General features: G+C 38.4%; 4 protein-coding genes across 12 annotated transcripts in view; 2 read left to right on the top strand and 2 right to left on the bottom strand.

Moving 5' to 3' along the window:
* The window catches only part of Gramd1c (GRAM domain containing 1C), a 62,878-nt gene extending 13,402 nt beyond the window's left edge, over positions 1 to 49,476 (bottom strand). Inside the window, exons 1-10 of one of the 4 annotated variants that reach the window (XM_042676989.1) lie at positions 49,425 to 49,476; positions 44,769 to 44,918; positions 36,342 to 36,426; positions 29,183 to 29,286; positions 28,514 to 28,609; positions 25,610 to 25,690; positions 13,729 to 13,847; positions 10,463 to 10,595; positions 7,023 to 7,185; positions 1,416 to 1,553 (exon numbers count right to left, since the gene is read on the bottom strand). In XM_042676989.1, coding sequence (XP_042532923.1) covers positions 1,416 to 1,553; positions 7,023 to 7,185; positions 10,463 to 10,595; positions 13,729 to 13,847; positions 25,610 to 25,690; positions 28,514 to 28,609; positions 29,183 to 29,286; positions 36,342 to 36,426; positions 44,769 to 44,918; positions 49,425 to 49,451 — 1,096 coding nt within the window. In that variant the 5' untranslated portion in view covers positions 49,452 to 49,476. Of the gene's footprint in view, positions 1 to 1,415; positions 1,554 to 7,022; positions 7,186 to 10,462; positions 10,596 to 13,728; positions 13,848 to 17,141; positions 17,486 to 25,609; positions 25,691 to 28,513; positions 28,610 to 29,182; positions 29,287 to 36,341; positions 36,427 to 44,768; positions 44,919 to 49,424 lie in introns of those variants that run through there. The other 3 variants (XM_042676990.1, XM_042676992.1, XM_042676991.1) reach the window with 3 other exon arrangements.
* Positions 49,477 to 57,875: 8,399 nt separating this feature from the next.
* On the bottom strand, positions 57,876 to 110,698 carry Atp6v1a (ATPase H+ transporting V1 subunit A). Of its 2 annotated transcripts, none has more exons than XM_042676993.1 (15): positions 110,611 to 110,698; positions 89,252 to 89,348; positions 87,177 to 87,305; positions 83,607 to 83,821; positions 83,228 to 83,365; positions 82,437 to 82,588; positions 79,095 to 79,257; positions 78,183 to 78,291; positions 70,444 to 70,566; positions 70,238 to 70,352; positions 69,490 to 69,553; positions 66,922 to 67,125; positions 64,598 to 64,692; positions 62,775 to 62,946; positions 57,876 to 59,519 (listed from the first exon to the last, which is right to left on the bottom strand). In XM_042676993.1, the coding sequence occupies exons 2-15, from the start codon at positions 89,334 to 89,336 to the stop codon at positions 59,427 to 59,429; spliced, it is 1,857 nt and encodes a 618-aa protein (XP_042532927.1). In that variant the 5' UTR covers positions 89,337 to 89,348; positions 110,611 to 110,698; the 3' UTR covers positions 57,876 to 59,426. The 2 variants fall into 2 exon arrangements, with proteins under 2 accessions (XP_042532927.1, XP_042532929.1); XM_042676995.1 differs by having other exon boundaries at positions 110,614 to 110,698.
* A 529-nt stretch (positions 110,699 to 111,227) lies between these two features.
* On the top strand, positions 111,228 to 129,585 carry Naa50 (N-alpha-acetyltransferase 50, NatE catalytic subunit). Of its 4 annotated transcripts, none has more exons than XM_042676756.1 (6): positions 111,228 to 111,246; positions 111,710 to 111,833; positions 123,337 to 123,473; positions 123,878 to 123,997; positions 124,592 to 124,658; positions 126,643 to 129,585. In XM_042676756.1, the coding sequence occupies exons 2-6, from the start codon at positions 111,826 to 111,828 to the stop codon at positions 126,815 to 126,817; spliced, it is 507 nt and encodes a 168-aa protein (XP_042532690.1). In that variant the 5' UTR covers positions 111,228 to 111,246; positions 111,710 to 111,825; the 3' UTR covers positions 126,818 to 129,585. The 4 variants fall into 4 exon arrangements, with proteins under 4 accessions (XP_042532690.1, XP_042532692.1, XP_042532689.1 ...); XM_042676758.1 differs by lacking the exon at positions 111,228 to 111,246 and adding an exon at positions 111,502 to 111,604 and having other exon boundaries at positions 123,340 to 123,473; XM_042676755.1 differs by lacking the exon at positions 111,228 to 111,246 and adding an exon at positions 111,502 to 111,604.
* An 8,720-nt stretch (positions 129,586 to 138,305) lies between these two features.
* Positions 138,306 to 144,179, top strand: part of Usf3 (upstream transcription factor family member 3) — a 35,844-nt gene continuing 29,970 nt past the window's right edge. Inside the window, exon 1 of one of the 2 annotated variants that reach the window (XM_042676772.1) lies at positions 138,306 to 138,537. The gene's annotated coding sequence lies outside the window, so the exon portion shown is untranslated. Of the gene's footprint in view, positions 138,538 to 140,278; positions 140,314 to 144,179 lie in introns of those variants that run through there. The other variant, XM_042676773.1, reaches the window with a different exon arrangement.

Raw genomic sequence — 144,179 nt, 5'->3', positions numbered from 1 at the left:
AGTTTCACCCCTCTGTACAACATCTTAACAATTAAAAAAAAAAAGATGTTAGTTTCCCAGCTGAAAAGACAATCTAAACAATGGGAGATCTTTGCTAGAGCTTAATAATCAAAATGTACAAGGAGCGTAAAAAACTAAACCCCCAAAGAAGCAATAACGCTTAATAAATGGGCAAAGGAGTCAAACAGAAACTTCTCAAAAGAAGTACGTATGACCAATAAATATATGAAGAAATGTTCAATATCCTAGTCATGAGGGAAATGTAAATCAAAACAACATTGAGATTCCATCTTACTCCAGTCAGAATGGTCATCAATAAGAATGCAAACAATAACAAGTGCTGGTGAGAATGTGGAGAAGAGGGAACCTTCACACACTTCTGGTAGGAATGTAACTTAGGGCAATCACTAAGGAAAATCTGTATGGAGATTCCTCAAAAAAGAAAAACTACACATAGGACTACCCTATGATTTAGTCATTCCATTTCTGGACATTTATCCAAAGGATTACATGATAGGATATAACAAAAGCTCCTGCATGACTTTGTTTACTTCAGTACTGTTCACAATAGCCAAATTAGGGAAACAACCCAGATGCCCCATAATGGACAAATGGAATTTTTTCTACCTATCTCTCTATCTACTTATACACAATGGATTATGAAATATTATGCAGTCATCAGGAAGAATGAAATTATGTCATTTGCAGGAAAATGGGTGGATCTGAAAAAAAGTCATACTGAGAAAATTAGTTTCGTCTTGAAACTCTGTATAAAGAAATTACATGAGCTCTTGGAGCTGACTTCTTTGACTTCACATGTGTCTATGTGATTTACTCATGATTATGAGCAACAGTAGTCTGTTGTTGAATTATATACAGTTTTGTGGAAATTTACACAATTCTACTACTGATGGATGTGTGAAATGTTGTAGGTTTGTGGCCACAATAAGCAACTACCCTAAACACTGGTAGATGTCACTCTGAGTTCATATGTGCCCACTTCTAATGGCCACACCTAGGAGTAGGGAAGCTGGGTGAGAATTCACAGCTTTAGGAGACATGGCCAAACCATTTGGCAAAGTGGTTGTTCCTATTTATTACTCCACCAGCACCTGATTGTTCCATAACAAGACCTCCCTGTTGAATTATGTTCAATCCAACTGGATTATGTACAATTTGAACAGATATAGTTTTACTTTTTACAAGGTCTGACTGAACTATAAGTAGTATCTACCTAATTATTGGTCACATGAGAATCTGACCAAGCATTTAACTGCTACTTTATAGATCACCAAAATAAAATCAAAGTATGTCTAATTTTTACCACAACTATGTAAGTCAGTTTATATAGATAGCCTCAACTCTCTAAGGATAAGAGAAATATTTTCATCTTTAGGTAAGAACAAAGAACCAACCTATTATATTTCTAGAATTGGCAAATCTCTGCATAAAGCGTGAATTAGTGAAGAGCAGCTCAAACATTCTCTCAGCACTGATATGGAAAACACGGTTGATATAAAGTCTTCCTTTAAGGTCTTTCTCAGGAACATTTTCTAGACAAGCAAAAATATAGACCAAAGGAGAAAAGAAATTAATGAAAGGCAATTTTAAGGTTTTGAATTTTTTGTGCTTTATTTTGTTTGGTACAAAATGATTTTCAAATGTGATTACAATGACCAACATATTGTTGAAAATGATTGGTACAACTTGGGGGTTGGGAAGTGGGGGGAGGGAAAGTAGGAGAAAAATGAGGGAAAGGGTAACAAGTTTGACAAGAAATGTACTTATTACATTACTTATGTAACCCCTTGGTGCATCACCTTGACAATAGAAAAAGAAAACTGAAAAAAAAATGACCAATATATTCTGGGATGCTATTAAAACCCCAAATTTGAATTGTATACATGTACCATAATAATTATATATCTTAGGTACATACGGTTAAGTACATAGGATCATTTTCAATTGTTAAAACCCAAAAGACACAGAAATACATACCTGGAACAAAAGCAACACTGAAACTTACAGGATGGTATCTACTGTAGTAATTAGAAGGTCCTGTCTTAGAAAGCTCAAATCTATAGTAAATAGTACATCAGCAATGGGTGTATTTCTGCAGCACTCACTAGTGTGCATCCTGGATATGTCAAGTTAACTCCAGCTTCCCCAGGATAAGGATTGCTATATTTACAACCTATTCTCAATGCCACATATTAAAAGAATAGGAAATCCTCCTGAAAAGTACTTTCCAAAGCTAAACAATGCCCAATGGAATGCTACATTTATAATAATGATGTTGTAAACTACTGGCCACAAATAAAGCAGTACCTGATCACCTCTCTCACATCCTTGGAAACATTAGCTAGAATTGCTCAAACTTACACGGTACTGACCATAGCACTGTGTTAAGTACTTTACATGTACTAACCTGTCTTGTCTATACTGCAGTTCTCTGAGAGAATTCTCAGAGAGAATCACCAACAGTCCACCATGAGTGACTAATCTGAAATTCCAGTGCCACAGTACATAAACATAACCTCTTTTCATATTTTATTTTTTGTAGTATTGGGTTTTAAATTCAGGGCCTTAAACTCTATCACACCTTTTCAGATAGGGCCCACACTTACCTGACTTTAACTTAGAAGACAATCAAAATGAAAAAAAAAAAAAAGACAGCTAGAAATTTGAGATTGCTGAAATAAAATGCTGAAAAGAAATTTAGCATGAAATTTTAATGACTTACATGTAGACAGGGATTACTCATTATTTCTAGAATTAGCTCCATCAATACAGAATAAAAACTGTAACAAGGGGCTAGGAAGGTGGCTCAGTGGTAGAGCGCTTGCCTTGCATGCATGAGGCCCTGGGTTCAATTCCTCAGCACCACATAAACAAACAGAAAAAAGCCAGAAGTGGTGCTGTGGCTCAAGTGGTAGAGCACTAGCCTTGAGCTGAAGAGGTGAGGGACAGTGCGCAGGCCCAGAGTTCAGGCCCCACGACTGGACCCCCCCAAAAAAAACTGTAACAAAAATCTCCCCAAATTTCAAAGTCAAGCTCTAAGAATTATCTGTGTAAGTCATCTGTCAATCTTTCTCTATGGGATACAGTATAGTTAAATACAAGGTCAATGATCTGCAAATCAGAAAAACTTTCAGCTCCAGCTTCATCCCCAACCATTGCTATTTCTACCTCATTAAATGATTCTGTTTCTATTTTGCCACACGTACAAAGAACTTCGAGATACTGGGTAGATAATGATTCACCTCCTTACAACAATACTACATATGTAGACAAAAACAATTTGCTGCAATTTCCAATAATAGCCCCTTTGGTATAGGAATATGGCAGAGAAATTAGACAGTTTGCTAAGGTTTTATGGGGTTAGTTCTCAGTTAGATTTGAGAAACTGCTTTTACAAACATAGAAGTAATATATGTTCATTGTAACAAATCACTCCAATATACACAGAGAAAGGAAATAACAATAGGTGATTCTATTGATGTGGCTCATTTCTACATGGGAACTGTCCAGATTTGTAATTACATTGGTGGCTTATCCACTTGTTTATTATTTCTCTCCTGCACCTAAGTTCTATGTGACGAAGGAATGTTAATTTTAAACACCTATGTAAAGTCAGGGCCTGGCATATTAGAAATGTTTATTTTTAAATGAGTAAGTTACTAGTGAAAGTGCTGAAAAATCTAGTTTTATTTATGCATTTTTATTTATGCATTTATTTATGCATTTTTTTCTTTAATTTTTTTCAAATTTAGGATATTCCCAAAGATCCTTGTCTTTTTTCTATACAAGGAGCCAATCCAAAATATTGCATTGCAATGTTATTACATATACTATACATATATTTTTGACAGTTTCCAGATCTACTTACTTGTATGCAAAAGAAACAATTTGTCTTCTTCACTGCTAAATCTCCATACATAACATGTTTTCCTTATCCATTCATCAGTTCATGGGCACCCTAGGCTGATTCCATAACTCACTTACTGTCAATAGCTCTGAAATATTATAAGCATGCAGGCATCTCTACAGTAAGCTGACTTTGATTCTTTTGGGTGTACATTCATAAGCGGTACAACTGGATCATGTTTTTCGTTTTTTGAGGAACCCCATACTGACTTCCATCCTTTTCTCTACCACACACGCTCACCAGCATTTATTGTTTGTTGGGTTTTTTTTTTTTTTTGATGATGGCCATTCTGTCTGGTGTGAGATGGGAGTATCAATGATGTTTTATTTATATTTCTTTAATGGGTAAGGAGACACAACATTTTAAATATATTTGTTGGGCACCGGTTTGCCCAGAACTCTTTTTTTTTAAGCATAGAAATATCTATAAAAAGAAGCACTTTTCAATCTTGGTGGGTTCTAAATGGCCTAATCAGGAAGATTATGAAGGTCCTTAAAAAGATGCCTGACTGGGAGGTCTTCATCTAATGTTCCCTATCTAGGCTGCAGATAAACGGCAAATCAAACAGACCAGTTCCTGTTCCATAAGACTTTTTACAGTGCTGTATTGAGTCCTGCTAGGGATACCTGTGTCTCCCAAAAGCCATACCACATGAAGGGCAGATGAGGGAAAATGGAGATCAATCTGCCCACAAAAAATACATTGAAATGCTCCTATTTTAAATAAGAGGATGATGTTTAGCTTAAAGTAATCAGCCACTGATCCAGCCTTCTCTATACTCCCCACCACCCACCCACCTCCAAATCCCTTGGGACAGTTGACCTTTGATATGTCCCATTTTCTCCCTGGTTCACTTACTTCAAAAGTATCTTTTTAATTTTACAATTTTAAGGAATTTTTTAATAGATTCATTTTTGTGTCCATTTGCTAGATCTGACAAGCTTGTGATTTTGGAACCCTCTTAGGGGTGGATTGTAACCTAATGACAATTTAATAGGAAAAAAATATTCTACACACCTTAAGGAAACTAGAAGGCAGAGAGCCACCTATGACAGATAAAGCCAAGAGGGTTTTTTTAAGAGCACCAATAAGAAGTAAACTAATGAGGTTTCACATACAATAGGGAAATTCCAATACTATTATTCTATATTTCTAGACAATTATTTATTTCTACAAAGGTTTTGTGAGTTTTACTCTTGTTCCCTACACAACTTCTCGTTGTTGTTACTTTTCTGGGAACTCACTAGTGAAACTATCTTTTGAGACCCATTCTTACAAAAGAACAGGTGAAAAAGAAAAAAAAAAAATCCTCATTTTGGTGTCACTTACCTGTTTGGCCACTGGGTGCCAGAGGAGATCTTCCTAAAGTCTTAAGTGTGTTCAGGCAGGGTGTAACTAATCCCTGCGCTGCTGGAATGTTAACTGCCCTAATTAATTATTTAGTAACTGCCCTTGATCCTTCCTAGTTATTCCTCCTGTACCAACTTCAATTTCAATAATCTTGCAATTTAAAATTAAAAAGTCATTAAATCCCTACCTAATAAATATAAGCCTGAGTTTAATGGAACTCATAGAAAATATAGAATATAATCTGCTGTAGAGATTCCTTTTAAAAAGTAGTTTTTATTTTTATTTTTAGCCACAGAGTCCTCACCAGAAACATACTTTGCTGGATCCCATCCAGGACTTCTATTTTCCACAATTAGAACACACCTATCTGTTGTTGAAGCCACACAGTTGAGTACTCCAAGGCAGCCCATATTCACATAATTAGGAAGCATGGGGGACGTGAGCCCAGGCTGGCCTTGAACTCATGATCCTTTTGCATCACCCTCCAGAGTGCTAGGATTACAGACAGGCACCAGCACACCTGGCTATCTACTCTTCTTCCCAGACCTAGATGCCTACAGAGCTGATGCTCTTCTAGAATCCATCTTCCCTCCCCCTGGGGAGAAAGGTGGCTACCTTCTGCGGCTAATGGTAAGTCTACCTCATCCTTCAGCTCCACAGTCCATGTACCTTTACCACACACACACACACACACACACACACACACACACATACACACAGCGTCTCTAATGTCAATCTAGAATGAAGCAAAATCTTTATTGATCTTCTAAAACCAAATACGTCGCTTTTAATGCCAAGTGGAATGTTATCATTTGTCTCTGTAATAAATTTCAACTAGAACTGTTCTTCTGAAAGTGAGTTCAAATCAAATGGAATGCTTGTTAATTAAAGGAGTTGACTATCATTTCAAATTTTAAATCCAGAAGTAATTATGATCTGTCTCTGCTCCTGCTTTCAAAAACTCATGCCATTATTCTACAACATAACCACAGTTCTGCACACAGAGCTGAATCCTTTTCAGAATAACATCAATGAGTAATTTAAAAAAAACAAAAAGATTTCCAGAAGGAAATCTTTTTATTCCTTTCTGGAAGCAATCTAATAATTTAATATTCATTTCAGGATATGCCCCTATCGTGACTATTTTTTGCATTTATAACTGTACCAAAACAAAACAGATATAGACTAATCTTTGCTAAGGTGCCTTTAAAAACTGAATGGAGGTTAAGAAGAAAGAACTAGGGGAGTATTTGCATTAAAGTGAAAAGAACACTGAGCTAAGAAACCTTGTCTAGAATTAATTCCAGTTTGTGTAGTTAACTAGCTGCATGCTTTTGATTAAAACCCTCCAGGTCTTATTCTTCCTAACAGCAAATGAAGGATAGCTCAGATAGGCAATCAGGTCATTCTACCTATAGAATGGGACTACCTTTCGGACAGGCAGCATTTTATTAAGAGATTTGCTTTTCCATTAGTACTGCTCGAACTGAATTGATCCAAAGCTTGCATTTATAAAAGCATTTATAAATGTGATGGGAATATTCAAATTCTAGGCTCTAGAAGTAGAGATGAGTTAGATTTAGTTGCTTTTCTCCTGTTTTCTATTCTTCCATTCTCTTTCGAATTCTTTATAGGGTGAGACCATATCTAACACAACTAAATTCTCAAGCTGCCCACACCCAATACAAAGACAAATATTAAAATATATCTGAAATTTTACTTAAATTTATAATAAACTCTTTACCTTCATCCAGCGAATCTGAAGTGCTGCTTTTGTCCAGAGAAAGGTATTCATTTTTATTCAAGTCCAGTGATTTTGATGGCACTCTATTTAACCTCCTTTCTGATGTTAATAAAGGACTCTTTTTAATAAGCTTCTCCTCTTGGGGCTCCTCTTTACCTAATCCCTAAAAGAAAAAAAATATAGTACAAAACTTTAAAAAAGTAGATTTGAAGCATAACTATTACAATAAGAACTTTAATATTAAAATTAATTTCTTTCAAATACTGCTCTTTGGAAAATCTTTATAGCATTGTGTTTGTTAGGGTTGAATCATATTTCCACTGCTGCCAAGTGGACCCATGAAATATTAGTATGTAATAATGCCATCCTGAACTCATCTTCTTGCACTGTAATGGACAACAAACTTATGAATGGTATCTATCATATAACAACAAATCAAAGAAAGTTAATATCACATAGCAATTTAAGTAAAAGGGAAAGGGAACAGAGGACAAAACAATGAAACAGGAGGGCTGGGAAGGTGGCTCAGTGGTAGAGCACTTGCCTTGCATGCATGAGGCCTTGGGTTCGATTCCTCAGCATCACATAAGCAAAAAGAAAAAAGCTGGAAGTGGCACTGTGGCTCAAGTGATAGAGCGCTAGCCTTGAGCTGAAGAGCTGAGGGACAGTGCCCAGGCCCAGAGTTCAGGCCCCATGACCGGACCCAAAAAACAAACAAACAAACAAAAAAAACTTTAAAATACAAGTTGTCATGTCGAAAACAAACTTTACAACTTTGGTGGGGGGGGACTGGGCGGGGGGGGGCAGGGGGGGGGGGCTGGGAAGGGATGTGAAGGGTAAACAAAGGAGGAGGCTACAATGCTTGATAAGAAATGTACTCATTATCTTGCTCATGTAATTGTAACCCCTCTGTACAGTACGTTCACAATAAAAAATAAAAAAAAGAAATGTTCACAGCAAAAAAAACAAAACAAAACAAAAAATAATGAAACAATGGGGTGTGCAAGGGAGAGGAATCAAACCCAGTTAGTTTTTCCAGCCAATGCCTGCCCCATCATCTCTTGGAAGAAAACTCACCCATCTCTCAAAACCAGTAACTAAAGCAGAAAGGGAAACAAAATAGAGAGAAAGAAGTCATATTAGGGTAGAGTGAAGAGAGAAGATTCAAAGGGAAATTAATATCATAGTAAATTCATAATGCAATCAAATTTGCTGTCAAGAGACTCAGAGAATAAGTATTAAAATATATTCAACATACAATGCCATCTATAGTTTCTCAGAAAATTTAATAAAGAAATGTCATTTCTACAGTAAATCAAGTGTTATACATTTGAGTAAGAATGCTATTGCTAGGTCAGTATTATAATTAGGCTTAGTATAGCAATGTAGACAATCTGTATAAACTGCACAGTAAAGTATACTTTCTTGCACTGTCTCTGTAAACACTGGAAGCAGCAAAAAGCATACACAAAACCATCCTACTTCCCGCCCAAGAGATTCTGAGAAGCAGCGCCCAGAGAAGCAGGTCTAGAGAGAATACAGTTTTCTCTTGGTGAGCAGGAAGGACAACAACAACAATTTATTTTTTTATTTTTTTTAAACAATCCTCATGCTGATTTTATTTATTTATTTATTTTTAAGCTTTATTTATTTATTAGTTGTTGTTGTTGTTGTTGTTTGTTGGTCGTGGGGCCTGAACTCTGGACCTGGGCACTGTCCCTCAGTTCTTCAGCTTAAGGCTAGCACTCTACCACGTGAGCTACAGCATCACTTCCAGCCTTTTCTGTTTATGTGGTGCTGAGGAATCGAACCCAGGGCCTCATGCATGCAAGGCAAGCACTCTACCACTGAGCCACCTTCCCAGCCCCACTACAACAATTTATTAAACGATTAGACTAGCCTCATCAGAGTGCTGATGTTTAAGTACAAATTACTGAAAAAAAAAATCAAGAGTTAGTCTATTTGGGAATACCACACTAGAAAACAGCAACAAACCCAGGGCTTTTTTTTTTCTGGTACTAGAGTTTGAACTCATGGCCTGGCACTCTACCCATTGAGCAGAGTAAAGGGCAGAGTCCAAGTACTACTCTAAACTTTTAAATTCAGGTATGACCCCAAACCTGCAGCCCCAGACACAGAGTGAAAACTCAGTAGTGGAAGCACTTAGCTCTCAAAGGGTCTGTATCAAGACAATGGTCCACCAAGAAAATCAGTGTGGGCAGAACATGTACAAAATGCAGACACTTAGCTAGTGATCTGTCAGAGAGAAAAGAAGCCATTAAAGATCACTGGTCAGTTAAAAAAGATCATGTAGAGGTTCTCAATGGCAGATGGGACAAACTAAGCGATAATAATAATCATAATAATCATAATAAATGTGAGTCATCTGTGTTCACAGCACAACTGAAGTGGAGGCTGAAGAACCTCAAGCTTATGGGCAGGATCTAAACAGTACTCAAGGTCATCATAGAGATTTCAAGACCATGCTGGGTGCTAGTGGCTCACATCTGTGACCCTAGCTACTCAGGAGGCTGAGATCTGAGAATCAAGGTTCAAAGTCCAGGCAGGAAAATACAGAGACTCTTATCTCCAACCAAACAGCAGAAAAACAGAAGTGGAGCTATACCCCTAAGTGGTAGAACATCAGCCTTGAGCAAAAAAGCTCAAGGACAGCACCAGGCCCTGAGTTCAAACCCCAAGACTAACTAACTAATAATAATAATAATAACACATGGTGGTAGGGAGGGTGGTTAGAGAGAGAGGGAGAGAGAGAAAGTGAGAGAGAGAGAATTCAAGAGTTATATGCTGAGTCTAGGTCTCACCCCACCCCCAAAATGGAAAAGAAGAATGACTCCAATTGAAGTTTAGAAACAAATATGCTTGAGGGGGCAGGGAGGCTGGAAAGGGATGGGAAGGGGAAACAAAGGAGGAGGCTACAATGCTTGATAAGAAATGTACTCATTATTTTGCCCATGTAATTGTAACCCCTCTGTACAATATTTTCACAATAAAAAAAGAAAAAAAAAGAAAAATACCAGAAAAAAGAAACAAATATGCTTGAAAAATAATTGAAGGTAGAAACTGACCACCACTTAGCTAAAAAGTCCAAAGGTTAACTGGACCCACCTCCTATAGCAGGAACACTGATTATTACTGGGCCTGCTGCTCACTGGCTCTGAATCCCATTGAAGACAGATTCTTCCCACCACCCACAGTACTCATCCAGGAGAAAATTCTTCTAACTACACAATTTTACATCCTGTTATATTTTGTTTTGTTTGTTTCCCACCAAACCTCTGCTTAAAATGCTTGAAAAATAAAGTAGCAACCTAACATCCGGAGTTTTAAAACATTCTGTAGTACATTTGATTACTTTAACTTATATTATGATTAATACACGACAACATCAGTTGTACTTTAAAGGGATAACATATACTAACTCCTTTTGATGAATTTCCATCTAGTGATTCTGTTTCCAAAACTCGACTAATTGATTCCTGTGTAAAACTGATGGCTTTGGGTAATTTTTCTTCTCTTTCCCCATAGTCATCCACATTGCTTCTTGCTGGACTTCTGTAAGAAACACATCATGGTAAAGCTATAAGGTGGTTTCCACACAAATAAGTGACTCAAAGACCTTTTCCATAACAAATCACCTTGATGACCAACACATTATTATAATGTAACAAATGAGCCTCTACTTACAATAAGGTTATTCATCTAAATCGCATGCTAATTGATTTCATTGCTGAAAACAAAACTGATAGGCTTAGATGAGAGTCTATAAACGTGAGAAACCATTAAAGATGAACAAAGTACAACCAGTCACAATAGCTAATCACATGAATGCTGGGTAAGTTTTAGTTGTAGATAAACATGAAGCTTCCAAGGTGCAAGGGGGGATGTTTGCGTCGACACCACTGGACACCAGAAGGCAGTTTTACACCTCCTTCGCTTCAGCTGGGTCCTGGCTGAGGACGTACTGCCTCCCAGAGGTGAAGCAACCTGCTGTCTGAGCACAGAATCCATCCCTCAGTCCTGCCTCCTACGCACTCTCCTCAGCTCTAAGAGCAGGTACAGGAAACAACTTTCAAATAACCACAGTGCAAAGGCTACACTACGTGTGCTAGCCTCTACTTGCTTTTTATCTGGAAGGAAAAGGAGAGCTATTCAATACAAATGAACACAACATAATCTGATTTCCTGGGATCTACTTTATAGGCAATTCACATTCCCATACAACTATTGCTATGAGTACTTAAAGCTCTTCTAAAATAAAGAAGCAGCCTGAAGTCTTACATAATATTATTCCAAGGGGGAAAAAAGTTAAACAGTATATCAACTTAATTTTACTGTGCCTAAATGATATTTGGGTCTCCCAGGCACTCTTGGCTGGGCAGAATGGCAGGGTATTTGAAAGAGCTAACCCAGAAAAATGAATCTTAGGGACTCACCCACCAGCTGACTGTCAATACTTTAGGATTTTCAGGATGGAGGTGTGAAATATAGAGAGAGAGAGGGGAAAAGAGGAGAGAGAGAATGAACGAGAAGAAGGAATATGGAAAGCTGAAGAAATAAATATTTAAAACAGACATTGTTCTTGCAGACACTGGAAGAATGAGACATGGAGCAGAACTGGGAATATGGATCTTCCTGCATCAGGTTTCCTTGGATAACACTCCATCTCCAGAAGAAGAAAATAACAGTTTTCCAGATGATCTTGACAGTGATCTCTATTGATCACAAGAGGGCATGAAGTGATTTGTCAAAAATATGCATTGCTAGCTGGGCACCAGTGGCTCATACCTGTAATCCTAGCTACTCAGAAGGCTGAGATCTGAGGATAGCAGTTCAAAGCCAGCCCAATCAGGAAAGTCCATGAGACTCTTATGTCCTATAAGCCACCAGAAAACAGGAAGTGGTGCTGTGGCCCAAGTGGTAGAACACTATCCTTGAGCTGAAGAGCTGAGGGACAGCGCCCAGGCCCAGAGTTCAAGCCCCATGACTTAAAAAAAAATATATATATATATGTCTTGCTTCCTGCTTCAAAGACTAGATGCTTTTTTAAATTGCCAGAGACCTTGAAGGTCATGTAATCCAACTGTGACATTTTATAAATGAGTAGACAGAGTGTAGAAGGTTAAATTTGCCCGAGTCCTCTCAACTCATAAGGTAGCCCAGACTACAATCACTCTGACTAACCACAGTCTACTCTGACTTAACACAACTTAGGGCTCTTTTGCATTGATCAGCTGCTTTCCTTCCCAGCTCTATAGTTGAGACTAGGAAATTCTGTATAGAGAACAGGACAATGGAAAATTTTGACATTACAGAATACAAATAAAATATGCATGTGCAATCATGTACAACAGACTATAAAATATTGATGGTAAGCTGAAAAAAATATAGATAAGATCAGCAGAACTAGAAAATTACCTAGATGAATAAAACTTCTGAACATGCATTAAGACCCAAAATATTTCCACTATGAGATTTATTAGCTATATATTTTTAAAAAATCATAGTTTCAATAGGATAAAATTCACATACTATAAAATTCACCTCACTTGAAGTAGAAAAGAATGCAGTTGTTTATTGTTGAGATTAGTCAACTATCACCACTATTTGGGAACTTTTTAATTTTAGAACAGTTTCATCACTCCACACTCACCTAAAAGAACCTCACCTGGACCCATTAGCAGTCATTCCCATTCTCCCTTCCTCCCATCTCCTGACAACCACTAATGTACTTTATGGATTTACCAATTCTGGACTCCATTACACATACATGACATCATACAATATATGGTATTTTGTTACTGGCTTCTTTCCCTTAGCATGCCATTTGCTATGAAATTTTAATGTATCACCTTTAGATGTCTTTACTTCTAAGTCCTCAATTACTAATGGGCAAAGTACACTTTTACTTGTATAGGTTAATGAAAGTGGTTGGGTATCAGCCTTACTTGTATTGGTGGTGCCAGAAATTGAATCATTGAGCTACATCCCCAGCCCAAGTGCCAACCATATTCCTAGCACTATGCTGGGGGATCTTTGAGGAAAAGCCATACCATTCAAGTATCCCTCAAAAACACCTACCATTGGCTTTATTGTCATCAAAAGTCTCTTGAGATTTCACCAGGCACTTCTCCAGATCCTTAAAAAAAAAAAAGGCTCTTGTGCCAGGTGCTACTCAGGAGACTGAGATTTGAGGATCACAGTTTGAAGCCAGTCCAGGCTAGAAAGGCCCTGGAACTCTTATCTCCAATTCACTACCAGAAAACCAGAAGTGGAGCTGTGGCTCAAAGTGGTAGAGTGCTAGCCTTGAGCACAAAAGCTCACTGAAGCAAAATATAAGGTTTTCTAATGTCCTACTCTCTTGTCATTCTCTTCACACCATTTCACCACAGACAACAACAGGAAAATTGCACCCAACAAAAAAATAAATGGATATTCAGACTTAGAACATCTAAAACAATGTCACTCTAATGGTTACTAAGTCTTTGACATTTCCGGGCCAGGTACCTTACAGTGGCTGATGCCTGTAATCCTACCTACTCTAGAGCTAGTGATGAGGCTGAAGCATAAATACAAAACTATCTAAAAATTACTAAAGTGCCTGCCTAGGAAGCCTGAGATCCTAAATTTAAACATCAATACTTCAATCAATCCTTGAATCTTGACATTTGAAAACATTTCATTGTACCTTGGTTGCACATTCTCTTCAATGGACAGTGACAAGTTCTCCATTCCTTCAGCATTTAAGCCCAGCTCAGTGCCATAGTTCTGCTGAAGCAGCTGCCAGAACTCCTGTCTGGTCAGGCTCTAAAAAGACACAACATGATTTTAAGTATTGGAAAATGGGTATGATAATACAACATGGTGATTCCAGTGATGAATCCTGAAGTATTCATAAAATGGCCCATGGCACAGATCTGAGAGGTAGGACACTCGTAGTTGTGTTTTCTTTTACTTTCTCAGAACTCCATTTTTTGTATCTACAAAATGGCTTCCATTTGATAGGCGAAACAGACAAAATCACATTTTTGCTGTTGGTGGTGCTATTGCTGGTAGTTCTATGTTCCCCAAGGTGGTCTTGTATTCCTCCTACCTCAGCCTTCTGAGTAGCTAGGATTATAGGTGCATGCCACCTGGCAAGTGATGGGTTTTTTTAACCTGTGTACCTTGCTGCTGTTTGCAGGAAAGTAAACACATTCAAATATTTCCCTTTTACACAATGATTTATTCATCGTTTCTAACAATTACTGATCTGAAGCTAACCAGCCTACCATGAGCACTGTTATCACCATTCAGATTCCTAAAAGTCAGCTCAGAATGCATCCTTTTAATTCACAGTGTAGCTAAGTACGTTAACCATATTTAAAAGCTTTACGTACAAGTAAATTTTAAATTATATTATCTTAAAATATCATACAAAAATAGAGCCTGGCTGTTGGAAAATTTCATTAGATTTTCTTTTTTTTTTCTTCTTTTTTTGCCTTGATCATGGTCTGAACTCAAGGACTTGAGGTTGCTCAGTGCTTTCTGGGTTGGCATTCTACCACTTGAGCCACACTTGAGCCAGTCTTTTTTTTTTTTACTGGTTAATTGAAGGAGTCTCTCAGATTTTTTTTTTCCTGCCTGGACTGGTTTCCAACTGTAGTCCTCCAGATCTCAGCCTCCTGTCTAGCTATGATTACAGAAGTGAGCCACTGACATCTGGCTCCTTTGATTACTTTTAATAAAGTCCAGCTTGGCCAGGCGCTGGTGGCTCATGCCTATAATCCTAGCTACTCAGGAGGCTGAGATCTGAGGATCACAGTTCAAAGCCAGCCCGGGCAGGAAAGTCCGTGAGACTCTTATCGCCAATAAACCACTAGAAAAACCGGAAGTGGCGCTGTGGCTCAAGAGGTAGAGCACTCGCCTTGAGCTGAAGAGCTGAGGGACAGCGCCCAAGCCCAGAGTTCAAGCCCCACGACCGACAAAAATAAATAAATAAATAAAAGCTTGTTCTTGCTTTGTAGGTAGCATAGCAGTGTTAAAATTGCCACAACAAAGTCACACATTACATAGCAAAACAAAATTAAAACAACCATACGATGATAACCAACAATCTGATTTGTAAAAAGCATCATAGTCAAATGCATGATTAAGCAAAGTACAGGGAGGCACCAAGATACTTGAGGTAATTATAGACAAGATTCTTCATTCATTCAGATATTTTAAATTCATTCAGATCTTGAGTATCAAATATGTGTCATTGCATTAGATGCTAAGGGGTATAAAATGATGACTAAGTAAGCTCTTGACTTTGCTTTTTGTATCTTTGAAGACACATACAATACTCTTAAATTAAACATGACAAGTTAAGCCAGGCACTGGTAGCCCATGCTACCTAGCTACTCTAGAGGCTGAAATACGAGAATCACAGCACCAAGTCAGCCAGGTAGTAAAGTCCTGAGACTCCAATAATCCCCAGAAAACTGGAAGTGGTGCTCAGGCTCACAGTGATAAAGCACTAGCCTTGAGCAGAAAAGCTCCAAGATAGTGCCTAGGCCCAGAGTTGAAGCCCCACAATGTCAAAACAAACAAATATGAAAAGCTGTGATTACCTAGTAAAGTGCTGGTAGACTCAACACAGTATCAAAGTCTATAGAGAGGAAAAGTTTCTGTGGAGTAATATTATCAGATAAAGTTCAAAATGAAGTTTTTCAGCAGAAATGAAGGAAAGACATGCTGGGGAGCAGGAGAATTAAGAAAAGTTAGGGAAAGGAGAAAAACAATATATAAATATACATCAATATTTGTTTGTAAATGAGTTAATTGTTTATCAGCACAACTGAAGTAAACAAAAATTAAGTTGGGAAATACTAGTCATATATATAGATTTAAAGGGGCCAAAATTCATCCCTAATATTTCTTATGATAAATACTACCTCTTTCAATTGACACCATTTCCTTTTCCTTTCCTGGTCTTTCTTTTCTCTGTCAGGCAGCTATGGTATCTTTGTTACATTATACTAGATGACCTTCATTACATTTCATGGAGCCTCAAAATGCTTGTGAAGAAAATACCCTCACTTCAGGCCATCAGTCCTCTACAGGAAGAATTGATGAAAATTCAGACACTATTAACAGTATTTTATAACATCAAAACTACCCAAATAGTTACCTGAAATAAAGCTATCCAGGTTATGTAAAAATGGCAAGTCTGTTCACTTTGAGCTCAACTATATTTACCTAGAGTAGCAATCTCAGGCTAATCACCTCTCATGGGAGATAACAGATGTCTAATAAATGTTCTAGTATTTAGTATTTAAATTTAACCCCCTTTTTTGTGGGCAAAGTGATTTGAAGCATAGCATCCAGGGAAGAACATAAGAAGACCATGCTTTTGGACCTTGAGGAAACCGCAACAGATTTCTACTCTTAAGGATCATTTTTGAATTAGTTTTCCACAATAATAGCTAATATTAATTAGCTAGTCAATGATATCTTTCAAATATTTTAATGCCATAAAAGGATCACTAGCTTTATAAAAAAAAGACATTACTTCAATATATTTGTTTAAAATTAAGCTTTCCAAAACTTTTGTGAGATGATACATATTTCTAAAGACAGACTAAAGCAAACAACTAAATCAATGGCAAACACACAACTAGCTTCCTAACAGGAGAAGAAATTAAGCTATGAGCAAAATACTATCAACATCTAATGCTATCTTATTTGACTACATAAATATATGATTTCCAAGTTTTTTTTTGTTCTGTTTTGTTTTACTAAATACTATTAGGAAGTTAAGAACTAGGTACTTTCAATATACTTTTTCATCCATTAATTAAATACAAACATATAACATGTTAAATGGAGAACAAAATAAAACTCTTTAATCTGTTACATTGTAGATTTGCTCATTTGTTTTTTAAAAAGGACTTTTTTCTACACAAAGAGTTGTCATAAAATGTACTTATTTATAATGCTGCACCTGGGAACATTAAAACATGTCCAGCCTATATTCCCATTTTTTCCAATAATCAACAGAACCACCCTGCCTGAGTAACCTTTAAAAACAAACAACAAAAAAAAAGGACTATATTTAAATAAAAGCTGATCACCTACCTGAATACAAAGGAAACTCTCCAGGGTTCAGCCTACCCAGTAGTTTAGTAGTTTGGATGAACCAAGCAGTAATCAGATAAGGCTCAAAAGTCGGCAGATCAATTTCTGTCCCAGAAAGCTTTGTATTCTAAGTATGCTTCAGTCTCCATCCACAGCAGAGCCACAAATATTAAATGACAACTCTACAAAATCACTTTCAATTTCCTAGTTTTGTTAGGAGACGCTTTTCTATATGAAAGCCAATTTCTCTTTCAGTTTAAAGCACGATATTTCTTACTTCCTGGTTTGCAGTACCAGCAGCACTCTTTCCAAGGCTTCAGTCAGAATACAGAACTGGAAGTTACACCTTGCACTACAGGTTCCTAAGCCACGCCCACTAAAGAGGGTAGGTAAACAAGGTTTTATTAAAGGGACAGCTCCTAATTTGTTTCGTTGTACACACAGATTATTGACAAGATTCAAATGGAAATATCTTTCTTATACTCAAAATAATGTAAGACATCTACTGCAATATTATTTTACTCTCAATTGGAAAATGAGCTTTGTGAGAGTTTAACCTTCTCTATGATAGAGTACTCTCAATTCAGTTCTGGCAAGGTTTCTTGTTCATATACCACTTCAATACCAAAGTAGCATCCCCACCAGACTCTAGCCTGTGTGACAATCACAAAATCGACCTTGTGAGTATTGAAAATGGAATGTTGGGAAATACCTAGAAGAGTCAGCTGTTCAGGTAGAGCAATTCCAATGTCTAAGGTGACATTTCTGATTTTAGTTCATTCAAAAGAATTGTCTGGTAGGGATTTGAAACATAATAAATAGTACAAAGAATTTTATCTCCCAAGTCCAATTTATTCCACAGAAGAATGAAGTGCTTCCTTCTAAATGAAAAATGAAAATTCATCCCACTAATTTTAGTGAAGTGTATAGACAGGTCAAATATTACTTGATGAACTACAAGTAACCACCTTTTGGGAGAGTTGTTAAAATGTAATTATTTATATGGTGACATGATGAGAGAAACTAGAATGACACTAGAAAATTCCACTTCCTGAATGAAGAAAACATATTATGGATGCCAGCTTCCACGGCGAAGAAAAACGAACAACTAGTGTTTTTAGCCTATTATACTAAGTCCTCACAGGTTCAAACTACATATCTATATACTTATTTTAGTATGCTGACCAAATAACTATTAGGTATATAGAATATATATATACTATAATTGATATTCATCTACCCCTTATGCTAACTATAAAAAATCCTATGGCTAAGCAAACTATTTGCTTTAAAGAGAAGAGCTAAATTTATTAGGCTTAATAGGGAAACTAGGAACCTCAAATTGAGCCTCATGAAAGCCTGAAACACAAATGATAAGTAGAGGAGTTACTAGCCAAAGAGATTGAGGGAAATACCAGACAGGTGAGAGGAAAGGCCAGAAAGAATGATGTCTTGGAAAGTAAGGCAAGGAAGTATACAAGGTGTCAATTAGGGCTGAGAGATCAGGTGAGATACACCTGTGATGAGCACATAGGACAAACACCAGCATTCAAAGGAGTGAGGCGGCTGGCAAGGCAGCTCATCATGACTTGAGTATGTATGTTATGGGGGAATGGGAGGAGCAAGTCAATAGAGGAGCAGCCAGGTCATGAAGAGTCTTATATACTATACTAAATAATGTGGACTTTACATTGTGGAAATACAAGGTGATTGAGATGTTTCATACAAGCAGGGTGCCAGTGGCTCACACTGTAATCCTGGCTACTCAGTGGCTGAGATATGAAGATTGCAGTTAGAAGCCAGCCCGAGCAAGAAATCTGAGACTCTTACCTCCAATTAACCAACAATTTAAAAAGAAAAATCTGAAGTCAAACTGTGGCTCAAGTGGTAGGAACATCAGCCTAGAGCAAAATAGATAAGTGACAGGTCCTGGGCCCTGAGTTCAAGACTCCATACAGGCACACACACACACACACACACACACACACACACACACACACACACACACTCACATTCAAAAGTAACAACCGAGCCTGAGATCTGAGGGTCACCGTTCAAAGCCAGTTGAGGCAGAAAATTGTCCATGAGACACTCATCTCCAATAAACTACTCAGAAAAATACAGAAGAGGTACTGTGGCTCAAATGGTAGCATGCTAGCCTTGAGCAAAAGAAGGTCAGGGACAGCACTTAGGCCCTGTGTTCAGGCCCCAGGACTGGCACATACACACACAGTACTAAGGTTTAACTCAGGGAATGGTTGCTATCTTTTTGTTGATAGCACTGTTGATCTCTTTCATTTAATACTACCACTTTACTTCCACCTTTTTGCTAGCTAACTAGAGGTAAGAGTTTCACAGACTTTCTAACCATGTTAATCCTCAGATCTCAGCCTTTTACAACAACCTTTAAAAACATGGTCACAATTTCAAGACAGAATAGACTGTTGAGACTGTAGTGATGGCTCAAGCTAGGGATGAAGATAAAGTAGACATCACTAGCAAAGAAGAGGTGACCATCAAGCAAATGTCACATTTCTTGCCTAGATGTCTGGGTTGAGGTGGGTATGGTTCATTGACGCAGGAGAATAGGTGGAGGAATTCTGCAATTCAAAAAAGTGAAAAAGAAGGAAGGAATATAGGAACACAACTATTTCTACCCTGCCAAGCTATTATGTAGTAAATGGTTCTTTCTTTGTCGTTGTTGTTTTGGAGGTGGTTTTATTTATGGTATGATTGAATGTTGCATTACTTCTAGAACACTTCTAGAATACCAAGTAACCAAAAATACTAATCATTGCCCAGTCCCATAAGAAGGAACAAAGCTTAATCAGACCAAGCTTCTCATATAGATGAGAAGACTAGGTGAAAAGGCCTCAGGAGGTGACTTGGATGTTACAAACTGAATGCTATCTGGAGAAAAGCCAGTGCTGCTGTCAGTGGCCTAGATTTAGGCTCAGAGACTGACCTAAGCAAGACACACATACAAACTACATAGACCCACAAACCTAGAAAAATTCTAACATACAGTAGCAGCTTATATCTCTCAGAAAACCTCCATTTTATCCCCCAGAAATTTATTGGTCAGAAAACTGTGCGATAAGCATAGGATCTGAGCAAAGACAGTTTTCAGGACCAGCTAGCTGGAGCCTGATTCACCTCGGTCCCATCTCTATACATTCTTTACTGATCAAGGTCTGCCTCTGTTACCCTCCTTTTCTGTCCTAAGCGTTCCACTCCCTCTTCAGATCAACATGTTCTCTTTTGGTGTACAGGAATATAATCAATCACATTGTAAACATTTTTTTCCTTAACACACTTGACAAGCAGGGCTCTTTATGTCATCCATCTGTTCAATGATTCTCAAAACAGATGCTGAAACGACATATTATAATTTGGAGACCATGGACCTTATATATTTAGAAAGGATCCCGTGGTCACCTCACTGCTGGATCTAACAAGACATGCTCCTCCGTCTGTCCTGTGGGAATAAACCTGTGTCTTGATGCCTTCACATTGTGAATGAATATAGAATGCTACGCTTTTAGTCCCTAGACTTAAATATGCATCCTCTGAATGAACTCACTTCCCTGAACCCACATCACGGGCTAGAAACCACTATTACCTAATTGAGAGAAACATAGTATAAAAGTACACTTTTATTCGGTGCACATTCTGCCTACATCCATAATAGTAATCTTACACACACTGACAGTTATGTAAGTATAGGAATGGAAACACTGAACTTTGGGAGGGTTTTGTTTTGGTTTTGATTTTGTTTTTTTGCCAGTCCTGGGGCTTGAACTCTAGGCCTGGACGCTGTCCCTGAGCCTGTTTGTACTCAAGGCTAGCACTCTACCACTTGAGCCACAGCACCACTTCAAAACTTTTCTGAGTAGTTTATTACAGATAAGAGTTTCTTGGGACTTTTCTGTCCAGGCTGGTTTAGAACCAGATCCTTAGATCACAACCTCCTGAGTAGCTGGAATTATGGCATGAGCCACTGGTGCCCTGCTTGAATTGAGCTTTAACAACAGCAAAAACATCCATAATTTTTAACCCTCAATATCCCTAATAATCTTAGTAATATTTTTCTTAGTAATTCAAGTATATAGAAAATACCATTTGTTTTATATACTGTCTCAAGAGAGTAATTCAATTCTCAGTACAGATAGATGGTTAAAGAAATTAGAGTTGGCTGGGAATGTGGCCTATTAAGCCCTAGGTTTAATTCCTCAGTACAACATAAACAGAAAAAGCCAGAAGTGGCACTGTGGCTCAAGTGGTAGAGTTCTAGCCTTGAGCAAAAGAAGCTTGAAGACAGTGCTCAAGCCCTGAGTTCATGCCCAAGGACTGGCAAAAAAAAAAAAAAAAGAGAGATTGAGAGTTAAATATCTATTGAATTTAGGGTAAACCCTGAATGGTTCTGAAAAAAACTCTATATTTTCTCCCATCCTTTGTTTCTCTGGCAAAGAAAATTTGAACTCTTTTTAATTAAGTGCACTAATTATTTAAAAGTCTAAATCATTGTAATTCTGTTAAGTATTCAAAAGTGACTTACATGTATAATGCCAGCTACTAGGGAAACACTAGGTTGGGAGGCTCATGGTTTGAGGCCACCCTAGGCATAAAGATGAGACTTTATCTGAAAACTAACTAAAGCAAAAAGGGCTAGAGTGTGACTCAATTGGTGGAGTGCCTGCCTAGCAAGCACAAGGCCTTGAGTTCAAACCCCAGTACTGGGGAAGAGAAATGATTTATTGAGCATCTGCAGTATGTAATACATCATTCATTATCCCTGCTGGCATAGTTGGGTGAGTAAAGGAACATAGTTAATTTTTACTATGATGAAGGCATAGACCCAGACCTTCCTCGACTATATTGAGGAAACAGTGAGGACAAACAAGCTATATGGTAAACATTGAGCTTAAAGAAATGTAATTGTAATCAATGTTATAAAGGAGAAATGCAAATAAAGGACTGAGCCTAACTTCAGATTCATTAAGGAGTTTCAGTTAGAACAAGAGGTGGGAATGATTATTACAAGTTCCAGGCAGAAATAACATGTTTGAAGACCTAATGGTGCGCGGCGCTCACGCGTATACACACACACACACACACACACACACACACACACACACACACACACACAAGTACACACACAAAAGTATAGCCTTTAAGAAGAAAAGATATTGAAACATCTGATACATGTCTGAAGTGAGCCAAGATTTTGTGATTCCCTATATATAATTTTGTATTTTAATTTCAAAGACAATAGATATTAAATAGAAAGCTAAAGTAAGTCACCCTGGCACCATAAAAAAGTTAAAATAAAGAATAACAAAAACAGATCTCAGACATTTTTTTTTTAAATATGACTTTGGCTGTAGTATTGTTCAAGGTTGGACAAACTGTTTCTGCAAAGGACCATATAGTAAATATAGGCTTTGTGAGCCATATGGTTTTCTGTTGCAGATACTCAACTCGGCTGCTATAGTGTGAAAACAAACAAATGAGCATGGCTGTGTTCCAATAAAACTTTATTTTGGGGTGCCAAAATTAGAATTTCATATAATTGACAAATGTCATGAAATGTTATTCTTTTTGATGAGTAGGGGGATTTTTTTTTTAGCCATTTAAAAATGTAAAATCATTCTCATGTGCAGACCATATATACACAGGAGGCGGGACTGGCTGGCTCGGGGAGGGTTGCTGTGTTGGCTTAAACTAAGCAAAAGAGTTGAAGATACGTTAGGAAAGGACCATGGCCTTATCTCCAGCCAGTACATTATAAGACTTGGAAAGCATGGATTATATCAAAGACTGGTGCTGCCCTGTCCTTTAGGCCCACAAATTCCTGATAACTCAATATGCTGGCTCTAAGTGTTCAGCCGTGCTAGGCGCAAAGACTGTCAACTAAGCTGAAGAGCTATAAATGACTTCCCAAGTGATCATACTGACAGCTAAACACATGTCTAGATATTGAAGACAAGACTTATGTTACACCAAGTCACATACTGAAAATACACCATCCTTTCGGAAGTAGTACATCAAAAGAGTTTTACAAATGAAAAAAAAAAAAAAAGGTTCGTTTAAAAACATTAGTTTCCAAAGGCCTTACCATGACTCCAGCTTGCTCCCTGTGGATTTTAATGGAGAAATAAATAAAATGTTCGCACACACAGTGATTCTTGTATCAGCCATTTGTAATAGTTAATCAAATAATCCTTCTTCTAAATTCATGCATTGTTTTTAAGGCCACCTCATGCAAGAAGTAAACAGACGTTAAACATATGTATTTTTACTTGCAGATTCCCTAATTGCAAGTAAACATGGACTTAGCCTATTCTGAACTGAAAGTCTCTAAAATATTTTGTAGATATTTAAGATAAATAGTATATTGTTCAAATTACATGGTTTGCTTGACCTTGTGTAATTACAAAATTCTACCAAATCAAGCAATCTAAGCAATGGTGGCTTTATTACTCTAAAACAACTAGGAAGAAAATGGGGTTTATATAATTATAGGTGGTATCACCACTACAATAAGCACCAAGCATCATACCTGCCATCTCTAATGTCATAACCAGGGGCTGCCATCATTGTTAGACATTTCAGTTTGTTCCATAAAATACAACAGTTCTTTGAAGATCACTAGAAAAATTCAACAAAGGTACTTTTCCACCCTTCTACAGTGGGTGTTCTTTTATTTTTATAAATTTTAATTAAGAATTATTAAACAGAAGGGTTACAGTTATATAAGTCAGGCAGGGTACATTTCCTTTTGGACAATGTCAGCCCTTCCCTCAATCTCTCCCAGTTTTTCCCAGCTGTATATTCGTTTCCAACATGTGTCTAGTGAGTACCATTGCTGCATTTGTTTACCCGCTGTCCCTCCAATTCTGTGCCTTCCCTTACAGTGAATTTTCTACTCTCTCTTTCTACTCAATTCTCCTCTCTCTCCTCACTTCTCTTTCTCTCATCCTCTCTCACTCTTCGCTCTTTTCTCTCTTTCCTCCCCCATCCCTCCTTCTCTTTCCCCTCTCCCTCCCCCCTCATTTCTCTCTGGATAAAACCAGAAACTTGTACAAGCCAAGTAAGTGCTCTACCACTGAATATTTACTTCCTTCCCCAGACAAATTCTACGATCTTTAAGATTCCAAGTAGGATAGATTAGCATTTAACACATGTGTATGATTAAACCTTGTTTTTGTCTTATTACGGAAAAGGGTTCTCACTCGGCTTATTAAAACAAGTATAATGTTCACTTGGAACAGAATTTCACTTACAATGTTAAAGGCAACCAAATGTCACAAAGATTTGAAAGGTACAAGTACTAGACATTGGTACACCACACATGTCAAGAACAGAGATGACAGCAGGATCTCTGGAACTATTCATCTTATAAGATATTCATCATATAAGGTATTCCAACTTGCTCGCATGTGGGAGTGTAAGTGTAATTTCAGGACAGTGTATAACTGACCCAGTGTATTCAGACCCAGTGTATAACTCAACAGGTTGTTACAGCCATCTTTTGTTAGGTCTTCCCCTCCCAACACTTTCTTTTTTGCTCTCCTCTCTCCTTTTCTTCCTGTGCTGGAGATTGAATCTAGGCCCTTGCACAAGGAAGACAAGCCCTCTGTCACCAAGCAACACCTTTAGGTCATGAGCCATTTTAATCCATAGGAATAAGTAAATATTCTATGCTTTCCATCCTTCCTTCCTTCTTCCCAACCATCTTTTCTTTCTTCCTTTTTTCCTTCTTTAAAACAAACCACCACCATAACTGCTAATTTTAGGACATTTTCATCAATCCTCAAACAACTGAATCTATTAGCAGTTATTCACCATGATGCTATCCCTCTGGCGATAACAACTTCTGATTTCTATGAATTTACCTAACCTGGACATTTCTCTTTATTTTTCTTTTATTGTAAAGATGCTGTACAGAGAGGTTATGGTTACATGAGTAAGGCAATGAGTACAGTTTTGTTTTCATTTAACTCATTAAAGTATTTTCTAATTTCCCTGTGGTTTCTTCACTGTGAATTGTTGTCATCATTTCTTTTGTGTCTTCTTTTTCTTCCTTACTGCCTTCTCTGTGTCAAATATCTTTTTTCTAGTGTACCATTTTAATCCCTTTAATGTCTCCTCTACTATATTTTAAGTTATTTTCTTGGTGATTACATTAAGGATTACTATTAACACATTAACTTCTAACTATACAAACTAGAGGTATAGATAAGTGGTAGAACACTTTGCTCAGCATGCCAGTAGCCCTAGGTTCAAATCCCAAGTACCAAAAAACAAAACAAAAAAAAAAAACAACTTAAACAACTTCTAACTATGAATCATCTTTTGCTTGAAGTTTCTGCTTGAAATTCAAATAGTCTTGTTAAAATTTTATTCAGAAAAATAAAAAGGAACTCTTCACAACTTCTACTTAGGAAAAATGAGGAAGGTCTTACCTTAGATAGTAAAACATTCTGCCACAACCTAAATATACTGAGGTAACTTCTATCCCTGGCACCAAAAGATGTAAAGAAAAACTGCAAAGAAAAATGACAGGAAAAGTTTAGTGTCAAGTGAATAGAAAGTATCTATCATGGAGGCCTGCAGGGACTTGCTCTGGCCTAAACCAACTAGGGGTTCCCACTCTCTGTCTATATTAGATGCTATTTTTACAGGAAAAGAGGTAAATTGTTATTTGAACAAGGTGTCTTTGTAAATCCTATCTCATAACAATTAGTACCTTACAGCAAAGTACAACTCTGTCAGTATTTATTGAAGAAAGGGATTAGAAAGAGTCAGCTATTTATGTTCATCACAGGATGGCCAGCTAAATCTAAATTTTATGAACAAGACAGAAATTTTCTTTTATGTCAAAGTTTGCAATGGTATGTAAAATTCTTGCCATTTGAGTCAGGCATATACAAAGAACAAAAAAGAGTGGCCTTTTCAAGGAGGATGTGTTTTGATTATCTTAAATTATATTATCTTTTCAAAATCTTTACAAAAAAAAAAAACTTCAAAGCTGGGCACCGGTGGCTTATGCTTGTAATCCTAGCTACTCAGGAGGCTAAGATCTGAGGATCGCAGTTCAAAGCCAGCTCAGGCAGGAAAGTCTGTGAGACTCTGATTTCCAATTAAGCACCAGAAAACTGGAAGTGGTGCTGTGGCTCAGGTGGTAGAGTGTTCACCTTGAGCTGAAGAGCTAAGGGACAGCACTAAGGCCCAGAATTCAAGCCCCATGACCAACAAAAGAAAAAAAAAACTTTCAGAAATACCAAATCATTGCTAACTACACACACACACACACACACACACACACACACACACACAGATACTGACTCTAAAATTTTCTTAAATGTCATGAGAAAGAAAAGTAGCATGTTGTGGCTAGGTGCCCACAGCTCACACCTAAAATCCTAGCTACTCAGAAGGCTGAGATCTGAGGCTCAGGGTCTGAAGCCACCCTAGGAAGATCCATGAGATGTTTATTCTCCAATTAACCAGCAAAAAGCCACAAGTAGAGCTATACTTCAAGTGGTAGAGTAACAGTCCTATGCAAAAAAGCCAAGGAAGGCCAGGCGCTGTTGGCTCATGCCTGTAATCCTAGCTACTCAGGAGGTTGAGATCTGAGGATCTTGGTTCAAAGCCAGCCCGGGCAGGAAAGACCATGAGACTCCTATCTCCAATAAACCACCAGAAAACAGGAAGTGGCACTGTAGCTCAAGTGGTAAAGCACTCGCCTTGAGCTGAAGAGCTGAGGGGCAGCACTCAGGCCCAGAGTTCAAGCTCCACAACCGACAAAAAAAAAAAAAAAAAGCCAAGGAAGAGTTCCTAAGTTCAAGCTGCAGTACTGCCGCACTGGAAGATTTGAGCATTAAAATAAACATTAATAGTAATAGGCTTTAATTCATTGAACAAAAATAAGGCATAATGTCACAGTACTATAAATAATTAAATGTAAAGTTTCATGAAAATGATATGTTTACATGGTTTCAAAACATGTTGCAACATAGTGTTCATTATTACAAAGGAAAATCGTCTTTATAGCTAGGTGTGGTGAATATCGCCTTAATCAACCAATGGAAATATGATTATCAATAGTACAAATTGAAATTATATGATACCTAACAAAATTAATAGAAAATTATGGAGAATGATTTCCACATATTTCCTCTAAAACTATATACCTGCTATTTAACTATAAGAAAACACTGGACAAATACAAGTAGCGGATATCCCAACCTTCAAAATACTATGTATAGTCTTTAAAAGTGTCAAGCTGGGAAGGTGGCTCAGTGGTAGAGTGCTTGCCTTACATGCATGAGACCCTGGGTTCGATTCCTCAGCACCACATAAACAGAAAAAGCCGGCAGTGGCGCTGTAGCTCAAGGTAGAGCTCTGCCCTTGAGCTGAAGAGCTGAGGGACAGTGCCCAGACCCAGAGTTCAGGCCTACAACCAACCAAAAAAAAAAAAAAAAAGAAGTTGTGCAAATATATTTCAATTCAACATGTTAATTTATGAGTATAATCTGTAGTGGCAAGGAGGAGGATGAGGCAGGAGGATCATGAATTCAAGACCAGCCTGGACTATGCCTTTAGAGAGATGGGGTAGGACAATGGAAGAGGTGGCACTTGCATACTTTAGACACTTGCATACTCATGTTCATTGTTGCACAATTCATCATAGCTAGGTTATAAGGACAGCCCAGATGCCCTATAGTGGATAAGTGGATCAAGAAAAAAAAATATATATATATATATATTGCCTAAAGTATGGTATACAAAAGGGAGAATTCTAGTGGTGCAACTCCTTTGAACAACTAAATTACAGGTTTAAGCTGAAACATGTATTGGAGGGGTGCAGGGGAGACAGATGATTAGCGAGAGGAAGGGTGTGCAAATACAGTCAGAATACTCAGTGTACATATGTGAACATGGAACCAGGTAACTTGAGAAGATGGGTATTATTGGGAGAGATGGGCAAGAACGGTGAAGGAGATAATATTGATCTAGGTGAATTATACCTATAAACTGGCAGGTTGAATTGAGGCAGCTTTGGAAAACTAAAAGGTAATAGAGTAAGCTAATGCTTACTCTACCTATCTCTTACAGTAAAGAAAGGGAAAATGTAGGTAAATGGTTTTTAAAAAAAACTATTAAAGTACAAAAAGGAGTCAGCAATCACTTAAATTTAGTCACCCAAAACTAAACATACAGAAATCTTGTAATCAAATGCGATGTGTCTCCAAAAACACTCCTAATTCAAAGAACAGCTGCCTATAATCCTGGTCCTGACTATCAGCAGGGGACAAAGTTTCTTCACATTATGTGAGATGGCAAAGGTTAGCCAAGTTTCTCACCTTTTCACCCTCTGCAATGATCTGGATAGCATTTGGGATGAGTCGAGCAGTCTTCTCCTTGGTCATAAAGGTTATATTCTTTAAAGCAATAGAAATCTAAACATACAAAAGAGTGAATATTATAAATGATACTTCCAGAAGTGTAAGCACTACAAAACACCAAGTATTACATGAATCTAAAGAACATTCAGTTGAAAAATCTGCAGGGTTTAATAAACACATGCTGTGCTCTCTGAAGAACCAAGGGCAGCAGTCAGAACTTCTTCCCTTTGGAATTCTTCCCCATCAACTCCTGTATCCAACATTAGGGCACGGTGTGAAGAGACATGCTCAGTGTTCTAGTTCTAAATGAACACATACACACACTAGCAAATCCAATCTTTCAAATAAGGTATGGTTTTGGCAGAAAACAAATATACATTCAATCTTTTTTCAGCCTGAACACTTTCTCTTACTGTATTAAAGAAGTACAAATGGAGCTCTAACATTTCTAACATTTGTTAGAAAAATTTTATTACATAATTCTACCAACAACATGATGTAAATACATTTACATAAGAGTACGGACGCACATATATATGCGTATGAATTTACTTTGGAATCGTCTATGCATATTTCTACCTAGGCAATCACTTGTAACAACAAGACAAATGCAAAAATATATCTTACTGTAGTTTCCCATGTAAAGATGTTGCTATAGAAACACAACCAGTTTTCTGAAAGGTACAGTCGTCCCTGAAGCAAAATGTCCCTCTGAAGAGCACACGAATAATCTACATACACAAAGAAAGAGCAGTTCATTCAAAATCACAGCAGCTAAATAAACTTAATGCTCCTTCAAAATGTGGAAAGTCACCATTGCTTGTTCACTATTCATTTGTTCATTCATTCCTTCATACTTTGGATACCATATGTAGTAGTTAATTTTCTTGTGAACTAGGATTCCCAGGAATTTCTGCATGCTATGGGACAGTGTACAGGGAGACAGGCAAATAATAGTAATAATAATAATAATAAATACAAAGATAAGTATAGTAACAGCCAAAAATAGAGAAAGCTATAGAAGTTTGTACAGAGAGCTGTGTAGTGGGCAAGGGGAGGGTGCAGAGAGTAAATTATCAAAAATGATTGCCCTGAAAAAAAAAGTGTTCCTTAAAGTCTAAAGATCGATAAAAATCAAGATCATCAGGGAACAGTACCTGCAAAGGCCCTATGGTAGAAAGAAACATAAAACCCTTAAGCAATTAAATGATAATTGATGAACCTTTGGGTTAGAGAAGCTACAGAAACCAGAGCCTATAAAGTTTCACAGGCCATGGTAGAATAGAGTCTACGAGAACACAAAGATGAACTTTCAATAGAAGGGATATGATTACATGTGTATTATTGAATGCCAGTTTACTCACACTTAAGATAGACTTTCCTTAAGTCAGTGGGAAGTTCATGGGAAAGTTGATGGTGGCTCAGAACAGAAGTAGACAATATTAGAAGACAAAGGTAATGAGATTAAGAGATATTTATGAGATGGTGCTGATTGGGCATTGGTGATTGATGAGATGTTGGACAAAGATCAGACAGTGCCCAAAGATGCCTAGGAAAATTGTGTACATTTAACTCAGTCTCAAAACGGATCCTCCCCATCTCAGCACCAAAAATCTAACAAAATCCAGTCTTCGGTTTAAAAAGAAAAAACAGTCTTCAGTATACATCCCTGCCTACCAACAAGTTGATACTATATTGCCTCTAAGATGAAGATCTGGCTTTGTGGCTAATGGAAACTCTACTACGAAATTAATGATAGAATACAAAGAGCTGCTTTAGGTAATTTAAGTTGCCAAATTTAAAAGTTCTATAAAGTGGGGCTGAGAAGATGGCTCAGTGGTAGAGCGCTTGCCTTGCATGCATGAGGCCCTGGGTTCATTCCTCAGCACCACATAAGCAGAAAAAGCTGGAAGTGGTGCTGTGGCTAAAGTGGTAGAGCGCTAGCCGTGAGCTGAAGAGCTGAGGGACAGTGCCCAGGCCCAGAGTTCAGGCACTATGACTGGCAAAAAAAAAGAAAAAAAATTCTATAAAGTAATTTGCAATTTTAGAAAAAAACTAACACCTCAAAATATTAGAATTTAGTTCACAAAATTTCTAAATACTAAAAATTGAGCAAAGTCATCTTTCACAATGCTTCCTTCAGTAAAAACAAAACTGAGATGGAATGGAACAAAAAAAAATCCTAGTAAATCATTAAGCAGATTAAGTTACTCATTTATGAATATGAATCTCCAAACAGACAGTAGATTAAAGGCTACCTGTGGTGTCATGCACATTTTATCATTTTAAGCCACATTTTATCATTCCAGTGCTTCTCAGACTTCAAAACAGAAACGCATGTTATTGAAACAGAATGGAAGAGCCCTGACCCAGTTCTCATCCGGCAGGTCTGAGGTAAGGTCAACAATCTGCCTGCCTAACAGGCTCTCTGGCGGGGCCCATCTGTAGATCACACTGCATGTGCTCATAGTAACTGTGTGAAAAGCTAGAGTGCCCACCTGGAATGTTTTAACTAAAGATTATTTGATAGATATCACCAACTATTTCAGTAGTTTAAAAAAACACATTAGTAAAATATGTGTTGTAATAACTGTATGCCTCAGTACAACTAATTTTTTTAATGGCAGAGAGAATACATCCTTTGTCAGAAATGGAAACATTTTTATTAGCATCTATCAACAGCACAGGGGTTTTCATTGTGACAATTCCATAGCTGCGTACAGGGTACTTTAAACAATATCACCCCTCTATTATATTAATCTGTTCATCCTTGCCTCAGCTTTTTCAAATAATGTTTAATGCATTTCATTGTGCTATCTTCATGTACATATACTGTATTAATTTCATTCATATACATATCATATATATCCTCCTTACTCTCCCCCCATTACTCAATCCTTTCCTTACTCCTGATCAACTCTCAGATTCACATCCCATCATCATCATCATCATCATCATCATCACTTTAGGTCTAGATTACACATATGAACAAAAATATGGTATGCTTAGCCTTTTGAGGTTGGCTTATCCTGCTTAGCATGATAATTTTGGTTCAGAACATTTTCTTTAAAAAGCAGCTTCGGTCACCTTTGATGCATGCATTTATACCAACTACTATCTATTATTATCTGATCAATTTTGGCCAAACTGAACAATCCCCAAGTTCTCAAGACTTGCTTTGGTAAGTCTTGACAAGAAAGTGCTATGGGAACACTGAAGAAGACAGAACCACACAACAGTAAGCTTCTACAGCTGATAGTAAGGACACACACAAATAGATAAGATGTGCTTTTGGCTAATCAAAGAACTTAGACATAATGTCCACAAAGGAAATGACAAATAATTAAGAAAATACATTTTAAAAAAACAACCAATGTTAGCAAATACATATTCTTGGAGAGTCTAATTATGCTGACAACGCTTTTTGAACAAAAAGACTCTTGGAAGATCATTTTTAGGATTGCTTTCAGACTTAGTATTTGTTATAAAAGATTCTATCTATCCATCTATCTATCCACCCATCTTGCTTTTACCTTAGGAACAAATATTAACTGAAAAAAAAGCAAAACCTAACTTTCCTGGTACAGAAAAGGAAAAATAGGCCCTCACCTAATTTTCCTTAGAGCATCTTCTTTAGATAATCTATAAATTCTTTCTCTGCTCCTTTGTAGATGTATGTGAATCTTTTAAAAGCTGATTAGGCTTCTTGCCAGTTTTTCAACCCAGGAATGTTTCCTGGAGGAACTGGCAGCCACCTCCTTGGAAGGAGATCTCCAAGAGATAGAGCTCTATCTCCAACTTTCTGTTGAGAAGATAGGAACTAATTCCAGTGAGATCTGCTCCAATTTGTAAAACTATCTCTTCTTATGAAGAGTTCTTTTTGCCTTTGGATTAGGTCAACTAGCCATCTCCAAAGGTTTCCATAATCACTAGGTAAATTTGGAATTAATGTGACATATGATGATGCCAATCTTCTTAGTTGAGGCCTGGTTATTTGCGGGAGGTTGGGGGGGGAGGGGAGTAGTACAGGGGTATGTGCTGATCCTGGGGCTTAAACTCAGGACCTGGCCACTGTCCCTGAACTTGTTTGTTCAAAGCTAGCACTCCACTCTACCACTTGAGCTACAGTTCTACTTCCAGCTTTTTTGTTAAATTAGCTAGAGATAAGAGTCTCATAGAGTTTCTTGCCTGGGATAGCTTGAAACCTCAATCCCTAGATCTCAGCCTCCTAAGTGGCTAGGATTACAGATCTGAGCCACAGTATACCCAGCTTTGTAATCATTACTTTAGAACCTTTTGTAGAGAGTTGTATCTACTTGCTTGTGTAGCAGGAGGAGAGGTTTCTTTCTGGCTTTGTAATCTCTTAGGGATTGCCTGGTGTTTGTTTGTTTGCTTGTCTGTTGTGAGACAAGTTCTCACTAGGTAGGCTCAGGCTGGCCTCGAATTCCCAGTCTCTCTGCCTCAGATTCTGTGGGCTGGATCACACATATATGACACCATACCTAGCTCACAGTCTGGTTTAATATTTAATCAATAACCAAATTGTTTTTTTTTCTTCTCTTCTGCCTTGTAGACAGGTGTTCTGAATTAGTCATAGATTTCATATTTCATCCTACTTCCCAAAATATTATCTACCTTGTACACTCACAGAATGTGAGAACTGAAGAAGAAAAAAAAAAAAGAAAAACATTCTGAGCAATGACGTTTCTGGAAAAAAAATAATATGGTCTTTCAAGCTGAAATGCCTTAAAAGGGATAAACAAATTTAGCAGTATGTAAATTATTTTAGTTGCAAAAACAGTATATACAACTTATGGTCCAAGTTGGAAGGGATACTAGACATGTGTTTATTTCCCTTTCCTTCAAAATTCTTTTGGTATGACAGAGAAGACATGCAAGAGATTAAATTTGTAACAGTGCCGATGGGTTTGCAAAAGAATGGGTTTGTTAGCAGTCTGAAAGTTTTGATCATTTTTAGAAGATAGAAAGTGGAGACCAATGATTAAACTAGAGTGAAAAGAAATTTGCAACTCGGAAAAGATACAGAGGAAACAAACCATGTCATTCTTCCTCCAACTGCACACTTGAAATCATATAGTGTTGATGAGTGTCCCAGAGTGGAAGTCTCCTTTTGGCACATAAGGTCGGGGGTGTGCTACAGCTGAAATCTTCAGTTCGTGCTAAGACTACATGCTGAAGGCTTTGTCCTATTCTGTGCAGTACTGAGAGATGGTAAGGTGGCAGAACCTTTAAAAGGCAGGTTACTAGGGGTGTGCCTTTAAAGGGACTATTGAGACCCTGGTCCCTTTTTCCTCCCTCTCCTCTCCTCACCTCTCCTCTGCCTTCTTCATTTTCTTCTTTTTTTCTCCTCTTTCTCCTCTCTTTCTGCTCCCTCTCTCTTCCTCCCTTCTTCCCTCCTTCCCTTTCTCCCACTTTCCTCCCCCCACCATGACCACCAACTTCTCTAGTACCACATGCTCCCAGCATTTCTACACTGCCCTGTCACAAGTCCAAAAACAATCGAGTCAACTGATTGCAAGCTCTGAAACTCTGAGTCAAAATAAATCTTCCCTCCTTGTGAGCTGATCACCTGAGCTATTTTGTTACTGTGACAGAAATCTGACTAACATGGGGTGGCAATGCCAATCTGCTTCCTTCTCTTGGCACCAAGTGGAGATTGTCAATCAGCATTCCTTCCTTCCACCTCTCCACACAAACAGAGTAGCGTTCTCTTGGGTTAACAAGGGTGTATGCTTGCAGAGGCAACTCATATGGTTCAATTAAGCCAGTCCTTCATTCATAACATGGAAGGACAACCATAGAACTATATAATTCATATTTTTGGTACACATTCCTCTCCTCTCCTCTCTGCTATCCAGAGCCAATTCATTTCAAGGTTAAAAATAACTCCAAAAACAAATTAGGAAATTTTTTCCTTTTTTTTTCCATTGCATAATTTGGGACCATCTGTTCCTTCAAAGTTTAATAAAACTGCCAAGAACCAATGGCTCATGCCTGTAATCTTAGCTATCCAGAAAGCTAAGATCTGGAGGATCTTAGTTCTAGGCCAGTTTCAGCAGAAAGGTTCGCTAGACTTCATCTCCAAAACAACCAGCAAAATACAGGGTAAAAGGTATGGCTCAGGTGGTAGAGCACTAGCTGAGCAAGAATGAGGCTCTGAGTTCAAGCCCAACTATCACCAAAAATACTTATTGCAAATTAGGATTTGTCTATAGATGTAATATGTATAATTTCTTCACATATATATGTACATAACTATGTGATTAGTACATCTAAACCAACAGTTATTTTGAAAAGTTTTGACAAATGACTATATTATAAACATACACACAAAAGCTGGTTCAATGTAACATCAATATACTCACCCATTGACTATAAAAAAAACCACAAGTAGTGCTAATAAAAAGAATTCTAGACAAGATTTCAAGCAATAATCACAGTGTGCTCCTATTGAAATTCATATGAAGTTGAATTTGTGTATGTATAAACACATTACAACTATGTACAGATATTACAGAAATGATCTTGGTTGGAAGAGCCATTCACTTATTCACTGCACATCCTTTTTTATTTTTTGGTCAGTCCTGGGGCTTGAACTCTGGGCTTGGGCGCTGTCCCTCAGCTCTTCAGCTCAAGGCAAGCACTCTACCGCTTGAGTCACAGCGCCACTTCCGGTTTTCCAGTGGTGTATTGGAGATAAGAGTCTCATGGACTTTCCTGCCCAGGCTGGCTTTGAACCGCGATCCTCAGATGTCAGCCTCCTGAGTAGCTAGGATTATAGGAGTGAGACACCAGCGCCCGGCTACATCCTATTTTTTATTTGAAAATTTTATCTTGAGAAGATATTATTTGTAATAAACATTGTTTCAAACAATATTTTAATTTTGTTGATAAGGCATTTATTGACCTGATTATCTATAATTTAAGTTACATGAAATTAAACAGTTCCTAACAGTTCCCAAAGCTGAGAAATGCCTATAAATAAGTATTTTAAATGAAACTACCACCAACACTCAAATCTAGTAATATATTAAATTGTCCTGACTCTTCAAGTTTATATAAAAAAAAGCGTCTTTATAAGAAAACTAAATGTTTCCTCTTCAATCCTTCTTCAAAAAAAGTCGGTGAACAACAGCATGAATAATTATTTAGGCCTAGAACTTTCTATGAAATTGCTCAACAGTGCATTTGTTAAAGAGGAAAGTTTTCTGGGGAAAGTTAATATATATTAAATATCAAATTTAAATTTTCCCACCAAAAATTATGTAATGCAGGTACTGAAAAAAGTGTGATAAATCATTTCTTCTTAGTTCCATTTTCTTAGTACTTAATAGTTTTTTTTTGAGGGGGGGGGTCCGGTCATGGGGCCTGAACTCTGGACCTGGGCACTGTCCTTCAGCTCTTCAGCTCAAGGCTAGCGCTCTACCACTTGAGCCACAGCACCACTTCCAGCTTTTTTTCTTTTTGCTTATGTGGTGCTGAGGAATTGAACCCAGGGCCTCATGCATGCAAGGCAAGTGCTCTACCACTGAGCCACCTTCCCAGCCCAGTACTTCATAGTTTTATAAGTCAGTAATCCCAATTGCCCAAATTACAATTTACTTTTACATTCTGTCATTGTAAATGGAAAGACAATGCTGATGATCTTGAAGACTATTTTCCCTCTGACATAAGACTTAAATTTTCTATATATGCTGTCATTTACCCCCCCCTTCTATTTTGATAAAGAGATTTAAGTATTTTTTTGTAAATTGTATGTTTTTACCTGCAATCAGCTTCTCTGTATCAGGTAGATGTGTGAACTGCTTTTTATATTCTTCATTCCTGTCTTTATAGGTAGAACTTGAGATCTGCAACAGTAAAAAGATTAAATTTGTGTAATTACCATTGCCATGTCTTAGAAAAATGTATTTCAAATGGGATTTGAAATAATATGCTTCCTATGCCAGATTTTGTGTGTCCTTATATGAAAAACATAAACATCTCAAAAAACATTTTTTTTAAAAACCCACAGGAAACTACTTCCAACAAATAGCAAGTTTGGCAATCTTGTCTGCAAAAGTAATTATGTAGTTGGAAAAAAAAAACTTGCTAAAAACAATAATTTCCAAGAGCTGTAAATTGGCCAAAGACATACAATAAACGGAGAAATACTTGTTCATAAAAATGTACTGATCTGGGATAAGGATGGCAGGCACCCAGGGCCCTCTTCCTTCAGCCTGTTCCTGTAACCTTTCCTCCTCTACAGTAAGTCAGGTTCCATGAAGTGACAGGTCCAGGACGGTGGAGCAGGCCACGAGAACTCCCAGCTATGTTGACAGAGGGGCAGGGCTGATTTGGAGTAGAAACTGAAACCATATGCCCAGAATTAAAAGGGGAAACTCTGAAGCTCTCCAAACAAATCTGAGGATAAAGTCTGAATGGGCGCATACAGACCTGGCAGGTCAGCAAGAGGACTTAGAGAAATCCAGAAGTAGAGGGCTCGAGATTACCTTCACAGTCTTCAGACAAGTCTAGCAGAGTCTAAAAGCTGTCCAAACTAGCCACACGTTCTTAGCTAGACACACAAGGGATCCTAGGAAAACATGTATTCTTGGGCAAACTTGAAAACTATCTGAGGTTTGAACATGTCCCATGGAATATAATTTACATAGAATACACTTAGACATAACTAAGCAGATGATCTGCTTAAACAGTCCCTTTCTCCAAAGGAATATCCTTTGATGCCTAAGAAAATGTTCATGCAAGAGTTCCATGCCAATAAGGCAATAGCTTTAAAAATCTGAGATGCGATTCATATACCATGAAATTTACCCTTTAGCAATGTACAATTCAGTGGCATGGGTATACCTACAAGGGTATATATCCATCAATACTGTGAATTTCAGAAAACATTTATTATGTCAAAAAGGAACCCCATACCCACAAGCAGTTGTTTTCCATCTCCCCTTCCACACAGGCCTAATCAATTACTGATTTTTCTGTCTCCATAGATTTACTTATTTTGAAAATTCGTTTAAAAAGGAACAGTCTCCTACAGTGACCCTTTGTGTCTGTTAATAATTCATAATTCAGTTAGAATTATATATTCAAGGTTTATCCATATTGTAGCATGAATCATTACCTCAATCCAGATTATCAATGAATAATAGTCCGCTGAATTGATTTATCACATTTTAGCTACACATTCATCAGTTGATTAATATTTGAGTTGTTCCACCTTTTATTATAAAAAAAAAACCTGATATATGGGGGGGAGCGGGGAGAAGTGGGTGGGGGCAGTGGGGGGGGATGGGAAGGGATGGGAAGGGGAAAGAAAGGAGGAGGCAACAATGCTTGATAAGAAATGTACTCATTATCTTGCCCATGTAATTGTAACCCCTCTGTACAGTATTTTCACAATATAAATAAATAAATAAAATTGGTACAGATATTCATGTAGAAATTTCTGTATAAAACGTTTAAATTCTCCTGGGCATTCATGGAGTTTCCTGATTCTCAAGTCTTTTGTCGAGTAAAACAAAAATGTCCATGCATAGTCTCTTCGAGTACTGTCACTTATTCATCCCCTATGATCATCTTCTGAAACTCCTCTTGGACTTGCTATGGACTTTCTCTTCCTCTTGTGTCTTAAACTGTTCTCTACTGAACATTCTACTTTACCTCCCGGTGACACAGTGAGTCATCTCCTAATGTCTATATTTTGTTTTGCTGTTCTTTCTTTAGCTGCCCTTTTCCAGGTGCACTACATTTTTAAATTATTATTACTTCAATTACTACATATTTCATTTCATTTTATAATTGGCTCTGTTTCAAATTTTCCTGGTGTTTGATCATTTCTAAATCTGTATTAGCATCTCACTTTTATACCTTTGCTTGGTTTCCTTTACTTTTATCTAAAGTTTTAGAGAATTTTTGTGGTTTGATTACTTACTTGTTTTTAGACAGGATGATGCTATGTAGCCAAGGGTTCTGGCCTGGGACTCATCATCCTCATACCTCAGCCTTCTGAGTTCTGGGCCTAAAGGCATGTGCTACTATGTCTGACTCTGGTGGATCTAATACGCTACTTGTTGAATATCCTGCTCATATATAGAATATTAAATTCAAGCTGGCCAAATTTATTAAAAGCATCAGGTGCTCACGCCTGTAATCCTAGCTACTCAGGAGGCTGAGGATTGCAGTTTGAAGCCAGCCAAGGCAGGAAAGTCTCTGAGGCTCTTTGTGTGTGTGTATGTTGGTTATGGGGCTTGACCTCTGGGGCTAGATGCTATCCCTGAGCTCTTCAGCTCAAGGCTAGTGCTCTACCACTTTGAGCCACAGCATCACTTCTGGATTTCTGGTGGTTAAATGGAGATAAGAGTCTAACAGACTTTCCTGCCCAGGCTGGTTTTGAACCATGCTCCTCAGATCTGAACTTCCTGAGTAGCTAGGATTAAGGTGTGAGCCACCGGTGCCCAGCTCTATGAGACTCATCTCCACTAAACTACAAAAAAATCCAGAAGTGGAACTATGGCTCAACTGGTAGAGTGCTAGCCTTGAAATAACAGAGCTCAGGGACAGCACCCAGGTCCTGAATTCAAGCCCCAGGACCAGCAACAAAAGAAGAGGAAGAGGAAAAGGAAGAGGAAGAGGAAGGGGAAGGGGAAGAGGAAGAGGGGGAAGGAGGAAGAGGAGGAGGAGGAAGAGAAGAAGAAGAAGAAGAAGAAGAAGAAGAAGAAGAAGAACAAGAACAAGAACAAGAACAAGAACAAGAACAAGAAGAACAAGAAGAAGAAGAAGGAAGAAAGGTCAGAGGAGGAAAAGAAGAAGTATGTACTCATAGGTAAACACCCTCCCCTCCATTAAGCTCCAAGTTTAGATAGACAAACTTCAATCTGCAGATGCAGGAGGATTTCTTTTTCTTAAGCTCTTCCAACTTTAGTCATCAGTACGCTCTTCTTTTCTTTTAGCTCTTACATCTTGCCCTTCCTATTGTGTGATACCATATAAGCACTATAACAAGATGTTTTTTAACACTGTGTCCAGCATTTCTAGGCACCCACTAAGAGTGCTGAAGTCAAACAAGCCCTTCCTCATATTACCAGCAGTATTCATTTCTATTCCTTCATGATTAAATCAAAACATAATACAAGGTTTCTAGGTTCATTATACCAAAATTTTTTCAGGTAGGATAAAACGTGGTTTTGTAATCCAGTATAAAATTGGGAAATGGAGATTATTCTTTCTCATGAGTCATCAGAGTGAAAAACCTAACATGGTCTTTATAAACTTGAATAAACCCAAGATGAGCTGTGGTGAGGGAAACATTATTAGAAACCTTTTCTCTAAAGTTGCCACGGTGTATTACAAACACACTAATTAATCCCCCTGGGCTTCTTTTGAAAATGTAAACTTTACAGTAGAACATTAAGTAATAGTACAGTGCCCCTATAAGTCAGGTTGATGATGAGTTTAATGGTCCCTTGCAAATAAAAACAACTTACTTGTGAGTAATGTGACCCTGTGATTACTCTGTAAGTCAATGGTTAAGTACAGAATCAAACTTCTTCCTCTCCTCCTCCTCGTCCTTCTCCTCCTCCTCCTCCTCCTTCTTCTTGTTGGTCGTGGGGCTTGGGCACTGTCCTTGAGCTCTTCAGCTCAAGGCAAGCGCTCTACCACTTGAGCCACAGTGCCACTTCTAGTGGTTTTTTATTGGAAATAAGAGTCTCATGGACTTTCCTGCCCGGGCTGGCTTTGAACAGCGATCCTCAGACCTCAGCCTCCTGAGTAGCTAGGATTACAGGCGTGAGTCACCAGCGCCCAGCAGGATCAAACTTCTGACTATTTAGACAAACTAAAAAAAACTTGATTATTATGATCTATACCCAAGTTAATGTTCCAATATTTTCCATTAAAGCCTAAGCATACTCATTATTTGCAAACCAACAATGTTTCAAAATCTAGACTTTATTTTCTTAAAATATTTTAGAACAAAAACAATGCCTAATTTGAATTATAACCTGTTGACATTTTCTCCTTCCATCTTGTTTTCTACTTCCCTCCCTCAAGTAAAGATCTGATATTATATCTTCTTTATTCTGTGTATAGTTGTCAGGATTTTCAGAGACACAATTATGCAAAGAAAAACAAATAGCCACACACTATGAATTTTGATCACTTTTAAAATACAATTGTGACTAAATCAACTATAAAGGAAATAAGTGAACTTAGAGGAACTTATTGAAATACCAAAGCATAAAAGATATGTATAACAAAGTCCTTTATACAAAGCACTATTACTTCTATTAGGAAATTCAGTTAAGTATGTCATCTTCTAAACATATACAACAAAAAAATCTCTGAGGCATTTTTATATGCCCCAGAGTATGAGCTCTCTATCACTAACACAAGGTACATTAAACAATGCACCTGCTGCAGAGCTGTGTGTCTGTCCTCTGGGACCTTCGTCCACCAGGAATATGTCATTATTTTAGTTGGGAAGAAAAGTTAATGACTTTTTTGTTTTGATTTTTTTTCTTATTTTTTAAAACTAGCAAAAGACAAAAGAATACATAGTTATTTGCCATTAATTTTGTTCTTAATTTCATCTATCCATTTTACATGATTTGTATTATTTCATGAGCACTTAAATGTTAATATTACAATACATTTTCTTTAACTTAGCATTAAACATTTTAATTTGTAAAACAAAATAATAAAATAGGATACATTCCTTATATGCTTATATATCTGGATTGAAATAGAAAACCTGTTGATCTCACTACCAAGAACTAGGAAGACTTATATCTTTTTTTAAAGTCTTGCTGTCAGAAAGACACCAATTAACATCATGAGATGTTAATGACTTAAGACACACCAGTGCTTTCAGACTATGACCCCATTTCTCATTTTACAGGTGATGCAACTGAGGTCAGACAGGTTGGTTGGCTCACCATACCATAACTTAAAATCACCAGGGGTAGAGCAGACACTAGTCACATGTTTTAGTCCCAATATCTAATTTGCATATATATGATATATATCAAGTATATGTCATATATCATATATACATAAATATGATATATCACACAAGCATACACACACACACACACACACACACACACACACACACACCTGGAAGCATCTGATTCAGCCAGGCCATACATGCGTTTTATCCTACAGTACTGAATCGGCCAGGTCTCTGAAGCTTAACTCTTTTAAGTACTGAGATTTTAAAGGGTTTTACTCCTTTTAATAGAAAGCTCATTAGAGTTGTGCCACAGCTTGGATAACCACAGAAGTTCTCCTAGCTTCCTGAGAGAAAGCCTGCCCCCAGCCCAAGGGGATCTGTTGCTGTCTACAGGCCCCTGCTTCATAGTAACTCATGGGACTATTTTGTTGTGATTATTAAACAGCTAGCATTTAAGCTATTTTATTTTCTATCTTATACTTTTCTGTTACAAGATGGTTTTTTCCTCTTTCTCAACCCATTCTTTTAAAAATAAAATCTGTTGGGGCTGGGATTCAGGCACGCCTGAGGCCCTGTGTTTGAACAAAATAAAGCTGTTGGAGATACATAGTTCTTAAAAAGACTAGAAAAACAATGCATTCATACAGTGAAGAGATACAACTCCAGATTCCTTGGGTGTTCCAATGGAAAGTCTCTCATGTTCTTCATCTTTGTTTATATCATTTGGCTTATGAACATTTTCTTGTTATTCCACCTGTCTGTCTTGTATTGGTTTTGGATGCTTCGATGAACTCTCATAATCTTATTGTATTCATCCAGTTCCTACTTTATTGACAACACATGAAGAAAAAAATAGCAATGTGGTAGAGTCTGTGGTAGAAACACACAGATTTAAATGAAGACATGTACAGACATGTGACAAAATAGTGCTTAGTCAATATACACTATGATTATCCCACTAGGTTATAATAGAGCCAGGCTCACATCTGTAATTCTAGCTACTCAGGAAGCTGAGATCTATGGATCATGGTTCCAAGCCAGCCTTGGCAGGAAAGTCTATGAGACTCTTATCCCCAATTAATCACTAAAAATCAGGAGGTAGAACTGTGACTCAAGTAGTAGAGCACCAACCTTGAGCAAAAAAAAAAAAAAGCTAAAGGACATCACCTCAGTTCTAAGTTCAAGCCCTAGTATGAGCATAAAAAAATAAGATTGTAACAGAGCTGAAAATTCCCCATCACCTATTACCATTGTAACAGTCTTGAGACTGAATTGAGATACATTACTCACTTGTTAGAAGTAATGCTGATAGAAATAAATCCACAGCACTGCCAGGCAAAGATAATAACAGAACACACAATTAGGCATGGTGCATAGTAGTTGACAACAATAAAATGGCCACCACCATCTAGGTGTGTTTAAGTACACATTATGATGTTTGTGTAATTATGCAATCACCAAACAATGCTTTCCTCAGAATGTATGTCTACACTGTAATGGAGTCATCTTAGCTACATAGATCATTCACTTCTACATTAAAAGTACATATTAGCTGGGCATCAGTGGCTCATGCCTGTAATCTTAGCTACTCAGAAGGTGGAGATGTGAGTGTTACAGTCTGAAGTCAGTCTGGGAAGAAAAGTCTGTGAGACTTTTATCTTCAATTAACCAGCAAAAAGAAAAAGAAAAAGCCAAAAGTGGAGGTGTGGTTTAAATAGTAAAAGCATCAACCTTGAACAAAAAAGCTAAGGGAAAGTTCCAGGGCACACTGTATACACACACACACACACACACACACACACACACACACGCATGCACACACGCACACACGCACGCACACATATAATGTATTCAGCTTAGGTACCTAAACTGAGTCAACAAACACCTTTGGCATCCTAAAATTAGTGCTACTCAAACTTTATCGTACATGCCGACCACTTGAACGCTTGTGAAAAACCAAGTCTCCGGCTCTCTCTCATCAGTGAGCAGGAAATGGCAAGTCGGTTAGGCCTATAAGTCACACTTTAATTAGCACATACCCATGCATACTTGTTTTTTGCTTTTCTTTGTCTATTTCTAAATTGTTTTGTTCCTTTGATTTTCCTTTTCATTTTGTGATCTTGGAACTATAAAACTTCCCTCATTTATAACATCAGCTAAAAAATGCTATAAAATCACAACAAAGAAGAATCAAGTCACACTAATAGTTATAAAAAAAACTTTTCTAAATGTGCCCCAAAGTAATATAGTCAATACAGATGCCATTGGTGCTAAGGATGCATTGTTATTTTTGCATATTTCTTAGCAATTAAATATTTTCCTTCAGTTATATATAAAAAATTGTTTCTAATAGAGAGTCAGAACTGGTTAGCCATGTTAAGATTCAACATCATTCCACTGAGTTGCTAATTAGGAAGAAAATGATGGTACTTTTAATAATATTGATAAGCTTTTAACATTAGTTCCCTAGAAAATTATATGAAAACCTACCATCAAGGCTAGCTAATTCTCAAGAGATCAACTTGCTAATGAACAAATATTGGAACTATAGATGTCTTGTGATATAATAGGGTAGATATAATAGAAATAGGATGTAATATAATAGATATCTATCAAATTGCTTGTAATTCTCTTAGGAATTGATAGGTTTACAATGAACTCTTTAATCATACGTGTAGAAATATCCTTATCATACTCTAAGATCACAATGCACCTAATCAACAATTGGTAGTTTCATTGTATTATGCAGTAACCTGAAGCATATCCGGGTTCTACTTCAAATAGAATCTGAAACTCCTAATTTTAAAACCCTTCTTACCGTTATTATACACTACAGGTCAAACATCATTAAACTTCCTTTTAAGTACCAGAACAATTACCTGTTTAAAAAGTATGTAAGTTTGCTAGTTTCTCAGTAATATTTACAACTATGGTTTATGTAACATTAGTTTCTTGCCAGTATAGTTAACAACAATAAAAGTGGAATCTGATTCTGTGGTTTAGGGTTCTCAAAAGGAAATTGAAGCGGACAATTCCACTCCAGCAAACTGGACAACAGTGCCTTCTAGTGGTCAAAGGAGGGCATACTTGGAAATGTCTAGGTAGCCAGACTAAAATCAAAACATTTAAAACCAAGAAGCTAAGAAGAAAGTATTATAAATAGTACACAAATTGTTTTAGAATTAAAGAAGATTTACATTCAAGATTAAAATGAAAACACAAAAATGAAAAGCATATTACCCAAAAGCTCCAGTCACCACTCCAATTATGTGAACTCAGTCCCTGTTTTTTAGTGGACACTACATTAGTCTCATCCGCAATTGGACAAAGATTTTCCTCTACCTCTTCCTGTAACTCAGTGACCAGACTCGAATTTTCTTCATGCATTCCCTGGAAACAAGTATCAAACAATTTAAATTACTTATTGAGAAGTGCCCACTTAAAACATACTTTTTCTTTTTTTTTTTTTGTCGGTCATGGGGCCTGAACTCTGGGCCTGGGCGCTGTCCCTCAGCTCTTCAGCTCAAGGCTAACACTCTACCACTTGAGCCACCATACCACTTTTGGCTTTTTCTGCTTATGTGGTACTACTTTTAAAAGAAAAATATGTAAACTTTTAGAAGATAGAAATGAGTGCTTGTTTCTTCAGTTTGTTATTTATATATGTATCAGATAATTTCCAGCCTCTACAATTGATTAGACACAATGGGTACAAAGATGAATAAAACAAAGCCCTTAGCCTACAAAAGTTCACAGTCTGCTAGAACGAGAATTAAACACTAAATGTATGATAGAAGCATCAGTTGGCTCAATCATTTTGGACAATACCTGGCTATGTCCAGTAGATTCTAACATAGGCATATAATACAACCTAGCAATTTAAAATATGCATCAAGTAAAGGATGTTTATAATACTAATAAAGTAGAAACCTCATTGCTCATTGTAGAGAAATGAATACATAATATCAGTTTATGAAAACAATGGAGTTAAAAATTAATGTCTCATACAGACACTGGTCTCCAATCTAAAGGTTGCTCAGGACAATGATTGCGCATCTTCCCACAAGAAACCACTGAGTGGTTACTCACGGAAGAGTTCATAAGGAGTTTAAAAAGAAGGAAAGTGCGGATTAGGGATTTAGCTCAGTGGAACAGCACCTGTCTGGCAAGTGCAAGGACCTGAGTTCATTCCTCAGCTGGGGGGGGGAGGAGGAGGGGAGAAGAAAAGTGATAGTGGGAAACAGGTATTATACAAGCACATGGCTCATCAGAACCAGCAAATACCTCTGCTGCCACAGCTACCTTCTTTGCCTCTCTCTTAACAAGGGCCTTCATCCTCAGGATTATACAGAGAACACAGGGCATCCCTGTGGTGATCAAAGGAATAAGTCAACCCAGCTGAAGCTCAGAACACTTAAAACCCTGTGAAGTGACCAGAGATTTGGATGAAACCCCTAACCTTGATGAATTTGTAAGCATGAAAAGGGTAGAGAAGGTTTTTTTTTTCACACAAAGTATATCCAGTTACTAGAAAATAATGAGGAAAAACACGAGATATAGGAGGAGACAAAACTGAAATCAAAGTCCACAACTGTACTTGGTAAAAAATGCAATATTTAGGACTGGAGGTTGGGGTGGTAGAGTGCCAGCCATGAGCAAAACAAAAGCTGAGCAAGAACATAAGCCACAAGTCAAGACCCAGCACCAACCCCAACCCCCCAAAAACTTAAAAGAAATGTTTAGGTGTTTAAATGTAATATTTAGCCCACTGTGGCTGGTTAAACTTGGAAAGAATGAATGGTGGTATCTTACAGTCAATAGCACAGTCCTCTCAACACTATATCCAACACTATTGAAATCACTGTGTATCCTAATACGCAAGCAGTACCTATTTTGCTACTGCAGATCTGGCTTATGTCTTCTGCTCAGCACCTCTTTCCATAGCCTGTCAGCTGTGGTTTCCCTTTAGTTTGCCAGAGGCATGATATACTTCTCTCTGGCTACCCAAAACATACCTAAACCATTTACTCTCTTTACAGGCAGATTTAACTAAGCTCATTGGACCTTCTGGTACTACAGCCACCACTGAAGGATATGCCCTACTTGTCCTCATCACCTAAATAGATGGTGTGGCATTCCTCTTATGACCCTTTGCCTACCTGAGGAGCAACCTGGGTTCAACCAAGTCAAGAGCAATGGGATTTGTATGCTTAATGGACACTCAATCACCTTCATGACATGTGATGCAGCTCTCCCTACAGAATGGTTGCTTCTTGTCTCTTACCCAGGATATTCTTCAGAAAGGACAGGACCCAGGAGTCAGAACAACTGGCTGAACTTCAAGAGGTCTCTGGCCAACAAGTGGCTCCACGTGTATATTTTTACATTCTCATGTCATTGCTGCAGAGTTACCTTTCAAGGTAAAGAACTCTCAGATACTTCTTTTATACAGATATCCAATAGAAATCAAGATCACCCATGCATCTAAATATACTAAAGCCATGATACAGAAGGCCTCTCCCAGACACTTCGAATCCCCTTCAGATTTCCAGACATTACCTCTAATGACCCATGCCCTCTGTTTATTTCTCAAAATACAACTTTGGACTCATAGCTGATCTTCTCCATGCAATTTGGAAGCTTCTTCAAGGTTTTAAGCCACAGGTCTCATCCAGAGCCACACTAGGCTTGAATAAGTTCAAATCCAATTAAATGCAAGATGATACATTTCGGCCATCTGTTAAATATCAGGACTGAATTATAGAATAAAGAAACCAATTCAATATTTTGGAAATGGCGACAGTACAGGGGATTGAACTTATCTTCGTGTTTGAGCTAAACTCTCAGTTCTTTTTGCTTTTAGTTTGCTCTTCAGTCCCCAACTTGCCTGGGGCAGCTTCCAACTATGATCCTCCCTACCTCTGCTTCCTAACTAGCTGGGGTTACAAGTATATACCACCATGCTTAGATAGGGACTGAGTTTCCATACCTGATTCAGTTGTTAAGGGTATACGCAATATGAACCCCGTCTTCAAAGCCTGGAAGGTCTTTTTTTTTCTCTTACCTCCCTCCCTTGCTCTCTTCCTTCTCTCCTCTCCTTCTCTTCCTTCCTTCCTTCCTTCCCTTCCCTTCCCTTCTTTTCTATCTTCTTTCCTTCCTTCCTTCCCTTCCTTTTCTTTTCCTTTCTTTCTTTTCTTTCCTTTTTCTTTTTTGGTCTGCTCATCAACCTTTCTCTGCCTGCTAAGTGAAAACTTGTTTGCAAGTTTCAAACATCACTCTTTCCTCTTCTGTGCAAGTTGGTAAGAAAACTGTTCTATCTTTTGGGTGAATTGGAGATTCACATCAAGCAGGCTTGCTGTCCATACACAGAAATCTCATTGAAGGCCCCAATCTCTAGTAGCAGTAAAACCCTGGAGCCAATTATTATTTTGATGTTTAGAGGCCCTCCCTGCTCTCCCTAGAGGCCCCAATTATGTAAACAATAGACAATTTCATACTTTCATGGTTTGTGTATAACATCATCAAATTCTACATTTGAGTCAAATTTGAGCTTGCTGGGGGTGGCAACAGGAGACTCTTACAATGGATTCTTACTTATTAGCTGTGCGGACCTTGACAAAGTCACTTCATTGCTCTAAATCTGACTCTTTAACTCTACAGCAGAGATGGTAATTCTCTCTGATCACACAGTAAGCTTGTTGATCCTATCTATGCTGCTCACCATAGTACCAGGAACACCCCTGCTGGCAACTTAACCCTGAGCATCCCACCACCACCACCACCACCACCATCACCACCACCACCACCATCACCACCACCACCACCACCACCAGCAGCTGAATGAATGACTGAATCTGTGAGTATCTCTTTGCTATCTCATAGAATGTTTTGAGCATCACTTGAAATAGTGCATTCATTCAGCAATTATTTGAATGCCTCCACCTTCATTAAACTAAAATACTACTCAAAAGCTAGAGCGTGGATTGCAATTCTCTAAAATAATATAAACTTTATACACACAACCACAGAAAATCGTATGAAGGTAACTTTTTAAAATTATCTTTAAGTAGCTGTACAAAGAAGTTCCCATTCTACAAAACAGTATATGAACACAAGGTGTCTGACAACACGGTTACCAACGCTCCTAACCCATCTCTTCTCTCTTTTTTTCCCCTTTTCTTTTTTAAATTGAAATTAGGTGATTACATACATTTCACATATTTCACAGTATTGTGATGGTTAATGTCACAAACACATTTTAACCTTCTCAAGGCAAACTGTCATTATCCTGGTCTATAAAGTTTGTGAATTCTAGGAGCTTTGACAATACAAGTATTTCTTCCATACCAGGTGATGTTGACATTTATGAAGAGAATGTTAAGAGATGCAAGCATCCCTACCACCAAAGGCTTTCACCGCCAAGATTAAGAAGCCAAGTGTTCCCATTTTATGAAATAAGGCAGTAAGCAAATGACTAGTTGAAACTAGTTGAAATTTTAAAAAGCCTTGGCATTGACTGTGCAGAGATTTTAAACTACCTGAGCCCTTTTATAAGAACAGCCAAGGGGGTAAGGCTGGAAAGACATGACACCGGGTCCAAATCACAAGGAGGAAGCCAGAGTCAATAACAGCTGGGCCTGAGCCCCCCAGCCTGGGATACTGAAGCACTCAACAAACAGCCCCAAGGAGGAGAAGTTCCCTCCATCCCTGGGGGGGGGGGGGGGGGGGGGCTTCAAGAAGCACAGGAAACAGTTTCCTTGGCAACAACTTTCCAAATTCCCCGCAAAAGAGCACCGAGAAAGGGGAAGGAGGGAATAAGTAGCATCATCTGAGAAGGTGCAAACCACCATGGCTTGAGAGACGCCAGGAGCCTGCCCCAGCACGGCGGCGGCTTACCTGGGGGGCTGTCAGAGCGCCCTCCATCGCGGGATTCCTGCTCGGCCGCGGAACTGCGCACGCGCGTCCCGGCGAGCGCGCCGCCCCCGCCCCTCCACACACTGCGGGCGGGGCGGGGTGGGGGGGGAGTCCAGGCGCGCGCCCCGGGCCCAGGTCTAGGGCGCGCTCCCGTCCGCAGGCCGTCCAAGTACCCCCACGGGTGTTGTCCGTGCTGCTTGCGCCCTCTGGCGGCAGTTGTGTCCCCATTTCTTTGGCCTACCTACCTCCTGAAGCCAGGTTTCTTTGCTAGCCTGAGGCCGCTCTGTATCTAGGCGTCTGAGCGTTACTTACCTCGCCACCTCCACTCGTGTGCTTACCATGAAATGCATACCCCGCTCCAAGGTTCGAGATTGCCAGTCATACACAGACGTATGACTGGGAAAGAGAAAAATGGCGCCTGCAGTGGAGACTGTGCATTGTGCTGTGTAAGGCCGGGCGAGTGGGTAAGCTGGGGCGGCCCAGGTCACTGGGGGAAGAGGTCAGGAAGGAAGCCAGGGATGGAGACAAAATCTATGAGGAAGAAGCAAAAGCCTTTCATACAAATAGGGTGCATGAACCATGCGCCGGGGGATGAATCCAAGGAGAGCTAATAAGAGGGACCGTTTACAATATGGTGAAATTTGTGCAATTTACATAATCACTTAATCTCAATGAAAAATAAAAAAGAGGAACAGTTTTATGAGATGAATTCCAAACCTAGAGCGTTAGGGGAAAGTGAAGAAGAGTGTAGACGTAATAGGAGAAGGGGGTTTCCCTCTGTGCCCAATGGTGCTTCCTAACAACCCCCCCCACCCCCCCAACCTGAGTGGTTGACAACAGGAAAATGATTCTTTCTTACTTTCTGCAGGTCAGGACTATAGGAGCAGCTCAAGTGGGCAGATTTGGGTACAGTGTCTCATGAAGTTGCCCCTGGGGCTCCAGTCTTCAGAAAGGCTAACTAAAGCTGGAAGGTCTACACTAAGATGTCTCACTTACATGGCTGGCGACAGGGTGGTGGCTCTGAGGGCGTCAGATCCTCCCCCATAGGCTTCTCCACAGGGCTTAGTGAGTCCTTCCTGTATAACAATGCCTTGGGTGATCCAAGAGACAATGGCAAAAGCCACAATGCCTTTTATGGCCTAACCTTGCAAGATACACCCTGTCACACTACATTCTGTTGGGGCCACACAGGCCCCTCTGATATACTGCAAAGCAGAGGCATTCTGAGAAAAAACTTAAGTGATGATGATGCTGAAGAGAAAAATCTCAATAGAATGGCGTCCTCAAGGGAAAACCAGATTTTAGAGCACACTGAAGAGAGATCTTAGGGAATTTTCAGACAACTTAGTGTACAGAGGACTTTATTAACATCTGAACTTGAATTCTATAGCATACCCAGGAAGGGGCTGAGAAGGTGGGAAGAGGATAGTCGTGGGGATATGACTTGAAGAAACCTGGTGTGCTATCAGGACACCTATGATTCTGGGGCCACCTATCCCACAGAAGCCCACAGACCAGCCTAGGGAGGAAGTATGCCACCATTTATTTCTCCTCTAAGTGAAAACTTTTCTAAAGTGTAATCCTCTTACATTTCATTTTAGAGTTTTAGGAGCTTCATTCTTACAAACTTTAAAAATACTGAGTATGGTTGCTTTCAATCCAGACTCTTAGAAAGTGCCACTATGACTTTGACCATATTTTCTAGTCTTGTTACTACATACATCTAATCTTGTCCCTTCCTGAAACCCACCAGAGTAAAATAGGAGTTGTAGGTACACAGAGAGGCCAAGGGGAGAGATAAGAGCAAGGGCATTTGTAAACTGTGGAATGTGACAGAGCCATTGAGAAAGTTCTCAGCTCAACCCTTGGAAAACTGAGAACCCACCTGACTTGTACCACACAGTCCTCAAAAGGCATGGGAAGTGCCAGAGGAAATGCTCATACCTTGGATGGTAGAGATTAGGAGGATACTGGTTCTAGGCTAGCCTGGGGGGGCGGGGGGGGGGGGGGGGGGGGGGGGGGGGGGGGAGACAGACTCCATCTCAACCAATAAAAAGTGGGCAGGGTGGCATGTGCCTGTCAACCCAACTGGGTTGGGAAGTGTAAAAAGGAGGATCAAAGTCCTGGGAAAGTTATTGGAAAAATAACAAGCAAAAGGGTGGGGAGTGTAGCTGAAGTTGTAAAGTACTTGCAAGGCAAGCACAAATTCCAGTACTGTTAAAAAAAAAAAAACCACAAAAAGTGGCAAAATCAAAACAACTGTAGAACTGGTGGGTAAATGAGGAGGGGAAGAGAAGAGTAGCTGAAACAGAGTATCCAGGTCAGAGGTATATGCGCAGTTCCATCCTATCACCTCAACTCCAGCTTGGTAAGCAATCGTATAATTGTCAGATGTATAGTATCTCACGTTTGTTTGTTTTCTATCACTGATCCTTAGTTTAGAAACAAGCTATTGAGAAAGTGCTTATTGAGAAATCAATGAAAACAAAAATGATACAGAAAACAGGAAATGGACATGGGAATCCCCAAGAGAATGATGATGTAGGTTTCACAATGACTGCTGGGGACTGCAAAAGTAAGGCAATTAGCTCTGCTTAGAGCAGACTCGGAAGACAAATGGCTAAGCACTGTCCTCCTCCAGATTCCTGTTGTCCTTTCCCTTCAGAATTCTAGCTGAAGGTAACACTTTGCCCATGAGCCAGGCTCAGATTTTGTTATTGTTTTTGCACTCAGCTAGTGAATTTTCCATTCTCATTCTCTGCTCTGCTGCTTCATCCCTTTGGGATGTGGAAGTAGCCACAGATTTAGAAGCAAAAATCAATCCATTCGGTCTTACCATACTTTTGCCAAACATCCAGTGTCCAGTCAGGTGTTCCAACTACAGTGAGCCCTAGCTTTCCAGGACAACTCAGGACTTTGCCTAAACAACACTCTCAGGCAGACTGAGGTTGGATAATGACCTCAGACTTTGAGCAGCTGAGTTTCTTCTGAGATCCTTCATGTGACAGTGACAATGTCCGCCCTCTTTATATAGGAAGAACGGTGCTACTTAACTTTTAAAAATTATTTTTGAATTAAAAATATATTTAGAAATGTCTATGTAAATGATACATCTATGAATTCCAGCAAGACACTGATGATCAAAAAAGCCACAGTAATGTCTAATGGTGGGGAGAGGATGGGTGTAAATGAAGAAGTACCCAAGAGGTTCAATTGTTTGGATTAATAAACTGAATAACAGATACACCGCATATAAATAATTGTGAAATTATTCACGTAAATACTATGTAATATAGTTTCCAGTAGACATAATATATACTTTTATTTTTTAAAGAAAATAAACTATTAACAAAAGTAATGGTCATTATATTTGCTGGTTCCAGAGCTTGAATTCATGGCCTTGTGCTTACATTGTCTTTTTTTTACTCACAGCTGGTGCTCTACCACCTGAATCATGCATATTTTACTAGTTAATCAGAGAGGGGCTCTTGTAGACTTTTCTGACTAGGCTAGCAGTGATCTTTTGATCTCTTGAATAGCTAGGATTAAAAAGTGAACCACAGGTATACAGCTTACTGATATCTCAATTTAAATATTGCATATTAATTATTAAATCATTGATGTTTGTTATGATTTGAATAGTCTCTACAAGATGAAAGTGGCTGGAATAGATTTACAATGTGATAAGAAGGAGCTAATAGGGAAAAAGAGGTTGAAAAGTTGGGTAGCCAGAGGTTAAAATTTCCTGGGATCTAGCAGAATGAGATCATTGGATAGAACAAACTTCAGAACTGGTAAATAAGATTCATGTGAAGTACAAGCTAGAGTTGGGGGAAAAGAGAAAAGCACAAGCTGAGAGAGCTATTAGATCCTTTAATAATAGATTTAGACTTCTGGATTCATGTTTCCTTAAACTGTGCATTATTTAAATCCATCTTGAGCCAATTTCTGAAATGGGATGCCTTATGCTGTCTCAAGTAGCCCTATGACCTATGGTGTTAAATAAACATACCTAAGGTGACCTGCCATCCTTCACTCCTCTACCTCTCCACCTCGAACACATCCAGAGACCTCTTAATTTTAACATTGCCATTTTAAGTAGAAAGGATATAAGCAAATACTGACCAACAATATTGATAGTATAATTAAATTCAGAGATCACTAAACATGTTACGGTAATGTTTTTCTTTATTCACATCTCTTCCTGGAAATTAGAGTCCAACAGGTTGAATCTATTCATTGAATCTAACATGTCACAAGAGTACTATTTAATAACATTCTCTAGTGAGATCATTAGCAATTTAGTGGTTATAATTTATGAGGGAAGTGTTGGTTCTGCCTACTAAAGAAAAAATGTGTTGTTTTATATTGCACCTTGATTATAACAGACCTTGGTGTGATTTATCGGTATGTTTGAATGTGTGTCTGTCCTGGATGAGTTTCACTGAATTTCTTGGACCTGTGAGCTTGTAAAAGCATGGCTCTAATCTCTACTAAATATTCATTATATTCTACAACGTTTCTCTCCTCTGGTTGGTGGGATTCAAGTTTTCTACTCTTCACAACAAACTTGGTGACGAAGTACAGAATAGAGATATCCAATATCCACCTTACCTTTTTAAACTCTATGATTTTATTGCACATGAAAGAGTCCTTAGCCATGCTACCCAATGTCTGACTTATACGTTAAAATATTTGGTGCTGAGGCCGAAATTTTCTTAATAGAGACCCAGAAACACAACAAAGAATGGTTAGACAAATGGGATTGCATGAAGTTGCAGAGCTTCTGCATGGCAAAGGACATAGCTAGCAAGATCAATAGAAAGTCCATGGATTGGTAGAAGATCTTCACTAGCCATACAAAGGACAAGGGTCTCATATCTAAAATGTACCTGGAACTCAAAAAATTAAATCCCCCAACAACAAATCCTCAAAGAAACAACTGCCCAATAAATAAGTGGGCTAAAGACTTAAAGAGAAACTTCTCTGAAGAGGAAATAAGAATGGCCAATAGACACATGAAGACATGCTCAACCTTTCTAGCCATAAAAGAAATGCAAATCAAAACAACATTGAGGTACCACCTCACCCCAGTTAGAATGGCGATAATCAAGAACTCTAATAACAACAGATGCTGGAGGGGATGTGGACAGAAGGAAACCTTACTGTATTGTTGATGGGAGTGTAAACTTGTTCAACCACTTTGGAAAGTAGTATGGAGGTTCCTCAAAAGACTCCACATAGAGTTCCCCTATGATCCAGCAATCCCACTTTTGGGCATTTACCCAAATGATCACAAACAAGACCATACTAAAGCTACCAGCACGACTATGTTTTTGCAGCATTATTTACCATAGCGAAGATATGGAACCAACCCAGATGCCCCTCAGTAGATGAATGGATCAAGAAAATGTGGTATATATATATATATATATATATATATATATATATATATATATCACACACACACACAATGGAATTCTATTCCTCCATCATAATGACATTGCCCCATTTGTTAGGAAATAGAAAGACTTGAAAAAAATTATACTAAGTGAAGCAAGCCAGGCCCAAAGAAACATAGGTCCCATGGTTTCCCTTATTTGCAATAACTAGTATATATCTTAGACAAGCAGAAAAGGTCAGATAAGATCATGTTAAGGGAAATGAACCCCAAGGACACAAGTGGTTTTTTTCTTTCTTGCTATTGTTTCTAATGTATTTATAAGGTAGCACATGATTTTTTTTTTGTTGCTTTGTACGTCTCTCCCCCATGGTCTAACTCCTGTTTTCAATGTATTTGATGTTGGTATAATTTGGGGAGTGGAAGGGAAAAAACAAATTGTTTAAATAGGGATACAGGTGGACCCATTGCAACAATGAGATGTACAAGACACCATGTTGAAAAACGAACTTTACAATTTAGGCGGTTGGGGAATGTAGTTGTAGAGATGGGAAGGAAGGGATGGTAGGGGGAAAACAAAGGCGTAGGCAGCAATGCTTGATAAGAAATGTACTCATTACCTTGCTCATGTGATTGCAACCCCTCTGTACAGTATTTTCACAATAAAAAGATAAAAAAAATTTGGTGCTAGATGACATTCAGGGCTTCTCACCTAACGCTGGGTGTTCCATCACTCAGCTATAAACCCAGCCCTCTGATGTAATGATTTTATTAATATCTGTGGGGTTTTGTTATTATTGTATTTTTGTTGGTGGTTGTGGTAGAGTCCATGTTGGCTATGAACTTGTTACCCATAGGCTCCCAAGTGCTGAGGATTACATGCATGTACTACCAGCCTTGTCTAAATATTTCAAATGTCTAGGTTATTATTCAGAAACATCAGTGTATGTGTGCGTTGGTGCTGCAGCTTAAGATTACAGTTCTGCTGGAGAGGCTTGTGCTCTTGCTTAGCTTTCTTCACTCATGGCTTGTCCTCTATCATTTGAGGCACATCTCCACTCTTCACTTTTTTTTCTGGTTAACTGTAGATAAATCCCAGATTATCTTTGATAATCTGAGGCTTTGATCCTCAGATCTCAGTCTCCTGAGTAGCTAGAATGATAGACGTGAGCCACAGGCACCCTGGCTTTTCATTTGCTTTTGAAGCCTCTCATGTTATGCAAAACATATTAAATATATTTGCTTGCTTTTTTTCAATAATCTGCCTTTAGCAATAGAGGCTGGGGGGTAGAAAAAAGATACTTTGCTCTCCTACAGATTAGAGAATAAAATCCACCTGTTGTGAACCTGACAATCATGTATATCCATCTACCTTTTCAATCCTTGAATGCTGATTCTTAAAAAATAAAAACTCACCTTCTCAATTTGAGAGGTGAGAAAACTAAAAAGTTAAAAGTTGATTGCCCAAAGTCACAGAGTGAGGAAGTAGCAGAGTTGAGATTTAGAAGTGGATAGTTAAGATTTGAAACTGGACAGTCTAATTTTGGAATTCATATTCTTACCCACCATGATATTTTGTTCCTTTTATTAAAGAGGAAAAGTGAGCAGGCTCAATAGATGTCCCTTGTACAGGCCACTAGTGAACTGACTACCTCCAATTGTGTATACTATTCCAATACAATCCATTTTATAGTTACATATTCTTTTGTTTCTGTTTCTCTAGAGAACTCTAGCTAATTTACCTAGTGACACTGGATAGATGTTGCTACATTGTGATAAACGAATCTGGCTTGCAAAATCATGAATTTGAAATACATTGTCCAAAAGGAAATGTACTCTTTGACTGACTTATGTAACTGTAACCTTTCTGTTTAACCAAGATTTTTTTAAAATTAAAATGAGTATCATTGATGTCCTTTAATTTAGAAGTTTTTTAGAAACTTTTTCACTTTAACTTATTATTCAGAATAAGAATCTATATATTTCTAAATCATGTGGGACATGATTGTAATTATATATGTCCATATATGATATATATATACAGGATACCATGAGAGCCCAATTCAAGTTCATAATCTTAAGTAACAACCTAGAAAGAAAAAAAAAGGACATGCTGAAATAGTAATACAAAATACTGTGACATATTTCCTAGTAGATCTTGCCCAATCCCCGAAAGAAAAATAATGTTAATTTAAATCCACTTTTTATTCTTTCATAGATTTTAATAATTATATGCAATGTTTAACATAAAGAGAGTGAAATTTCAAGAATAAGACTCAATATATATATACATATACATGTATATATGTATATGACTTCTAGTTTGTTCAGGATAGAAGGAAATTTCCAAAGGGTACAATGTATAAGATTTAACACTGGAAAAATACATACGAAACTTATTTAACTGGCTGCACTTAGGACCAGGCACAGCACAATCATACACTTTTTTAACTGCATAATCTTTTTAAAAGATTGCTGTAATTTTAACACATCCTTATTAAAGAAATACTATCAGTGAACAATCTGAAATTCTACAACATATAGGTGAAGGAAAACTTAACAGTGAATATCTGAGCATCTTTTCTCTAGCATCTTCACACTTGTACATCAACATTCTTCAAAGGAGTAAGAATCCACATCTCAAAATTAAGACAACAAAAACAAAAACTTGGTCAACTAGTTTCTTCAGATCATTCATTATGATCAAACTCCCAGTTTGCTGGTAGGGTTAACGCAATAATAGAAAGTTTTGGAACCTTTCTGATTTCTACTAGTCTTAGGGCGTCTGAGTTGGAAGCAAACTGATATGGCAGCACCATTAAGTCCACATCTCAAGTCATTGCATAATCCTTATTGGTCAACATTGTTGAAAGTTAAAAAAAAAAAGTTATATGGCAGAGTTATCTCCTGAATAGTAGACCACTGAGTGTAAAAACATGGATACTGCAAGCATTTACATAAAACTCCATCTGACTTAATCTACCCTTAACAGACCAAAAGAAATGCATTATCTGAAAACTTAAATAACAAACTGAGGCATAAAATAAATACTTTATTTATCCTATTACATATGCATATTGGAGATTGGTAGACTATTCATCCCTTTCCTCTCCCCTAAAAGAAAGCAATGGTGCTAACACTGTTGTTCAGGAAGAGTTCATGAGAAAGAGTTGCTCTCAGGGCTGTTCTGCAATGTGCCTTACTATGTAAATGCAGAAATTGCTTTTAAAACATATTCTTAAAAGAAGGATGAAATTCATCCTTTTGTTTTCAAATGACCTGGTTTCTATTATCAGTAGATGTTAAGAATTAATTCATCCCTATTACACAGAATGGAAAACTATTATGCTGTTATGGCCATAGGTATTTTGAGAAACCTGAGCTAGTGAATAAAAACCACATCAAAGTGATATTTTCTCCATTTGGTAAATTGATTGTTCAAAAATTCAGCAAGCCAAAAAACATGCAAACAAATGACTCAAGTCATTACTTAACAAAAACACAATACCACTCAGGCCCCAAGAATCACTTAGAGCCCAGCTGTTTTGTAAAAGATAACCAGCCATGGCTGGGTGCTGGCGACTTAAAACTGTGAGCCAGGAAGCTGAGATCTGATGATCATGGTTTGAAGCCGTCCCAGGGAGGAAAGTCTGTGACTCTTATCTCCATTTAGCTATACAAAAGGCAGACATAAAGGTGTTGCTCAAGTGGTAGATTACAAGCCCTAAAGACAAAAGCTCAAGGACAGCACCTAGGCCCTGCATTCAATCCCAGGACTTGCACTCAAAAAGAAAAAAGGCAATCAGCTTTTACTCACTACTACTGTGTTCCCTATGGCATTTTCCTGCTCACCACACTGGAATATAACCTTAGGAGCTTCGGCTTCTAAGATGTTTGAGGAAAAGAATGAGAATATGATGTGCATTAAATTTTTGATGATGGTTTCAAATGTAATATTAAAAAAACTTCCTAGCAATGCAGTATTTTATAGTCTTTGATACGGAGTTATTTCTAATGAAATGAAATATACTTTCATAGTTCCCAACAGTTCCCCATAAATATTCCTGATTTATACTGAGGAAGTAATGCATAACTGGAACATTAATCATACATGGTTTTAAAAGTAAATATTTCCTGCAAGTCAGTGACTGAGCAAAGCTGCACGTGCATAGAAACTGAGTCATTTCCCAATGTTCCTTTCAAAGGGCCTTCTATTCCAAATCCATTTCAAAGACACACATGCAGTAGGTTCTGTTTATAATTTAATGGAGATGAAGAAAAGGGCACATCTAGGAGAAGGAAGGTTGCCACTATACAAACAAGTTTACAGTATGTAGCTATTGTACGTCATATTTACTACATTCACCACTTCAGATAAGGGATCAGGGAGCCCCTCAAACACTGGAACAAAGGAATGTTTGTTTTATATCAGACTTGCCAAATAAACAGCAAAACAACTTGTAACATACATAGGCACTAATCTCAAAGCTGCACAAAAAAGAAGCCAAGGGCTTGAGCTGAGGAATTTAGGAAAATATACACGTATGAACTTGCTGAAGAAGAGGAAAGAAATCATCACAGTTCTAATCTTCCAGGCTACGGAATGCATTCTGCATGTCTTCAAGAAGTTGTGAATAGTCACTCTTGATCTTCATCTCTCCATCTTTCACTGGATCCTGAAAAAAGACATTAGAAATTCAATTTGCCTTTGGAAAATAATTTCAGGGCGTATCAACTTATTTATATCTAATATAAAATGAGGTACACAGGCAGGAGTCAAAAGTACCTCCATTCTCCTTCACAGGTAGGAATGTATAAATGGAGTTAAACCCCAACTGTACAGAAAAAAAAATTCCATTTTTATATTTTGCCTGCTAGCTATGTTCAATGACTAAACCTCAATAACGTGCAGGCAGCAGGTAAGTGTGACTAACTATGGTAACTGAGAATTCACTTAGTCACAGCACAATCAGTCAGTATTACTACATTCAGATGGAGAAGGAAAATCTGGAAAATAAAGCACCATACTTAAAATCCTTATGGAGGGCTGGGAATGTGGCTTAGTGGTGGAGTGCTTGCCTAGCATGCATGAAGCCCTGGGTTTGATTCCTCAGTACCACATACACAGAAAAGGCCAGAATGGTACTGTGGCTCAAGTGGTACAGAGCTAGCCTTGAGCAAAAGAAGCTCAGGGATAGTGCACAGACCCTGAGTTCAAGCCCCAGGACTAGCAAAAAAATCCTTATGGAAAGCAACTTGAGTAATATGTATAAAAGAGACTGTAAAATGTTTAAGCTCTCTACGAAAATGCTCAAAATCAACTACATATAGAATTACAGAATCATGCACACCAATAATTGGAAAGGTAACTGTCTAAGGATGAAAATGATTGCTTTCTAAAAAAAAAAAGAAAAAGAAAAAGATTGCTTTCTAGCCCAAGACAATGCTATAGAATATCGAATGACATTAAAAAATTTTTACGATGTTAATTTGATACAAAAACCTCAATAGGAAAAAAAGATTTCAACTTAAAAATACACTACCAGGTATATTTCTTAATTTTTTTTCCCTATGACTATGTAATTTTAAAGATAAAATTTAGGTCAAATTACACCTGATTTTTTTTCACTCTCTATCACAAGCATTTCTTCATATCCTTGAATATTGTTTTTAAAACAGACATCAATACTTTCATATTATCTTATGTACATGACATAATAAACCACTATCTCTGTTTATATTTTAAATGACATTTTGAACTTCAAGAAATAACCTTTTACACATATACACATTAAAAAATATGTATTTATCTTGGGCTGAGAAGGTGGCTCAGTGGTAGAGTGCTTGCCTTGCACTCATGAGGCCATGGGTTCAATTCCTCAGCACCACAAAAAAAAAAAAAAAAAAGACAGAAGTGGCACTGTGGCTCAAGTGGTAGAGCACTAGTCTTGAGCTAAAGAGCTGTGGGACAGTGCCCATGCCCAGAGTTCAAGCCCCACAACCAATGCCCCTCCCCCCAAATATATATATAGGTAGGTAGATAGGTAGGTAGATAGATAGATATCTAGATAGATAGGTTGGAGTGTACAGTTGAGTAGTAGAATACTTGCTTAGTATGCACAGGCAATTCCCACAACCATTAAAAAAAATCTGCTCATACATCTCAAAGTGAAATGACAAGACTCAAAGGTTAGGAATACTTAAAAATTTTTGAAACTATTTGAACAGATTTGTATTTTCAATCTAAAGAGTGAGTAAGCACACATACTATCCATATAAATTATTTTTAAAAATTTACACTATATAATACAATAGGTGACTAATAAATATACCTGATGTCATAAACTGTAAACAATGCAATCAACCCAACTGATTAAATATCTTAAAAATGTGTATGTGTGTGTGTGTGTGTGTGTGTGTGTGCACGTGTGTGCGTGTGTATTGGGGTGAACTCTGGGACTCAAGTTTGTAAACCATGCTTCCAGTCCAGCATTTTGCAGGTTAACTGGAAATACGTCTTTTAGACTCTTCTGTCTGGCCTGGCTTCAAACCCCAATCTTGTAATCTAAGCTTCCTGAGCAACTAGAATCAGGCTTGAGCCACCAATGCCCAACAGCCAATTTTTTCAGCAGTCTCATATATTTGGATTTTACTGTAATTTCACTTTATTTATTTTTCTTGGATATTTACAAAATAGTGAAAGATCATAAAAATGTTAAAAATAATGTACATCAGGTAGTTGTTTAAAAGAAGTCAACAGAGCAGACATCATTACAGAAGAATGCGGGCGCTATCATATTAGCATGTGAAGTAAAGTAATTACTGTTCAGCAATGAACTTAGCTCTAAATTGCCTATGCTAACACAAAAGAAAAAAATCATCAGCACTTATTTCAGACATGACATACTACAATTTTTATCATTGGAATTCTGCTTTTTTCCATTTTTAAAAATTAATTTTTAGCTGGGAAGATAGCTCAGTGGTAGAGTGCTTGCCTTGCGTGCATAAGGCCCTGGGCTCGATTCCTCAGCACCACATAAGCAGAAAAAGTCAGAAGTGGCACTGTGGCTCAAGTGGTAGAGCACTAGCCTTGAATTGAAGAGCTGAAGGACAGTGCGCAGGGCCTAGAGTTCAAGCCCCACAACCAACAAAATAAATATATAAATATAGCTAAATAAATAAATAAATAAATAGTTTTTATTAACTTTAAATAGCTACAGCAAGAGGTTTCTCAACTTAACGTCAATTTTTGTGTATAATGTCATCACTTCCAGAATTCTTTGCCTTCATCTATCCAACTTTACCCATTGCCTCAAATTTCCAAGTTCCATTTTCACATATGTACATTGAGTACTATGGCTGCATTTGTCTACCACTCCTCTCCCCATTCATCTGCCTTTTTCCTCTTAACCCCCAGCTGTCTCTGCTTCATTTTGTTACTGTTAATTTTTCAAAGGAGTTATACATGGAAATCCACCCCCACATATACTATACTGAAACTAACTTTGAGGCCTATTCTGGGTTCATACAACTTGAGCACATGTGAAAATAAACAAATTTTATACCCCAGGTTTGGGATGAAAGGAAAGGAAAGAAGGGGAAATAAGATGAGAAGAAGAGAAGAGAGGAGAGAAGAGGAGAGGAGAGAAGAAAAAGAGGAGAGGAGCAGACAGAAGAGGAGAGAAGGAGAGAGAACAGGAGAGCAGAGGAGAAGAGAGCAGAGGAGAAGAGAGCAGAGGAGAGGAGAGGAGAGGGAAGGGGAGGGGAGGGGAGGGGAGGGGAGAGGAGGGGAGGGGAGGGGAGGGGAGGGGAGAGGAGGGGAGGGGAGGAGAGGAGAAGGGGAGGAGAAGGAGAGAGAAGGAAGGGAAGGGAGGAGAGGGAGGAGAAAGTAGGGAGATTAACAAAAAAAAAGTCACAGTAGAAAACTCTACCTTGAATTTCATGGAGGAAAGTTTATAGAGGATCTCTCCCATGTGCTCACGGATAATGGACCATGTGATTTTGTTGTCACTCTGGGCAGTGGTTTCAACAGCTCTTCGGGCCATATCATAAAATGCAATCATGTTGGACAGCATCCCTACTGTCTTATAGAATGGGCAGAACCTAAAACAAAGGAAGATCAGATCAATTAGCAAAAATAATCTCCAACTGCAAAGTGAAAACAGTTTCATTATAAAAATCTGTAGCTACAAACTACCTGGGCACTAGCTTCTCTATTTAAATATACAAACTGCTTTTTTTTTTTTTTTGTCGGTCGTGGGGCTTGAACTCTGGGCCTGGGCGCTGTCCCTCAGCTCTTCAGCTCAAGGTGAGCGCTCTACCACTTGAGCTACAGCGCCACTTCCGGTTTTCTGGTGGTTTATTGGAGATAGGAGTCTCACGGTCTCTCCTGCCCGGGCTGGCTTTGAACCTCGATCCTCAGATCTCAGCCTCCTGAGTAGCTAGGATTACAGGCGTGAGCCACCAGCGCCCGGCTCAAACTGCTTTTATTTATGGGATGATACACAAAGAAGGAAAAAGAACAGTAGAAAACAGAAAAAACTACTTAAGTTTTGGGACAGACATATAGATGTAGAGAAACATACTATTTATTTTGAAGGTAATGACTATTTTTCCTCTGTTAAATCCATGGAACAAGAGGAACAGGATTGTTTTTGTTTTTAACAATGCAGTTAAATAATAACTTGAGTGGTAAAATAACTGAACTGTAAAGATCCCCTGTGATCCTAGGTTAAAGCATAACGAACAACTGGAAAGCAAGAAACTGCAGAATGTTAAAGTTAATAGTGACCCATTTTACATTTTACTTAATTTATTTTATTTTGTGCCAGTCCTGGGGCCTGACCTCAGGGCCTAGGCACTGCTTTACTACTTGAGTCGCAGCTCTATTTCCCACTTTTCTGGTGTTTAATTGGAGATAAGAGTCTTAAGGATCTTGTTGCCCAGGCTAGCTTCAAACCATGATTCTCAGCTCTTAGTCTCTGAGTAGCTAGCATTACAGGCATGAGTCATCAGTCCCCAGTCTCCTTTTGTTTAATGTGCTCATTTCCACTTATCTATACCTTTTAACAAACACATATATGAGAAAACACTGAATTTTATATACACCCCTGTTATATACCAATTTTTCCCTTGATTGACTTATCTTTATGTGGGAGTTTCAGTACCACTCCTAACATAGCGGAGTTCTGAGGCTTACCGACGTATTCACATATTGTTTGCTTGCCCCACATTCTGGTTAGTCTATTTTCTCTCTTCTTTTCAGTTCTTAGATGATGTAAAAAATGACTTGAGGGAAAAAAGCTAATGTAAGAAGAAAGGCTCAAATTCCCATTTAAAGGAAATGGGAACTATTTACAAGACATAGTTCATAGCATACCCAACAAGGACATTTAGAAAGAGACATGACTCTTGAGAAATGAGTCAGAAAAGCAGAACATAATTATTTAAGCAAGAAATAAAAGACATGGGCAATGGAAAGAAATTGCAAAAAAACTTTTTGAGGCAGGTAGTGATCACCATCCAGACTCTGAAAACAAAGCTATAATTTACTCTAATTATAGATGATTATATGTGTGAAGATAGCCATAACATAATAAATAAGCAAATCAAGACTAGGGGACATTTTAGATACAAAATAAGCCAATATAGAGTTAGGGCATGTCTGAAAAAGTTCTTAATGTATAGGCAGCTACTTTGTTAAAACACAACCAAAAAAATACTCAAATAAAAAATGAAAAGCAACATAGCTTACCTGTCATAGGGTGTATATCCATTTTGTTGTAGAAAGTCATCTTTGATAAGTTTTGCTACCTCCAAGGTGATTTTATCTGTTTCTGCTAAGGAAGCCTAGAATAGAAAAAAATGTATTTTTATAAATATACTCCATGATAAGAGACCAATGGTGACAACTACTCAATCATCTATTCAGCAAGGTAAAATCATATAATCAATACAAAATTACTTACCAATAAAATAACTTTATAACTTCTTTTTGACTATTCTGTGTGTGTGTGTGTGTGCTGATACTGGAGGTTAAAACTCAGGGCTAGGGTACTATCTCTCAATTTTTTTTGGTCAGTCGTGGGGCTTGAACTCAGGGCTTGGGTGCTTTCCCTGCACTCTTCAGCTCAAGGCAAGTGCCCTACCACTTGAATATCTCTCAATTTTTGTGGTCAAGACTGGCACTCCACCTCTTGAGCCATAACTCTGCTTCCAGCTTTTTGGAGATAAGCGTCTCCTGGACTTTTCTGCCCATGATGATTTTAAACCATGATCCTCAGATCTTAGCCTCCTGAGCAGCGAGTAGAATAATAGGTGTTAGTCACTGGCTGATTGTTCCTTTTTAAATGCAATAAAAAGTATGTAATAGGGACTCGGAATTGGCATAGTGGCAGAGTGCTTGCCTAGCACGCACAAAGCCCTGGATTCGATTCCTCAAATGTAAGCAGAAAAAAGCCAGAAGTGGCACTGTGGCTCAAGTGGTAGAGTGCGAGCCTGGAGCACAGAGAAGCTCAGGGACAGAGCCCAGGCCTTAGGTTTAAGGCCCAGGACTGGCAAAAAAAAAAAGTATGTAACATAAAATTGATCATTTTAACAATTTGTAAGAGTATAGCTCAGTAGAATTAAGTACATTCACACACTGTTGCCAAACATTTCGGAACTTTTCCTACTTGTAAATCTGAAACATTATGCTCATACACGGTGATTTCCTTTTCCCCCTTCCCTGCAGATATTGGTAGCCACCATCCTACTTTGTTTCTTTGACTTTTATTACTTTAGATACCTCATGTAAGTGTAAATACATAGTATTTATGTTTTTGTGACTGCCTCATTTCACTCAGCATAATGTCCTCAAGACTGATTTATACTGTAGCAGTGCCATGATTTTTTTTTTCCTTTGAAAGGCTAACTAAGGCTGACTCATGTTTGTAAATACTAGCTACTCATGAGGCTGAGATTTGAGGATTGCAGTTTGAAGCCAGCTCAGACAGAAAGTCTGTGAGACTCTCATCTTTAGCTAAGCAACAAAAAGCTGGAAGCAGAGCTATGGCTCAAGTGGTAGAATGCTAGCTTTGAGCTAACAAGTTCAGGGACACTGCCCAGGCACTGACTGAGTTTAAATCCTAGGATAACATTATAAAAAAAAATTGAACAAGGGCTGAACATGCTGACATATTCCTGTAATCCTAGTTGTGCAGGAAAGATACAGGTAAGAGGACTGCAATCCAAAGCAGGCCCTAGGTAAAAATGCAAGACCCTATCTAAAAAATAACTAAAGCAGGAAAGAGCTGGGGTCATGGCTCACGTGGTATAATGCTAGCCTAGCAAACATGAGGCCCTGAGTTCAAACTCCAGCACTTATCAAATAAACAAACAAAAAGGCTGAATAATATCCTACTGTTTGAATATGTGTTTGCCCATCACTTGTAGATGTACAAACTGATATGGTTCTTTAAAAAGATACTTTTTCACGTCTTGGTTTGTTTTTGTTCTCAAGGTCAGCACTCTACCACTTGAGTGACAGCTCTATTTCTAGCTTAATTGAAGATAAGTCACAAGAACTTTCCTGCCCTGGCTGGCTTCAAACCAGTCTTCAGATCTCAGCCTCCTGAGTAGCTAGGATTATAGAAGTGAGCCACCAAAGGTTCGCATTTTTTTAATATGGCATGAATGATGAAATATATGTATATTATAGGTAAGTATACTTACTTATACACAAGCTATAAGTCTTTCAACTACCCTATCAGCCTTAAGAGATAATAGCACAGTTACTAGAATCACCAACCAAGATTATTTCTTGGCAGTAAGAAAAATTTTCAAATCCAGTTAATTACCTGCACTCTTATAAGTGTTCACCTATAATAAATCCAGGACCATGGATTTATTTTAAGTACTATGAATAACTAGACAATTTAATTAGTTTTTAAAAAATATTTGGTATTTATGTTTTCAAAAATTAAGCTTATTAAGTAGTAAGTTTGCAAAACTCTGCACATTCATGGTTTAACTTGTCTTTTATAATGTTTTACTGTAACCTACAGATTACTGTAACCTCCAGGACATTTAACAACTCACCTTTCCCACAAGCTGTACAATTTCTGCCAGGTCTTCTTCTTCCTGCAGAATTTCCTTTGCTTTGGTCCTGAGAGGAACAAACTCTGTGAAGTGTTTGTCGTAGTACTCATCCAAGGCACGCATGTATTTGCTGTAGCTGATGAGCCAATTGACAGAGGGGAAATGCTTACGCTGAGCTAGTTTCTTATCTAAGCCCCAGAACACCTGATTAAAAAACAAACAAAATTGTTTTTCTTGAAAAGTTTTAAAAAGTATTGCAGTATATTTGTGGGCCCCACATGTGCAATTTTAAACTTAACCTTTTAATTTTTTAAAAATTAACTTTAGTTGTTGTACAAAGGGGTTTCAATCCAACATGTCAATTCATGAGTACAATGTACCTTGAAATTTTATTTTATTTTTAGTATAAGCCATATGTGATTCAAACAGAATACAAGGCTGGGAATGTGGGTTAATGGTAGAGTGCTTGCCTAGCATGCATGAAGCCCTGGGTTTGACTCTTCAGTACCAATAAACAGAAAAAGCCGTAAGTGGTGCTGTGGCTCAAGTGATAGAGCGCTAGCCTTGAGCAGAAACAGCTCAGGAACAGTGCCCAGACCCTGAGTTCAAGGCCTAGGACTGGTAAAAATAAAAATAAAAAATAGAATACAACTTGAATAAAACTTTAATTAAAAATTTAATCCTCATAGGACTCTAGGCATTCACACACAAATAATCAGACTAATGGAGGATACTCTTAAAAGAAGAATGCAAAGGTGTAATCTATCTGAACATTTAAAATACTATTTATTAAAACAAACTCCAGAAAATGGAAACATGATATTTGTTATTGTTGGGGGTGGTGTTTGTTTTCGCTTTGGAATTTTTTTCTGTTGGGGGGAGTTTAAGGAATGGGGTGCAGAAAGGGAGGGAAGAAAGGTGAAGAATGCAATCATGTTGTTTTATACACTATGTGGAAATGGCTTATATAACTTGTGGGCAGGGATGGGAAGGGTGAAACTGAGGAAAAGTAATGGGAGGGGTGATACTGTCCAAAAGAAAAAAAAAAAAGAATTCATTACCTGATTTATGAAATGGTAACCCCTCTATATAACTATATCCACTACTTTTTTACAAAAATTTTACTGCAAAGATGCTGTACAGGGGTATTACAGTTAGATGCGTACATCACTTGTCAATCATCGATACCCCTTCCCTTGTTGTTGTCCCGCTATCCCTTCCCTCCCCCACCTCCCACACTGCCCCCCCCCACCTGAAGTCCATTTCCAATATACTGTCCTGTGGGTACCATTGTTGTAATGAGTCATCCTGGGTCCTTGTTTCATCGTTTTGTTATTCCCTTTCCCCTCCCCAGATTAGATAAGCATATATACAAGATGCAAGGTACCAAAATCAAAATGTAACCTCTCATTTTCAGGGTAAGTAACACCTACAAATCAAATTCAAATTTTATCTTAATTTTCTTAGTGGCTGTCACATTTGATAGTAAAAGAAAACTTGACTATTTTAAGATTATTATAAGACAGTATACATAGAAGAACTAGAAAAAGTTTTCTGAGATGGAACAGACATTTCAGTGTGTGATGAAACACCTCTAAAAGTTCTGATTAAATTCAGCTCTGATCATTAAGGACCAATCCAGGCCAAACATTAACAGATACAAATTTTAAGTATACTTAACTTTGTTCCCCCTTTCCACAATTTAAAACTCAAAATTTTAGCAAGTGTTAAAGACTTTAACAGCTTTAACAGTTGTAAATTCAGCCTTTGACATACCATTTGATACTGTTAGAAATATAGGTAAATATTCTGTCCCATAGGAATTACATATGTGAGTATACACTAATGAACATCTCTTCTTTTTTTTAAGTACAGCTCTAATTCACACACGTCTTTTATCAAAGCTTCTTATAATGGCCACATTAGCTAGCTATCCACTAAACTAATGTCTTGTCACAAGGAAGCAACTGCATAGTAGAAACTACATTTCCTAGCCTTGCTATCATTTGGGAATAGATAAAAGAATGAGTAGAATGATTGTTACTTTTGAGCCCCAGGATCAAGGAGCGGATGTGCCTTCTGCATGCATGCCAGCCAGATGGAGACTGCCTGGCCAAGTGACAACGCAGCCACAGCATGGGAGGAGCCCTAAGCTTCAAAAATGACTGATTCAAAAGTTACTTTCTGATAATATCATCTGCTTTGGACCACGCTGTGAGTAGAAACCTCTAAATTTTTTGCTATAATACTGTAATGGGCATATCCACTTCTATTCTAGCTTAAATGGTAACACAATTCTAACCTTAATAAAAATGTGTTACCTGCCATGTATCACATTAACATGTCATATACACGTTAAGTTTATGGTAAAGCCTGTTGAAGACCAAGGCAAAAAACAGAGAATATTAAAAGCTCTCAGTGTTAATGATGTTCCTAAAATACACTTTGCCACTGCCTATTCTTTGGGTGTAAAATTAAATATTTCATGATGATTTGGCTACTATTAGAACACCTGGGAAGGCAGAGGGAGAAAGGCTCAGAAGATGGCTATACAAGGCACAGACATACCTGAACAATACCAAGAGTAGCAGATGTTACCGGATCTGAAAAATCACCACCAGGTGGAGAAACCCTAAATGAAAATAAATACACATTAATTTAAAACACATGAAAATAGCTTACTAATACAAACATCTGAATTCAGAGCTTCATGCTTGTGAGGCAGGTACATTACTCTTGAGTTAAAGCCTGTCTTTTTTGCCTTAGTTATTTTTTAGATAGTGTCTCACTTTTTTTTTTTTTTAATCTGAGGCTAGCCCTTACTTCAGTCCTTCTACTTATGCCTCCTGTGTAGCAGGGTGTGCACCACCAAACCTAGCAAAGAGGAAAACGATAGGATACCTTCCAATATAATAAATAAGAAAAAATTTTAAAAGTATAATAAGCTTTATCAAGTAGATAAAGCATAAAGGAAGGAAAAGCTCTAAGAACCAAGTATGAGCTTTATGCAGTGAATCTGTTTTTCCCATGACACAAATCTCACCTTAACATATCTAACTTTGTAGGGTAGCCTAAGTGGTTCTGCTTAAAAACCACTGCTCCCAGATGAAGAATATTTTCTCTTTAGGTAACTTGTTTCTTTTGATAAGCAAACTATATGAGCGGGATATATCAGTGCAAGCCTATAATTCTATCATTCAGGAGGCAGAAGCAGGAGGATTGCAAGTCCCAGCCTAACCTGGGCTACCCACAAGCTCCTATTTTCAGAAAAAAAGAATTTTTTAAAGAGAGAAAAGTAAATGGTTTGAATGCTTACGCTCCTACAATGCTGACACTCCCTTCTCTCTCAGGATTTCCAAGACATTTCACTCTGCCTGCTCGCTCATAAAAAGAGGCCAGCCGGGCACCAAGATATGCAGGATAGCCACTGTCTAAAAGAGGAAAAAAAAATTTGAAGGGTGTCCTAAATAAGCTCCTAAAATACTATCAGTGGCTTATAAGATAAACAATACAAAGAAATACCTGCAGGCATTTCAGCTAGGCGACCAGAGATTTCTCTAAGGGCCTCAGCCCATCTAGAGGTAGAGTCAGCCATCATACTGACGTGGTAGCCCATGTCACGGAAATATTCTGATAGTGTAATTCCTAAATTGGGAAGAATATTGCAAGTTACACAACGTCAGAAATCCTTGAAAGATAAGTGTTTAACCTTAAGAAAACTTTAAAGCATAAGTGCAGGAGATAGCCTGCTAGCTAGTCATTTTCCAAATCTCTTCTTTCTCTTCTTCTAAGCACACAGCTTAACACTACTTCCTAGTATTCACTATTTTAGATATGGCCATGTAACTAATCTCTAGCTAATGGAATGTAAATAAAAAATAATTTATTTCATGACAATGCAAGCAACACACCCTTCTATACTCTTTCTTCTAGACTACAAGATAGAGATAATCCCCAAAAGTAGTTGTTACTTTTGTTGTTGTTGTTGGTCATGGGACTTGAACTCGGTCTGGGCGCTGTCCCTCATCTCTTCAGCTCAAGATGAGTGCTCTAACGCCTGAGCCATAGCACCATTTCTGGTTTTCAGGTGGTTAATTGGAGATAAGAGTCTCATGGACTTTCCTACCTGGGCTGGCTTTGAACCATGATTCTGAGATCTCAGACTCCAGAATAGCTAGGATTAGAGGTGTGAGCCACTGGCGCCCAGCCCCAAAAGCTCTTGAAACCATGTATTGAAAGCTTAAGAGCTCAGAATGAGAGAGTTGAGTTCCTTGACCATCTGAAATAAACATCTATGGTAGAGGACAATTACTTTGTTTAGAATTATTTGATGCTATAGCCTATAATATCCTAATATGAGTTTTAAAAACCAGGAAAACATTTGTTTGCAAGTCTTTGTTGAAATAATTAATTAAAATTAATTTCCAAGCATAGTTTGATTGCCTAGATACATATATTTATACTCAAAAAAATTCAGCCAGAGCTGGGCGCCGGTGGCTCACGCCTGTAATCCTAGCTACTCAGGAGGCTGAGATCTGAGGATTGTTGTTCAAAGCCAGCCTGGGAAGGAAAAACTGTGAAACTCTTATCTCCAATAAACCACCAGAAAACCGGAAGTGGCACGGTGGCTCAAGTGGGAGAGTGCTAGCCTTGAGCTAAGGAGCTGCGGGGCAGCGCTCAGGCCCAGAGTTCAAGCCTCATAACCACCACCACCACCACCACCACCAAATTCAGCCAGGAGCAGTGGCTCACACCTATAATACTAGCTGTTCAGGAGGTAAAGCACTGAGGATTGAGGTTCAAAGCCAACCTGGGTAGACAAATTTACAAGTCTTATCTCCAATTAACCAAAAAAAGGCTGAAAATGGAGGCATGATTCAAGTGCTAGTGTACTAGCCATCAGAAAAAAAAGCTGAGCAAGAGCAAGAGACCCTAAGTTCAAGCCTCAGTACTGGCACACACAAATAAAAAATGTTAACGAAAATATATCATATAGATTTTAACACTAACAAAAAAAAAAATCTTAAAGCAGCCTATTTGTCTCGGAAGAACCTTAATTTCTTAGGGGGGAGGGAAGGAGAAGTATTTTTAAAACTCATCTTCCAAGGTATATGAGTTCTAAGATCTCCTATCCATCTATGCTTTCAATTTTCCTAGATTTGATTATTCTATCCTCCAAACTCTTTTTTTTTTTTTTTTGTACTGCAAAAGAAACTTTTTTGTGCCAAGGCACCTATATCACAAGTATAAACAAAGCATATTAACTGATATAGTCTTCATAGAGATAATGTCAATATAATGGGTAAAACATCCAACTGACAGACCTATTACAAGTGGACCATACTTATTCTGCTTTATAATTACTAAATGTGAGTACTTGGAAGTCAAAATTTTAGATATGCCCTAGGGGCAAAAAGGAGACTGAATTTAATCAAATAAAAATGTGCCAGGCACATGTTCTCTCTGATATGTAGAAATCAGATCTAAAATACATGGGGATACCATAAATTATCCAGGATTCTAGATATTCACACATAGATCAAAAGATGATACTCTTAGGAGAGAAACACAAAGAAGCAATGCCTATGTGCCTTACACAGACACACACACACACACACACACACACACACACACACACACACGATTATTCTGTCTTCTTTATGTATGGTGTATTCACGTGTATATCTTCAGGAGAGTGGGGGGAAGGCACAGAGCTCGAGGGAAAAAGGGTAAAAAAGTACAGCAGTGGAGCTCACTGGACACTGAAGAAAGTCAACTATCCAACTCCTGGGTGGAGACAGGAGGGAGGAACTGAGAGAGAGAGTGAGGGAAAAGAAGACACTATATGAAAGGAAATGTACTCATTACCTGACTCATGTAATTGTAATCCCCCTGTACATCACCCTTATAATAACAATAAAGTAAAAATTTAAAACTCAATGTCATGTACACATAAAAAATAACCGAAAAGGAATTTTGAATAGCTAAAAGAAAACATGCCAAGAACTCAAGGATGAAGGGGATATCATATGCCAGTTGAATTAGGTTATTTCCTTTGAAATTTATATGTTTATAAAAGTTAAGATTTTTAACTTCTACTTTTTATTTATTTATTTTGCTGGTCCTAGGGCCTGGGGGCTGAGCCTTTTTGTACTAAAGGCTAGTGTTCTACAACTTGAGTCATAGCACCACTTCAAGCCTTTTCTGAGTAGTGTACTGGAGATAAAAGTCTCACAGATTTTTCTGCCCTGAATAGCTAGGATTACAAGCACCCAGCTTTTAACTTTTCAGCTTTTTAGTTTCAAAAGTTTGCTGGTCTAGCCAGGCGCCAGTGGCTCATGCTCTGTAATCCTAGCTACTCAGGAGGCTGAGATCTGAGGATCACGGTTCAAAGCCAGCCCAGGCAGAAAAGTAGTTTAAGAGACGCTTATCTCCAATTAACCACCAGAAAACTGAAAGTGGAGCTGTGGCTCAAGTGGTAGAGTGCTTGCCTTGAGCTGAAGAACTCAGGGACAGCACCTAGACCCAGAGTTCAAGCCCCATGACACACACACACACACACACACACACACACACACACACACACACACACACACACACACACACACACACACACACACTTGCTGCTCTGCTTAGTTGGCAGAATGGAGTATTAATTTTTAACTAAGGTCTAGATGTATAAGAAATAAAATGACAGTTGACGTAAACAGGTAAAAATCTAATTAAATTTCAACTGACTAAAAAAACAACATACACATCTTCCTTCAGTCCATTCTGTTTACCCAGTACTTCCTTAAATGTCTCATAGAACACTTAGTTCCACAAGATATTCTGCAAATAAAACTGGAAATTACTTCCAGTTGGATCTTCTTCACAGTGTCATAATCAACATAGCATGAGACTCTCATAAAGATCCTAGACCAGTGAAGGAGCATAAAGTACCAATTTTGGCTGGGCACTGTTGGCTTATGCCTGTAACCCTAGCTACTCAGGAGGCTGAGATCTGAGAATCACAGTTCAATGCCAGCCTGGGCAGGAAAATTCTTGAGACTCTTATCTCCGATTAACTACCAGAAAACCAGATGTGGTACTGTGGCTCAAAGAGGTGGAGCTCTAGCCTTGACCAAAAAGAGGTCAGGGACAGCACCCAGGCCCGAGTTCAAGCCCCACAACTAACAACAACAATAACAAAAAAGCACCAATATGGCTCAATGTTTTCCAAATTGTTTGACTCTACAACCTTTCATAATTACTTACAGAACTAAGGTTTATATCTCTTGGAACTCACTGGTTTTAACAAATAGAACTATCAATATAGTCCTATTGTTCTCAAGCTACTTTTCTCCACTTGTTTCAATAACATTATAAAAAATTATTTTAAAAATATATATTTGTATTATATACACAAGGATGCATATGTATAATTTTAAGGAAGTGAAGGTTATTAATTCAGGTAAATCATAAGTTACCCAGTGCTTCTTGACCTCTTTGAATTGTACTTAAAAGTACTTTCTCTGTCTGTCAGTCTCTCTCTCTCCCACACACAGTTGTTACTGATATAAATGTGAACATATAATCATAATAATCAGCTATAGTTTTTAATAGGTGAAAACATTAATTGAGCATAGCTTCTTGTTATAGAAGTAAGAAATGGGAGAGTAAAAAATTTTCCCTTCATCAAGATGTCTATTCCAAATGAAGAGGCGAAATGGAAGAGAAAGGAGGATAGTGCATCAAGAAATCAGTGTATATCCTACAAAATTAAGAAAAATAAGGAAAGGGGTGGGTTGCCAGGGATGGGTGAGAATGCTGAAAGGGTGACATCGATCAAGGTGTATTGTATTCATAAACTGCTGAGTAGAATGGCAACTCCTTTAGACAACCACTTAAAGATTAAAAAAAAATAATAATTAAAATATGTCTACTTACTCTTTCCTTAAACTAGAACTTTAATGATAGCAAATCACAGGCTCATAAAGTTTATAATATCTTCAGTTAAACAAGAGTTGGGAAATGGAGGAAAAAAATGCTAGACAAATACCAAATCACATCAGGTGCCACAGCCAGGATGTGTCCTTTACTTCGTGGCATTAGGCTGCTGTTAGGTATGGTGTTAAACTGGAGACCCCAGAAGCAATAAACATGTTAACATTGGAGTCTGAATGTAGACTTGGGAAAATGCATGCAAACTGGAACTGTTTTTTTTTTTTTTTTTAGAAAGGATTACCTAAGTGCTCTGTGTTTATAGTAATTCAATCAAGTAGAAATGTATATGGAAAAAAAAAAAAGTCTAGCACTGGTAAAGATGTAATCTCTTTTGAAGGGTTATCAGAACTGAAAATCTGCATGAACACAGGAATCTACGTTAACATTAAAGAAATTTTAGTTATAAAGATGTGTAAAGTAAAAATCATTCAAAATATAGAAAAAGTGGTGTTAAAACCATGCATGAAGATGTTTTAATGATACATTGTTTGTGACAGCAAAAAACTGGAATCCAAGCATCCACCAAAGTGATTTTTGTATAGCTAAATCTATACAAAGGAACACTGTGCAGTCCTTTAAAAGAATAAGGTAAATTTCATATCTTAAAATGGTAGATGACTAAAGTACTTTCACCTTTTCATAAAAGTTATTCTCCAATGAGGAGAACAAGAAACAAAGAAATATAAGCTCATTTGTCAACAACTGTGAGATAACTGGGTGCAGCTGGTACATGTTGTTAATCCCAGGTGGAAGCAGGAAGGTTCTGAATACACCCAGAGACTTCATCTCAAAACACACAAAACAACAAAAAACATGGAGGACACATTTAGCTACACTATAAAATAATGAGGAAAACCATTTAAATGACAAAAACCAAGCACTAAGAATTCATCTGAGTTAAGCCTCAAATCAGGCATCTGTAAACTAGGAGACATATCCCAAGGAACAAAACCAAGGATCCTTTGTTTGGAACACTGGAAAGAACTAGACAGCTAGTGGTAAGGGTTCCTTGGACACAATCTGGCACCTGGGAGAACAGGGAGATGGAGGTGAACAAAACACAAGAAGGCACTCCCTGTTTTTAATACATGAAATGTGGGTGAGGTAAAGAGAAAGAATTCATTGTGAATAGCCTTACAGTTACTGACTTCTTTCAGCAAGAGACAAAGTATGTTGTAACAAACATCATGTTACCATGAATTCCTGCTACCATAAACAGTCATGCACAGCCCCCTCTATCTTCTCAAAGATTAGTAAGAGTACTAATAAATCTCATTATAGGATATCAAAAAAAGGGTTAAAATGACAGAGAAAGAACCTCTTCCAAAGAACAGATGAAAATTGTGACCAGAGTTAATTTAAAAAAGAAAACCTAGAGTTGAGTGTGATGGCACACACCTATAATTCTACCACTTAAAAGGCTAAGGTAACTTCAAGGCTCGATACACAGCAAAACTGTATCTCAACAACAATGACACCAACAACCACCACCCCTTAAGAATGTATCCTGCCATAAGATAAAATCTCAAAGAATATCCAGCAGGATAAAAAAAGAGATGTTTTCTAAGTGGAACTCAACAAATGGCCAGAAAAAAATTAAGCTATTACAAAAACGAAGGCATCATTAGAAGCAACACAAAGAATAAACACCATTATCCTGTGTATGGACAAAAGGCTAAGTAAAAAGGATTGAAGAGGGAAGACACATTTGGAAGCAAATAAAAGAGATCCTATATGCACAGTTGGCAGTTTAAAAAGACAGCTAGAAGCTGGTGGCTTACACCTATAATCCTACCTACTCAGGAGGTAAGATCCATGGATCACAACTTGAAGCCAGCCCAGGCCAAAAGGTCCATGAGACTATTATCTCTAATTAACCACTCAAATACAATTCTTTTGAAATAAAAGACATAAAAGCCAGATGCTGGTGGCTTACACCTGTAATCCTAAACTATTCATGAGGCTAAAATTTGAAATCATAGTTTGAAACCAGGCAAGGCAGACAAATATGACAGCTGGAAGTGAAGGTGTGGCTACCAATCTTGAGTATAAAAGCTAATAAACAAGAGCTCAAGGCCCTAGGATTGGAACAAACAAACACATTCATGGACTGAAAGAATACAATACATATCTTAGAAAAAAAATTATCAGTGCTGAGATATATTCCAATCAAGACTTCAGTTAAAGAGAAATCCCTTTTGGCAAAAAGAAAAAAAACCACTTCTACAAGGAAAAAAGGCTAGTGTTCAAGGGAAGAAATGGTGGTCCAAGAATTTTTGTACTGAGCAACATTTCATAGGCATTATTACCATTTCACTTCAGAAATGAAAGTACATTATTTTGGTACTATAGAACCTAATAGACAATAAAGTCTATGAAAGTTCACATATGTAAATGTTTTGCCTATTTTTATCTTTTTCCCAATAAATGAAAACCACTAGACCACATAGAAATACTGATTCAAGAATTTTATATTCAATTAAACTAATATTAAACTTAAAGGCAACAGAAGACCAAACTTACGAGGAAATAAAAAAAATCAACAACATAATTTCCATGGGCGTTTTTTGAAGAAACTTCCAAAAGGTAAATTTAGATAAACAAAAAATAAATGGATAAACTGTAGTCAAAGCACTGTCGGCTAACATTAACTCTGTTTTATTGAAGGTCTACAGATAAAAAAAATACTTGTTTATTATTTCAGAATAGAATATAAACAATAAATCCTGAAAACAGAAAAATTAAAGTACTGAAATCTGGGATAAGAGTGGAATAAAGCTGGAACACAAAGTATAAGCTCACACTAATTTTCATATCTTTTATATCTACACTCAACATAATAGTAATTTAAAGCAAGTTATAGAAGTATAGGTATACTAAAAGGTAGAGCAGGAAGTAGAGCTGTGGCTCAAAGTGGTAGAGCACTAGTCTTGAGCAAAAGAGATCAGGAACAGCACCCAGGTCCTAAGTTCAGACCCCACAACCAACAACCAAAATTAAGTTAAATTAAAAAGGTAGAACAATGGCAAAATATATAATATAGGAAAAGGTAGATATTCCATTTTATGATCATTAAGAAGATCAAGACAGCTTTATTTATAAATGTTATGCTTCTGTATTTGAGAGAGACAGTAACTATTTCTTAAAAGCTAGGAATGTGATTCTATGGAAATACAATGTAAATGAAAGAGAAGTTCTTTGAAAAAGGATAATTTGGTGCTAGTGTTAATATTAAGAACAGATGTTACCTGTTTTTATTCTAATTCATAACTTACCAGTATAAATAGAGGCTTCTCTAGCAGCAACAGGCATGTTGGAGGTATTAGCCACCAATGCTGTCCTCTTCATGATGGACTCCACCTTCCCATCAACTTCCATAGTGAGCTAGGGGTAAAGAAATACATTAATGAAGCTAAGTGCCGGTGGCATAAGCCTGTAATCCTAGCCACTCAGGAGGCTGAGATCTGAGGATCACAGTTCAAAACAAGCCCTGGTAGCAAAGTCCATGAGACTCTTATGTCCAATAAACCACCAGAAAACTAGAAGTGGTACTGTGGCTCAAGTGGTAGAGCACTAGCCTTGAGCTGCAGAGCTGAGGGACAGCGCCCAGGCCTAGAGTTCAAGCCCCACAACTGGGAAAAAAAAAAAAAAAGAAGAAGAAAAAAGGAATACATTCATGATCCTCCAATTTCTAACTGTGGCATTCTAGTTCTCCCCTCTTTTGTTTCTTAACAGCCTGTCATATTTAATCCCTCTACTTGGTATTCACAAAGTAACATTCCCCATCACTCCAACCTTTCCTTTCTGCTCCAGAACACTGTTAAGAAGATAGGTATATCCACAACATTAAGAAATCTGTTACTTTCTAAAAAAGAAATTATTACTATAGTAACCTAGCAGATCACAAAACCTATATGAAGTTCACAAGCATAAATGTTTTGTCTGTATTATCTTTTTTCCAGTAAGTGAAAACGGTGAGATCCACCAAAAAAAAAAAAATCTTTCAAATGTTCAACTTTAAAAAAGTCAAATTCCTTTCACCTACTATACAGATTGATCATAAATATTATCCCAAAAAAGACCCTGAAGAAATGAGAGCTTTGCTCTGGACACAACACAAATGTTTAATTGCCAATGAAGATTGATATATTGTATATAATTTCATTTGAAGCCGCCTATATACAGACCTCTGGGAAGTCCCGGAGAACTTCAGACATCTCATTTCCTCTTTCACCACATCCCACATAAATGATCACATCGCTATTGGAATACTTGGACAAAGACTGTGATATCACTGTCTTTCCACAGCCAAAAGCCCCAGGGATTGCAGTAGTTCCTCCCTGCACACACCTAAACAAAGACAATAAAGGATGGATTACTCTACGTGCTAAGAAATGCCATAGTCCCTCCCCCACAGTATAACCCCTGCTTTCACTGTATTTGATGTCGGTATCATTTGTGGAGGGGAAGGGGAAAAACAAGTCGTTTAAATAAGGATACAGGTGGACCCATTGCAACAATGAGATGTACAAGTTGTCATGTCGAAAACGAACTTTACAACTTGGGTGGGAGGGGGAGGGTTGGGGGGGGAGGGAGGATGGGAAGGGATGGGAAGGGTAAACAAAGGAGGAGGCTACAATGCTTGATAAGAAACTATCTTGACCATGTAATTGTAAACCCTCTGTACAGTATTTTCACAATAAAAAAAATACCATAGTAAGTAGGTAAGTGACACACATCACACACACACACACACACAGTGCTAAGAAATACCATAGTAAGTAGGTAATTGACACACATCACACACACACACACAGAAAACAAAAACCAAATTAAGGGAAAAAAGGCCTTTCTTTTCTTGTCTGTTTGCTACTGGGGCTTGAATGCATACTGACCAGACAGGTACTCTACTACTTGATCCAGCTCTGACCCTACTCCAAAATATTTTTATCTTTACATACACACACACAAGACATATAGACATAGATATAGTAATTACCTCCTTTTTTGTGCTTTAACAGTGTATGTTTTTACTAGTAGTAATTGTCTCTATCATCTACTATAGTTAAAAAATGAAAGTATATCCCATAAGGCAGTAAGAGGGGTATGAAAAATAATAAGATACATAAAATAGTACTAATGACATTCTGAATGCTTAAATAAATTAGTTTAGCCGGGTGCCAGTGGCTCACACCTGTAATCCCAGCTACTCCTGAGCTGAGTTCTGAGGATTATGGTTCAAAGCCAGCCCGGGCAGGCTGGTTATCTCCAATTAACCACCAGAAAACTGGAAGTGGCTCAAGTGGTGGAGCACTTGCCTTGAGCTGAAGAGCTGAGGGACAATGCCCAGGCCCCCCAGGCCCAGAGTTTAAGTCCCCGCTCTGCCCCCCAAAAAAAAGTTCATGAAAAGACAACAGAGGAATTAAAAAATTTTAAATAAGAATAACTTTTGAAATTTGTCCCCTTGTAAGTTTATGCTTTGGTTGTTTAAATCAAGCCCTATAAAACTATAAAAATTTAGCAAGCAGAGTTTTATTATGGTGTTAACTCATTTCCTTTTATCTATTCATTACTATTCACTAAGACTAAAACCCGTGCTTGGAAGAACCAAAAAACAGCCAATTAGTTATGTTTCTTTATTTTCAAAGATCAAATTCCAATGGGATAAACTAATGAAATGGAGTTGTGATTATGGTAGCATTTAGCAGCTACTTTCAAACTTTCTAAAAAGTTGCAGTGGAAAATGAAATACTGTTTAGGGAAGAAAAAAGTGGACAACTGATCCAAGTGTGGTGAGAGAGGATGAGCCTTGGCAAGAGAAATGGAATTTAAAGCTAAACAAAGAGTCTGTAATTTTTTTTATTATAAAAATCATAGGAGCCAGGCACTGGTGGTGGCTCACGCCTGTAATCCTAGCTACTCAGGAGGCTGAGATCTGGCTCAAAGCCAGCCTGGCAGTAAAGTTCCCATGAAACTTACTTTTTTCCTCACTTTTTTTTTTTTTTTTAAATTGTCAAGGTGATGTACAGAGGGGTTATAGTTACACAGGTAAGGTAATAAGTACATTCTTGTCAAACTGGTTACCCCTTCCCTCATTTTTCTCCTAACCCCCGCCCCCTCTGCACCATGAGACTCTTATCTCCAATTAACCATTCAAAAACAGGAAAGGGTGCTGTGGTTCAATTGGTAGAGCACTAGCCTTGAGCTCAGGGACAATGCCCAGGCCCTGAGTTCAAAGTCCCATAATCAACCAAAAAAAAAAAAAAAATCACAGGAAATTTGCATTCTTAATCATAATAATGATTTTTCAATATAAAGTGAATATATGCATTAAAATGTTTTTATCTCCAAAACTTTCAGTGTGTTTACTTGTAGATTTATAGGCACACTGTAGCTACCACAATGTTTCTCTGGGTCTGGCTTACTTTGCTTAACATAATTTATTGAAATGAACTACATGAAATGGAAACGAGGTTTTTTCTTTTGTTGCTGTTTTTGCTCTTTTTTTTTTTGGGTCCGAACTCTGGGCTTGGGCACTGTCCCTAAGCTCTTCAGCTCAAGGCTAGCACTCTACCACTTGAGCCATAGCGCCACTTCCGGCTTTTTTCTTTTTGCTTATGTGGTGCTGAGGAATCGAACCCAGGGCCTCAGGCATGCAAGGCAAGCACTCTACCACTGAGCCACCTTCCCAGCCCCGCTGTTTTTGCTCTTTGTGTTTGTTCATTTATCTGTCTTTGGGAAGGTAAGCAGTGGGGGGACACAGAAATGGTAGGGGACAAAGGGTGAACAAATACAGCAGTGGTACTCACTAGATACTATGTTGAAAATTAGAGCAAGGGAAGGGTTAACAATGTTCAAAAAGAGATGTACTCTTTATCTGACATATAACTGTAACCTCTCTGTTCATCACCTTCACAGTAACAATTAAAAATGCATTAAAAAAATGGAGAAGAGCATACTATAACTTAAGATGGTTGGCAGCATAGACTAGTTGATATTAGGAATTACCCATTTGTAGTAATGCAAACTACTAATTCTAGGACAACTTAAGAAAGATAGTTCTGGAGATGTTATTTTATAAAGTTTTAGAAATAATGCTTTCTGGGCTGGGAAGGTGGCTCAGTGGTAGAGCGCTTGCCTTGCATGCATGAGGCCCTGGGTTCGATTCCTCAGCACCACATAAGCAGAAAGAATAAAAGCTGGAAGTGGCGCTGTGGCTTAAGTGGTAGAGTGCTAGCCTTGAGCTGACGAGCTGAGGGACAGCACCCATGCCCAGAGTTCAGGTCCCATGACCGGACCCAAAAATAAATAAATAAATAAATAAAATAGAAATAATGCTTCCTGTTTACCTCTGTGGGGAAGGGCTTTTTTTTTTAAGCAACAAATAAAGGCATTTTTACTAATTTACTATTATTATCCAGATATAACTTATTATACCATTAAATGCATAAAACTTCTACCTATAAAGATAATGAAACAATAAACACATAAAATAACAGGGAAAACTCCAAGAAGCATATCAAACTTACGGGAAAAGGGCATCAAGGACTCTCTGGCCAGTCAGCAAAGGATGATTGGCCGGCAGCTTCTCAGTGACAGGCCGAACCTGACGGACAGGCCATACTTGGACCATACTGAACTTCTCTTTCACATCTTCAAACTCAAGCTCCAAGACAACATCCTATAACATCACAGCAAGATTTTAAGTATGGCTGAATTTGTTATTATTTCTTCCTCCAAAATTTAATTAACCTCAGATTCCTCTTGGGGATATATGAACAATAAATGAACAATACAGTTTTTCATGTGAATATGTATGGTCCTACTTTAAAAAAAAATCAAGTGAGCTGGATGCACGCCTAGAGTCCTAATTACTCATCAGGAGGCTGAGATATGAAGATTAAGATTAAAGCAGGAAAGTCCTTGAGAATTAATCTTCAACTAACAAAGTTCTGGACTGGAAGAGTTGCTCAAATTGTAGAGCACTATCTATAGCAAGAAAAGTAAGCAAGAACACACAATTCTCAGCTCAAGAACTGGTACTAGCACTCACACAAAATTAGTAGGCTATTTTATAATATTTAAACCAAATATTTACAAAAGCAAAAAGGTAAAAATATGATACCATTTGAGTTCACTGAGTGCACTACTCAAAACTCCAAAGTTCAAGGCTCCCTAAAAATCTGCATGAATTTTAATTGCATTATATACTTATGTATATAAGCCATATATCAAATATCAATTTAACTGTTTAGGAAACTGTGAAACTAGTACATTTAAACAGGGCAACTGTGGGGAATAAAATAAAAATGATCCTTACAGAGGCATCATAATGCCCAGCTGGAGCAATGTAAGTGACAGTTCCTCTGTTTCTTGGAGGTAACATAATTTTGTGTTTGATAAGTGAGTTCTCATCAACAAATCCATAAATATCTCCACCAGTGATATGACTTCCAACCTAGAGGATAAATACATTTACTGTTTAATGTTCAATAAACATCAGATAGACTCACCTATTTCCACATCATAAATCATTGTCATTATAAAATGTTAGTTCTATAAACACACTAATGCATTTAAGCAAATTTAAATTGTGCTTTTGAAGTCTATTTTATTTGAACCAAGAGTATAAAATAATTCACTTAACATTGATTTTACATTCTTTCAACAGCTTTAGAAATTCGTGGTGACAGACATACCCGTAGATTCTTGCTGGGTGTAAATTCCCATTTGATATCTCTGCTAAGAGCAGAAACATTTACTCCTCTGGGAATGTAGATACTTTGTGTCTGACTACTGATATCCGACAAAGGTCTTTGAATACCATCAAAAATGGCTCCCATAATTCCAGGACCAAGCTCTACTGACAGAGGTTTACCAGTGCGGAGTACAGGATCGCCAACAGACACACCAGCTAGAAACAGTAGTTGAGGAAAATTTACAATAGAGTTTGAAGATACTGTACTACTAACAGGAAATAAAAGTTTAAAATGGGAATGACACTTAACAGAATTTAACATTTAACAGAAATTTCCAAACCTCAGTTCATAGCACCTTTAAAATTTTAGTAATATTTTCACAATGTCCTAAGGCAAGATATGACTAATAATTTTATTAAAGTTATACCTAAACAATATACACTCTAACAACTGAGTAATCAAAAAACCAGAAAAACCGTATAAGCTAAAACACAAAAGGGTATTAATTTTTGTTCTAAATACTACATTTTGTATGAACAGAAAAATGTATATGCCTTATTGGACACTGTGTAACATTCAAACCTTACAATCAGATTGAAAACCCATTCCACAATGATTTTCACCTATTTGCTTTTTAGCAACCACCAAAATGCAGCTTTACAAAGATAGGACACCACTGTAATGAAACTGCTCATTATCTTAACCTAGACTTTTACGTAGTGTCTAACAAGCTATCTAATAAACCTAGGCTGACCTCAAAAATTTCAAACATCCTCAGTACCATATGAGTTTGCTGTTGGTTACCCAGAGTGCCTTTCCACACTCTTGGAACTACAGAGCTAAAAATAGAGGACCAAACCTCTCAACAGCCACCATTTCCAACATACTACTGAAGAATTCCAAGACCCTAAAAAATGAAAGTAGTATCTGCACAAACAAAAGCTTAAGAACCAAGGAAGTACCTTTGAAAAGCAAAAGAATATAACCTTCTAATAAACATGGTGAATCCATTATATTCTCCAGTATTTGTTGAAGTAAAATCAGTACAACTATTTTTGAGAGCAATTTAATAATATCAAAATTAAAAATGAATACAATTTTACCTAGGAATAAAACATCTATGAATTCAAATCAATTACACTGCAGCACTGTTAATAACAGCAAACAATTATATTAATCAAAATTTCTATTAAGAGATTATTATATAGTAGACCCATGAAGGAATTCTATTTCTCTATGAAAGAAAAAAAGAACTTTGAGGAATTGCTCTAGAAAAGATACTTGATATTGATTATGAAAATTTTAAATCTACAATATTTAAAAAAACTTTTCAGTGAACACTCCTATTCTACTGTCTGATTTTGCCAGTAAAATTTTACAGTATTTGATCACTTTATCTACCTATCTTCTGAAATAGTTGGGTTTATTTTTGTTTTTGTGTTTTGGTCATGGGGCTTGGACTCTGGGCCTGGGCGCTGTCCCTCAGCTCTCCAGCTCAAGGCTAGCCCTCAAACACTTGAGCCATAGCACCACTTCCAGTTTTCTAGTGGTTTATTGGAGATAAGAGTCTCATGGACTTTCCTGCCCGGGCTGGCTTTGAACGGTGATCCTCAGATCTCAGCCTCTTGAGTAGCTCGGATTACAGGAGTGAGCCACCAGTGCCCGGCTTGGGTTGTTTATTATTTTTTGGGGGTACGGTAGTGAGGCCTTAACTCTGGCCTAGGCGCTGACTCTCAGCTCTTCAGCTCAAGGCTAGCGCTCTACCACTTAAGCCACAGCACCACTTCCGGCTTTTTTCTTTTTTTGCTTATGTGGTGCTGAGGAATCGAACCGAGGGCCTCATGCATGCAAGGCAAGCGCTCTACCACTGAGCCACCTTCCCAGCCCCCTTAAATAGGTTTAAGTGGAAAAAAAGAACAAATCTTGTGGGGAGAGAATATGTAGCTACAGTAATACAGTTTAAAAGCTAGAAAGATCATAATTAAAAGGAAATGAAAAAAGTGGCTGTGTGTGTGTGTGTGAAAGAGAGAGAGAGAGAGAGACAGACAGACAGACAGAGAGACAGAGAGACAGAGAGACAGAGAACTGGTCAGAGAAGACAATAAAGGTAGGGAGGATTGCTGTTATATATGTTTTCATTTATTACAAATCTTCAAATCATGAAAATCATAGATTAAAAATGGGCTAGAGTGTATCTCAGGGGTAGAGTGTATAGCTCTGGTTCAATCACTAGTATTTCTGAAAACAAAAATAAAAGGTAAATGCAATATAGATTGAATAGAAAGTAAATGAAATAAAGTTAAATAAAAAAATCCTTTCTGTTTAACATCATTTCATGCCTATAAAGATGCTGGGTTTTTGGTTTATTGTTTTTGTGTTTTTAAATTTCCTTGTTGTTTCTTTATGGCAGTATTGGAGTTTGAACTCAAAGTCTCTCAGCTGAGTGCTCTATCATGTCCCTAGCCCTTATTTATTTATTTATTTTTAGACAATTTCATTTTAGCATCCAGTATTAATACAGGAGAAACAACTGTCACTATGCTGTTTTATTTTTTCAACTTTGCTATCTATTTTTAGTTTACTTGTGGTGTTAGAGATCTAGAGCCTGTACAAGCCAGACAAGTGTTCTACCACTGAGCTATATCCTCAGTCTAAGAATACATTTAAGAATGCCAAAAAGGGTTGCAAAACAAAACCTGAATACCCAAACAATTAATACTGATCTTGAAAAGTAAAAACATATACATGAATGTCCAAAAAAGAGATTCTTCTTCATAAGGCTTAACTCTTACCTCTATTTTTCACAGAAAATTAAAAATAAGTATTATGTTTAAAATACAATACTCTGGTAAAGAAACAATAAGGATTTCCTACTGCTAAAGCTGTAATATAGTATATCATCTGATGCTACTCAGTAGAAAAGAGGACTACTGATTGATTAACTATAACTTTATTAAACAGAAACCATGACTGGGGAATTTTTTGGGGGGGCGGGGTCTGGTCATGGGGCCTGAACTCTGGGCCTGTGTGCTGTCCCTCAGCTCTTCAGCTCAAGGCTAGCGCTCTACCACTTAAGCCACAGCACCACTTCCGGCTTTTTTCTTTTTTGCGCACCACTTCCGGCTTTTTTCTTTTTTGCTTATGTGGTGCTGAGGAATCGAACCCAGGGCCTCATGCATGTAAGGCAAGTGCTCTACCACTGAGCCACCTTCCCAGCCCATGATTGGGGAATTTTAAATACACAAATCAACAGCTTTTTAATTTGTCTTCTACAATATGCAACTTTCTGGGGAAAAAAAATCAATTGGATCCCCCTGAAGTTTGTAAACCATTGAAACATTAAAAACAATGGAAATTAAGAGCATCATACTAATTTAGTAAAATGAGAGTACCACTTCTGAATGTTTTCCTCCTTTCCTTTAATATATCCCTATATAAATCATATCTTTTCCATGACAGCAATATTTCATGATTCTATTATCATTGGTTAGTGCTGCTTCTACCTTTGGTTTGAAAATCCTTAATTTTATCACACAGAAAGTGGCAGGAAATGTTACAACAAAAGGATACATGTTTCTTCATACACTTGAATAGTAGCCATGTCACCTTCCAGTCGAATAATCTCTCCAACCAACTCACTGTGGCCCACTCTCACTAGCTCATACATGGCTGCACCTGCCATGTTACAGGCTGTAACCACTGGAGAGGAAAAAGAATTTGGACGATGTAAGACTCTCCCATTTGGTGAATAATCACAGATAATTTTAAATCCCAATAAATCAAAAAGCTTGCCCATTCATATACACTTAAGATGAAAATCCTACTATGAAAATATTCTTATAGTTTTACATGAATATGTGTTCTTATTATGATACAAAGAGGTAAATTTGTTAGGCTATGGGTTACTAATATAAAGGAAACGATTTTCGAATGTTTGAAGTACTATATGCAAACTCTGCTAATATTGGGGTACATTTTGATCAATTCAGGCTACTATAATACATGCAGTAACAGATTTTAGAACAATAAAAAGACTATTAAATTTGAATAAAAGTTTTAGAATGACACACAACCAGTTGCTATGTTATAACCATTGCCCTTGACACGTAATATTTAAAAGCAGTACCATTACTTTCTAATATTTTAAGTCTGTGATTCCTAAATGGGATATGAACTTTTTGATAAACTACTGATAGCTTCTAGTATCACAGAAAAACTCCCACATGCATCTAAACACTTTTTTAAAATTTAATATTTTACTGTTATTATAAAAGGTGATGTACAAAAGGATTACAGTTACGTAAGTCAGGTAAAGAGTACATGTCTTTTTGGACATTGTCACTCCTTCCCCCACTCTCTCCCAGAAAAAGACTTCATTAAACCACAGAACACTTATGACTGGTCACCACGACTGTACAAAATCCCAGTTAAGGATCTCTACTTCTGCTGGGCTCACACTTGTAATCCTAAAATACTCAGGTGGCAAAGATCAGAGGATTGTGATTTAAGGCTAGTCTGGGCAGAAAAACTTCACGAGACCCCATCTCAGCCAATAAAAAGTTGGGCATACTGGCTATACCATCTGTCACCTCAGCTATATGGGAAACATAAGTAGGAGAATCATGGTCTAGACAAGCCTTTGTGTAAAGGCCAGACCCTATTTGGAAAAAACAAACAGCTCTAAAACAAACAAGCTGGAGATGTAACTTAAATGGTATAGCACATACCTGGCAAAATGAGTTCAAACAAACCAAGAGTTAAACATAAAAAGAATTACTATTTCTTATAAGTACTGAGCCAGATTTAGATCTTACAAGCTTATTATTATGCTGTTAAATAAGCAAAAATTAATTTTCTGAAAAGGAAGGAAGACTACTACATTTTTGGAAATGAAAGAATAATTCACTGGCAATATGTAGGCAATATTTCAGTACAAACTACTAAATTATCAATGCTTAAATCAACTGTATTAGGAAAATTGAAAATTTATTCCATAAGTTCTATTACAATTAGTATATAATTAAGTTACATTGAAACATAACAGAATTAAATTTAAAAGGTTGTTCTTTTTCTCTAAAAGTTCTTGTTTTCAGTTTGTCTGTCTAAAGACATTTATGGTATTTTGAGGGGAAAACAGTTCCTCTGAATGACACAAGAAATTGAAAACAGCAGAGTACTAGTTGTTCATACTTGTAACACTAGCTCTCACAAGGCTGAAATCTGAAGAACACTGTTTAAAGCCAGCCCAGAAAAAAAAGTCTGTGAATCTCCATCTCCACTTAACTAGCAAAAATTTGTGGAGTAGCCAGATGAGTAATAATTTTATTGTTACCATTTCAGGTAATGTATACTCATATTTTTAATAAGATACACAGGCAAAGCATTAAAAACCAATAATACTAACACAAGCAGGACACCAAAAATAGCATTTAAATAATTATCAAATTTACATGATCAATGTTAGATGATATCTTATGATAGAGGTATTATATTCCAATCCTATAGATACGATACAATCTTTTAAGAACAAACAAAATTTATATAGGTAGGTAGACAGGAATTTATGTATTTCTACTTAAAATACCTAGAAAAGACATTAATCAAATCAGGAATCCTTACTTTTGAGATGAATATATATTACTTACCAGGTCCTGAGACCCCATGCACATAACCAAATGCACTTTCATTGTCTTCATCAAGTATTTTCGGTAGCTTAGAGAAATCCATCATGTTGATTCACCTCTGGAAAAAAAATTGTTATTACAAACCTTAAAACAAAAGAACTAGGGGCTGGGAAGGTGGCTCAGTGGTAGAGCACTTGCCTTGCATGCCTGAGGCCCTGGGTTCGATTCCTCAGTACCACATAAGCAAAAACAAAAAAGCCGGAAGTGGTGCTGTGGCTCAAGTGGTAGAGCGCTAGCCTTGAGCTGAAGAGCTGAGGGACAGCGCGCAGGCCCAGAGTTCAGGCCCCACGACCGGACCCCAAAAACAAACAAACAAAACAAACAAACAAACAAAAGAACTAATATAGGTGGCTAACTCTCATCTTTCAGGTACTTTTGAGCTAATACTCCTTGACAACATCTTAACATAAAATACCAAATAAAACTGTTACAATTCAGTTAAAAATAACCTCATTCAGCCGGGCGCTAGTGGCTCACGCCTGTAATCCTAGCTACTCAGGAGGCTGAGATCTGAGGATCGTGGTTCAAAGCCAGCCCGGGCAGGAAAGACCATGAGACTCCTATCTCCAATAAACCACCAGAAAACCGGAAGTGGCGCTGTAGCTCAAATGGTAGAGTGCTCGCCTTGAGCTGAAGAGCTGAGGGACAGCGCCCAGGCCCGGAGTTCAAGCCCCACGACCGACAAAAAAAAAAAAAAAAAAAAAATAACCTCATTCCTGGATGCTCTGTGGTTATATATTTTAATAATAAAATTATATCTACATGTTTCATATTCCATAGGGAATGTCAAGGAGTTCTGCAGAAATTACAGAATCTTTCCAATGACTTATTCCAGTCCTAAAATGCCCTCTGTGTAACTTCCACTCCAACAATTATTAATTATTCCACATAGCCTCACTCTTTCTAGAGTGTTCTAGCTAAATACATCCTTCAGGTCTCTATTCAAGGGTCACTATCTTCATAGTCTGCTCTACCTCTCCAATTAAATTTGTGGCACCTATATCCTCCCTGGTTATTTTTTATCATTGCATTTTTCACAATGTAAAATATATATATTTATATGCATATAAGTTTATATGCATATAAATATATATATTTATATATATACATATATATGGTATATATGCCACCGATGCCTGATCATGCATGTATATTCTATCTTGGGCTTTTTTTTTTTTGGGGGGGGGGGGTCTGGTCGTGGGGCCTGAACTCTGGGCCTGGGCACTGTCCCTCAGCTCTTCAGCTCAAGGCTAGCGCTCTACCACTTGAGCCACAGCGCCATTTCCGGCTTTTTTCTTTTTGCTTGTGTGGTGCTGAGGAATCAAACCCAGGGCCTCATGCATGCAAGGCAAGCGCTCTACCACTGAGCCACCTTCCCAGCCCTGCTATCTTGGGCTTTTGACTAAGATAAAACGTGAATTTATCTAGGAGTATTTTTCCTTTTTTAGTAGAATACACAACAATTAAAAAAAAATTCACTTCGCTGGACATTCGTTTTTCACACCTGTAATCCTAGCTACTCAGAGGGCTGAGATCTGAGGATTGTGGTTCAAAGCCAGCCTGGGCAGGAAAGTCTGTAAGACTCTTATCTCTGATTAACCATCAGAAAACTGGAAGTGGCACTGTGAATCAAGTGGTAGAATGGTAGCCTTGAGCTGAAGGGCTGAGGTACAAAGCCCAGGCCCAGAGCTCAAGCCCCATGACTGAAAAAGAAAAATTCACTTCAACCTCTAACCTACTCTAACCTATAGCTGTACAATCTGAAAAACTCAATGAACTATGCATATTCAAACAAAATCAATGACAAATCTGAAAAGGCAGAGTACAGAGGAATTTTAGGGCAGTGAAGTCATATGATATTATAATGAGTGAATACACACCATTACACATTTCCCTAAACACACAGGACACATAAGAGTGAACTCTAACATAAAGTATAGACTTCTGATAATATGAGGTATCAGGTGTATTACTCTGTTGGACAATACTGGTAAAGGAGAAGGCTATCCTATGTTTGGCAAGGAATATATGGAAAATCTCTGTACCTTCTATTTAATATTGTTGTTAACCTAAAACTGCTTGAAAATAAAGCCTTTTAATTTAGGTTACAGTCAAGAGTGAAAACAAAGATTAAAACCACACAGAGAAATGGGAAGTCTTGTAATTAGGCAGATATGAGAGGGGACAGAAAAAATGCCAATAACTTATTGACAGTATTGGTGGTAAACAGAGACTAGCAGCAGGTTGATTGCTATTCATAAAGCTGAAGGTAGGGTTCAAATAGTTGGAAATATTAGAAAAAAAAAAAGGCCATGTACCAGCCATCCATGTTTCAATAGAGTAAACATTTTGTCTGTCTCAGTAAAAAAACTCAAAGATCAATAGTCAAGAAAAGAAGTAAAGGGAAAATTAGCTTATTAAGACTTTTGACTTCCTCAAGATGCAGAAGCCATTTAGTAAAAGCAGGGATGAACTGAAAAAGACATAAATACAAAGACATAAAACAGGATTTTCTAGAAACTACAAAATTATAGAGAGAAAATAAATCCTTTCTGAAAAACAAACTAAAAGCAAAAGAATTGAAGGAATGACTTAAGTAATGGAATAATCCAAGAAGCAAGTTCAAGGCAGCTTTGGGTTCAATCCCTAATACTACCACTTAAAAAAAAAATCAGTCCAGAACAATCAAAGATTTTCTTTGACATCAAAGAATCACTTGACATTCAATCAGACTAACTTCCTCCCTAAAGACAGTATTTCCTCTATAGCATTCATGACACATGGTCATCTGTGGAAGCAGCATGAGATCTTGAGTCAGTAGACTTGGGATCATATTCTAGTTCCATTAATAACATGCTGCAAAGGAAAACTTGGACAAATCAAAGTCTCATTATTTTAACGTACCTTAAATCTCAAGTCTTGTTTCTTCGATCTTTAATATCTTTATTTTTATTGAAATGAAGAAAAATACTACCACTTATTCAAGTTGTGATTAAATCACAAACAAATCGGCATCTCAATTTTTAAAAAGTCATTTACTCTTAGTTTTGCCTCTCTAAGACAAGCTAAAGGCATTTCCTGGCCATTATTTTTTTTAATGGAGCAATAAAAATAATTAATCTAATTGTTGTCTAAGTACTGCTAAGACAACACTTGTCTGAAAAGTACCACTTCTTGTGGATGATTTTTATTTGAGAGAAAGAGACCAAAGTTTTGAGTCAGATAAGTTGAGTTTGAATTTGTAACTGTTGGCCTTCAGCAAATGAAATTCTGTCACCGCTTTGAGTCTTAGTTTCATCAGAAAAATCTAACAGCAGCCAGGCACTGGTGGCTCATGCGTGAATCCTAGCTACTCAAGAGGCTGAGATCTGAGGATCACGGTTTAAAGTCAGCCTGGGCAGGAAAGTCCGTGAGATTCTTATCTCCAATAATCTACCAGAAAACCAGAAGTGGTACTGTGGCTCAAGTGGTAGAGCCCTAACCTTGAGCTGAAGAGCCTCGGGGCAGCGCCCAGGCCCAGAGTTCAAGCCCCACAACCAACAAAAAAAGAAAAAGAAAAATCTAATAGTGTTATGGTGAAACACCTAATAATATGCCTAACACAAAATAAAAATATCAGTGACTAACAAGCTAATTCTACAAATACTAGATTGCCTATTTTCTAAATTAGCATCTATCTGAGCCAAATCTAACCATTTAGCCATGATGTATATTGTATATTTTACCATACTTTTATTTTCTAAATCCAAAAGGATTTTTAGTCATCAATGATATTTCTGCTGCTATATGGGTAGAAAAATCAATGGTTAGTCCTTCTTCCAATTATCTTCTGGCATAGTGATAAAAGACAGGTAGCTAAAATCAGGTGAGATGTGTGTTCTTCTAGAACAGTACAGTACAATTTAGAATAATGCAGAGCAAAGTTATCTAATCTAGACTAGGGCAGGATGAGTGTGACTGAAAGGAAGTTAAACTAAAACTAAAATGTTAAATGAGGATGCATTAGATCATGTAGCAAAGCATTCCAAAAGACAGTTCAAGTATCCTGGGTTCAGGAAGGTGGTACAAAGAATTCATGAGGTAAAAACAGTGCCTGTTTTTGTTTTTGTTTTTAATTAAGTATTTATGTACCTTCTCTTTAAAACCAAACACTTCAAGTGTTTGAGCAATCATTAATGGAAATTAAATGGGTTTGTTCATGATTAACTGTCTTGTGGGCTTCTCAGTCCACTAGAAATCCTAGCCACGATGGAAATTTTGAAGAACCTACTTTTTTTAACTTTATAATTTTTTAGGCATATATTACTTAATTTATGCTAAAAGTAGCAAGAATTAGGAACAGTGACATGAAACTAGTAAGAGAATCAAGAGCCTTAGTGATCATTCAAAATTTTACCTACAGATGATTTTATCAGACCCAAAACCTTTTTCATGGGAGTGGATGTGTGGCTCAGGCAAACGAGCAAAAATGACAGATACAGAGTTTGGTCTCAGATTAAAAAAGAAAAGAAAAATGAAAAAAATTTTTCCTCTGATAAATATTCTCAAATAGAAAATCAAGATGATTGTTTTGGTGGTGTTGGGAGAGAAAATATGACATTTAGCTTTTTTATCTAGTTCATTGTAGAGAAGTGGTTGCAAATATACCTTAAAACAGTTCTCACATCTTTCAAAACATACATATATCAATATAATTATTGAAAACATGTTTCCTTTTTTGTGTGTGGAGTAATGAATAGGGTTTGAACTCAGCACCTATGTTTGCTCGACAAGTGCTCTATTATTTGTGCTACACCATCACCCCAATTTTGCTTTTTATTTTTCCAGTGGAGTCCCATGTCTTTGCCCATGCTCATCAACAGACTGTAATTCTCCCACCTACTGCCTTCTAAGTAGGTGGCAACACAGGCACCAAGCCATCATGCCTGGCACTTTGGTTGGGATGGATGGGGTGTCCTTACTAACTACAAATCTCTGCCTTTTTGAGTCTCTGACATTACAGGCATAAGCCACCATGCCAGAGCTATCAAAAATATCTGTTTTGAAAGCATAAAATTCCAAGCACTGTTGTCCATTCTGATGTCTTAATATATTTAAATTTTAACCTCTACTACCACAACAGACTTTTACACATGCTGTGCTCATGCCTAAAATGTTCATTCATTCCTCACATCTCTCCATGCTTTATTTCTATTTATTGTGTCTCTGTTCAAATGTTCCAGTCCCAAGTTGCATTCCCTAAAACCCGTTTCCCTCTTCCCATTGTCATTCTCAGTTCACAGCACTTATAACAGCTGAAAGAACATAACTTTTCTTTTTAATTTACCTATTTATTATCTATGTCCTCATTAGAAGGGTAAGCATAAGGAAAGCAAAGAAAATAAACATAAGTAACAGTTGCCAAATAATTTCTCATCCTCTACTATCACATCAATTTCACAAATGGAAAAACAAAGCATGGAGAGTTTAAGTAACTACCCAACATAACAACACTAGTAAAAGATAAAGGTGGGATTTTGAATGCAGGCAGCTAGACTTCAAACCCTACGCTTGTTAAGTACTATATTCTCCTGCATCCTGAATTAAGGACTTCTATGCTTTCTATTATTGGTATAAAAATAGCTTTAGTATAATATTCTCCACCAATTTTTCCCACCAAATATTTTAGACAAAATATTTTTTAAAGTAAGTTATGATTCCTATATAATCCTCCTTCCTCCAGAGGTAGGGAATATCTGGACTGTGGTCCATATAAGGTTCTCCAAGGCTGGGAAGGTGGCTCAGTGGTAGAGGCTTGCCTGGCATTCATGAGGCCCTGGGTTTGATTCCTCAGCACCACATAAGCAGAAAAAGCCGGAAGTGGCGCTGTGGCTCAAGTGGTAGAGCGCTATAGCCTTGAGCTGAAGAGCTGAGGGACAGTGTCCAGGCCCAGAGTTCAGGCCCCACGACTGACAAAAAAAAAAAAGGTTCTCCAAATCATTTGTTATACGTTAGACAAAATGTATGATTCTCACCAGCTGAATGCAGCAGTCTGTCTATACTGACGATTTTGTATATCCCCGAAATGTTAGAAATATCCAAAGAACTCTTGGCAGAAAAAAGTTTTCCCACTCTTATACTGGAAGAGCTAATGAGAGGATGGTCACAAAGATAATGTAAGACACCTAAGCAAGGTAACACTGGAGCTATTGTGGTAGACATTAGATGCAGTGCTCAGACCCACCTTCAAAGAAGAGTGGATGTAATCCATAGAGAGCTAATAGCTGTTAGCCCTTTGTTTCAGCCTCAGCTGCAGAGGGCTGCCTTGCCCACATTCACCCCTTCCCAGGGCATCCTGTACTTGGTAAATGAGCAAAGAGTAGAAAGACTGCCAACACAGCCCACATGGGATATTCTTACTCACTCCATTTCACCCTGTTGGTTAAGCTAAGGCTTTATTAAGTGGACATTTGCATTTTGACTGTTTCCTTTGCTTAACTCTTCTTCCATCCCATTCCTTTTGCATATTATTAATCTCTAATTAAACATTGTTACACAGACTCTTTCTTGGTCCCTACATCTAGAGAACTCAAAAAACTGAAATAGTGGATGACCTGTAAAACTACTCCTTCAATAACTGAAAGTTAGCTCACACTTGAACCACATATTTTGGTCTGTTTCATGCATTAGTTCTCTTGTGTTTATTTATTTATTTGATGGGCCTGGGTCTTGAACTCTAGGCCTGGGCACTGTCTCTAAGCTCCTTTAGCTCAAGGCTAGCATTCTATTATTTTGAGCTACAACACCATTTCCAGCTGGTGGTGTAGTGTGATTAATTGGCAGTAAGAGTCTCATGGACTTTCCTGCTTGCTGGCTGTGAATCATGATCCTTAGATCTCAGCCTCCTGAGTAGCTAGGATTACAGGTGTGAGCCACTGGCACCTGGCTTCTTGTAATTATTTTGTGAAGGTGATAAGGAATCCAAACATGGATTAAGAAAACAAGTCACGTAGAGCATGGGGCAATCATCTTTAAGTCTGGTCCATAATCTGCCAAACCTTTTATTTCTAAAAGGAACTCGCTGTTCCTCATCCTTCACCTTAAACCTTACTGTCCACCAATAGTAGTTAAGGATTCCTAAGAGTCTATTTAGTTTTTAAAGTACTACTTTATGGTGGAGTGGGAAATGATTTCCTATGTCCAGGACTTTCAGGCTTGAACCTCTAACAGTTAAACATTACAAGAAAGTTCCAGGACTGACCCAGGGTAATAATAAGCTGAAGCACTGAACTTTGCAATTCCCATGGCACTGACAAAAGGGTTCCTACTTCTCAATGTTTTTCCATCAAATGATCCCAATTACAAACAAATCTCCTACAGTGCCTCAGAATCTGGAGCAGAAATAGGGTGCTTCAGGAATCTATGATAAGCAGAGAAATTTCTTGATAAGAATTTGTACGTTCTCTTAAATCCAAACAAGTTTCTTGCTCTACTCATCACATAAAATATCTGCACTATAAGAAAAAGATTGTCTGGGCACTGGTAGCTTACACCTATAATCCTAGTTACACAGGAGGCTGAGATCTGAGGATCACAATTCAAAGCCAGACCTGGCAGGAAAATCCATTAGACTATTATTTCTAATTAACCATTAAAAGGAAAAAACAAAAAAAAGCAAAACAAACAAACAGAAGTAGAGCTGTGGCTCAAGTGTTAAAGCTGTAACCATGAACACAAAAGTTCAGCATCCAGACCTTGAATTCAAGCCCCAGGTCCAGCACACACACACACACACACACACACAAAAGAAAAACTAGGCATTCACAAACAGTGAGACAAAGGAGAATAGTCTTATGAGTGCATCTGATCATATAAAATAATATTTATCAATATGAACTCCAAGAAATGGAAACGAGTTTTTTTTCTTTGTTGCTGTTTTTGCTTTCTTTTCTTTTTGTCTTGTTTGTTCCTTTATCTATCTTTGGGAGGGTAAGGGAGACACAGAAGTGGAAAGACAGAGGGTGAACACATACAGCAGTAGTATTCACTAGTTTAAAATGAACTATACAACTTGTGGGGACAGAAAGGAAAACTGGGAGTGAGGGAACAGGTGATATGGTCCAAAAAGAAAGTACTCTTTCATGACTTATGTAACTATAATCCCTCTGTACGTCACCTCTAGAAGAACAATTTTTAATAAACACAAAAAATTCTCTTTAAAAAAGATAAAGATGAGTGCTTCTTTCACACAAGTAAAATAAAAATTCCATGTTATAGTGATGATGACTGAACATGGTGAAGCATATAAACAGCTTGATAATATGAAATATTACCACCTAATAGTCAAAATGAACATATACTACTAAAATCTTCTCCATTACCTCTAAATGCCTATGTCTCTATATGACAAAGCACTGACTTTAGAAAAATGTTGTAAAAAAACCCTGAAAAACTGACTTTCAGTAAACAAATTATATCACAAGCTACATTATGTTAATCGTGCCTGGTGCCAGTGGCTCATGCCTGTAATCCTAGCTACTCAGGAGGCTGAGATCTGAGGATCGAGATTCAAAGCCAGCCCAGGCAGGAAAGTCCTTGAGACTCTTATCTCCAATAAACCACCAGAAAACCAGAAGTGACACTGTGGCTCAAGGAGTACTGAGCAGGCTTTGAGCTGAAGAGCTCAGGGAGAGCACCCAGGCCCAGAGTTCAAAAGCCCCACGACCGACCAAAAAAAAAAAAAAAAAGTACATCATTGTGGTTGACACTTATAATGCTAGCTACTGAAAGGACTGAGATCTAAAGAACACATGGTTCAAAGCCAGCCTAGGCAGAGAAGTCTGTTAGACTCTTGTCTCTAATTAACCACCAAAATAGACAGGAAATGGAGTTGTGGCTCAAATGGTAGAGCTCTAGCCTTGAGCACAAAAGCTCAGGGAAAGAGCCCGGGCCCTGAGTTCAAGCCATAAGACTTGTGCACGCACACACACAAAAGATCTACCAGCCAAGCCTGGTAGATCATACTTCTGCTACTCAGGAAATAGAGAGTAGGAGGCTCATAATTAAAGCCAGAAGGGCAAAAAGTTATTGAGACATAATCTCAACCAACAAGCCAAACATGGCTTGGAATGTGCCTTTTAATTCAAGTTACTCAGGAGCTACAGGTAATTAGTATTTAAAAGTGGGCAATAAAAGGATGAAATAGATGTGGCGAGGAGCATATATGGAAACTAAAAGTAAAAAATGTGAACATGTGGTAGAGTGCTGCCAAGATTGGATTAACTTAATCCCAAATCTCTGTGAAACATGATTTTAACACTATGTGAAAATTGTGTAGCATTTAATAGCTGCTCAATCATACACTATGTTGCTATTCTGGCTGTTCTCAATCACATAAAAATAAATGAGTAAATAGTGGGGTCAGAGATATAGTTAGTGGTAGGTAGAGCACTCGACTTCTAGAGACCATGAGTTCAATCACCAGCACCAGCCAAGACAAACAAGCAAACAAATAAATACCAAACCCTAAATCCGGAAAATACCTACTGCATACTTTCATGAAAAGTATGACATATGTCGTTTCATTTATAGAAAATTCACTTTAAGGGCTGGGAAGGTGGCTCGGTGGTAGAGCACTTGCCTTGCATGCCTGAGGCCCTGGGTTCCTCAGCACCACATAAGCAAAAAGAAAAAAGCCGGAAGTGGCGCTGTGGCTGAAGAGGTAGAGCACTAGCCTTGAGCTGAAGAGCTGAGGGACAGCGCCCAGGCCCAGAGTTCAGGCCCCACGACCGGACCACCCCCCCAAAAAAAAGAAAAGAAAAGAAAATTCAGTTTAATTACAGTAAAATTGATATTTAGCTGTTTGACTCTTATTTTAAAAATAAATTACAGGTGGGTGCCAGTGGTTCCTTCCTATAATCCTAGCTACTCAGAAGGCTGAAATCTGAGGATCGTGGTTCAAAGCCAGCCCAGGCAAGACAGTCTATGAGACCTTATCTCCAATTAATTATCAAAAAAGATGAAAGTGGAGCTGTGGCTCAAGTGGTAGAGCACTAGCCTTAACCAAAAAAGCTCAGGAACAATGCCCAGGTCCTCAGTTCAAGTCCCAGGACTAACACAAAAAAGTATCCCTCTACATATATTTGTGAAAGGCCCCCCCCCCCAAATAAAATAACTTAATTTTGCTATAGCACAGGAAAAATCCAGAAGGCAGCATAGGCAATCATCTGCCTAATGAGTCATCAGCCTCCCCCACAGGCATTGCAGAACACAGTGGCAAATAACAGGAGGCCACTTTTATTTTCCTTCCATTTTATACGGCAAACTTCATAGATTCCAAATTGCTACTGTTAGTGTACCACACCTAAAAATGTTATTATTCCAGAAAAGTTCGTTTTACTACTGGAGTTTTAGAGGATGATGCTGTTTTGATGAGGATATATAAAAGCTAAATACTAAACTTCCAAGGCAATATGTATTTAAGTACAAACTTCTAAGTCACTTCTTTGGTAATGAAATATTATTTTAAGGTGACACTTTAAAATTACATTCTATCTAAGTCATTAAAGGTTGTCTTTGGAAATCATTGTGGGTTTTGGTGGTGGTGGTAGTGGTGATTGGTGGTGTTTATGGTGATCTGGGGCTTCACACTTGCTAGTCAGGCCTCTACCGCTGAGGCATTCTTACTCTTTTCTGCGCTATTTTGAGATAAGGTTTCTCTTCTTTTTCAGGCCCACTCCTGGACTATGATTCTCCTTATTTTAGGCTTCTCATCTAGCTGATATGACAGGCATGTAATACCAGTGCCCAATTTCTTCATTTGAAATAAAGTCATGTAGATTTTTCTGTCCAGGTTGACTTGGAATTATAATCCTGGCTAGAAATCAGTGTATTGTTTCTGAAAAGCACAAATAATCCAGTAGGTTACAATCAATTGCTTTTGTGTGTACATGTGTTGGTACTGAGAACTGAGCTCAAAACCTCACACTCTCACTTGACTTTTCGAACTCTATGGTAGAGCTCTACCTACCTGAGCCACACTTCCACTTCCCTGGCTTTTTGCTATATTCAATTGGAGATAAAGAGTCTCAAGACTTGTGCCCTAGATGGCTTCAAACTTTGATCCTCAGATCTCAGCCGCCTGAGTAGCTAGGATCATAGTTGTGAGGCACCAGCACCAAGGAACTTATTTTCTATTATTTTTTTAACTGCACAAAACCAAGGGTACAATATGACATTCAATAATTGTATATAGTATGTAATGATCAAATCAAGACAGTTAATATTTCCATCTCCATTTTTTTTCTTTAAACATTTGAGACAAGTTCTCATTATCTAGCCCAGGCTTGCCTCTAACTCATAATCCTTCTACCTCAGCCTCCTGGCTATTAAAATTACAGATATGAACTCTTCATCCCAGACCTCCATGTTCTTATTTTCCTACACAAGTTACCTCCTTAGATAAGGACATCCTTACTACACTTAATATTTTTGTGCTTGATAAGTTATAGAATAGGTAGAATTCCAGCTGAGAATATATTATAAAGCACAGTACTATAAGTTAATCATTTTATGAAGCACTTTCCTATTCAATCCTGCAAACCTGTAACTATAAACTTCCTCAGAGATCTTGACCTAGATAGATGTACTAGATACACCCTGAACATTTTATAGAAGAATAAACTGAATTAAACTTCATGAAAATTTGAAACTCTTACTCCTTGAAAGGCTTCATTGGAAAAGATAAATTACAATTTCAAATGAAATACTGACAAAGCGTAAATGTAATAAAGACTATATACATTATTTTAAAGGAACACAAAATAATCTCAAATAAAACAATCCATTTAAAATAGGCCAAATAACAGGGTTCTGGTGGCTCATATCAATAATGCTAGCTACTCAAGGAGGCTGAGATCCAGAGGATCAAGGTTTGAAGACAGTCCAGGCAGAAAAGTCTGAGATACCAGATCCAAAATAACCAGAAAAAGCTGGACTAGAAGCATGGGTCAACTGGTAATAGCGCCAGATGGCCAAGCAAGGTAAAGGCCAGTACCACAAAAAAAGGAGGCAAAAATGTAACCATACATGTCAACAAGAAGACATATATGGCAAATAATTTCTTGAAAAGACTGAACATTGGTCATGAGGAAAATACAAATTAAAACCACATAAAATATCCCTCTATAGGTTATTAGTATGGCTTAAGTTTTAAAATTGATCATCCCATTATCACACTTTCTATTTTACTTATTTTTTTATTAGGTTTATTAGTTATTTGGAAAGAATTTAAAACAACTAGAACCCACATACATATCTGGTATGAATGTAAAATGATACACTTTGAAAAACAGTTTAATAGTCTTAAAAAAATTTCTCATTGGTACTCTCTCATGAAAAATAAAAGTGTATGTCCAAAGATAGTGCATGTGTATGTACATATGTTTGCACACACATATCCATAAACATACTGTGGTATAACCATAAAATGAAGTATTTAATAATGAAAGGAAACAGAATACATGTAACAACCCAAAACTCAAAATAATTATGCTGAAGACAACCCCCATAAAGTTATATGCAATTCTAAAATGCAAAAGAATCTGTAGAATCAGTGCTGAAGAATGGGGTATATGGGATATATGGAAGGAAGGAAGTACCAAGAAGTATAAGAAAACTTCCTTTGGGGGTTGATAAGTTGTGCTCAATATGGATATATTGATGGTCGTGATGATTTCATATTATATACATGGACTTACCCAACTGTATACTTTAAATATGTGCAAGTATATAAATTTATTACATATTCCTCAACAAAACTTTAAAAAATTATGAAATATTTTCAATGATTCCTGGAGGGAATACAGAATATTTATTTACTTTTGTTTCTACTGGTCAACAAATGGGAGTAGTTATAAAGACTGTATAGCCTATAAGAACCTTATAAGAAAATCTTTTAACCTTGGGAATATTAGGGAATAGATAATTTTTGTTGTTGTTAAAGAATCAATGTATGTGACTACTGAAGAGGGTATGTAGGCATTCTCTAATCCTATCAAGATCAATCAATGCTGGCAATTTCCATAGTTTCTTAATAGGTCAGGAGCACAGAAGTCAGTATGCATCTGAAAACTTAGCCCCCTAGATAGGGCTAAATCAGTATCTTACACTAATTTAGGAAAATCTTAACCCTATCTTGATTGAAATTTCCTGGTTTGAGGCATACCAGGCCAAACTCTAATATTCTGGATATGAGGGATTCAGTGGCTCATTTGGAGAATGGATATAAAGAGCAAATTCTTGTTGTTTTAGGCTGTTGTACTCTAGGGCAGAATTAGTTTATAATAAAGAATTGTTGACAGCCTGATTATCTGTACTTACAGCTATTCACCAACCCTCCCTATTCCTAGTATGTTAAGTGAATAGTAGCAAGCACTATAAATTCACATTCAAGTACTATAGGTATGTTGGATGGGATGTGAACAGATTTCATAGTTTTAAGTGTCTGCTTTGAATCCCATTGAAGACTTTGGTATCAATCTGCCTGACTCAGATTTATAATTTTGGAATCTCAATGCCAGCACTTCAATGTAAATCAGATAAGCATTTCAAGTTATCTTTTTAAGTATCTAAAATACTTAAATGTTATTGGACTGGCATCATGGATTAAGCGGCAGATTGCTTCTTAAGGCCCTGAGGTCATCCTCAGTAGCACACACACACAAAATTGAACATTTTCAAGATCATTCGTTTCTGTTATTCACTGTACACATAAGACATATACAAACATACTTTTACTTTCATGTTATTGTGGATAGTTCTTTCCTTTACTTTTTTTGCTTAGTTCCAGCATTTAGGAGGCAGAGGCAAATTCAAGATCTTGGACTATAATAACAAGATCTTGTCTCAAAAATAAATCAATAAACAACAACAAAAAGAAGCCTCTCCCAAAATCCCTCAGAACCACAAGTTTCTACATTTTAGTCATAATGATATAAAAATAATAATAATAATAAATTATAGGCAATAAACATTGAAAACAGAATTCACATCTGAAGATGTTTATAATATTTCATCAATTATAAAAAATGTATCAATAACCAGCTGGCTGCTGGTGGTCACAGCCTGTAATCCTAGTTACTTGGAAGTCTGAGAACTAGAAGATAAAGGGTGGAAGCCAGCCCAGGCAGAAGACCCCTCAACTTATGAGTGGGTGCAATAAAGCATGCCTTTATTAAGAATAAAAGGAAGCAGATGAATATGTGAAACATCCAAACCAAACATGAGGCAGAGACTGGGAACAACCTGGTTCCCTGACAGTCTGGGAAGAAAAGTTAAGGGGCTCCATCTCAAAGAAAGAAGCAGGGTGTGGTAGCATATGCCTGTCACCCTAAACTACTGAGGAAACAAAATGGCTGGACACAAGTGTTCATAACTGTCACCACAGTGACAAAGGGAACTACAAATAGTGGATAGAAGTCCAGGCAAGACCCTGTGTCAAAAAGAATCAATGCAAAATGCAACTGGCAGAATGGCTCAAGGGGCAGAGTGCCTGCTTAGAAAGCCTGCGGTCTTGTGTTCAAACCCCAGTAACCACCAAAAAAAAAAAAAGGTGTGAAGTTTAATGGCTCTAACTGTGAGGAAAAGAGAATTTCAAATAAAGCATTAGATAATTTTATTAATAGTAGCAACTAATCATGTGTGTTTGTGTGTCCATAATGGGACTTGAACTCAGGGCCTGGGTACCACAGTCCCTGAGCATTTTTGCTCAAAGAAAGCACTTAACCACATGAGCCACAACTCCACTTCTGGCTTTTTTCTGCTGCTTAGAGATAATAGTCTCACAGATGTTCCTCCCCCAATTGGCTTCAACTATGATCCTCACATCTCAGCCTCCTCAGTAGCTAGGATTACAGGAGTGAGCCACCAGTACCAGGCAGTTGTAACTAATATTAAATCTGCTTTTAATACTTTCAGGTAAGAGTAAAGATCTGTTCCAACAAAAATATACATTTACTTTAGGTGCGTCTAGATACACAATACTGTATTTTACATATACATGATTTATATACATATCTATATCTATATTATTGTATACACTAAATGTAAAAGGAATATTTTTATAACTGAAAGACTTGGATTTTATACCAGGAAGAAAACAGACTGAAAAACGTCAAATTCTCTACAGAAATTAAATGTAAAATACTCTTACTAGTCACATTCTTAAAAAACTTATAAAGATGACTAAGTTCCTCCAATTTATGGTAATAGAGCTGACATTAAATATTCAACAGTCTCTTAACAAAATATTTTCCTTAAGGCAAAAAGAAACATATACTCATGATAAGCAGCAGAAAAAAAGCCAGAAGTGGAGCTGTGGCTCATGTGGTTAAGTGCTAGCCTTGAGCAAAAATGCTCAGGGACTGTGGTGCCCAGGCCCTGAGTTCAAGTCCCACTATGGACACACATACACACACACACACACACACACACACACACACACACACACACACACAGTTGCTACCATTAATAAAATTATGTAATGCTTTATTTGAAATTCAATTACTATTTAATTGACTGATACTTTCCATTGCAAAGCCATGAAATTCTTGTGAGTTATCAATTTATGTAAGAAATTATTTTACTCTAGTTCAAGTTATTGTTAATTTCCTGTCTATGATTTCATGGGGATAAAATTAAGATATAAAGACACTTTTTTTAAAAAGCAAAAACTCTTACAGTTAAAACTAAAAGGTTCTTGTTCTATAGTTTGTACAATTTTAATATAATTCCATCATCCACTGTAAGAATGAAAATATTACAATGAAAGAATTTCCTCCTTAGCTTGATTCCACATAGTAACAATTACAAGCACTAGAAACTCTTTATGTAGAAAAGTCTTCCTCAGCTCTTATTATTTTGAAATTTGTTTAAAGCGAGGCATGATGCTCCATGCTCTTGCAGTCCCCAGCTATTGTACTTGGGAAGGTGAGGCAGGACATTTGTTGGCCCCAGGGGATTGAGTGTGACCTGTCTCAAAGGGCAAAAAACTTTCCAAAAGACTCGTACTGTTTCATTTTTTTCATAATAGCATTGTATGTTCCTCGGTACCCCAAACCTATTTCTCAAAAAGGGACATTAGTAAAATCTGTAGGCTATCTTTATCTTTCCATATCCTTTAGGTAAGTCTCCTACAGAAAGTCAGTATATAAACTGAGAATGGTGGTGCACACCTGTAATCTCAGTCTCCAAAGCTAAGGCAGAAAGATCAAAAGTGGAGGTCAACCCGAGTTATAAAGACTCTATCAAAAACAAACCAAAAATACAGAATATAAAGTCAGAGGAGATGTAACCTCAACTCAAAAAACTGCTAGAGACAAACAACTGCAGTCCCAGTACTCAGGAGAGTGAGGAGGTTACAATCATGAGTTTGAGGCTAGTCTGAGCTACACAGTAAGATCATCTCAAAAACTCAAGTAATTTGATGGTTTATAAATTAAACTCATAACCTAAGGTTTTTGTTTTGTTTTTTTGTTGGTTGTGGAGCTTGGGCACTGTTTCAGCGCTCTTCAGCTCAAGGCAAGAGCTCTACCACTTGAGCCACAGCGCCACTTCCGGTTTTCTAGTGTTTTATTGGAGATAAGAGTCTCAAAGACTTTTCTGCCCGGGCTGGCTTTGAACCGTGATCCTCAGATCTCAGCCTCCTGAGTAACTAGGATTACAGGCATGAGCCACAGGCACCTGCTACTCATAACCTACTTTCAGTACTTATGGAATAGATCTGAATACGAACACTCAAGAGTGTCCTATGTCATACAGCAATTAGGTAGAGCAAGAATGTATAACCAGGTCTCTATTATTGGGAAATTCATTCATGTAATATCTGCACTCTTACTTTACTTTCATCATTTAGTTTAAAAAATTGATTGTATAAGTTATGTTATTCAAATTTACCCTTAAAAGGAAGGTGTGTGTGTACCAGTCCTGGGACTTGAAATGAGGACCTAGGCACCAACTTTGAGCTTTTTTTTTTTTTTTGGTCGGTTATGGGGCCTGAACTCTGGGCCTGGGCGCTGTCCCTCAGTTCTTCAGCTCAAGGCTAGGGCTCTACCACTGGAGTCACAGCGCCACTTCCGGCTTTTTTTTTTTTTTTTTTGCTTATGTGGTGCTGAGGAATCAAACCGAGGGCCTCATGCACACAAGGCAAGCGCTCTACCACTAAGCCACCTTCCCAGCCCCCATCCTTAAGCTTTTTTGTTCAAGATTAGTGCTCTAACACTTGAGCTACAACTGCACTTCCAGCTTTTTTTTTTTCTTTTCTTTTCTTGTTTTTTGATGGTTAATTGGAACCTGGCAGGGTTCACCATGATCCTTAACACTCAGTCTCTGGAGTGGCTAAAATTATAGGCCTGAGCCACAGGTGCCCAGCTGAAGGTTTCTTTTAAAAATTATTTTTACTAGCTTACATTAGTTTTTAAGAGGGGGTTTATTGTGTGGCATATATACAACGTATCCCTTATCCCTTACTCCCCTCACCCTCCCCCCCTGCAACTACCTTCACTCTCCTGAGCTTCTGCTTTTTTTTTTTTTTTTTTTTGGTCATAGGGCCTGAACTCTGGGCCTGGGTGCTGTCCCTCAGCTCTTCAGCTTAAGGCTAGCTAGCGCTCTACCACTTAAGCCATGGTGCTGCTTCTGGCTTTTTCTGCCCATGTGGTGCTGAGGATTGGAACCCAGGGCCTCATGCATGCAAGGCAAGCACTCTTCCACTGAGCCACCATCCCAGCCCCAAGCTTCTACTTCTTAAAATAATATCAGCAAGTTTCACTGTTCTGTTTTCCTATAGGCAAATAAACTACGTGGATGATATCCTCATTCACCCTCTTTATTAGCCCTTCTCCCTTCCTACTGGTACATATTGATTTCTCTTATCAGAGCCTAAGAGGAAAGTTTCTAGGTTTCAACCCCTAGTCTAACTTCACTTGAAAATGCACATGACCAAGGTGTTATAGCTGGAATGAAGAGCCACTTGTATCGTGTACTTTCTTAATTTAGTACAATGCATCTCTCTTCCCTTTCCTTCTATATTGGGATGACAGCTGCACTTAATTAGTAAGTAAACTTAAATGCTGTGGAAATAAATTAGTAACTTCACCAATAAAAGCCAAATGAGGGCTGGGAATGTGGCTAGGTAGTAGAGTGGTTGTCTAGCATGCATGAGCTAGGTTCGACTCCTCAGTACCACATAAACAGAAAAAGCCAGAAATGGCTTTGTGGCTCAAGTGGTAGAGTGCTAGCCTGGAGCAAAAGCAGCTCAGGGACAGTGCCCAGTCCCAGAGTTCAAGCTCCAGGAGTGGCAAAAAATAAAATAAAATAAAAATCCAAATGAGGTTTACATCCATTCTACTAACTATGATTTGGGAAATTATTATTCCTGACAGTTTTTTAATTTTTTACATTTAAAAGCTAAAAACCTAGTATACAACCTTAGAAGAAAGCATGTTTTGATATAACTAAAGTGGCTTGTGGTTTAATCTCATGGTCTGATTGCTCAACATTGATTCAGTAAGCAAGCATCAGGCAATTCAATGTTTTTGTGAAGAAGACACAACAATGAAGAGGTAATCCGTGAGCTCTTAGGAGATTTATAGTTCAGCCCATAAAAAATGTGCCAAGAAGTAAAAAGAGAGTAGTATATTGTGGTAGTTTACAGGACTGAGTGGCTACCTGATCCATGGAAAAAGAATGAGTTCTTAGTGGTGATGATAATCTGTAAAGGCAGTGAAAACAAGCAAGATTTCAGAGTAAGAACACAAAAGAGGATATTATATGCTATTTAATGGTGTGCTGTTACACAATTTCCTAAGTAAATGTTAAGATTCCTATGTTGGAACAGTCATAAACTTGTCTCAGAAATGTCTTACAATGGGCTGGGAATGTGGCTTACTGGCAGAGTGCTTGCCTAGCATTCATGAAGCCCTGGGTTCGATTCCTCAGCACCACATAAAACAGAAAAAGCCACAAGTGGTGCTGTGGCTCAAGTGATAGAGTGCGAACCTTGAGCAAAAGCAGCTAAGGGACAGTGCCCAGGCCCTGAGTTCAAGACCCAAGATTGGAAAGAAGAAGAAAAAAGAAATGTCTTACTAACTTCAAATCATAAAATCCTGTGTATGTGAGAGGGAGCATAAGCAGAGATAGGAAGAGAACACTGAGAGAGAGTACAAAACAGAAAGAGAGAAAGGGATCTGAGAATATCCTAGAAATTCAGTCATCAATTGGCACTAATCTTTACATTTTAAGTAGTGTAAGTTATTTCTTTCATAAGTTCCCTAAAACTAGAGAAATTGTGAAGTAAAACTGCAGACTCATTCAACATTTTTCATATTACCATTTCCTCTGTCTAGTACTCAGTGCTTTTGTAGCTGGTTTTCTCTTGCCTATTTAGGAGCACCTGGACAGAACTGGTTTGTACAGAGTTAGGGAATTCTTATTTGATGGAATGTCACCTGGCCAAGGAAACAACATTGTTTTGTTTTTCTCTCCTCTAGGGACCAAGGAACCTTATTCTGGAGAAAAGTAATGTCTAATAAACAATGTACAATAGGCAGTGTCTACCTAAACATATCAACAGATTATTCTCCAGTATGGGTATACGTATAAAATACTAAAATTGTAAATCTATCAATGACTATTTGATTTTCTTTATTACTTGGGAAAGCAAGATCATCAAGGCTGTTTTCAGGTAAGGACTACCAAATAGGTCAGCTTTTCAATTTTGTTAAATTGTTATCATTTTAGGATTTTAATTTTCAGCTCATCTGAACAAAATAAGGCCAGTTTATTGTAGATAATTATGTAGACACCAAAACTAACAAAAGTCAGTCTCATTTCATCACTCAAAAGATGACTCGATATTCCTCACTTTTCAGTTGGCTTTTTAACAGATTATATGTATATTGACCAGGAAACTAAATTTTAACTGAGAATATGATTTTTCACATTAAGAAAACATGGAATCTAAATTTTAAAAAAAATCAGAGCTGCAATTTTGTAAGGTCTTTTGACTTAAAACAAAAACCAAAACCTGAAGGACTTTCTGAGTTTGCAGCACAAACAAAAGAGTTTAACCCCAAACTGAAAAACATTCTTTCCTTAAACACAGTTTGGGGTCAAAACATTGGCTAATATGTTACACATAAAATGGCAGTACACTGGTTGAACAAAAATCCTGGCTAAACACTTTTTGTGTTTTGACAAAATACTACCCCCAAATATCAGAAGAGGTCACCTCGAATTTTACAAAGGGAGAGAGCTAAGGAGGGACATAATTACGAGATAATACCAGTAAGTTGGTCGTGGGATGACTGGAAATGGCAATTAAGTACAATTTTTAGTATGACAACAATGCAAAAGATGCCAAAGGCAGAAGACTAAGCAACTTGTAGATTTAATCTTTTTTGCCTTTAGGTTACAGTTTTTTTTAGAAAGTGATTTAATTAATTTTTTAGCTCAATCAGTTTCCCAAGAATTACTTTCCTTTTAAGAAAATCTCGTCACTTTTCCATAAAACAGCCTAGGCCACAGGCTTGCTAATCCATTAACTTCATCTTTCATTGCCTCTTCATTCAATCGAGACTGTCGCATTACTAAACACCCCCGTTCTGAGCATAGTGAATGCTTATTTCTTCAAGTCTTTTCTTATACACCCTGCTTTTAACCTTCCCATACCATTTATGCTTCCGAAGCATGGGATCACTCAAAGCACCTTTCTGGCAAAAATGACGGATAAACCCCTTATAATTCCTGAGAAAGCACACTGCTGAGGAAGCTTTTCAGTGACTCTGCAGTGAGGGCCATTATCGGTGACATTCCCTCCTCAGCCAGTCTCACCAGAGACGCCTCTGCCTCCCAGGGTTTTGCCTATCTTCCTGCTCACGCGACTAAAAGCCTTGGCTAAAAAAACAAAACAAAAAAAAAAAACCACCATCACTGGGGAATGGGACCTGGTGGCTGCCGCAGCACCCGAGGAATGGATGAAGTAATGCTGCCACACGGAGCTCCAAAGGGTCCGAATCGGGAACCATAATGGCCGCACTCACTCTCACACCCGAGGGAGGTGGACGTCTCCACCTCGCCAGGTACGAGGAGGTCGATGACGGTGAAGGGTTGGGGGATCCAGAGAGCTGGAGAAATAGATGAGCTCCGAACCCACGCAGTGTGACAGCGGGAAGGATCCGGCACCCCGGGACAGCGAAGGCTGTTCCCTTTTCCTTCTTCCCCTCCGTCCACTCCTACTAGTCCCCACCCCCCACCCCGCAAGTCGCCAGTTACCGGCCGCCGCTCACCTGGCAGGGGCGCGAGGTGTCAGGACAGTTCCGACCCCGGGTACCCAGAGACTCTGTCACCGCGGGAGGGGAAGTCTTCAGCAGCAGGGGGCGGGGCTGGCTGGACAGTCACGTGACCCCAGGGCCCCGCCCCTCCACCCTCCCCACCCTGGCGCAGTGCATCTCGGGGGCTTGCACGGTTTTTACACCTCCAGGACGTTAGTTCTTTAGTACTTAAGCGGGAGTAAACCCTCCCCAAACCCCCGTCCCCCGGCTTTCTTTTTACAAAGGCTGCGTGGTCAAGGGTAGGGCCGAAGGCGAGGATGGCAAGGGTTAAAGTGCATTGCTAAGGAAGTGACGTTTAGGCCACAAGCTAGGGACCGGAAATGGCGATAGTGTCCCTTTCTTCCCGCCCCCTCGGCCCCCCCACCGGGAAAATCCCAGGCCGTGAAGCTAATCACGTGATGCCGAAACTTATGGTGTGCTGGAGGGCGGCCAAGGCCTCCGGCCGACTGTTAACAGTGCTCGCTTTTAAGGCACACGCGAGCGTCCCCACCGACTTCTTTACCCGTGGGAACATCAGAGTTAAATACCCTTGCGGAGGAGCCACGAGCGTTTGAAGGTCACGCTGGGAGACAACCGACCAGCAAAGACCGGGTGGGGAAAAGATCGGGTTTTTTGCTGATGTGAGAGAAGCGCAGGAAGGGTTGGAACAATCCAGATTTGACCGCCCGGGCCTACCAAGCAAGCCTCCCCAGTCGTGTCGTAAGGGGTGGGAGGAGGAGCGTGACGAGCGCGAGGCGCAGCCCGGGAGAAAGATGGAGGTGCGGGCCGGGAGGGGGAGGGGAGGGCCGCGAGACCCGTAGTGCGGCTGCGCGCGAAGCCTCGGACGCGCCGGCGCGCAGAGGGGGCGGGGTGAAAGGTCACTGTGCGGCGGCGGGTCTGGCTGGCGGCGGCGGCGCGGCGACGGCAGGCGGGAGCCGAGTGCCCCGGGTGCACGTGTGGAGAAGCGACGGTACCGGCGCGGCGGCGGGAACTCCCCCTACCCCTTCCGGAGACCCCCGGGGGGCCGTGCTCTGCTTCTGCGGCCTCCGTCACCTCCTCAACTCCCTTTCCTTAGGCGAGGAGGCCGGCTGGTGGGGTTGAGTGGCCCGAGGTGAGGGCGCGGAGAGCTCGGGGCGACGCGGACGACGGCGTGGAGAGCGGTGCTAACGACGGCCTCAACCGGAGGGGAAGATGAAAGGGTGAGGCCCGGGGGGCCGGGGAGAGGGGCGTGGGCCCGGGCGGGGAGGCGCGGGGCCGCGGCCGCGCCGAGGCCCGCTCGGCCGCCGGAGGGGGCGGAGGCGAGGCTGTTGGCGGGCCCGCGGCGGCCACGGGGTGCGGAGCCCCGGATTGGAGCCCCGAAGCCGACCGTGTGCTGAGTGGGGCAACGGGGAGAAGCTTTTGTGAGACGCTTGCAGCTGTAAACCCCGGGGCGGACGGCCGCCTGGCCCACCAACTGTAGTTGAGTTTTGCTCATACCCAGATCCGGGGTCTGGATCTGCAATCTTTGGACACCTTTTCACGTACGTTCCCAACTTGTCGGGGGGTGTTAAGGGGGGGCGCTGTTGGCGGGGGTTAGAGAATCTTCTGGAGTGATAAGGAATCAGAATAAAAAGCACAGGAATGGATATTAAAGGGCTAGTGACTCAACTAGATCAGGGTTGGGCAGAGCGAGTGGGGGGGCGGGGGGGGGGGGAGATGAGCTGTAGCCCTGTTCGGAGTTGGGGTGCCAAAATGTTTAAGGAAGTATTGAGGATCAGTAGGTGGAGCTATTGCTTCAGGAGTTTGTATTGCCCCAGAGTGGCGTGAAGGGGATTCTGGGTTACAATGTTTTCTGCACTTCATTGACATACTTAGGATCTTGCAGTTTCCCTCTTGGAAGAAATTTTGGTGTAACTGTTTTCGTGTGAATGAAAGTGTTTCTTTACCAGAGAAAGAAATGGAAGGGTTTTAACCGTTAGAAGCTTTCTGAGATTGAGTACTTTTGTGTGAAGTTAAAAATGAACCCCCCCCCCCCGCCCCCCATTAGTTAAGTAATGTTAACTAAAAGAGCTTTCGGAGATTCCTGAGTTTTTAAGTCAGCTAAAAATTGTAACTATGAAGCTGGACGCCAGTGGCTCATGCCTGTAATCCTGACTTCTCAGGAGGTTGAGATCTGAGTATTGCGGTTCGAAGACAACCCAGGTAGGAAAGTCCATGAGACTCATAAACTACTCAGAAAAAGATGGTAGTGGCGCTGAGGCTCAAGTGGTAGAGCACCAGCTGTGATTACAAAGAGGCTCCGGGAGAGCACCCAGGCCTTGAGTTCAAGCCCCAGGATCGGAAAAAAGAAATGTAACTCTGCTTTAAGTTAGTGGAGCTGTTCAAAGTATTTAGTACATCGTTGAGAAGAAAGTTAATCTGTTTTGAGGCAATCTTATACTGCCAAAAATAAGTAATGTCTCAGTGTAGTTATTTGAAATCACGGGAGAGATTCTCAAAGTTCGATTTGGTCTTAGATCTGAAATACATTTTCTCACTTTGCTTTTGCTTTATTGGATAGTCTTTCAGTGTTGAATTGTGTATCTTGGAAGTATTTGCTCCAATTCCATCTTGATCTAGGAAGTTTGACTTGCTTTTATTTTATATCTGAGCCAACATATTTGGGAAGTCTAGTTTTTCTGCTAGACAGTACTATAATCCTTGAGTATAGATGCCATCTCCAATTTAGGGTAGATTTTTTTTTTTTAATGCTCATTGTCACACAGTTCATATTTGCCACGTTCTATTAAAGTAAGAAAAATGAGGCTGAAGGGTCCCCGTGTTAAAACTGTGGTAGGGATTTATAAAAGGGGACACTCTCAAGAATATTTTGAATGTTTAGATCAAAATCTTTGACTTCGCTCAGTTTCCACAGTATGTAATGTTCTTCCTGATAACTTGCTATGGAAATGGGGCCAGAGATATTGCTCACTGTCTACTTTGAATTAGTGTACTTGTCAAACAATTATTTTAATTTTTTGTTGTTGTTGGTTGTGGGGCCTTAACTCTGGGCCCGGGCACTGTCCCTCAGCTCTTCAGCTCAAGGCAAGCGCTCTACCACTTGAGCCACAGCGCCATTTCTGGCTTTTTCTGCTTATGTGGTGCTGAGGAATTGAACCCAGGGCCTCATGCTTGCGAGGCAAGCACTCCACCACTGAGCCACCTTCCCAGCCCCAATTATTTTAATTTTAAATGAATATTTAAGTATAAAATGATGGAGGCAGATCCCTAAAAGTAACTTTATATAAAGTAAGAAAATTTATATAAAATCTATAGTTACTGAATCTGTACCACTCAATCTGAAACTGAGTCTTCATTGGTCTTACACTTAACAATTGTGAGCTTAAAATTACCTTCTTGACTGAACAATTTCAAGATGATTTTATAGAAATTGTCCTTTGTATTCCCAAATTAAGATGTGTTTTTCAAAGTGGTTTTCAAATGAAATCAGGATATAGTACATTCTTTGAGCTCTAGAGTCACTATGTACAATATGGTCAGTCTCCTGACTTGATTGGGAAAGTCCTATAAAAAAAGTCTTATTCTAATTTTTTGTATGAATTTTAATTTGCTAGGTTTTTTGTACACTGAACTGGACAGGAAGTTGAATAGATACATCTGAAATTGGAAATTACAGAGTTCCTAACTACACATCAATCTATATTTAAGTATTTTGCATTGGGTCTTGGTGCCAGTGGCTCACACCTAGCCTAGTATGTCAGGGGGCTCTGAGATCTCAGGATTGTTAGGAAAGTCCATTAATTTTTTTTTCAGCTAACTAGTAAAAAGCTGGGAATGGAAGTGTGCTCAAGGAATGAAACATCAAACTTGAATGAAAAAGCTCAGGGAGAGCACCCAGGCCACAGTCGGCACAAAAAGAAAATATAAATGTATCTGTTATGCATTGATAACCTGTTGTATTTCATTTTGAGACTATTTTATATGGGATTTTTTGTTGTTGTTTGGGACAGTACTGGAGTTTGAACTCCAGGCCTTTCACTTGTTCTGGTGCTTTACCACTTTTAGCCACACTCTGAACACTATTTTTGGCAGATTATTTTTGATATTGGTAGTAGTAGTAACTATAAGGTATTCCATTGTATTTGGTATTTTTCTTATTAGATTGATTTCGTTACTAACTTCTGTTTGTGTTTATATACACACCTGCAAGTTTGAGGTATGTGGGGAAATGTTAGAGATAGTGACTTGAATTTGTGGGTGGTAAAAAATTTTTTCTGTTATTCCTCTCTAGGGAAAATGATATTCAAATAAGAAGTTTACCTTAGACAGTTATGACTGGTGTGGCATTGTAGTCATTGATGTAATGCAAGTGAAACCAAATCTGTTTGTCTTTCCATTATGATAGAGACAGATTGGTTCTAGTTTTTGGTGTTTTTAGAAGTCTTTTTCTTGGGGGGTGGGGGGGGGATTGGTCTTCAGGCTTGAACTCTAGGCCTGGGCGCTGACCCTCAGCTTTTCAGCTCAAGGCTAGTGCTCTACCACTTGAGCCACAGCACCACTTCCGGTTTTCTGAGTGGTTTATTGGTGATAAGAGTCTCACAGACTGTCCTCCCTGGGTTGGCTTTGAACCGGGATCCTCAGATTTCAACCTCCTGAGTAGCTAGGATTACAGGCGTGAGCCATTGGCACCCAGCCTTTTAGAAGTCTTTAAAGAAGATGTGAACACATAGGAAGGTATAAAAGTAGGTAGGATAATATAAATACAGAACAATAATGCTAATGTAAACATCAAAAGGAAGCATTTTGTTTAAATGTTACTACACAGTAAAATGTTAGATTCTGCCATTAGAAATGAAACTGTTGAAGATTTTCGAGTAATGATTACCTGTAAACAGCCTTGTAAACAGCCTTGTTAATTGGGAAGAGACCCAGGGAGTCTTCTGGGTTACATGAAATATTATGTATCTTTGTTGATTATTTAGGACATAGGAGCTGTTAACAAGCTTTATGATGTTTTCCAGATCATCTTAGTTTTTTGAGACAGCATCTCCCTATACAGCCCATAGTTGAGCTTTAAACTGGAGGACCACCATGCCTGACTATGTTGCCATAATTTCAATCCTTCTGCGTTAGCCTCCCAACTATCTGGAATCAACACGGTTTGGTTACCACGTGATTTTTTATGTGCAAATGAGGCTTTCTTGTTAAAATCAATGCAGTGTCCTAATTCAACGGAGAAATAAATGGAAAATTAACATCTATTCCAGATTGTAATGATTAGGTACAATTCTACCATAATGCATAAGATGCTTTATTTGCATATATCTAGAAATAGAATTCACTGTATGATGTAGAAAGTATATTTGTTAACCCATACTGATATGTGTGCGCTGTGTTGCCATCTGTAGTGTTTGTTTTCTGTGGACAGTAAAGCTCTGAGCAAAAAAATTTCTATTTCTGTTGGAAAGAATTTTTTGAAGGTCAATCCAGAAGGTAAGCACTCACCTACTGCATCAGATACATTTTCCCTGTTTATCATAGATTCTAATATTTTGACTATTGGTGAATGTTACTGTATGTATATACATGATTGGAGAAATGGGAAGTTGGGACTATTGGTATAAAAATTATGCATTCCTCTTATTACAGTTTGTGGCCAGATTGATTTCACATTATTCTACATGAACTCATCAACTAAAATCTCTTTCTAGGTCTTACAAAGCATTATTTTTCAAGGGCTTTTTCCAGATCAAACTAAAACATATTAAATTTCACTTTGTTATGTCATGCTGTGGCATCCTAATTTTGTCTTCCAGGTGTTAGCTGTAGTCAATACCTTTCATCTTAGAAAAGATAGGTTTTCTTTTTGTTTGTTGTTTTGTGCTAGTAGTAGGTCTTGAACCCAAGGCCCGGGGCACAGTCTCTTAGCTTTTTTTGCTCAAGGCTTTACCACTTGGGCTAACATTCCATTTACAGGCTTTTTGGTGGATTATTGAAGATTAGAGTCTCACTGACTTCTGCCTCAGTTGATTTTGAATCAGGATCATGATTTCAAACTTCCTGAGTAGCTAGGATAACAGTTGTAAGCCCTGGGACCCAGCATGAGTAAAAAAGCTACAAAATTATATAATGGAGTTACCCTACTACATGCCACCTTTTCTGTTAACCACTTAAATTAATTCAATGCCTGACTACTGGCAAAATACTGATATTGTCCAATAGAGTAGAAAGTTAAATTTATCCTTGATTACAAGGTGAAAGGAGTTCACCTGTTTGGATATGCATATTACAAAATTTTATTTATATATGTGACTTGAATTACGTGACTTGAATTATGTTTCTGTTGGACATAATATTCTTTATAAATACCTAATATACCCACAAGGCCCTTAAAAACCAAAGTTGTGTAAAACATGTCATAGAGAATCTGTTTTCAGATGGCAAATATTTCTAAATGTTAGTCCAATATACCACAAATGGTAGGATTACTTAACTAGTTTCTTGACTCCTGAGTCTTTTGTTTGTTGTCATCTGAACAAGAATTGCTTAATTCTAAATTCTAAATTGTAATCTATTGCTGATATCTAAGCCAGCAATAGCTTTAATGAGTTCTCAGACTACAAAAAAGAAGTTGGGGGGGGAGGGTTAGGTGGGGAGAGGGGGGGAGGATAGGATGGGAAGGGGAAACAAAGGAGGAGGCTACAATGCTTGATAAGAAATGTACTCATTATCTTGCCCATGTAATTGTAACCCCTCTACAGTATTTTCACAATTAAAAAAAAAAAGTTACTGAAACCTCTGGTGACATGTGACATAAATTTGCCACTTTTAGTTCTATATCTGCACTACTTTTCTGTGATGGTAAGAAATAAAATCCTAGAGTTGAACTTGAATTGTTCTTTTCAAGCCCTCTCGTCAGTTGGGTATTGTGCTTGTCCTCTCACCCTTCACCTATAATATTCTTTACAAATACCTAATGTGCCAACTGAGCCAATCAAGGCATTCTCATTTAGTCTTCACTCTAGCTCAGTTAACAATTACAGAAAATATCTCTATAATCTATTAATGAAAAAGTACAAATGTAAGCCAAGAAGGAAAAAGGACTTACTAGGTTCTAAGGTTATAAAGTAATTTTGTATGGCAAAAATCATTTGAGTATAAAATAGATCAGTGGCCATAGCTAGGTGATGAAGGGCTTTATACAAAGATTATTTTGATTCCATTATAGTCACATGATCTCCTTTGCTCTGAACTTTCTTCATTAAGGTATTAGAATTCCATCTGAAATGTGGACTTGATTCATCATGCTAAGGGAAAGAATATAGGAAAAGTTGTGGAGATGAGGATACAGAACTAATAGGAATTAGAATAGGACAGCGTTCCTTACATAAGCAACTTAAAAGGGGAAGATTAATGTCTTTTTCTCAATATCAGGGGCCCATGGTTGGCTTGCTCTTTTGCTGTATGTCTAAGGCAGAATATATTTATTAGGAACATGTGGCAGCATAAACTAGTAACCTCATGGTAGTCTGAAAGCAGAGGAGAGAGAGAAAAGATGAAGAATGGAGATAGGTGCTCTTAATTTATGATCATATCATGAATAAATCATGTAGTCAGTTTTGGACAAATTGAATTTCAGATACCTATGGAGATCACCAGTATCAGCCAGAAATACATGCCAAGATTCTGAAATTTGGAAGTCATTAACATTTAAATGGTAATGAAGAAAATATCCTGTTTTAATTCTCAGTGATGTGAAGATGCCTATAAACATCTTACAACCAAAGAACCCTTTTTCCCCCAAAAGTATTTTCCAGCCTAAAATATCAGTAGTAAAGAAATTGAGAAATCCTACTATAAAGTATAGGTGAGATGAGAAAGCTGTATCAGTTCATATCAAGGGCTAGAAATGGTTGCATTTGGTGTAATTTACTAATTGTTTGAAATATTTAATTACCCTACATCCTACAGTTTAGTAGAAAAAGTAAAGTGTAAAAATATATGCTTGTAGCAGTGCAGAGATGTTAGATCTTGGAAGAAAAACAATATTATATTTCACATGAGGTAAAAATCTTGATGGGATAGATTAAGGCCTCCTAAAAAGTTAGTATTTAAGATGTGCTTTGATAAATCCTGAATTGGCTTACTTTTAGGTGGGAGGAATTTATTCTCTAAGAGTTATTCTTTAATTTACTGAAGGTAAGACTTTAGAACAGTATTACTGGTAGCTAACCAAAAAAAAAATGGACACCTAAATCTGACCATAGCTATACATTGAGCCTTGCTAAAAGATACTTTGAGTTTCATGCAAGTGTACCTTTTTCCGTCCATATCAGACTAATACCCCTTCCCTCTTATACATACACACACTCTCAGGGGCCTTTGAGTAAAGATGATTTCTTTGAAGGAACATAATAGGACTGATATAGAAAGTTTGGGAGTTCCTAGATAAATGTAGACCTGATTCTGACTTTTTTGGTAGCTGTACTGAGCATCTTTGTGCTCTGGGAGATGGTTTGTTTTGTCATCTGTAGAATGAGAATAACCCAGTAGTTTCTCAAATCCCTTTCAGATGAAACATTAAACAAGAAATAACCAAGTAGTTAAGATTTTGTGCCAAAGAATTCCATACCTATTCAAAATGTGATTTTTAAGCTTTGGGTTTTGTTTTCACTTTTTACTATAGATCTTTAAAAGTCACACTTTGGGCCAGGTGTTTGATCATGCCTACTCAGGAGGCTGAGATCTAAGGATAGTGGTTCAAAGCCAGCCTGGGCAGGAAAGTCTGAGACTCTTATCTCAGATAAACCACCAGAAAACCAGAAGTGGTGCTGTGGCTCAAGTGGTAGAGCACTAGCCTTGAGCTAAAGAGCCGAGGGACAGTGCCCATGCCCAAAGTTCAAGCCCCAGACCAAAAAATAAATTAAAAATTAAAAAAATTTACACTCTGTACAATGAAAGATCTACTTTTGTGGAATAATATACCATCTTGTGGCCCTTTGTAATACCACAGTAAGTTTGTTTTTACAATTATGGTCATGATTACCAATATTACTTTAATGTTTCAAAATAATTGAGAGCTTTCTGTAGTGTGCATTCCCCTTCAAAATTTATGTTGGTATTTAATCCATTGTAACAGGCTAAGAGATGGACTTTTTAAGAGGTAATAGGGTTTTAGGGAAACCACCTTCATGATTAGTTTGACTTTTGTAGCAGAAGTGAATCTATTATAAAAGGAAGGGGAATTAAGTCTTTTTCCTCTCTTATTAATGGTATCTTCCCTTAATCTTGGACTTCCCTATGTCCAGAACTGTGAGTCAAAGTTCTCTTATTTACAGTTTTACCTAATCTGTAGTATTATGTTACAGCTGCAGAAAATGGACAAAGATAGAGCTTCTTATCTAAGACATGTACTCTCTCACTTAGGACAAAGCTTGTTTTGTAATCTGTGAATAAAGATTTCTTAGTTTCATATTGAGAGCTTAAAAATTACAGCATATAAAATATGACTGAAAGCCTAGTGTTAGTGGCTCATGCCTGTAACCCTGGCTTCTTGGGAGGCTGAAATCTGAGGGCCCTTATGGTTCCAAACCAGCCAAAGCTGGTAATATGTAGGGAAGTGAATGACTTCATCATCCGGCTACCATGTGAGCGTTACTTGATCATAGGTACTGCAATTCATTGATAACCACGACAGCTAAACAGCAGGAAGCTTGTATTTGGGGGAAAGTGGCGATTCATGGCCCAGGTAGAACTGAGTAGATGTTTAAAGTTAATTTTAAAATGTTGTTCAATTAAAACATTATTTCTGGAATTTTGTTTTGTTTTTTGCTGGGCGTGGGGCTTGAATTCTGGGCAATGTGCTATCCCTGAGCATCTTTTGCTCAAGGCTGGTGCTCTACCACTTGAGCCACAGTGCCACTTCTGGCTTTTTAAAGTAGTTTATTGGAGATGATTCTCACAGGCAGGGACTGGTGGCTCACTACTATAATGCTACTCAGGAGGCTGAGATCTGAGGATTACAGTTCAAAGCCAGCCAGGACAGGAAACACCATGAGACTCTTATTTCCAATTAACCACAAGAAAACTGGAAGTGGAGTTGTGGCTCAAAGTAGTAGAGTGCTACATGGTGTATATACATCATATATAATGTATATATATATATATGGCTGGGGTGGTAGCCTAGCGGTAATTAACTAATATATCACAGGGCCCTGAGTTCCATCGCAGCACTGTCCAAATGTGTGTGCACATCTGTGTATATGCAAACACATAGTACTTTTAACTGTCCATTTTAGTACCAAAAACAACATTCTCACCGCCCTTTAAAGTTGCCACAAAAGGTCAAAGTCGTTCAGTTTATGACTTAAGTAATGAGCAGTGCTTGCATTTGTTGCGTTTTCCCTCTTTTTATTAAGGAAAAATTCAAATGCTTATGAAAGTAAATAGTGCAATGAGCCCTATCATCTGATCCCCATCAGGAGCTAGAGAAGTAGGAAAGAAACCCCAAACCAGTAGGAATTTCTAGGATAGACTACCCTCTGGGATTGTCCATCTGTGTACACAGCTCCTTCACCGTTCTAGCAGGCTAGGCTATGGGTATGCGATGAGGGCTGCCCCCCTCAGGCAAGAGGTGGGCACCCTTGATCTCCTCTGTGTATTCCTCTGCCTTGCATCTATGCTGAGCGGGCTTCCTATTTCATGAATAAGTACTATGTGCCAGGCCCTGTACAACAAAATGGACAGAGCTCCTGCTCCAGTGGGCTTGAGTGTGTTGACACAGAGTGAACAGGCTGAATTCTAAGTAGAATCTATTATTTCATATTTACTTTTTTCCCTATTTTTTTGGGAGGGGGGTCCGGTTGCGGGGCCGAACTCGGCATGGGCGCTGTCCCTCAGCTCTTCAGCTCAAGGCTAGTGCTGCACCATGTGAGCCACAGCGCCACTTCCGGCTTTTTTCCTTTTGCTTATGTGGTGCTGAGGAATCGAACCCAGGGCCTCAGGCATGCAAGGCAAGCGCTCTACCACTGAGCCACCTTCCCAGCCCATTTTTTCTCTATTTTTAGCTAAAGCACTTCAAAGGAAATTACAGACATACTTTATCATTCCACTTATACATGCTTAAAATGAATCTTTCATAGAAAATGTCTTTTAAAAACAAAATATGTGCCAGGCCCCTGTGGCTCACGCCTGTAATCTTAGCTACTCGGGAGGCTGAGATCTTAGGATCAGGGTTCAAAGCCAGCCTGGGCAGGGAAGTCCGTGAGTCTCCTTTCTCCAATTAACCACCAGAAAACTGGAAGTGGCACTGTGGCTCAAGTGGTAGAGTGCTAGCCTTGAGCTGAAGAGTGCAGGGGCAGTGTCCAAGCCCAGAGTTCAGGCCCCACGATCAACAACAAAAAAATACATAATATGAGAAGTAGTACTCAAAGGTAGAGTGCTAGGCTTGAGCAAAAGAGCTTAGGAACAGTACCAGACCTTGAATTCAAGCCCCATGTGGGGACTGACCAAAACAAAAAACGTAATATGGTCTGATCATCTATATATTTAATTTTCTGGTGTCTTTTAATGTTCTTTAAAAATAACCCTGTTCACATCAGATTTCAAAATGGTCCTCACACTGCAGTTGGTTGAAATGCTCTCTGTCTTTTAAAGAAACAAACTGACTGGGGTTGGAGGCATTGGTCCCTTGGTAAAGCACTAGCCAGTGAGCAAACACCTCAGGTACCAATTTCAAGTCCGGCTCTTGGGCCTAAAAAAAAAAAAAAAAAGACTGGGGGGGGGGGGGGTCGTGGCGGGAAGAGAAGAAAGGAATGAAGACTTTCTTTAGCTGGCACTGGTGGCTTACTCCTGTAATCATAGCTACTCAAGTCAGATCTGAGGATTGTGGTTTGAAGCCAGCCCAGGCAGAAAATCCATGAAATGAAATGTCTATGCTTAATCACCCCAAAGAAGCTGGGAGTGGAGCTGTGGCTCAAATGGCAGATGCTAGCCTTGCGCAAAAAAAGCTCAGGGAATGCACCCAGGCCCAGAGTTTAAGCCCCACGACCGACCAACAACAAAAAACTTCTGTGATTGACTACAATGGACTGATGATTAATTTGCATATTTTTCAGTCTTAATTTTTTGGCTTTTGCTAATTATTGGATATAGGAGTCTCGTGGACTTTGTTGCTTGGGATGACTTTGAACTGTGAGCATCAGATCTCAGCCTCTGAATAGCTAGGATTACAGGTGTGAGTCATCTACATCCAGCTAGAAATATGAATTTTAAGTATTACCTTGTGATTCTGTTGTAGTTGGTTCCTGTACCACTTCTCTTCATAATCAGAATGTACACTTACTGCATACTTGAATTGTTTTCTTAGAATAAATCCTAACAAATTGGATTAGTTTGGACCAAGGAGATACACTTTTTAGGCTTCTTATTACATAATGGTGGAACATCTTCAAGAGACTGTATTATATATATTATTAGTATATTTGTTTCTGAAGTGTGTTGTTTATAAAAGCTATGAGTAGCGTTTGGAGTGAATGATGGGCAAAATTTGCTTTAAAGTGGTAATCTTCAGAATTACAGTCAGGAAAAAAAAGAATTATAGTCAGGATGAAAGGGTTGGATTTGTCAGTCATGAGAAAAGTGACAACTACCACTTAATGAATGTAATCATTTTAACAAATGAAGCTAATTATATTTTATTGAGTACATTTTGATTTGTTCCAGTAGCCGGATCGAGCTGGGAGATGTGACACCACACAATATTAAGCAGTTGAAGAGACTAAATCAGGTCATCTTCCCGGTCAGCTACAATGACAAGTTCTACAAGGATGTGCTGGAGGTTGGCGAGCTAGCAAAACTTGGTATCATATGTTTTTTTTCTTCTCTTTTTACAAATTACATTTTTCTGCTGTACCAGTTAGAATTAGATAGAGCAGGAAGAGTTATCTAATACCTTTATTTTACAAGTGAGAAAATTGTAGTGATCCTGGTTTTGAGGGGAACAGTTTCAGAAATCAAGATAAATATTTGAATTGTAAAAGGAAATGTTAAATGTTCTTTATGATATTATCTGATAAACTTTTCTGATGGTGAAGGCTTAGCCTCTACAGACAAAATAAGAGGTTTCAGGCCATTAACATTGATAGAGTGTAGCTGACTAAAGTTTAATGCTTATATAACAATAACTTAGTCTTTTAGAGAGGTGGAGAGAGTTTATTAAGATGTGTTTGTGTTGAACTTTGTATCTTTGTATTCTCCCTGGCAGCCTATTTCAATGATATAGCTGTTGGTGCAGTATGCTGCAGGGTGGATCATTCACAGAATCAGAAGAGACTTTACATCATGACACTAGGATGTCTAGCACCTTATCGAAGACTAGGAATAGGTAAAACTATTTGTGCTTTACTTCTTTAAAAATATATAATTACATGGTTTGTTAGTATGTTTGATCTAGTATATCAGGAATACCAGGAAAGCATTACTAGATTATTAAGTGAAAACTTGTGTTTATTAACGTAATTCAATTGGAAACCCTATAGGAAATTGTTCTCTTTTGCTCACATTTCATTTTTTTTGTATTGTTAAAATTTTTATTGTTATTTTACTGTTGTATTTTTGAGACATGATCTTGCTTACTTGCCTTAAATGCTCAACCCTCTTGCTTCAGCCTCCCAAGTGGTAGAATTAAAAGTGTGAGCCACATCTTCCTGGCACTCTTTGATTTTTGGCAATACTAAGGTTTGAACTGAGGGCCTTGTATAACTTAAGCCACACCTCTAGCCCAACATGTTGTTTAGGTTCTTTAAAGTGAATATACTTGCTCTTTTACAGTTTTAACCATACGTAACTATTACAAAAAGCAAAATTTAAGGAAATAAATGTCTATATACTTCATAAGCTCTACATTAGGATGCATGAAGTAGTTGAGATGAGAAGTGTCAAATTTAAAAATTGATTTATAAGGTTATTTGTCTTATAGGAACAAAAATGTTAAATCATGTCTTAAACATCTGTGAAAAAGATGGCACTTTTGACAACATCTATCTGTAAGTATAAGAATACTATGTTCTTATTTGTAATAACTTGTTGATAGTCTTCATTAGAAATTTTGGAATCTGATGACTTACTGTATATTTGAAAACACCATAATAGTATGTTTAGTTGTCCCTTGATAATCTGGAAGGGGTTGCTTCCAGCATCCCAACCCCTAGCTACCAAAATCTGAGAATGTTCTAATTCATATATAAAATGACATACTATTCACAGATGACCTATGCACATCTTCTCACTATGTTTTAAATCAACTTAGATTACTTTTCATACTACAGTATAAATGTTATGCAAATATTGGTTATACTATACTGTTTAAGGAGTGACAAGAAATAGAGTGACAAGAAAATAGTTTGGTGAACAATTTTTTTCTGAACATTCAAAATTTGAGTTTGGCTGAATCGTGTCAAGAGCCATCAATATGGAAGGTGGATACAAAGTTTTATTTGTTTTGTTTTAAAAATAGCTTAAAAGCCTAAGATAAAACACATTGCTTTTTTGGGGGGGGGGGAGGGGCCCGGTTATGAGGCCTGACCTCTGGGCCTGGGCGATGTCCCTCAGCTCTTCAGCTCAAGGCTAGCACTCTACCACTTGAGCCACAGCGCCACAACCGGCTTTTTTCTTTTTTTGGGTCCGGTCATGAGGCCTGAACTCTGGGCTTGAACGCTGTCCCTCAGCTCTTTAGCTTAAGGCTCGCACTCTACCACTTGAGGCACAGCGCCACTTCCGGCTTTTTTTTTCTGTTTATGTGGTGCTGAGGAATCGAAACCCAGGGCCTCAAGCATGCAAGGGCTCTACCACTGAGCCACCTTCCCAGCCCCCGGCTTTTTTCTTTTTGCTTATGTGGTGCTGAGGAATTGAACCCAGGGCCTCATGCATGTAAGGCAAGCACTCTACCACTGAGCCACCTTCCCAGCCCGACACATCACTTTATTATATTGGGAAAAGTTTGTAAATAATAGAGATAAATTAGGATTACAATTTAGATGTTCAGAATTCAAGGCTACAGATGCCATTGTATTATTTTCCTCATGTTTGCATTCTCTGTACTTTGTTCAAGGCTGAAAATAACATGTTCATTTGAAATTAATTTGAGATTAATAACCCAAGTCAGAGATGTTCTAGCTGAGATTATACTTCAGAATGCTAGTTTGAGAGTAAAAACTTAAGATTACTACCATGATTCGTTCATTCTTTCCATTTCTTTCTTTCTTTCTTCCCCCCATGCCGCGCTTCCCCACCCCCTCCAAGTCTTTATTTCCTTTTGTGGGAGTATGTAAGTAATAGGGATTGAACTCGGCCTCGGCTGTATCCCTTTAACTTTTTTGCTCAAGTTTTAGAGCTTTAACATTTGAGCCACAGTTGCACTTCAGGCTTTTTGGTGGTTAATAGGAGATAGAGTTTCTTGTACTTTCCTGCCTGGACTAACTTCAAGCTTTGATCCTCAGCCTCTTGAGCATCTAGGATTACAGGTGTAAGTCATCAGCTCTTGGCTTAGAAAGTTCAAATTTCTTAATTTTAAAGCATAGTATATTTTTAGTTATCACCATTCATTCCTCTGGTTATTTTTCCTATTTCAATTACAGAATTCTTTCTCTCCAGTAGAAAGTACGATAGTACTTTATCCTTTGTTAACTGTAAAATGAACAACTATTAATGAGTCTCCTAATCCCACTCATCTATTTTGCAAATGGAAAAGATAGATTAAAAGGTTTTCTCTTATGAATTAACTAATCTTTGTTGATTCCTGTAATGTAAAGAGAATGTCTGCAATATTCTAACTTCAGTTTGAAGCTATTTTCATCTGTCTTGGAGAAGACTTAAAAGCTGATAGAAACAGAAGACATTGTACGAAAGGAAATGTATTTATGTAATTGTAATCCCTCTGTACATCACCTTTATAAACAAAAAAGTAAATGAATTTTTTTAAAAAGCTGATGAAATGTAAAATCTATTGTTTGTTGCCATCTTTTATTTCAGGCATGTCCAGATCAGTAATGAGTCAGCAATCGATTTCTACAGGAAGTTTGGCTTTGAGATTATTGAGACAAAGAAGAACTACTATAAGAGGATAGAGCCTGCAGATGCTCACGTGCTTCAGAAAAACCTCAAAGTCCCCTCTCAGAACGCAGATATGCACAAGACAGACAACTAAACAAATTTCATATGAACTTCTTGCACTTGCTTGTCGCCAAATAAAAGAGGCCCATTGATTTCCCCTCCCCCTCCTTAAGCTTTCTCCCTCATTCTTGTTTTCCTTGCTTTTCTTTCCTCTAAAAGTTTAATACTTTCACAGACTTTTTTTTAAATCATGTTTGGATTGTTGCAGTTCTCATTTTTGTGAGGTGGTTGGATTGAAAGTAGAAGGTAGGTCTGTTTTGTTTAAGTTAATAAGATGTACCGTCCCAAAACGTTAAGTATCAGATGATTTGGAAATTTTTAGCTGATTTTATGTCCTGCTTTCATATTGAAGGTCAGAGCCTACAAATACTGTTAATCTCAAAAGATCAAAAGAAGCAGTAGCAATATCTTATTTTCTAATTCATAGACAAGTTTAGTGTGTTTGTGGTACTTTTGGACTTAATTTTAGGGAATGCTAATTCCTAGACATTGCCTTCACTCCATCTTTAGTCCTTCTGAGCACTCTCAGGAGTTGGACCACTTGTAATCCTTGTAAGAAATTGTAAGCTTACTTAGCTTTTCAGAGCAATTTTTTTTCCCCTCTCTAATGGGTGGAACAGTTTGGGGTAGGTAGTGTTATATTTTTATCTAAGTGTTTGGTTAAATTGCTTTTTCAATAGTAGGCTGGTTGTTAGCAGGTTTATTTTTCTTGCTGTTCTGATTGTTCCTAGAGGCATTAACTTTTGGAGTGTAGGCTGGTGAGATTAATTTTTTTAATATGCCAGCCAGAGTTATGGCCTTTAACTGACCTGAAGAAATTTAATTTTAATAGACTTTTTTCTTGTATTTTTGTTTCAATAGGCCCAACAATAGTCTAACCTTAAAATTGGAGTTGATGTCATTGTAGGTCAGTTCCTCAAATAAGCACCTGTTTTCTCTTGGACATATTGAAAAATATCTAAAGAAAGCTTAGATAGACTTGTTGCACAATAAAATACATTTATTGTCAACTAATGTGGGCTGTTAAAAGTGTGGCCACCAAGTGCTTAGTTATATAGGAAAGACTAGACAGTATTTTTAAGAATAACATAGCTATGCTGTTGCATTTCTGTTGGAGCACATCCCAGATTTGCTTATACTCTTGTGCCTATAATATTGAATTTAAGAATTTGGAATAAGAGGAATGGTTAGTTAAACTAATTGCTTCTATTCTTGGAGAGATTAGAAGTATAAAGTGTTAATAATGCAAATATCACTGTGATCTCCTGTATTGACAGTTCTGGTTTGTGGCAGACCATTTTCTGGCATGTAGGAATCTTTGACAAGTTGATAATTTTTTGTAAGGTGAGAGATGTCTGAATTACTCATATTTTCAGCCCGTTGTCCCATTGCTAATATTTAGAAGATTTTAGATTGTCAGTAGTGATGGTTCAAGAAATGTCTCATTAGACTTTGAAACAATACACAGGGCTTGTCATTTGACTTTAAAAGGCAGTTTGATTCTTGATATTTATCCTCTTATGTAAAATTCTGGGATAAAAGACTCATTTATGAGTAGTTAAAGAACAGAATTATTTTACAAAGTGTTTGTGTACACTTTTAACCTTAAGTTTTTGTTGAGAATGTGTAAGTGCAAAGTAAAATAGACTTCAACAGTCTTGAGTGCCAAGAAAAGAGAGGAAGGAATATAGTTGCTGAGTTTATAGGGTTGTAATCTTAAGATAGTAAAAATGTAGAGTGACCACACTGGTTTCTTGGGTATTAGTTTTTTTGAAAAGTCTAAATCTAAGCTTAGAAGACAATTTAGCATTAAGCACCTTTACCTTTATGGATAAGCTTCAGCTTGCTCTTGCCAAGAGAAGTGTGCTTGAGTTACAGAAAACATAATTAGTTTGAAGAAATCAGCCTTTTTGTATGTAAACTTCCAGATATCAAAATAGATTTTGATATATAAATGAGTTTTCTGAGATGACACTGCCTCTATTTCTATAACCCTTTCACCTGGACTATCTAAGCAGTCCTATGAATGTATTCCTAAGTGTGGTTATTGAAAACCGAATAGCTGCCTCATGAAATTAAATACATGTTATGTAAAGAGGGGAAATATTAAAGTTTGAATTGATTGTGTAGGCTCCCTATTATTATAGTTTCTTTTTCCACACTAGTGAATGACACAACCTAAATTTAAGTGTGTATAATGGGTTAATTGTCCTACATCAAACTTGTATTGAATAATTCCATCCACTTACAGAAGAGAAGGATATGGAAGAGGTAGAACCTGGGCACTATTATATGCCTGTGAATCAGTAAAGACAGAAAGTAGTGCTCCTTGTTGAGTTGTTATTTTGATATGTAATAATCTTTGAGGTAAAACAGGTAAAACAGTTCTGTTAACTGGAGGATAATTGATTATGTCATATTTTTCAGGACAGATAGTTTATACTGGGGCAAATAGGTTAAAATTGAACTGTATGGTATTTGCATTTAGGTTCTAAAGAAAAGAATCTGTAGAGAAATCTATGCAATATATAATTTGTCCAGATTAGTTTTCATTTGGGGAAAGGAATTCTGAAGTATCTCTAAAGCAGTTTTTACTCGCCAACTGAAAATCCTCCAAGCAAAGAAGTGTTGGGAAACTATGGTGTGTGGTGGTGGAAAAGAAAAGATCCCTCAGTTTTTGGAGGGAATAACTTTAAAAAACTTAAAATGGCTAAGTTTACTTGGTGCAGTTAAGAATTAAACTTGTCAATTTTAACATTGCTGTTACATCTAAAATAAACTTATGTGATGTTCTGGTAGTGATCTGTGATATATATAAATGTCAGGAAAAGAAATCTGAATTGTGCTGAATCCTACAGTGTACAACTATACATAGTCATTTTCTACCATTTTGCTATTTTCATAGTTCTCAGGATCTAAATTTAAAGCTCATAAAAAACAGTGCTGGTGTAAAAAAGGCATGGTAATACAAATCTCTTGGAACTTGATAAATTGCACAAAGTCTTGTGGTGTGATCCCAGTGAAAGAAAAGGTAAAGTCTAGGAAATAAACCTGCTGTATTATGAATGTAATTGTTAAAAAGTTACATTCACATTAGGCTGCAGGCTATTTAATGTGTATTGACTATTAATGAGATTTTTTTGTAGTGAGGAAAAGGAGTACTTGGGTGAGTCTGCATTCATTTCTTCCCCACCCTTTCCCTTTGACTAACATCAAACAAACATGAATTGAAATTGTATCTGTATGGAATATAGCTGAATCATAAGAGTGCTTGCATATTTTGTACAGTGTCCTGGGTTTGATCCACAGCACTTCAGAACAAGAAGAGAAAAGAAAAAAAATTATTTTGTAAAAGACAACCATCTGTTACACTTTATTGATCATTACATTAAGAATTAAGCATAAATTAACGCTTAAAATTTACAATCAAAAAGTTCTTATTAAGGGATTTATTCATTCAAAAAAATGGTTAATCTGTGCCTGGTATGTCTTATTTATCACAGCACTCCAAAATTTAGTAATTTGAAACAAGAAACATGTTTAGAATCTACATGCAGCTTACCTGGTATTTCTAACTTAGGATCTCATAAATTTCCAGTAAAACTGTCAGTTGCATCATCTTGAAGGCTTGATAAGAACTGGACCCACCACTGGGACTCATTCATATGATTTCAGTTTCTTACTAAGTGGGCCTCTGTAAGGGCTGCCTTATATCTGACATCCTGTATGAGTGATCTATGAGAATGCTAAGCAGAAGCCAACTTCCTTGTAACAAAACCTTTCAATCAAAGTTTTACTTGGAAAGTGAGTAAATAATATGAAGCAGTTGCTAAATAGTCTAAATAGTTTTGTGATTGGGGGACTTGAACTCAGCCTAGACACTTGTTCCTTTTCAACTATCATTTAAATCTGAAAAATAACTGCCTTCTTATATTCATATGAAAGCTTAAATCCAACACGGGAAAATTCTCTACTGGGCATAATATCTTGAAGTTTCTGAACTTTGGCCTAGATATTTATTTACTGCCCTCAAAAACATGACATCTGAACTCGAAGGAGGTAAATCTATTAAAGATTGTGTTAAATTATTGTAGCTTTAAAAGGTTTTTCTTTTGTTTTTTTGACCACATTTATGGAGCTAACCTTGTTAGATAATCTTTTATAAACCATATTGGCAAGATTAAAAGTCCTCCATTAAGGATTTGAACAATATTGCCTGGTGCTGGTGGCTCATGCCTACAATCCTTGATACTCAAAAGGCTCTTCAGTTAACCACCAAAAGAAAGCTAAGGGATAGCTCTTGAGCCCTGAATTCAAGTCTCAGTACAGGCCAAATATATATTTGAACAGTCTAGAATTCAACTTGTTACTAGCAGTCTCCAACCCTGAAGCATAATGGTACACATAAATTCATAAATTGTCTCTATAAACAATGTTCTACAAACTTGAGTTCTGGGCATACATTAGTGACAAAAGTTTCTAATCTCTAAAGATAATGTCAGGGCTGGGGATGTGGCTTACGATAGAGGGCTTGCCTAGCATGTATGAAGCTCTGGGTTCAATTCTTCAGTACCACATAAACAAAAAGCTGGAAGTGGTGCTGTAGCTCAAGTGGTAAGAGTGCAAGAAGCTCAGGGATAGTGCCAAGGCCATGAGTTGGAACTTGATAAATTGCACAAAGTCTTGTAGTGTGATCCCATTGAAAGAAAAGGTAAAGTCCTAGGAAATAATCCTGCTGTATTATGAATGTAATTGTTAAAAAGTTATATTCACATTAGGCTACAGCCCCTAGGATTACTGCCCCCCCCCCAAAGTCAAATTTTATATTAAGATAATTCCTTTGGGACTATAGATTATACTTTAATCTTGGAAGGAACAGAAAAATAATAAACCTTACACTGATGGCTGATATATAAACAAAATGTGTCAGTTTCCACTGAAGAAAAGGAAGTAGAAATACATTACAACTTTAGGATTCATGTATCAAAGGAATATATATTACAGGGGTCCTGATTTATTGTATAAATTGTTTTCCTGGGTTCATGTATTACTGTCCTGTTCCAATATTCTTTGTAAAGATAGCTCCGATCTGGTGACAACTGGAGTTTGTCAGGCAAATTAGCAATAACCTCCCTAATAACCATTTGATCTTTTAAATCAAGATCCAAAGTATCTGGAGGTTGAGACCAGGAGGATTGGAAGTTTACACCAACCTGACAATAAAGTTTGTCAGGCAAATTAGCAATAACCTCCCTAATAACCATTTGATCTTTTAAATCAAGATCCAAAGTATCTGGAGGTTGAGACCAGGAGGATTGGAAGTTTACACCAACCTGACAATAGAAAAGAGGTAAGAAAGACAATAGGAGGAAAGTGGGAAGTTCAAGTCTTAGGACATTGTGGTAATGGGATCACAATATATTTTTTCCCAAACCTAAGTAGTAGTGTGTACAGCTAATTGTTTTGCCACTGGAACAAATTCTAGTATGCCACAATGTATTTTGAAGTTTGCTACCATATCTGAAAAATCTCTCCACATCTAGAAATTAAACATCCTTAGAAGCTCAGGAAATAGAAAAGCCAAACATTAAAAGTTGTATGATACTGGAAATGCTTAAAGAATAATTTGTATTTGTGAATGCATAGGAAAAAGGAAATGAGCCTTGCACCAGTTGCTCACGCCTGTAATCCTAGCTACTCAGGAGGCTAGATCTGAGGATTGTGGTTCAAAGCCAGCCCAGGTAGGAAAGTCCGTGAGACTTTTTATCTCCAATAAACCACTAGAAAACAGGAAGTGGCGCTGTGGCCCAAGTGGTAGAGCACTAACCTTGAGCTGAAGAGCTGAGGGACAGTACCCAGGCCCAGAATTAAAGCCCCAAGACCAGAAGGAAAAAAAAAGTTGATTGCAGCAGTTTCCATAGTAACTGGAGTAGGAATTTCCCAAATGCCCATCAGCTGGTGAGTGGGTCAATGTCTGATATCCATACAATGGAGTATCATGTCCTTATAATAGGTGAGCAATAAGTCAATCACTTCACTAAGCTGTTAAAGAAAAAGTAGATTTGTATGAATGAAGGCAATTTGTAGTTAAAATCCTTCCCACAAAGAAAAGTCCAAGACAAGATGGCTTTTGTGGATTTATCAAAGAATACTAGTTTTATATACACGTAAAAGTTTTGTCAAAAATCCAGTAACATGAAAAGGGTGCATTATCAAATAGATGGTGTCCAGTAGAAAAAAAGCATGTAGGTTGGGAAGAAAGAAAAGTCTATTTGCAGATGATACAAAAGATCTTAAGATCTTTGCTTCTCCAATTAGTGTAACAAGCTCGTAAGCTACAAAATCAGTTGCATTTCCACCAGTAAAAATCATAAGTTGAAACAAAAATGGAACTTGTAGTAGAATTGGGGATTAACAACACATTTAGGAGGTTGGGTTTGATCTCCAGCAAAATGTAAGTAAAAATATGAAATACTTAGGAACATACTTAAATGCAAGGCAAGTACACAAAATCCTATATAAAGCATTGCTAGGACACAAGTTGAATATTTTCACAGAATTCAAGACAAAATATTGAATCACTTCTCCCTAAGTCAAATAGATCCAATTCATCCTAGCTACTCAGGAGGCTGAGATTGGAGGATTGAGGTTTAAACCCGTCCTGGGCAGGAATGTTCAAAAGATTTTTGTTTCCAACCAGCAAAAAGCTGAAAGTGGAAGTAGGTTCAAGCCCCTGTACTGGCACAAGAATAATAAAGACGTAGCCAAATTTTATTGACTAGCATTTTTTTTAACTTACAATGCTTAATTCTGTAAAGACATGCAATTAAGCACTCAAACTGCTTCCACACATGAAGCTGCTGCAAAAAGACAATATGGGTGGCAGAAAAAGCTAAAGGCTATTGAACAGAAAGATAGCTGTACTTAAATGACCACTTGATCTTTATTTATATAAGGTACATTTCATTAGAGAAAAAAATTGTCCTTTGAAAAATTAATGCTGGGAATTGTTTTTCTCAATTCAAAGTATGAATTTTGATCCATACCTTCACAATAAGCAACAATTAACTTACAATCCACCATGGCTAGACATGATGGCAGATGCTTGTGTAGCACTAGGGCACTGAAGTGGGAGGAATGCAGGAACCCATGAGTTCAAGGCTAGCTTCAGCAACACAGTAAGACTTAATAAATGTACACCTCGAAGAAAATACAGAAGACTGACACCACAGGGCATCCTCCATTAAAAATTAAGAAGTTACACTTTAGTGACTATTTGAACACTTAATGAATCCACATGTGATAATGTATGCTTGCAATCCTAGCACTCAGGAGGCTGAAGCAGGGGTATAGGGAGTTCAAGACCAGCCTGAGCTACAGCAAGATCCTGTTTCAAGATTTAAAAACAAAAAACCTACAAAACCTAGGAGGATTTGTATAGCTTATAATCAGAATAGAAAACTTGAAGCTGGAAGCCAGTGGCTTCCTCCTGTAATACTAATTTCACAGGAGACTGAGATCTGAGTGTCATGGTTCAAAGCCAGCCCAGGCAGAAAAAGGTTTCCATGAAACTGGGCTCCAAATAACCACTCAAAACCGGGAAGTGGTGCTGTGGCTTGAAGTGGTAGAACAAAAGAGCTCAGGGACAGAGTCCAGCCCAGGCCCTGAGTTCAAGCCCCATAACTGCAATCAAAAAAAAAAAAAAAAACGAATTCAGTAATAGCTTAATTACACTAGGCAAAAAGTTGAGTAACACCTCACTAAAAGTGTTTAAATGGGTAATACATGACGTGGTGTGGTGTAAGTGAAAGCTGTCTAGCAAATAAAGGTCCTGAATTCAATCCCTCAGAACTTCCAAAAATAATAAAAATAAAAGATTAAAGATGGCCGGGAAGGTGGCTCAGTGGTAGAGCGCTTGCCTTGCATGCCTGAGGCCCTGGGTTCGATTCCTCAGCACCACATAAGCAAAAAGAAAAGCTGGAAGTGGCACTGTGGCTCAAGTGGTAGAGTGCTAGCCTTGAGCTGAAATGCTGAGGGACAGCTCCCAGGCCCAGAGTTCAGGCCCCATAACCGGACCCAAAAAAAAAAAAAAAAGATTAAAGAGAACTTCACTTCCAAAAGAAGCTACTTAATACCTACATAACCATGGTAGATCTTATCAAATAAGTACATGAAATGACATACAGCATAATTAGTCTGCACAAAAATGTCAATTAAAATGGCTTCAGTAGCTCACACTTATTCTTGCTATTTGGAAAGCTGAGAACCATAGGGGCTATGGTTTCAGCCCAGGCAGAAAGATTCATGAGACTTCAGCCAATAGTTGGGCTGAAGGTACTATGTACCTTTCCAAGTGACCTGGTATGATCCAGGTTCCATGCCAGCCTATGGAAAAAGTCACCAAGACTCCATGTGATACACACTTGTGATCTCCCAACTTCCACCAGAAGCCTAAAAATAGGTGGACTGTGGCTCATGTATAGTATGTCTGAACAGGAAATAATGTCCTATCCTAAGAATAACCCGCAAAAACGTTTGGAAGCATGGTTCAGTATGTCAGCCTAGCAAGCACAAGGCCCTGAGTTCAAACCCTAGTACTGCCAAACGAAATAATTTCAATTAAAATCACAATATAGCTGGGTGCCAGTGGCTCATGCTTATAATCCTAACTACTCAAGAGGATAACAACACCTCTGGATCGTAATTTAAAGTCAGCCCAAGCAGGAAAGTCCATGAGACTTATCTCTAAGTAACCATCAAAAAAGCATGCAGTGGAACTGTGGCTCAAGTGGTAGAACACTAGCCTTGAGCAAAAAAGCTCAGAGGCAGCACCCAGGCCCTGAGTTCCAGCTCCATGACTGGCAACACACAATGAAATGCAATACCTATGTACCTTTTAGACTATAATTTATAAAGAACCACCATATCAAGGTTGAAAAGAAAATGGAGCAAATGAAACTTGCAAATACTTGTGAGGGAATATAGAAGGATACAACTGCAAAAGCATCGTTCCCCTCCCCCCCAAATACATATCCAACCATATAAGTCAGCCATTGTAATGGATATTCAAAGTGTAACCCAAAGAAAATAAAAGCAAATATATGTACTAAGATTATCCATGAATATGTGTAACATCTTCATTGGTTATAGTTATCCAACAAATGAATATATATATATATATATGAAGTAGCCATACAATGGAATACTACTCAGCAACTAAAGCTAATAATTTATTGATCCAAACAACGATTTAGGAAGTTCAAATAGATGAGTATGCATTGAATAATTGCATCTGTATAACACTAGAAAACAAAAACTAATGCATTGTGATAGAAAGTAGATTAGTGGCTACCTGGGGAACAGGACAAGCACAGGAAAAAGGAATGAATTAGGAGTCGGGAGGAAATTTGGGGGTGAAAGATGTATATGTTCATTTTCTTATTGTAGAAATGGTCTCATAAGGGTATGCATATGTCCAGAACATTTTCCAAATGTAGATGTTGTGGGTTAATCTACTTCCAGTTGGGAAATGAAAATTAAATTTCTAAACTTTTATTCTGATCTTTATTAAAATAGATCTTTCACTTATAAGTGACAGAATTTATTAATGTGTATATATGCATATATATATACATATAAATGTATATAGAGGGGATCCCTGGGCTAGAACTCAGGCCGTGAGCGTTTTTTGCTCAAGGCTAGCATTCTATGACTTGTATAACTTCTGGGGTTTTTTTGGTTTTGGTGGTTAATTGGAGGTAAGAGTGTCACTGGACTTTCCTACTATAGTTGGCTTCTAATGCAGAGTAGCTACGATTACAGGTGTGAGTTACGACCTGGGTCCTAGCTAATGTATATTTTTAACTGGTTAACAGCACTCTTTAAAAATGTTTTCTTTTTGGTTGGTCATGGGGCCTGAACTATGGGCCTGGGCTCTGTCCCTCAGCTCTTCAGGACAAGGCTAGCACTCTACCACTTGAGCCACAGCGCCACTTGTGGCTTTTTCTGCATATGGCGTGCTGAGGAATTGAACCCAGGGCCTCATGCATGCAAGGCAAGCACTCTACCACTGACCCACCTTCCCAGCTCTAAAATCTGTTTTCTAAGTCATCAAAACTTTGGTGTGAGTTTAGACGTGTGCCTTGTAGTTGAAGAAATGTATATCCTAAAATTGAGATTAACCAAAATGCCTTATGTTTTTACCGCAATGGGAAGTGTTACTTACAGTTGGACATACAGATATTGCACTTGCCTTTTATTTGTTATATTCTTTCATGATCGTGTTATTGTGATTACTGTTAAGGTTCTGAGTTATACTGTCTTATCTGAAGCTTGGATCGGGGAGTGTTAAGATCATTCAAAGGCTAATTAAAACTTCATTGGCTTAGATGCAAAGAATTAAAGCAAAATTTCCGACCGTATTAGTGACAGTTTTAAAGTAACATTCGAGACCTGCTTCTCAAAATGCACAAACAAGATGGGTTACTGTTTGCTTTTATTTATTTATTTTTTCCCCAGTGCAAGGTCTATTTTCTCGATATAACCCATGTATTTACGAAAATTGGGTTGTTTAGGGCTTGGAAATTTATCACCACTGCTAAGCAGAGCATACCTGTTTAAGGACGGGATGGTTTATGAAACAGACCCAAACTAGGAAAAACAGAAGCCGTGACCAAGGCTCGAGGGAAGGCTCCAACCCACCTTGGAAGACAGTTCTCCATTCCGTAACTCCAACTTCGTAACCTCTGCACTCTCCCTTCACTCAGCTAGGAGCTCTACAGGCCATTTCTGGACGCAGCCAGCGTCTGAGTACAGGCATGCATGCATCATGCTTTGTGGCTTGGCTGCGATCACAGCCTACGAATTGGAGCGGCACCAGGTCAGCAACCAGTGAAATAGACCTGGCTGAGGACAGGCTCCAAACCCTGATGCCCACCCGCCTGCTTCCCGGCCTTCTGGACTAGCAAGAGCTCTTTATCTCCCCAAGTCTCCCGTGCGCTTTCTCTTAACTTCCTCCACTTCCAAACTCCCAATGAAAGATACGAAGAGGCAGGAGAGTGAGCAGGATACAAAGAAGTTTCCCCGAACACCTCCTTTCCCCGGTTCTGTAGGCGTCCCCTTTAACGAGCCAGGCCCACCTCTTTCCCGTTCACCTACTGGCTTTCCTTCCTGCCCGTCACTCTACCTTTAAGAATATTTCCTGTTTCTTCAACCCAGCTTGCACACCTCCGGCCCCCCCGGCCCTCCTCATTGGGCCGCCCGAGGCCCGTTCCCTCCTAGGTTTTTTTCCTCTCCGCCTGCTCCCGCCCTCTGTAGCCTAGCCCAACTGCATTCTGGCTTCGGATTGGCTGCCACCGCAGCCTCCCTAGCACCGGATTGGTGATCTGAGTGGTAGGGGCGGGAGGAGGCGCACCCAGGGTAGGCTGTCGGCGTGCCGAGGGGCGGCCGCGGGAGGGGTTGGGGAGGGGCGGGGGGAGGGGGGCTGGGAAAGTTGAGGCCGCGCTGCCGCCGGGTCTCCGGCCTTGAGGGCTTGGACTCGCAGGGGCGGCGGTGGCCGCTAGAAGAGGCGGCGGGGGCGGGGGGAGAGGAGGGCCTGGGCCCGCGCTCCCCCAGCCCCGAAGGCGCCGGCGGCGGCTGGGGATCGAGAGGTTCACTGGGGTGGTCAGACACCCCTGCTTTTCCCGCCTGGGATCATGACCCAGGCGGGGGCCGCCACCACGGCCACCACGGCGGCCGAGACCGCGCAGCCGGCGGGTGAGTGCGGTGGGAGCGGGGGAGGGGGCGCTGACAGCCGGGGCGGGGGCCGGGGCGGCGGGGGCGGCTCCGGGGGGCGGCCCCGGGCTCGGCTCCACCCACCCCCTTCGTGCTCGGGGCGGCGAGGGCTCAGCCCGGCGTGCCTCCTTCCTGGGACCCCATTCTAGTTGGCCCGGTGTGGGCGCCGGCGGCGCACGCACCCCTCACCTCCCCGACCTCCCCGCGGCCCCGGTGTGCCAGGCCCGTGGTGAGGAGCGGGGCGTGGGGGGCGGGTGACGCGCGCGGGACGGGGGAGGCCCCGGGAGGTCCTGGGCACATAAAGGGCCGGGCAGCCAGCCCCACGCCGCGCGGCCTTGGCCACCCCGCGCACCCTGCCCGGCGCCCCGACTCGCCTGCGGACCCGCTCTTTCCAAGTCCGGCGGCTCTGCTCCAACTCTCCCTCCCCGCGGCCGAGGCTGGCGGGCTCTGTTTAGACGCCGGGGTGTCGTTTGGCGTTCTGAAGGGGGAGTGGAGCAAGCTCCCGGCCAACTCGTGGAGTCTGCGTCCACGCTTGCTGAGGAAGCCCGAGCGTTCGCCCGCTCTGGTGCAGGGTGCACGGTCCCTCACCCCGCGTCACCCCCTTCTCGTTGGAACCGGCTCCCTGGCTTTTCTTCATTTACCTTTGACTTTACATGTGTGCTCTGAATCTGGGAAGGAGCCTGCAAACCTAATGGCAAATCCTAAGTAAAACAAGTCGGATAACATTCTTACCTTTATGGAGATTGGGGGACCTCACAGCACATACAAAAGAAAGTTGGGGTCAACAATGCAGGTAAAGAAGATAGCTGTTTGCTTATAAACAATGCACAGGTTTTATGTTAGTATTTATTTCTTTCCATTTGTGTGTGTGTGCCAGTACTAGTCCTTGAACCCAGGGCCTGGGTTCCCTTAGCTTTTTTGCTCAAAACTGGCGCTCTACTGGATCATGCCTATAATCCTACTTACTCAGGAGGCTGAGATCTGAGAATTATGGTTCAGAGGCAGCCTAGGCAGAGAAGTCTGTGAGGCTCTTATCTCCAGTTAACCACCAATTGGTTAATCTCTAATTACAAGTACTAACTATACCACTTGTGTCTCTAGTGGTAGAGTGCTAGTCTTGAGCCAAAAAGCACAGGGGACGGTGACCAGGCTCTCATTTCAAGCCTCGGAACACACACACACACAGAGCACTAACATTTACACACCCCACAGACAGCACTGCATTGCAGGGATAGCCAGACAGTTTAGATTTGGCATAGTTATTTTCTAGGTTGTCTGTGGAACGTCACAGAAGTAAAATTACAAAGTTGTAGACCGAGTCGTGAGTGAGCTAGTCATGTATGAGAAGTTGAGGGTTATTTACTTATTTTCAGAGTTAGCCTATCAGCAAAGTAAAACAAACATTAAGAAGACTGAGAATGTTTAACTCAGGCTAAAAGGTAAGCTTCTATAGGTAATCAGCTCGGAATTGTTGCTTATAAACAAGGACTTAAATCAAGCTTAGATCATAACCAGATCTCATGTTTTACTGTCTGTTGTCTAGCCCAGTGGATATTAAAGTGACCATTAGGATCACCTTGTATGTGTCTATATTTTAATGCCCAGACCATTTCCCCCTGAGATTAATATGGAAAGGAGAGTGACCAACCACATACCTTTTAATGTTTTCTGTTCAGCAGCCAGGACTAAAAACTACCATAATTCTAGACCAGAGTCCACATTGCTAGGATTGTCCCACGCTGTCACATGCTGCTTCAAGTCAGGCCTTCACTTGTATCCAGCCCCTCCCCCCTCTTCCCAGGGTGAGCCTTTGGGCCCCTCCCCATCCCATAGATGCACTGTAGATCCCTGCTTTTGTTAACATTAGCGTCTCTCAGAATATGCACTCTTCTTGCAATTCCTCTCAACACCAACAAGTTTTAATTATCCTTTTTATTAAGGTTTCTTCAAACTTTTACACTATGTATTATTTAATTTTCTTTCTTTTTTCTTTCTTCTTTTTTGTCAGTTGTGGGGGCTTGAACTCTAGGTTTGGGCACTGTCCAGGCGAATACTCAACTTTTTTGCTGAAGGCTAACATTCCACCAGTAGAGCCACAGCTCCATTTCTCTGGCTTTTTGGTGGTTAGTTGGAGATAAAAGTCTCCACAGACTTTTCTTGCCTGGCTGATTTCGAACCTCAGTTCTCAGATCTCAGACTCCTGAGTAGCTAAGATTACAGATGTGTGTCACCAGTGCCTGGCTACATATTCTTTAGAAGATTCCCTTCATGTTATAACACGCAGCAGTTTATTTATTTATTTTTAGTGTTCTGTATGTTTTATTATGCCCAACTGTAATGACAAGGTGTATTATTTTCTGGCTTTGATGGTTATTTTTTCTGTAATGGTTTGTTTTAAGTTGAATGGCTTGGTTTAGGACCCTCTACACTAATTGTAACTATCTGTCCTGATGTCTTTTAGTAGCTTCTCATACCTCAGCTATCACTGAATTCATGTATTGATGTCAATTTTTTTTATATCTTTGCCTAATTTCTTCTGCTATGTTACTTGTTTCCTGTGGCTTGTTTATTTTGGAGGGAGGCACAGTTCTTTGAAATCATCCCTCATACTTGTGAGGTAGGTGCTCTGTTGCTGGGCCCTGCTTCTAGCCCAACAGCTTACATTTATTTCTGTGTTAGCACTTACCACTTGTGGATATGTTTATCTTCCTTCCATACCAGACTGCCAGCCCCCAAGGCCTCTATGTTAGAGGGTATGATTTCAATTATATTCCTCAGGATCATTGCAACATGGCAGAGCTAAAAGTTTATCACCAAAGAAATTGTATTCTCTTGATCTTTGTACTCTGAGGACCGAACATTGAACTTGTCATTAATAGCCATTTTATAAATGTGTTATATGAATAATTGACTGCTGTACTAAATACTATACAAAGATAACTAAACATCTCTAACATAGGTAAATTTGCTACTTAGTACTATGCCTTGTACTTCTATTATGGACTTTTTTTTGGTTGGTCATAAGGCTTGAACTCAGGGCCTGGGCACTGTCCCTGAGGTTTTTTCCTTAAGGCTAGTACCCTACCACTTTGAGCCATTGGTGCACTTCTAGTTTTCTGGTTGGTAATTGGAGATAAGAGTCTCTTGGACCTTCCTGCCCCAGCTAGCTTCAAATTATGATCCTTAGATCTCAGCCTCCTCATAGCTAGGATTACAAGTGTAAGCCACTGGTGCCTGGCTTTTTATGGACTTTAGAGGATTAGTAGCATTTAAGTGAGTTGTATTTGTGACCAACCCCTTAAATATGTTCTCTTCTATCTGATATACACAGGCATATACACCGTGAGTCCTTTCCTCTGAGCTTATTGTCCATAAAATATTGTGAATCTCTTGTTAAGAGAACACTGCTAATTGTCCAATTGGGTAATTTTTCTTTTTCTTATTAAATTTTCCATATGGGTACAATTGAACTACTTCAGAAGGCCAGATCTTTTAATTAGATCAGTAGTACATGATATGTTACTCTTATTAATGTGCTAATACTGTGTTTTTAATTCAGTTCATCAAGTATTTATTGAGTACTTAACATATGTACAACCATTAGGTGCTAAAGAGAATACAGAAATAGTAAGTGGTGAACTCAGCTCATAAGAACTTTTAGGGAAGACTGGAGAGCACTCATCAGATAGTTAAGAGATTTAATGCAGTATTCACTAGATTCTAAACTAAATAAAAGTGCCTAAAATCTGTGATATGATGATTAATAATGAAAAATTAGGAATACCCTTTCTGGTATTCTTTTGGAAGGTATTTTATTTTATTATTATTTTTGGGATCCGGTTGTGGGGCCTGAACTCTGGGCATGGGTACTGTCCCTCAGCTCTTCAGCTCAAGGCTAGCTCTCTACCACTTGAGCCACAGAGCCACTTCTGGCTTTTTTCTTTTTGCTTATGTGGTGCTGAGGGATCGAACCCATGGCCTCATGCATGCAAGGCAAGGGCTCTACCACTGAACCACCTTCCCAGCCCCTGGAAGGTATTTTATTATACTAATTGAATACTAATTGTCAAGAGCACAAGTATGAAAGATGTGATTTCTACTACTTGGAAACTATATAGTCTGTGGGAAAGCTATTAAGTTCATGAAGTATATCTCATATTAAAACATGATGTTTAGAATTATGAAGAATATCTAGGCTAACTTTAAGGATTTGCCATTAATAGATAGTTACATGCATTATGTGAGTGATTAAAAAGTTTCAAAGAATATAATAGGAGTTCCCAGTTGGAAGGTTGATGTGAGTGTCCCATCTAAAATAGCAACAGAGATGTGGAAGTGAGAGAGAGAGCAAGTCGATTGGGAAAAATAGAAAGTGAGGGTGGATGTGAAAGAGAATCAGTTTTCAAGTCATACAGATGTGGCTTACAAACTTTTATTCCTCAACAGTGTTAATAAGCCTTTGTCTCTGTAGGCTAGCAGTAGTCTCTTGGTAACATTCCTGTTAGTCTTGATACAAAGAGTTGCTCTAGGATTCTCCCACTTACTCTATATGTTCCTGGCAATCTCTCCTGTTCTCTCTCTTTTTCCTTTCTTTCTCCTTCTCTGTCTCTTTCTCTCTCACTCCCTTTCCCTTTCTTTAGTACTGGGGTTTGAACTTAGGGCCTTTACTAGGCAGGTGCTTTACCACACTGAGCCGGATCTATCATCCCCCCTTTTGGGCAGGGACACTGTTTTTTGTTTGTTTTGGTTTTTTGTTGGTCATGGGGCTTGAATTCTAGGCCTGGGTGCTGTCCCTGAGCTCTTTAGCTCAAGGGCTTTACCACTTGAGCCACAGTGCCACTTCCGATTTTCTGGTGGTTAATTGGAAATAAGAGTCTCATGGACTATTTTGTCTGGGCTGGCTTTGAACTGCAATCTTCAGATCTCAGCCTCCTGTGTAGTTAGGATCACAGGCATGAGGCACCAGTGCCCAGCATGACACTAGTTATTTTTTAAATAGGGTCTCAATTCCTTCCCAGACCTTGTGCCTGAACCATTATCTACCTGTTTTAGGCTCCTTTTCCTAGCTAGGATGACAGGCCCATATAATCATGCCCAATATCCTCCCAATCTCAGCTTCCTACGTGGCGTAGGTGATAGGTACTCACCACTATGCCCAGCAATTGAGAAATAGTCTCAATTTTTTATTTTTATTTATTTTGTGCCTGTGCTGGCCTCAAACTGTAACCCTCCCATTCTCAGCCTTCCAGGTAGGTAGGATAACAGACCTGAGACACTGGCACCCAGTATAATTTCTTGTCCATTGCCTGGTTTAGACAGCATTACTTCCTAATTCTTGAAATCATAATTGGGTCTGCTGGGAAAAAAATGATCATATTAGCTATTATTTTCTGAAACAGTAGAAGCCACAGAGAACGGGCAGTGAAAAAAATTCATGGCGATCTTGAGAATTCAGACTTCGGCCTGTAAACTGCTTGTAGATTACAATTCTCTTTAGTTACAAGCAACAGAAATTGCCAGGCATGGTGGTGCATTCCTGCAATCCCATCAGTGTAGAGGTGGAGAGAGGAGAAAGTAAATCACTAACTACTTGAGACAAGTCTGAGTTGACTTAGCAAAACCCT

The sequence above is a fragment of the Dipodomys spectabilis genome, unplaced genomic scaffold (assembly GCF_019054845.1).
Source record: "Dipodomys spectabilis isolate Male_0828 unplaced genomic scaffold, ASM1905484v1 ptg000032l, whole genome shotgun sequence".
Classification (NCBI taxonomy): domain Eukaryota; kingdom Metazoa; phylum Chordata; class Mammalia; order Rodentia; family Heteromyidae; genus Dipodomys; species Dipodomys spectabilis.
Note: the sequence above shows the minus strand (reverse complement) of the source record. Positions and strands in the feature narration are given on the sequence as shown.

Bases quoted from the DNA above. Each gene is read 5' to 3' on its own strand.
- Atp6v1a (XM_042676993.1), bottom strand. From the start codon at position 89,336: ATGATGGATTTCTCTAAGCTACCGAAAATACTTGATGAAGACAATGAA. The intron at 83,366-83,606 runs GTATGTCTGTCA...TTTATCCTCTAG, and splicing joins CACCCAGCAAGAATCTACGG to GTTGGAAGTCATATCACTGG. The intron at 59,520-62,774 runs GTAGAGTTTTCT...GTCTTTTTTCAG, and splicing joins TTTCCTCCATGAAATTCAAG to GATCCAGTGAAAGATGGAGA.
- Naa50 (XM_042676756.1), top strand. The intron at 123,474-123,877 runs GTATCATATGTT...TCTCCCTGGCAG, and splicing joins TGGCGAGCTAGCAAAACTTG to CCTATTTCAATGATATAGCT. The intron at 123,998-124,591 runs GTAAAACTATTT...TTTGTCTTATAG, and splicing joins TTATCGAAGACTAGGAATAG to GAACAAAAATGTTAAATCAT.